This window comes from Schistocerca piceifrons, chromosome 2 (genome assembly GCF_021461385.2).
Source record: "Schistocerca piceifrons isolate TAMUIC-IGC-003096 chromosome 2, iqSchPice1.1, whole genome shotgun sequence".
NCBI lineage: Eukaryota > Metazoa > Arthropoda > Insecta > Orthoptera > Acrididae > Schistocerca > Schistocerca piceifrons.
Genome location: NC_060139.1, coordinates 143,445,284 through 143,589,462, shown reverse-complemented (window position 1 = coordinate 143,589,462; position 144,179 = coordinate 143,445,284). Strand labels below are relative to the sequence as shown.

General features: G+C 42.6%; 1 protein-coding gene across 1 annotated transcript; it reads right to left on the bottom strand.

Annotated features, from left to right (window-relative positions):
* Positions 1-27,292: 27,292 nt before the first annotated feature.
* Positions 27,293-143,871, bottom strand: LOC124775202. The gene is made up of 7 exons (XM_047250041.1): positions 143,447-143,871; positions 123,944-124,193; positions 111,220-111,565; positions 91,782-91,977; positions 90,163-90,374; positions 61,569-61,756; positions 27,293-27,586 (listed from the first exon to the last, which is right to left on the bottom strand). The coding sequence occupies exons 1-7, from the start codon at positions 143,869-143,871 to the stop codon at positions 27,293-27,295; spliced, it is 1,911 nt and encodes a 636-aa protein (XP_047105997.1).
* Between the last annotated feature and the right edge of the window lie 308 nt (positions 143,872-144,179).

Genomic DNA, 144,179 nt, shown 5'->3' with positions numbered 1-144,179 from the left:
TCTTTGCCATAGATCTTTTCACTTCACATTTCTAGTATGCTTTGTCAGACTTAAGAAACTGTTGCCATGCAACAATGTTTGAAGTTAAATATCCAGTCAAGAACCAAGAGAACATACTTAAACAGAAATTACGAATGCATTGATATAGTGAACAGACGACACAGTGTTTTTATTTGTACATTCTTGCTTGTCAGTTGCACGATTACATAACGACTATCAGGCTTACATACTTAGAACTTATACTGCTAATGAGATTTTAATGCAACGTTTTGGTTTACTTGAAAAGATACTCTTTATTTGAATTACATTCGGTGAGATTAAAGCTGACTTAGCATTTGGTTTCTTTGATAGCTACACGATTATATCACGACGCTGCTAATATGTGACACAATTTACATTGTTGCTTTTGCGGTTTATCTGTTTTATATCTGCACAGTTTTTCTGCATTATTCTGGAAAGTAAAACATGTTTCAGTAGTAACTTTTGTGGTATAGCTACAATGAGACAGCCTTTTTCGTAGCACAACAATACGTTACATTATAGTACTTTCTTGATCATGGTAAGATACGCAATAACTACGATATCTATACACAAAGCATTTCTTTCGTTTATGATGAGGTAAGTACATTGATTTCAGCAGAACTTTGCTTACAGAGGACGATAACTACGACACTTCCACAGAGATTATCTTACAACAAGACGCACAGTTTAGCGCTACAGGACACGCATTTGAGTGATTAATTTTGTACTTAAGACATTTATTTTTAAAGATTTTTGAATTACAAAGATACAAAGGTTTTCCGTGATACATTTCATTCCATTGCTGTAATCTGTAACATCTGAGGGTATAATTACATTAATCCTCAGGGGGGTACACGCTTACTTTGTGTACTATGTGTTTGGCAAGCACAAGGAGCCCTAGCTAATATGGCATTTGCTTATACAACTTTACACATCGGTACCATATTTCTCTAACGCATAAATTACACAGCTATCTGATCACTTAACTGAGAGATAAACATTTCTTTTACTACATCAGTGACACATTTTTACGCAATTACAAAAATGGTTCAAATGGCTCTGAGCACTATGGGACTCAACTGCTGTGGTTATCAGTCCCCTAGAACTTAGAACTACTTAAACCTAACTAACCTAAGGACATCACACACATCCATGCCTGAGGCAGGATTTGAACCTGGGACCATAGCAGTAGCACGGTTCCAGACTGCGCACCTAGAACTGAGCGACAACCGCGGCCGGCTACGCAATTACACAGTTGGATAACTTCACACTTATGAAATTGTATTTTGTCTGTACTTTGTGAACTGTTCATATTTTTTCGGAACCATTGTGATACTATGAGAGCTTTGAATGATGCATTTGGTAAGGGATCATGAATTTTGAAGTACGTTTGAGGTAGATGGCTTTATTGAAGGTCTTGAAATTATTGAAAGAAGCTGCGACGATTCTGAGATGTGATTGATCTGTTATGATGTTATTATTACGATGACGATGTGTATTATGCTGTTCAGGTATGTTTATGATCAATATTTATAGGATTTTGTTTCCACAGATTTGCAACGCAAATTCTCAACCTGTGAAATTCTTATATAAGACTGTCACTGTAGTGCAAACTGGTGTGGTAAATATGTCGGTAAGAAAGTTAAGTGACCACCTTCACGTAATGCGTCGTGGACACCCAGCTGCGCGACAGTTGCCTGGAAAAAAGCAGTTAGTGTGTGCCTTTCAGAGGCACAGGTGGAGAAAAGAAAAGGAGGCCATTATCCTCGTTATTGACATTCCTTTGTAGAAAGCATCGCAAATACGACACGCTCAAACTTGAAAACATATGATTATACTGTGGAGCTCTTAATTTATGACATTTACTAAAATGCCTAATGAAATGATGAGAAACATTTTACATCTATTGTCTCTCTAGTTGAGAGAATGCTCATTTTGTTTAATGTCTGGTCTCCAGGTGTGTTGCAGCATTGGTTTTATAAAATAAAATTAAGTGCATTTGCTAATGTGAACACTTTCTGCCAACAGATCTATTAAATAATAATTTTATGATCCATATTCTTCGAGAAAGGAGCACTTGGAATGGAAAGAACCATAAGAAGGGATTAATAACAGTAACTGCATACATAATTTTCTTTTCAACTACTCGGTAATCTCTTTGGTAGAGTAAGTTATCGTGATGCAACACTCTAGTGTTAAGATGTGACGTAGGTATTAAACATGGCCATTTTTACTGTAATATTTTTTCTGCTTGAGCTTTGCCATGTTTAGGTATAAGTTATAGCATTTGCCGCTGCTGTTTGCCATGCATAGTGCTACTGAATGTCACTTTGTATTACTCTGTTAAGCCAGTTTTACTATTGATTTATTTTTCTTGTTGCTGCACATTGGCTCATATTAGTTCTAATGTTGCATTTGCTATGCTAATTTAGATTTCCTGCTGCTTGCTTTGACAATTTCCAATTTGTTTCTTTGCTGTTTGTATTAATTGTTTTATGCTGCTGCATTGCCTCGTCCCTTAGTTTAGCATCTGAGCTCAGTAGGTTTAAGTTAGCTTAAGAGGGGTAGACTATGTAAGAGAACGAGTTGTGATGAATTGGAGGAAATGCATTGAGAAGCTATAAGAAAATGGTTTGGCCAAAAAGTATTTTGAAAGAGGATATGAACAAAAAAGTAGGGTTTAGGGACAACAGGTTTATGTAGGATTTTCTTGGATATAAATGATGAGGTAAGATAATGGAAAATAAATAATGAGGTAAGAAAAATGTGAACATATAACTACAGAAAGCATGCTTTGATAGAATTTTTTTGGTGGAAACAAATGTTGAAATAAGACGAAAGATCTATGGAATGAAGTTTTGGGTTGGATTGCAGTACCAAATGTTACACTGAAAACAAACCCTGCCCTTTCCTCTTGTGTTATTCTGATATGTGTTTGTATACCCTTGTATATTTGTGTTTTTCCTGTCTTTATGTGTTTAGCTGATGAGAGTTATTGTAGAATTTTTCTAATACTATGTTATTTACTTTGTAAAAATGTTTAGACATTATTTATCTGTTCTGTTCTGTTGCTCATGTGTGAAGTTGATGTTTCTAAAGTTATTCTGATGTTTTATGTATGTACTTATGTCATAATTCTTGTAACACTGGTGTACATGTTTATTTCTATTCTTTTGTAAAGCCTGTTTTACTACAAATTTTATCTGTATTGTTATGTTCTTTAATGATGTATTTTGTACCTTTGTTATTGTATTCTTATGTTGTAGAATTGTAATTGACACCAGTTCATCAAATTAAGTAACTTGTAAGTTACATTTCACTGCACACGTATCTGTTGGTCACAGTATATGGACAATATGTGTGAAGTAGGGACTGTTAGTGTTTGCACGTGTGTTAATAATTCAGCAAGGGACTGATTAACAGCATTGCTGGTTCTAAGGACAATTCCAAAAAACTATGTGAGTGCACAATTGGTGGATTAAGGATTTGCAATATTCTCCGCAAGACTCTTCGATGGTGATTGTACACCTGCACAGTTGCAACAGATGGCTGCTGGCCATCTCTACGAGGACTACAGTGGGTCTGCATCTTTGATGAACGACCAATACCATTATTTCTACTAGGACTACAGTGGGTCTGCATCGTTGATTGCGCACCAATACCATTATCTCCACAAGGACTGCAGTGGGTCTACACCTCTGGTGGCCCACCAATACCGTAATCTCTACCAGGACTACAGTGAGTCTACTCTGTGATGACCTACCTACCAATATTCTTCTGAACTTTGACTGATTCTTCGGTGGGTTTGCTCTGTTGTGGCCCATTACCTGTCTGCATGTTAAGAGTCAGCACTGTCTTTCCGTTGGAAGGACAACACTACTTCTTCTAGAGTGCATGGAGATCTACTACTTCCATGTGCGTTTTCTTTTACTGCTTAGACTTTGAGAATAACACTGCAATTTTACTATGATGAACGATCAGGACTGTCTTTATGGACTGTGAGAAAATTTTAGCTTTTGACCAACATTATATCAATAAGTGTGTGCATTTGATTTCTTTGTTATTGTAATTGTGAAAAATTTTAACAAATGTGTATTGACCAGTGCCCAAAAAAAATTTGTAAAATTTTTTGTGGGGAGCGTGGGGGCTATGTAAGTAGGCTGTTTAGGTTTCTATATTGGTAACGCGACGTAGCGCTCTGTATGAAAATCACTAGCTGTGCTGTGTGCAGTCTGTGGCTGGTTTTCATTATTGGAATTTGCTATTGTAGTGTTGGGCAGCTGGATGTTAACAGTGCATAGCGTTGTGCAGTTGGAGGTGAGCCGCCAGCAGTGGTGGATGTGGGGAGAGAAATGGCAGAGTTTTGAAATTTGTAAGAATGGATGTCATGAACTGCTACATACACTCCTGGAAATTGAAATAAGAACACCGTGAATTCATTGTCCCAGGAAGGGGAAACTTTTTTGACACATCCCTGGGGTCAGATACATCACATGATCACACTGACAGAACCACAGGCACATAGACACAGGCAACAGAGCATGCACAATGTCGGCACTAGTACAGTGTATATCCACCTTTTGCAGCAATGCAGGCTGCTATTCTCCCATGGAGACGATCGTAGAGATGCTGGATGTAGTCCTGTGGAACGGCTTGCCATGCCATTTCCACCTGGCGCCTCAGTTGGACCAGCGTTCGTGCTGGACGTGCAGACCGCGTGAGATGACGCTTCATCCAGTCCCAAACATGCTCAATAGGGGACAGATCCGGAGATCTTGCTGGCCAGGGTAGTTGACTTACACCTTCTAGAGCACGTTGGGTGGCACGGGATACATGCGGACGTGCATTGTCCTGTTGGAACAGCAAGTTCCCTTGCCGGTCTAGGAACGGTAGAACGATGGGTTCGATGACGGTTTGGATGTACTGTGCACTATTCAGTGTCCCCTCGACGATCACCTGTGGTGTACGGCCAGTGTAGGAGATCGCTCCCCACACCATGATGCCGGGTGTTGGCCCTGTGTGCCTCGGTCGTATGCAGTCCTGATTGTGGCGCTCACCTGCACGGCGCCAAACACGCATACGACCATCATTGGCACCAAGGCAGAAGCGACTCTCATCGCTGAAGACGACACGTCTCCATTCGTCCCTCCATTCACGCCTGTCGCGACACCACTGGAGGCGGGCTGCACGATGTTGGGGCGTGAGCGGAAGACGGCCTAACGGTGAGCGGGACCGTAGCCCAGCTTCATGGAGACGGTTGCGAATGGTCCTCGCCGATACCCCAGGAGCAACAGTGTCACTAATTTGCTGGGAAGTGGCGGTGCGGTCCCCTACGGCACTGCGTAGGATCCTACGGTCTTGGCGTGCATCCGGGCGTCGCTGCGGTCCTTTCCCAGGTCGACGGGCTCGTGCACCTTCCGCCGACCACTGGCGACAACATCGATGTACTGTGGAGACCTCACGCCCCACGTGTTGAGCAATTCGGCGGTACGTCCACCCGGCCTCCCGCATGCCCACTATACGCCCTCGCTCAAAGTCCGTCAACTGCACATACGGTTCACGTCCACGCTGTCGCGGCATGCTACCAGTGTTAAAGACAGCGATGGAGCTCCGTATGCCACGGCAAACTGGCTGACACTGACGGCGGCGGTGCACAAATGCTGCGCAGCTAGCGCCATTCGACGGCCAACACCGCGGTTCCTGGTGTGTCCGCTGTGCCGTGCGTGTGATCATTGCTTGTACAGCCCTGTCGCAGTGTCCGGAGCAAGTATGGTGGGTCTGACACACCGGTGTCAATGTGTTCTTTTTTCCATTTCCAGGAGTGTATATTATGACTATTAAGGTAAATACATTGTTTGTTCTCTATTAACATCATTCATTTGCTAACTATGCCTATCAGTAGTTAGTGCCTTCCGTAGTTTGAATTTTTTATTTAGCTGGCAGTAGTGGCGCTCGCTGTATTGCAGTAGTTCGAGTAACAAAGATTTTTGTGAGGTAAGTGTTGTGAAACGGATAGGTTAATTTAGTCAGGGCCATTCTCTTGTAGGGATTACTGAAAGTCAGATTGCGTTGCGCTAAAAACATATTGTTTGTCAGTTTAAGCACAGTCATGTATAGTTTTTCTAAGGGGACGTTTCAAGCTGTGCGCTGGAAATTTCCTCGCCTGTCATCATTACGCATTTTCTCTCGGCATGGTGTCATAACTTTTAAGAAAACATTGGATAGTGATGCGTCATAGCGGCAGAACCATTTCCTTGAGCTATGACTCACTCCACGTTTACCATGCCATTTTACACTGCTGGCATTAAGAGTGCAAACCATAAAAGAGTAAAAAGTCATTACATATACTACATTCTTTGAGAAACAAATTATTAGCATTTGGGCGCAATTGCACCAAGTAAGTAGGATTAATGCTGTGAGGATAAGTCCAAAATTATGCGGAATTTTCATAAAGTAAATTATTTACATTAAATATACAGTTTGACTCACACATTACTTTTTAGTGAAGTCTCCATTCTTTGAAACGCAGTTGGTCCAGCTGTCAACAAATTTGTATATTCCAGATGAAAAGAAGGTTTTCGGTTGGTCGTGAAGCTACTGATACACCGCTTCTCACACCTCTGTGTCTGAAGGAAATCCTCGCAAAGCTTCTTTCAGAGGCCCAGGCAAAAGAAAATCTCACAGAGCAAGATTGGACTGTGAGGTGGATGTTCCAGCAGCTCGAAACCCAGTGTCTGGAGGGTTTCAAGGGTAAGGCAGGCCGTACGAGGACGGGCGTTATCGTGCAGCAGCAACACTCTCCTTGACAATAGGCCTCGTCGTTTGCTGCGAATTGCTGATTTAAGTTTGTTAGTCAACAGTGCACAGTGACAGTCTTTATTTATGGTTTTCCCCTGCTCCATCTAGTTTTCCAGTCTAGGTCCTTCTACGTCCCAAAACACCATTAGCATAACCACTCGCCGATACCGAAGACTTCAATATTTTTCTTCACTGGTGACTCTGGGTGCTTCCACTACGTACTCTGGTGTTTTGATTCTAGCTCATAGCGAATCGCCCTCCCTGTTGTAACGGTCGAGTAAGCGTTGGTAGATCTCAAGACTTTTGAGTTTGTGTTCTTCAGAGAGTTGCCGTGACACCCATCAGGAACAAATTTTGCCATACTGAAGCCAGGTTCATCATGGGTTATCGAGTAGGCAGAACAATGTATGATACTCGACGCAGACCCTACGCCATCGATAATAACCTGCATATTCTTCAAAACCATGAATTGAGCCTGCAGCATTTTGCCCGCCGTTTGGACGTTGACGGGCACACTGCTAGCAGTCTGTGCGACGTTATTACTGCAGCTTTTGAATTTCTCGACTCGCTCTAAAACACTTGACAGCAGCCGTGTACCGTTCCCGCAATGTAGTAACAGTCTACTATGAATTTCAACCCCTTTCACCCCTGATCAAGAAAAACGTATCACTGCCATTTGATTCTTCGTTCGTGCAAACTCCTAGCGTAGCGTACATGTTTACGCTGTCACTGCCGGTTCACTTTTATTATGATCAAGGTCAACTGTGGCCCACGTCACCGCAGAAATACCAACTGTAAGCACGCTTTCGCGGAATGCATTATGAAAGTCCGTATAATTTTTGACTCAGCCTCTAAGTTCATTATGTAAGGAAAGATTACGCAACAGGTTTCTTATTCAGAAATTGCATCTGAACGTCGACTGGTTATGAAAAGATCGTTTTGAAGCCTTGTGTAAGGAGAAGAAACGTCTTCAAGGTCGTGTCAGAGTTGCACTGCGGCAGGCAGAATGGTATCCTATCGAGACTATGGATTATGGTTCTGCGACAGTACTAGTAGCTGTCTGTCAGGATCATGACTGTGATGCGAATATGGAATCGATAGCCTCAGCAAGGCCATTACCCCTTGTAGCCACACGCGTCTTGCGCCAGAGAGAACAGTCTTATCACATGCTTGCCGTGCGAGTCAAACGACCACTTCACTTACCCTCAGTCAGGAAATGGGCTTGCTTGGTAGTGCGACGTCTAGAGCACCATTGACGGCTGCGGTATGAATACTGCTGGCTGACACTTGTGCACTCAAAGGCACACGAAACACAGTACTGGAACCACGTCATTTTTCCAGACGAATCCTGGTTCTCGCTTCAGCACCAAGATGGACGTATGCCTTTTTTGCGTTACCGAGTAGATAAGAAGTGGCAGATTGCATTCGTCATAGTCATATGAGCGCAGCGCATGATGGTACAGTGTGCCATTGGGTATCAGTCTTCATAGCTTGTAATCTGAAGAGCAAGTGTGACACTTCTGTTGTGTTAAAGCCAGCGACAGTGCCCTACCTTCGCAATCTCCGTGGCTTTACCTTCAACAAGATAAATCAATACTGCATGATGCCTCTGCTGAGCTGGCCTACTTCGAAATACAGGGCGTTGGACATTTGCCCTGTCCACCAGATCTTTCGCCTACTGAAAACATCTGGACACTTGGTCCCAGGGAACTGGCACCTCACCCCATGCCAGCCTTCACTGCTGACGAGCTCATAGATTTGAAGTAGCGTGGAATGTTGTACTCGTATCTGCCAATTCAGTCTCAGCTTTACTCGATGACCAGAGAGGATAAGGCAGTTGGAGCTACCACAAGTGGCGGCTGAGTGCACTGGATTTCACAAACTGTATTCTCCCAAATCATCCACAAGTTTAATCACACTTACTTCTTACCGAAATGTTCGCCTGTAATACGGAAAGATTTATCATTTGCTTTCTTTCCTGGTCTTGCAGTTTTAATGAGCACATGGGACTACGCAAGTTCACATAACCCGACACCCGTGAACCGGATTTTATTGACGACCATTTTAGAAGTTTGATGTGTTTATGTGGCTTCTTTCTTGTTAACTTCTAGAACTAGATTTTGTTATGAAGCTCACTTCGTTGAGTCTCGGGAAGTGGAACAAGACAAAACTATCAAGGATCGATATTAAATACAATTTACTTTTATCTTAAGCTAAAAGCCATTCAATTACTCCTCTGATTGATGTTAATCACAAATAAGAAATGTCTTTCACTATCTGATTTTATAGTTTCGGGCCTAGCAAACTGAGATGTACTTTCGTTGTAACTTAAAACTACTTTTTCGTAGGAAAAATGATTTCAGTGCTTCCTTGCTACAGCGACCACAGACGACAGGCTGGTAGTTAATAGTGTCTACTTATTGAACAATGGATTAGCGCTGCGCTGCGCTGCGAAGCGATTTAACAGTTATCTTTTCTCAATTGTATTTCAAAATGAATCCCTCAGAGTGAATTAAATTGATTTTTCACAAAACCAGTTGTGAATTGGACTTTAAATAAAACTGAAACTCTTTCCTAGTTGACTTTTCCCCATAGTATGTCTTCAGAACATAGGTAAGGTAATTTTAAAAAATTAAAGTTTTTAGATCCTTTTGATCTCATATATTTTCATAACTCAAGATTCATATTCTCAGATAAGCTAACACTGAACCAAAATGAACACTGAATGAGTAAACGATGTGACTGAATCAAAATGAGCTAAGAGAATAATCTGAACAAAATGAGGGCGATACACTATTGTCTTTATTGATTATAGATTAATACAAAAAAATTATAATCAAGACTGTTCTTTCTCCTTCAATGTCTTAGGATTATACTGCAGTCCTTTTTATAAGTAATACTTAAATATTCCAATTAAACTAATGAAATTTTATTTTTCATTGAAATTACGGCTTAAGGCCGTCAAAGCATAGCTACAATGGGAAATAAAACTCAATTCAATTACCCTTTGATCCTCTGTCTGTCTCTACGCTTAATCTTAAACTGCACTGGTAATCAGTAGTATTACGGTTTCATTGTACGAGGGCTATCCACAAAGTACATTACGTTTTGGAATTAAAAATAAATAAAGTATTGGAAATTTTTTTTATTATATACAGATGAAAGCCACACTTAAATACTACTTTTCTACATAGTTGCCATTTAAATTAAGGCACTTATCGTAGCGATGGACGAGCTTGGAAATTCCTTCGTCGTAAAATTCGGCCGCCTGCGCCTTCATCCACGTGGCGACTGTCTTTTGGGACAGAAAAGGTGTGATTTTTGTGGATTTCCTGGAAAGAGGCACGACAATAAAACCTCAAAGTTATTGCCAAACTCTGCTCAACCTCAGAAGAGCAATACTAAACAAGCGCTGGGGAAAGTTGGGCTCAAAGATCTTGCTGATTCACGACAACGCCCGGGCCCACACGGCAAATGTCACTCGTGAAGTTCTCGAATCTTTTAAGTGGGAGTTGTTTCCCCATCCGCCGTACAGTCCCGACCTGGCACCAAGCGACTTCCACTTATTCCCAGCAATGAAGAAGTGGTTGGCTATGCAGCGTTTTGATGACGACGCACAGTTTCAAGAAGAGGTAACCACGTGGTTGAAGGCGCAGGCGGCCGAATTTTACGACGAAGGAATTTCCAAGCTCGTCCATCGCTACGATAAGTACCTTAATTTAAATGGCAACTATGTAGAAAAGTAGTATTTAAGTGTGGCTTTCATCTGTATATAATAAAAAAAAATTTCAATACTTTATTTATTTTTAATTCCAAAACGTAATGTACTTTGTGAATAGCCCTCGTATTTTATGTTCTTTGAAGTCCAAATTTGATCTAGTGACTATCGGATTACTCCTAATACTTGCACTGGAATATATGACTAGGCTTACATGTGATATACATTGCTAATTCCCTCCTTGCAGGTGTTTGTCAACGACAGTGGACGTTTATAAGACATTCTTGCGTTACTTTTTTGTCAAAGTTATCACAAGTCACTATTTTCCGTGTTAACTGAGAGCACATGCAACACAAAGTGAATTTAATTCATTCACAAGTTGAACGCATTTCCTCTTCAACATCGATTTCGTCCCAATATTTGGTACATGCAGGACTTGGGCGGAAACGAAAGTAACAGAATTGGTGGCTCCAGATATCCAAGCGTTCAGAAAAAAATGGTTTTTTGGCGCGAGTCTGAGAAGGGATTAGTCATTTATGTCAGTGTTGTTTCCAAGCAACTATTGGCACAGCGGGAAGCGTACATGTCGGTAATCCATCGAGCAGTCCCTATGTGGAAGCTTGTTTTATTTTCAGGTTTTACCTTACTGACACTCCAAATTAATCTAAATAATGCTCAGAATACTGTATTTATTAATTATTTTATAAAATACATCAAGAGGAAAGGCAAAGAAAACTTTGGGATTGCAAATAAGTTTCGAAGATGGGATTGTAAGGCGTACATAGGAAGTTGGTATGTAAAATAAGATACTTTTATTATCTTAAGGTCGCTGTTTTACACGTGCTGGGGTGATATTCATCATAAAAAAATGGTGGGCAGTAATATTCTCGGCATTTTGCTTTCGTTATAAACGCCGCATTTTTATAATTATTTGTCCTTTTTAAAGTTTCAACAGAAAACCAAAATTGTTTTACGTTCATAAAAGGTTCTCTCTCTACATCTACATCTACATCTACATGATTACTCTGCAATTCACATTTAAGTGCTTGGCAGAGGGTTCATCGAACCACAATCGTACTATCTCCCTACCATTGCACTGCCGAACAGCGGACGGGAAAAACGAACCCCTAAACCTTTCTGTTCGAGCTCTGATTTCTCTTATTTTATTTTGATCATCATTCCTACCTATGTAGGTTGGGCTCAACAAAATATTTTCGCATTCGGAAGAGAAAGTTGGTGACTGAAATTTCGTAAATAGATCTCGCCGCGACGAAAAACGTCTTTGCTTTAATGACTTCCATCCCAACTCGCGTATCATATCTGCCACACTCTCTCCCCTATTACGTGATATTACAAAACGAGCTGCCCTTTTTTGCATCCTCTCGATGTCCTCTGTCAATCCCACCTGGTAAGGATCCCACACCGCGCAGCAATATTCCAACAGAGGACGAACGAGTGTAGTGCAAACTGTCTCTTTAGTGGACTTGTTGCATCTTCTAAGTGTCCTGCCAATGAAACGCAACCTTTGTCTCGCCTTCCCCACAATATTATCCATGTGGTCTTTCCAACTGAAGTTGTTCGTAATTTTTACATCCAGGTACTTAGTTGAATTAACAGCCTTGAGAATTGTACTATTTATCGAATAATCGAATTCCAACGGATTTCTTTTGGAACTAATGTGGATCACCTCACACTTTTCGTTATTTAGCATCAACTGCCACCTGCCACACCGCACAGAAATCTTTTCTAAATCGCTTTGCAACTGATACTGGTCTTCGGATGACCTTACTAGACGGTAAATTACAGCATCATCTGCGAACAACCTAAGGGAACTGCTCAGATTGTCACCCAGGTCATTTATATAGATCAGGAACAGCAGAGGTCCCAGGACGCTTCCCTGGGGAACACCTGATATCACTTCAGTTTTACTCGATGATTTGCCGTCTATTACAACGAACTGCGACCTTCCTGACAGGAAATCGCGAATCCAGTCGCACAACTGAGACGATACCCCATAGGCCCGCAGCTTGATTAGAAGTCGCTTGTGACGGTGTCAAAAGCTTTCCGGAAATCTAGAAATACGGAATCAACTTGAGATCCCCTGTCGATAGCGGCCATTACTTCGTGCGAATTAAGAGTTAGCTGCGTTGCACAAGAACGATGTTTTCTGAAACCATGCTGATTTCGTATCAATTGATCGTTCCCTTCGAGGTGATTCATGATGTTTCAATACAGTACATGCTCCAAAACCATACTGCAAACCGACGTCAATGATATAGGTCTGTAGTTCGATGGATTACTCCTACTACCCTTCTTAAACACTGGTGCGACCTGCGCAATTTTCCAATCTGTAGGTACAGATCTATCGGTGAGCGAGCGGTTGTATATGATTGCTAAGTAGGGAGCTATTGTATCAGCGTAATCTGAAAGGAAGCTAATCGGTATACAATCTGGATCTGAAGACTTGCCCGTATCAAGCGATTTGAGTTGCTTCGCAACCCCTAAGGTATCTACTTCTAAGAAACTCATGCTAGCAGCTGCTCGTGTTTCAAAATCTGGAATATTCCATTCGTCTTCCCTGGTGAAGGAATTTCGGAAAACTGCGTTCAGTAACTCCGCTTTACCGGCAAAGTCGTCGTTAACAGTACCATCGGCACTGCGCAGCGAGGGTATTGATGCGTCTTGCCGCTTGTGTACTTTACATACGAACAGAATTTCTTCGGATTTTCTACCAAATTTCGAGACAATATTTCGTTGTGGAACCTATTAAAGGCATGTCGCACTGAAGTACGAGCTAAATTTCGCGCGTCTGTAAATTTTAGCCAATCTTCGGGATTTCGCGTTTTTCTGAAATTCGAATGCTTTTTCCGTTCCCTCTGCAACAGCGTTCGGACCTGTTTTGTGTACCATTGGGGATCAGTTCCATCTCTTACCAATTTATGAGGTATGAATTTCTCAATTGCTGTTGCTATTATATCTTTGAATTTGAGCCACATCTCGTCTACATTTGCATAGTCAGTTGGGAAGGAATGGAGATTGTCTCATAGGAAGGCTTCTAGTGACACTTTATCCACTTTTTTAAATAAAATTATTTTGCGTTTGTTTCTGGTGGATTTGGAAGAAACGGTATTGAGCCTAACTATAACGACCTTGTGATCACTAATCCCAGTACCAGTTATGATGCTCTCTATTAGCTCTGGATTGTTTGTGGCTAAGAGGTCAAGTGTGTTTTCGCAACCATTTACAATTCGCGTGTGTTCGTGGACTAATTGCTCGAAATAATTTTCGGAGAAAGCATTTAGGACAATCTCGGAAAATGTTTTCTGCCTACCACCAGTTTTGAACAAGTATTTTTGCCAACATATCGAGAGAAGGTTGAAGTCCCCACCAACTATAACCGTATGAGTGGAGTATTTATTTGTTACGAGACTCAAATTTTCTCTGAACTGCTTAGCAATTATATCATCGGAGTCTGGGGGTCGGTAGAAGGAGCGAATTATTAACTTAGTTCGGCTGTTAAGTATAACCTCCACCCATACCAATTCACACGGAGTATCTACTTAGACTTCACTACAAGATTAACCACTACTGACAACACAAACACTCCACCACCAATTCTGCCTAATCTATCTTTCCTGAACACCGTCTGAGACTTTGTAAAAATTTCCGCAGAACTTATTTCATGCTTTAGCCAGCTTTCTGTACCTATAACGATTTCAGCTTCTGTGCTTTCTATTAGCGCTTGAAGCTCAGGGACTTTCCCAGCACAACAACAACAATTTACAACTACAATTCCGACTGTTCCTTGATCCAAGAACGTCCTGTATTTGCCATGCACCCTTTGAGATTGCAGCCCACCCCGTACTTTCCCGAGGCCTTCTAACCTAAAAAACCGCCCAGTCCACGCCACACAGCCTCCGCTACCCATGTAGCTGCCAGCTGAGTGTAGTGATCTCCTGACCTATTCAGCGGAACCCGAAACCCCACCACCCTACGGCGCAAGTCAAGGAATCTGCAGGCAACATGGTCGCAAAACCGTCTGAGCCTCTGATTCAGACCCTCCACCCGGCTCTGCACCAAAGGTCCGCAGTCGGTTCTGTCAACGATGCTGCAGATGGTGAGCTCTGCCTTCATCTCGTAAGCAAGACCGGCAGCCTTCACCAAATCAGATAGCCGCTGGAATCCAGAGAGAATTTCCTCAGATCCAAAACGACACACGTCATTAGTGCCGACATGTGCCACCACCTGCAGCTGGCTGCACCCTTTGCTCTTCATGGCATCCGGAAGGACCCTTTCCACAATAGGAATGACTCCACCCGGAGTGCACACGGAGTGCACACTGGATTTCTTCTCCTCCTTAGCCGCCATATCCCTAAGGGGCCCCATTACGCGCCTGACGTTGGAGGTCCCAACTATCAATAAGCCCACCCTCATTGCACTGTTTCACAGAAAGCACGCGTAACGCATCATTTCGCCAAATAATTGTGACGATAGCTGTTGACGCAGAACAGAACGTATTTCGATATAGTCCTCTCGGAATGTGACTTCTATTTCTTTCACGATGAGATAAGAGAATTTTTGAAGGTTTGTGATCAAATAGTTTAGTTGACGATAAAAACAGACATCGCCGGGTACCCTCAGCTGCCGATCGCTGCTCGATCAGAGAATGAAGCCAACAAAATAATAGGTCCTTCACGCTTTAATTTCAGTCTCTTTCTTAGAAATTTATGTGCACTACAAATATCACTTAGCCTTTCCCTTCCACGCCTTTTATGAAAATATTAATAAGTACAGTATCGTGGGCACTATTTCGGTTTATTTGCAGTGTCAGCAAAGTAAAAATTAAAAACAAAAAGCCGTTTCGTATACATACACTATCCCAGGACCCTCTGATTACAGCTCTGTACTTATTCGGCTGCTCAAACCGTTGCCCGTAAACTACGGTAAAGTAAATGGATCACGTCTTGGCGTAAGGGTTGATTGGTTTGTGGGATTTCACGAACGTGAAACATCCATAAAGAACAAAAACAAACAATGGAGTTCACAAGAGACGACACAGGACAAGAAAGACTCAGAGACCAAAGATATAGAATTAAAATCACGCAGAATGTGACAGCAATACGAAGAGTAACAAGTTTTCAGGAGACAGTATGGTGATACAAAGCTCTAACCTTAATTCAGTCCCAGAACTCGTAACTTACTAGCCGAAAGCTTAAAATTTCGCAGTATGGGTGAACTCATACAGAGACGAAACAAAAGGAATTAAAATCACACAGAGTGTGACAGATGGTGGCCGACCATAGAGACAAAAAAGGAAAAGCCAACCACCGAGAAATCATTAAAAACTCAATTTAAAACCGTAGGCCAAAGGCCAGACTCAACACAAAAAAAGACAAACCTTTAGATTAAGTGCCATGGCAGTGTCATCTGTTGAAAGGGTAGATAGTGTATCAGGCAGCGCAAATGTCTTCTGCCTGAGCACAGCTAAAAGGGGACAGGCCAACAAAACGTGGACCACCGTCAAAGCCGCCCCGCAGCAACATAGAGGCGGGTCCTCACGGCTCAGTAAATGTCTGTGCGTCAGCCAGGTGTGGCCAATGCAGAGCCGACAAAGGACAACAGAGTCCCTCCGAGTGGCTCGCATGGTTGACCGCCACACAGTCGTCGTCTCCTTGATAGCACGGAGTTTATTGGGTGTGGTCAGATCGCGCCATTCAGTGTCCCAAAGCGTGAAAACTTTACGGCGTAAGACTGCTCGCAAATCAGTCTCCGGTAGGCCAATGTCCAGAGTTGGTTCACTGGTGGCCTGTTTGGCCAGGAGGTCAACACGTTCATTGCCCGGGATGCCGACACGACCAGGGGTCCACACAAAGACCACAGAGCGGCCACGACGGGCAAGAGTATAGAGGGACTCCTGGACAGCCATCACCAGACGAGAGTGAGGGAAGCACTGGTCGATAGCTCGTAAACTGCTCAGGGCGTCGCTACAGATAACGAGGGACTCACATGAGCAGGAGCTGATATGCTCTAGGGCACGAAAGATGACGACTAGCTCAGCAGTGAAAACGCTGCAGCCAGCCGGCAGTGAGTGTTATTCGTAATAGTCCCCTAGAGTGAGAGCATAACCGACACAAACAGCAACTATCGAACCGTAAGTGTAAACAATGCCAGAGCCCTGATACGTGGCAAGGATGGAAAGAAAGCGGCGGCAGAAGGCCTCCAGAGAGAGTTAGTCCTTCAGGCCCTGCGCCAATTGAAGCCGAAGGGAAGGGCGGGGCACACACCGTGGGGGTGTACGCAGGGGGGCTCGGAAAGGAGGTGGAAGAGGGAAAACCCCAAGCCCAGAGAGAAGCTCTCTGATGCGGACCATGATCATACAACCCGACTGGGGCCGATGTTCTGGGAGATGGACGACCGACTGAGGGAATAGGAGATGATAATTTGGATGCCTGGGCATGCTACAAACATGTGTAGCATAAGCGGCCAGTAAACGTTGGCGCCATAACTGCAGTGGAGGGACACCTGCTTCCACAAATATGCAGTTCACCGGGCTGGTCCGGAAAGCACCAGTGGAAAGACGGATTCCACTGTGAAGGATTGGGTCCAGCACCCGCAACGCAGGAGGGGATGCTGAACCATAAGCCGGGCTCCCATAATCCAGACGGGACTGGATTAACGCCTGGTAGAGCTGTAAGAGGGTTGATCGGTCGGCGCCCCAGCTGGTGTGGCTCAAGCATCGCAGAGCATTAAGATGCCGCCAACACATCTGTTTAAACTACTAAATATGTGGGAGCCAAGTCAACCGGGCATCAGAAACCACACCCAGAAACCGATGTGCCTCCACCACAGCAAGAGGTTCGCCGTCGAGATAAAGCCGCAGCTCAGGGTGAACAGTGCGTGGCCGGCTGAAATACATGAGGCAGGCCTTGGCAGCCGAAAGCTGGAAGCCATGCGCTACAGCCCACGACTGCGCCTTGCAGATAGCGCCCTGCAGCTGACGTTCAGCAGCTGCAATGCCAGTGGAGCTATAGTAGAGGCAGCAGTCTTCAGCATACAAGGAAGCTGAGACAGACGTTCCCACCGCCGCAGCGAGCCCATTAATTGCAATTAAAAACAGGCAGACACTTATGACAGACCCCTGCGATACCCTGTTCTCCTGAACTCGGGGGGGAACTATGGGAGGCTGCGACTTGCACTCGGAAGGTACGATGCGACAGAAAATTTCGTATGAAAATCAGCAGTGGACCTCAAAGATCCCAACTATGATGCATACAGAGGATGTGATGGCACCATGTCATATCGTACGCTTTCCACATGTCAAAAAAGACAGAGACGAGATGCAGACGGCGAGCAAAGGCCGTACAGATGGCTGACTTCAGGCTCACCAGATTGTCGGCAGCAGAGCGGCCTTTATGGAACCCACCCTGAGACGGAGCCAGCTGGCCCCGAGACTCGAGTGCCCAACTCAACCGCCAGCTCACCATGCGTTCGAGCAACTTGCAAAAAACGTTGGGGAGGCTAATGGGGCGGTAGCTGTCCACCTCCAATGTGTTCTTGCCAGGTTTCAAAACGGAGATAACAATGCTTTCCCGCCATTGCGACGGAAACTCACCCTGGACCCCGATACAGTTGTAAAGGTCGAGGAGACGTCGCTGGCAGTCCACTGAGAGGTGTTTCAGCATCTGAAAGTGGATGTGATCTGGCCCAGGAACAGTATCAGGGCAAGCAGCTATGGCACTGTGGAATTCCCACTCACTGAATGGAACATTGTAGTATTCAGGATGGCGGGTGTGAAATGAAAAGCTCTGACGTTCCAACCGCTCTTTAATGGAGTGGAAGGCCAGTGAGTAATTCACAGAAGCAGAACTGAGAGCAAAATCGACTGCTAAGTGGTTTGCAATTATGTCGGAGTCAGTACAAGCTGCTCCATTCAGTAACAGTGCAGGACGCTGACAGGGGTCCGATAAACCATAGCGGCGCCTATTCTTGGCTCAAACCTGCGATGGAGAGATATGGAGGCCAATGGTGGAGACATACCGTTCTCGGCACTTCTGCTTGTGTTGGCGAATGATGCGGTGTGCCCGCGCACGGAGCCATTTAAAGGTGATGAGGTTTTCTAATGAGGGATGCCACTTGTGACTCTGGAGCGCCTGCCTGCAATCTTTAATCGCCTCGGCGGTCGCAGATGACCACCAAGGCAGAAGAACGGGGAATGGCAGATTTTGCGGCACTAACGATGCCGGTGGTGACTGAGTGAACCACCGCATCAATGGCTTCATTAGAAAGAGGCTCAATGGCGGCAGTGGAGGAGAAGTCAGCCTTATTCATAGCCCATCTGCAAGGGCGCCCAGGAGAGTGACTCTGTGGTAGTGACAGAAATATCGGGAAGTGGTCACTACCACACAGGTCGTCATGCACACTCCATTGGACAGAGGGTAAGAGGCTAGGGCTGCAGATCGAAAGGTCGATGGCGGAGTACGTGCCATGCACCACACTGAAATGTGTGAAGGCACCATCATTTAAAACGGAAAGGTCGAGCTGTGTCAATACATTCTCAATGGTGTTGTCACTGACCCACCCCACATAGGGTTATGGACGTTGAAGTCACCCAGTAACAGGAAAGGTGGCGGCAAATGGGCTATCAGCGCAACCAGGACATGCTGCGGGACATCACCATCTGGTGGAAGATAAAGACTGCAGACAGTAACAGCCTATGGCGTTCACAACCGAACAGCGACAGAGAGGGACAGACTCGCTGTGAAGGGAGTGAAGGACGTAGATTCAGACGCCACCAGATACCCTTTCATAAGCTGACCGGTTCCTATAATAACCCCAATAGCCTCGGAGGGTGGGGGTTCGCATTGCTGGAAACCAAGTTTCTTGAAGAGCAATTCAGAGGAAAGGGTGAAGGCTGAGAAGTTGTCGGAGCTCAGCAAGATGGTGGAAGAAACCGCCACAGTTCCATTGGAGGATGACATTGTCCATGGCCGAGAAAGGCGTGAAGGGACTGGGGAGGCAGATTACGACTCCTGGACACCTGCTGCCACCGACTGAGTGTCGGTTCAACTGCTATCCATTGCGTCTTAGCGACCGGCGAGGTCCAGGTCCTCTGCAGACGCCAGAATGTCCACCTCGTCCTGAGACACAGAGCTGGAAGTTTGCGGTCGCATGGGTGCCACCGCTAGTTCCTTGGGCTTAGAGCTCTTCTTGGATTTCTCATGCTGCTCCTTGGCTTTCACAGGCTGGGAGGGCTTCACCGATTCAGTCTTTGGGATGAAGGAGGATTGCGAAGCCCTATGACCAGCTGGTTGTGGGCACTTATGCCACTGTCAGACGTCCGCCTTCCCGCTTGTGGAAACCTCGGAAGGTAGAGATCCAAGACGTTAGACGCTTCTCCGGCTTAGAAGCGGTGACGGACGTCCCCGATGGGTGGGGAGGGGGGGGGGGGGTGTTGTTCCCAAGGTAAGTGGCGTAGGAGCAACAGGGGTTATAATACCCCCTATGGGCAAGGGGGCAGGTATTGTATGGTTCGGTGATCCGACTGGAAGTCGCAGAACTGATGGGGCTAACGCAGTTGGTTGGTTGGTTGGTTGTTTCGGGGAAGGAGACCAGACAGCGAGGTCATCGGTCTCATCGGATTAGGGAAGGACGGGGAAGGAAGTCGGCCGTGCACTTCGAAAGGAACCATCCCGGCATTTGCCTGGAGCGATTTAGGGAAATCATGGAAATTCTAAATCAGGATGGACGGACGCGGGATTGAACCGACGTCCTCCCGAATGCGAGTCCAGTGTCTAACCACTGCGCCACCTCGCTCGGTGCTAACACGGTTGTTGTTGCAGTGGCATAGGAGGAAGTCATTCGCACAAGGTGTAGTCGTTCATATTTCCTCTTAGCCTCAGTATAGGTCAGTCGGTCCAGGGCCTTATATTCCATAATTTTGCGCTCTTTCTGTAAGATCCTGCAGTCTGGCGAGCAAGGTGAATGATGCTCTCCGCAGTTGACACAGATGGGAGGCAGGGCACATGAAGTATTGGAATGTTATGGGCGTCCGCAATCTCGACATGTGAAGCTGGAAGTACAGCAGGAAGACATATGGCCGAACTTCCAGCACTTAAAGCAACACATCCGTTGAGGGATATAGGGCTTGACATCACAACAGTAGACCATCACCTTGACCTTCTCCGGCAATGTATCACACTCGAAGGCCAAGGTGAAGGCACCGGTAGCAACCTGATTATCCCTCGGACCCTGATGAACTCGCCGGACGAAATAAACACCTTGACGCTCTAAGTTGGCGCGCAGCTCGTCATCAGACTGCAAAAATAGGCCCCCATGGAAAATAATACCCTGGACCATATATGTGGTGTGATGGTAACGTTAACATCCCCCAACGTGTCACAGGCAAGTAACCTGCGTGACTGGTCAGAGGATGCCGTTTTTATCAAAACTGACCCAGAGCGCATTTTGGACATGCCCTCCACCTCCACAAACTTGTCCTCAAAATGCTCTACGAAAAACTGTGGCTTGGTGGACATGAGACACTCCCCATGAGCTCTCGTACAAATTAGGAACCAGGGCGAATAACTGTCGCTGCCATCCTGAGACTTACGCTCCTCCCACGGTGTGGCCAGAGAGGGGAACGTTTTCGGATCGTATTTCTGAGCATTGACTTGATCCCAAGAACGCTTAGTGACTGGTGGTGGCTGGCCATCAGCGAGAGATGATGTACCACGCTTCATTGTGGGTCATCCGCACTGATGCCACCCACTCCGAGCAAGGGCCCTCCCCACTGGCACCACCCAGCCTCAGCAAGGGCCACCTGGCAGGAAGGCCATTGCCGGGAGTTCCGAGCCCCCAGGGAAATAGGCGTCTACTCCTTGGCATACATGGGGACTTAACGGCGCAGGCATCAGTAGAGCGATCCCTGTGTTGTCAGGGGGTTACAACCAAAAGGATACATGGCGGCCACACCACAACAGACTGGCTACCGTGCTGGATTTTAGGTGCAAAATGTCCAAGGTCGTCGTCTCAGCAATCGTAATTGCACCCAGGAACGTATCCACGCCCAAGAGATGGAAAACGAGCGGGACAGCATTACGACGACGAGAAAGCCGGCTAAAGTTCTCAACGCACGACGGATACAGTGCACCATGTAAGGTGCCCTTCCCCAGTTGGCTCGCTCTTCGGAAGAATTTAGAAAGATGGAGGTCAAACCCGAGATGGTACCATCACATAAGGTCGAAACTTTTGAGACTCCTTTTAATCGCCTCTTACGACAGGCAGGAATACCAAGGGCCTGTTCTTACCCCTGGACCCGCAGGGGGTCACGCCTTGGCCGACCAGCGCCATAGACGTTATTTTCTTAGAACTATTTTTTCTGAAGTATTTGGTCATCAGGAGCTCCCACTGCTGCCACTTTCATATCTGGTCAAATCCTGCATATACCACAAACTGGACGAAGTTGGTGATGACTATTAGTTGTAGTCCGCTTGACAATAAATTTGTGTGATAAAGTTTTAAAGCGTACGAATGAAAGTTACTGTTATTGCTGTAGTATACAGTGAAGTTGTAGCATCAGAAAATTGTAGCGAAATGCAGGAAGATCTGCAGCGGATAGGCACTTGGTGCAGGGAGTGGCAATTGACCCTTAACATAGACAAAAGTAATGTATTGCCAATGCATAGAAAGAAGGATCCTTTATTGCACGATTATATGATAGCGGAACAAATACTGGTAGCAGTTACTTCTGTAAAATATCTGGGAGTATGCGTGCGGAACGATTTCAAGTGGAATGATCATATAAAAGTAATTGTTGGTAAGGCGGGTACCAGGTTGAGATTCATTGGGAGAGTCCTTAGAAAATGTAGTCCATCAACAAAGGAGGCGGCTTACAAAACACTCGTTCGACCTATACTTGAGTATTGCTCATCAGTGTAGGATCCGTACCAGATCGGGTTGACGGAGGACATAGAGAAGATCCAAAGAAGAGCGGCGCGTTTCATCACAGGGTTATTTGGTAACCGTGATAGCGTTACGGAGACGTTTAGAAAACTCAAGTGGCAGACTCTGCAAGAGAGGCGCTCTGCATCGCGGTGTAGCTTACTCGCTAGGTTTCGAGAGGGTGCGTTTCTGGATGAGGTATCGAATATATTGCTTCCCGTTACTTATACCTCCCGAGGAGATCACGAATGTAAAATTAGAGAGATTCGAGCGCGCACGGAGGCTTTCAGACAGTCGTTATCCCGCGAACCATACGCGACTGGAACAGAAAAGGGAGGTAATGACAGTGGCACGTAAAGTGCCCTCCGCCACACACCGTTGGGTGGCTTGCGGAGTATAAATGTGGATGTAGATGTAGATGTATTCCCGTATGATAATACTCATTTCATAGCTTTTCAGAATATAGGAGGCATAAGGTTTTTTTTTTTTTTTTTTTTTTTTTTTTTTTGTAATTCCTTCGAAGCAGTTCCACTAGAACTACGCTTTCTCTAGTAAGCAACATAGAGAAAGTAAAGAAAGGAAGAAAATTATGAAAAATGTGGGAACGTTGCGGGTTTAGTGTTTCAGACAGAATTCAATCAGTAGCTCACAGTAGTTTGTGCAACAAGAACGAAAACTTTTTTATGTGTTTTCAGTTAAAGTAATTCCTTATTCTGCTACTAGCAACGTTTGTGTACTTGATTTATTTTCAGTTATTAACCAATAGTAAAACTTGAACATTTTTACAACGCATAATGGCGCAGTGATTTACTTAAAATATAAGCGCATTAATGTACATAGAAAATTTTTAATACACTTTCAAAGTAGCGGATAGTAATCATCGTTCACATATATGTTGTCTACCTAGTCCATCAGAATGTAAATCACAGTTTGATGTTATAAATAACTGATTAACCATAAGGTCATTTGCGCTGGAAATGTGCGTCTTCTCTTTCCTGTCACACCTTTCTTGATCTACGTTTCTCATGCATAGCGGTATCACCCTCCCCGTGCCACTATTAATTTTACCGGTCGGATTCCTAGCCTGGGGACGTTAGTTCATTGTTTTCGATAACCATCTAACTGTTCTCATCTGAAGCCGGAGATCTCTCTGAAAGTTAATTTGAGAGGTGCAGTAACCCTAACTGCGCTCTAGTCCACATTTGGCTTCGACCTCATCCAAAGATACACTTCTGGAGGCTAGTTGTTTGGATTATAACACTGGGTGTAGGTTTCTTCTGGATAAATCACATTTCTATCACGTTTAGTACGTTGTTACTCAAACATGTTTTGGCCCATTTTTTACTATCTTCTGTGAATAATTGTTGCCTGATATATCCTGAAGATAATTATTGTAAATGGTGCGGCAACAAATACGTAATAAAACTAGGACAAACACATTTAGGACTCTTTATTTTGTTTGAGGTTATCAGTTCTTCGTTTAAGCTTAGGTGATAAAAATTAAACAGAAGAAATAGTTACACGATAAGCGTGAACAGCCTGAAATTCACCTGACTTACCATGTCCGCTACATAATGGGAACTTAAGTGCTTAATTCGGTGACGCTCGGTTGAATGGTGTGTTATTCGAATCCTCAATTTGGGACGACGTAGTGTTGTACAGTTCCCTGTCACCGAAGTAAGCGGTAATGTTTTGGGTTGAATACTACCTCGGTCTTTACTTTCTACTGAAATTTGGGTACGCGATGCATATAACAACAGCACAAACTACTGCAAAAAACGGAATAATTTACTTTCTTGGTCCTTCCAAATGTCTGTAAATGGTAAACTTGAATCCACTGACGAAAGTTTGGAAGTTTTTCAGGAAATACTTTCTGATTATTTTTGTACATGGGACCGTAGTTTCCGCTGGCTTGTTGCAGAGTTGTTAGATAGCAGTGGACTGGTCAGGGCGATTCTCTTCCACGGCCAACTCGACTAGCAGACACTGCACCAATGAACTTATTCTTCTAGTGGCATGTGAAGAGCGTATTTTACTTGATTCCGAGCAATTCATACGATACGTGGACCAGGTTGCTAATACACGAAATTAGGTTGCCTAACTCTGCAGATCCTTGGCGTGTATGGCAGCCGATGATGTGTCACTGTACACTCTGCCGTGACCATGATGGTTCACATTTTGAATAATATTTCGAAAGGCGTTTAGGTGTGTGAAAAAGGATAGACCATGCCCATAAGTAGTGATAAAAACTAATACTTTTATGATACGCAGAACACGTAATTTTCATTCCTCGGATAACGAGAGTTCAAATGGTTCAAATGGCTCTGAGCACTATGGGACACAACTGCTGTGGTCATAAGTCCCCTAGAACTTAGAACTACTTAAACCCAACTAACCTAAGGACATCACACACATCCATGCCCGAGGCAGGATTCGAACCTGCGACCGCAGCGGTGGTGCGGTTCCAGACTGTAGCGCCTTTAACCGCTCGGCCACTCCGGCCGGCGATAACGTTCTTACGTAGCACACACTTACTCATAATCAGCGTAATGAAAAGAAATGGGACTCCATATTCAACAACGCAAGAGTGTATTGGTTCGCAAATGAAACAGGTTACTTTAAACATGCCTTCCGCTTGTACCATACACCAGTGTGCTGATTCTCCTCGCTTATGTAAACGCAGATTCAGAATGCAGACATTACTGGTTATCAGAGTGATCATTTAAATACTCCCTTTGAACATAATATCGCAGAAGTTCACAGATACAGCACAATGTCTCACAATAGCAGCTAGCAACGGAGTATACGTAGCCCTAAGTAGACGTAGTTAGCATGCAGGAAAAATTTCACTGATTGTTATTGATAGTTCTCAGTGACAGCTCAGTAGTTGAAAGTCTATATCTGAGCGACTGTGACTCGTTTAGCTAACTTACGTGTTAAGGCAACAAGACGGCCGTCAAGCAACGTGGCACAATCTAGGTGTTACATACAAAGAGTGATATGTCTCTGGCAAATGAACTCATAATAATTAGATTTAACACGCAATATATTGAGTTCAAATACAAGATGAAAGCTTTAAAGCTTCTTAGACATATTCCAAACTACAATTCGAAGATTTAGATTTACATGCAGAAACAAACATCGTCTGTGCAACATCTTATTCAGATATCTTCAAAAGTTAAACTTTACATTTCAGGACCGAGTTCACATGTGACTTTACAATAGCACGGTGGGAAAGAAAGTAATATGTGGTGCAAAAGCCAACATCCGCGAAGCCTGGCCTACCCGGATCCTCATGCACTGTAATGTCTCCACAACAGCATGGATCTGCTCCAGACAAAGACAGCATCCTTCAGAACATCCGAACACGATACAAAGTGCCTCTTCGACTTTACCATACGAAGTCCTAACAGCAAGTGACCAAGAAATATGGCCTGCTAATTTCGAACTACAAGAACCGCATGTCCCAACACCCGCGAACGAATACTATTGGTCGAGAGAAAACCTACTGACCAATGATTTAAGTGTGTCACAGTAATCAGGCAAAGAGATTGATCAAGACCTTGTATCGATAAATCGGAACTGGATAGAGAAAGTCCTCAAACCGTGATGCACGAAAAGACAAAATACGCTTTAACGGAGTAAAAGAGCTGAGAAAACATGTTCCTTACAGCCGGTAAGGGAACAGTTCTGTGTTTGTCATGCACTGTACTGTACACTCACAGATCAGACTTAACACACTTTATTGAAAGTGTACGTGTCTCGTCTGGCTGTTGTGGACTTATTCTGTGTTCTGTGTCAGATGTTTTAGTGATTGCACATTGCAGTCCTTTCCATTATTGTGAAGTTATTTTCACAAAATGAAGGCAATTTGAGTAACAAACCAAATAAAACATGTTTTTCATCATTATTCAGTAACGAGCAACACGCGAATATGGGTCCCATATATAAAAAATCAGAAAAAAATTCTTGAACAACATCCGAAACTTGATCGGCGAATTTCAGGTTCACTATGAATATTACGGTGATGTGACTTTGCTAATCAAGTTAAACCAGTTTTAGAATGTATTGTTGTGTGAGGCAAAAAGAAAGTAATATACTGAAAGCATTGGATACAGTAAGTTTGAGTAATGGACGTGTAAGATGCATGTCGTTAGCGTAGCGTGTTTCCTTCACGCATGCGGAGGCGGTTGCTGCGAAAAGTTAGAAAAATGGGATCCACGATGTAGGGTGATGGAAGCTTGGCTCGCTCATCAGAGCACGAAACATGTTGTGCAGCCTGAAACTTTGTTAAAGTGCTAAAAGGCCATTATTGCTGTGCATATACATGTGGGCTCCGTAATAGGGCAAAAGATACATGCATTGCAGTGTCTAGTGCGAGCTGTAATCTTAAATCCCCGAGCATCTGCCGCGATCCGTTTGCTGAACGAGCAAGATCGTAATTATGCTCACGATTTGGCAATCAGCGGATCTGAGTGGTTAGTTTGTGAAAGTGAATTAGATTTATGTATGAGAATAACGTGTAAGCACTACTCCCCTGAAAAAGAACTATTTCTGAGTATGTTTGAATTTCTCTGGAACTGTGTTACCCAAATCAGTACAAGAGGGTACATTCATTCCTTTCGTGTCCAACTTTTTACTATCGGAATAGATGACTCTATTCCCAGACCAAGTTCTCGACCACAAAATAGCAGGATAATACCAAATACAGGTGGCTGTACTAACTGGAAGGAGGTAGGCAACATTGTTACTGTGGCAAGTGCGTTCTAAATCTTCTGTTGCACTGTACTTTCAATGCAGTCCAAAACGTTAACACTAAGCCCACATCTTGTCTTGGTGACAACTGGAGCTACGATGTTTCCGGTTCGGGGCGAGACGTTCTCTGCTCGGATACACGCTGACGACATTCCTGGTAGTAATTTTGTAAACAAGCAGCTCAGCAAGGAAAGTGATTATAGACAGCACCAGCCCTAATATGAGCAGCGCGAACTCGCCCTGGACGTGTCCGAGCCGCAGTTTCGTTGGGCCGTCTCCAGCGTGCGACGAGGACGACGAGATTGCCGTCTGCACCGCCAGCTGCACGCGGGCGGCCATCCACTGGCGAGACACCTGCGAAAACGAAGAGGAGTTGGAGCTCATGGTGCCCTCAACGTCGAGGCAGTTAATGAAGGAGCACTGGGTCACTGGCACATGGATAAGGTAACAATGGGCTGACTGGAAATTTAAGAATTCAAGAACCTTCTCGAGGGTTTCACCTGCATCGATCAGGGAAACCACAAGAAACTTTTATCTGTGGTTACCAACAGGTGAAGGGACCAGTATTTCTTTTAAATGGAAGTCCTGTATCGCCATCACTGCGCCATATCGATCATTACGACAGCGAAAATAATTAGGGAACGCTGAACAGTTGGATTTTGGGAAGTAATTCTTTGTGGCCGTATAACGGATTCTCCAGACAAGAGATTATTAGACAAAATAATCAGTATTTGACTAGTTCAGTTATTGTTGCATCATATAAATTCGAAAGTACACTTTGGGTATTTGGTTTTATAGAACTGGAGAAAATCAATCTGGGTTCTTAAAAAGTTTAGCAATAAAATACACAGCTGGGAAAGATCAATTTGTGTTGAAGAATTACATATAGGGAGCGAAACGTATTCTTTGACTTGTGCGAAAACCAGACTCCAGTTACACGTGTAGATGGACATGACCGAGAAAAAATTGTTGAGAAGGGAGTAAGCCATAGTTGAAAGCTTCCACAAATGTACATTAAGCAACCAGTAAAGGAAACAAAAAAGAAATTTAGAAACGGAGTTAAAGTTTAGAGAGATTAAACAAAATCTATGATGTTTCCCGATAACTTTGTAATTCTGTCAGAGAGGATCCACTGAACAGAATAAATAATCTCTTGAAAAGAGGTTATAAGATAAATACCAAGGAAAGCAAAGAATGGTAATGGTGATGCGGTGGGAATGAAATTTGTAAATAAGACAATAAAAGCAGTAAATATATTTTACTATCTTGGCATCAAAATGACCTCCCATGGCAGAAATAGCGAGAGTATAAAATGCAGACTGGCAATAACCAAGAAAACGTATCTCAAAAGCAAAAAAAAAAAAAAAAAAAACTGTTATCATCGAATTTGAATTTAAATGTTAGGAAGCTCTTTCCGCGCGCGTCTGTCTGGGAGTGAAACCTGGATGACAAACAGATCAGACGAAAGGATAGCGGAAGCTTTCGAAAAGTGTTGCAACGTCAGAATGCTGCAGATTGTATGGGTAGATTGTAAAACTAATGAAGAAGTTGGGAGAAAAGAAATTCGTGCAGATTACGACTAAAAGTTGGAATCTGTTGATGGGACACTTTCTTAAACATGGCGGGAAAGGTAGAGGAACAAAACTGTAGACAGAAAGACCAATGGTTGACTACACAAGGGATTTACATGGATGCGTGGTGCAAAGGTAGTGGAGAGATGCATAGGCTTACAGGATAGACGTGCTTGGAGGGCTGCGTTAAATGAGTCTTCGGACCAACCGAGAAGTCAAATACCAGTTGTCATAGGTGTAACTTTGAAAATCCTTTACTAATTTTTTTTCAAAGAAATTTTCACCCACTACTTTGCCCCCTTAGTGGCTGAATTTCCAAAAATGCTGAACCACGTACTTTTTATTTTCTGACTGAGAAATGAAATACCAGTTTTCATAGTACTAGCTTCAAAATTCCCTTAATAGCGACATACATTGAAAGAGCCTTTCATTCCTAGTTTCACGGCCTTATGAACAGACTTTCGGACAATCCCTTATTAAACAATGCCTACAATATAAGATCCACAGCTTCTCCAAACTTCAAGCTTCTATCCTCAGATGTTTCTGGCGGGCCATTATGAGTCAGGTGAATCAGTGTGACCCTATTTCACCCTCTTAGGGGTCGAATTTCCAAAAACTGTGAAACACATATATAGTTTCATCGCTAACCAATAATCCAAACACCAATTTCAAAGATTTGGCTCTAAAATGCTTTCGCAGTGAAATACTTTCATAAAAGATTTTAAACCGTATTTCATCACCTTAGGAGTTGAGTTTCCAAAAACAGAAACATGGGTATGTTTTATTCCTAACAGAGAAGCCAAATACAAATTTTCATAGAGTTAGCTTCAAATACGCTTGCACAAAAAAAAATACTTTCATAAAACCTTTCATCACCCGTTTCACCTCCATAGGGGTTGAATTTCTAAAAACAGTGAACACCAATTTTTTATTTCTAAGTGAGAAGACAGATTTAAATTTTCACAAACTTTGCTTTAAAAATACTTTGATAATAAAATATTTTCGTAAATGGTCTCACTTTCTATTTCACCCCCTTAGGAGTTCAATTTGCAAAAACACTTGAACAGGTACTTTCTTATTTTTAACCGAGAAGTCAAATACCAGTGTTAGTAGAAGTAGCTTTAAAAATACTTTACAAGTTCTTTAATAATGATAAATTTCCAAAAACAAATACTTTCTGTCACTTTGTGAAATTTCGAAAAATGCTGAAACACGTATTTCTTTATTTCAGACCGAGAAACCGAAAACAAATATTTGTAGGTCTATCTTCAAAATTACCTTAATAGTGACATTTTTCAGAAAACCCTTCATCCCCTATTTGATCCCTTAGGGTTGGATTTTCGAAAAATTCCTTCTTAAACGTCCCCTAAAGTATAAGATCCACAACTTTTCCAAACCTCAAGTTTCTCTCCTTAGCGGTTTGGGCTGGGTGATGATAAGTCAGTCAGCACATTGTCTTTTATGAATAGAGATTAGATATGGAAGTACGTACTTATACATACCTACTGATTTTAAAATAATTAATTATAATTTATAAATTTTGATGCATAAACTATTTTTGTTGCCAGGAAAATACCTTCGCAGTAGGAAAAAACCTGTGCTATGCGGTCAGCAAAATGAACAACACAAGACACAGGATAGTTCTTCAAACCTCAGGCGCAAATACGCTGTGATGTGGTTGCCGTTGCTGCGGGAACCGCTCAGTATAATATGTCGGTGCCGTTCTTCCATTGGTTACACATGCAGTAGCTACATATCGGCCACATATTCATCAATAAACCTACGCGAACTGCTGAGTAAACCTATGTGTACTGTTTACGAACAGAATAAGCAGCTGATGCCGACTGAATACCAGCGTGAAGGCGAAGTCAGAACTGCGCGTTTCTGTTTTCAACAACAATTAATCTGAGTGAATGGAAGAAGTTTGTTTCCAAACGAAACAAGCAGCGCATAACTTTGCCATTTATGATGCTTTGCTGATATTTTCAGGGCAACACAGAAAGATAATCAGGATTTAAAATGAAACCAAATTAAGTTTCTTTTTAACACGTTACTTACAGGAAAGTACTCGCAAAACCTTTGAAAAAATTGGTCGCTGGAGTCCAAGTTTGCTTTGTATAATGCCTTCAGTTCTTGGTTGTACTCTCAAAAATATGTCACGATACGTGAAAAGATTTATGACAGCTGGATAAAAGAGGGGATTAGGTTAATAGGACCAACTGACACCATCGGCACAGTGCAGTAAGCAGGTTCATGTGATTCACATATAAAGATACACAGGATAGACTAGCGTGGAGCACTCCATGAAAGCAGTCTTCAGACTGAAGATCACTACCACCACGATAATCTCAATGCAAATACCAACGTTAATCAATATTCGATGCAAGAGGCATCGTTGATATTGGGCATCCATTTCAGTGATCTGAAGTAGCTGCAGTATTATTTCTTCGGTACAGCGGCATTATGATGCACATTAGCTATTATTTAGTGATGGTGTTGTCTTGTAAAACACTAGGTGGAGGAACAGTGAATGTTAATAAACCGTATTGGGAAAAAATCGCGTCAAGAAGGAGGAGTCGGGTGACTCCGTAGGTGCGTTTCTACTTCTAAAAGGTGATGTCTATTCAGGTTTCGCTCCAGTCGCATAAGAGTGGCGCTAGGTAGCGCCACTACTAGGATGCAAATCAGGTTTCTGTAAATATACGCTGTAATTGTCGTGAGCGTTAGTTACCTTTGAGAATGGACGTGGTGAGTTGATGGTAATAATGAATGACTTTAACGCAACGAAGACGCCATTATCAACACCTCACAGAGTTTGGGCGAGGTCGTGTAATATGGGTACGAGAAGCTGGACGTTCCTTCTGCGGTACTACAGAAAGACTTGGCAGGAAAGTAGCTAATGTACTTGATCCCCGGCAGCGGTGGTCACAGAATGTGCGGTCGGAAGAAGACCAGCCTCCCGACGACCACACAGCACTACCGAGTGGGAAGACTTTCACATTCGATGTATCATTCCCGCGCAACGTACGGCATCTGCAGCAGTAATTTAACAGTAGTTGGCACCACAGTGGCACAACGAACTGTAACGAGTCGGTTACTTCAAGGACAACTACATCTACATCAACATCTACATCTACGTCTACATGATTACTCTGCAATTCACATGTAAGTACTTGGCAGAGGGTTCATCCAACCACAATCATACTATCTCCCTACCATTCCACTCCCGAACAGAGCGCGGGAAAAACGAACACCTAAACCTTTCTGTTCGAGCTCTGATTTCTCTTATTTTATTTTGATCATCATTCCTACCTATGTAGGTTGGGCTCAACAAAATATATTCGCATTCGGAAGAGAAAGTTGGTGACTGAAATTCCGTAAATAGATCTTGCCGTGACAAAAACATCTTTGCTATAATGACTTCCATCCCAACTCGCGTTTCATATCTGCCACACTCTCTCCCCTATTACGTGATATTACAAAACGAGCTGCCCTGTTTTGTACCCTTTCGATGTCCTCCGTCAATCCCACCTGGTAAGGATCCAACACCGCGCAGCAATTTTCTGACAGAGGACGAACGAGTGTAGTGTAAGCTGTCTCTTTAGTGGACTTGTTGCATCTTCTAAGTGTCCTGCCAATCAAAAGCAACCTTCGGCTCGCCTTCCCCACAATATTGTCTATATGGTCTTTCCAAATAAAGTTGTTCGTAATTTTAACACCCAGGTACTTAGTTGAATTGACAGCCTTGAGAATTGTACTATTTGTCGAGTAATCGAATTCCAACGGATTTCTTTTGGAAATCATGTGGATCACCTCACACCTTTCGTTATTTAGCGTCAACTGCCACCTGCCACACCATACGGCAATCTTTTCTAAATCGCTTTGCAACTGATACTGGTCTTAGGATGACCTTACTAGATGGTAAATTACAGCATCATCTGCGAACAACCTAAGAGAACTGTTCAGATTGTCACCCAGGTCATTTATATAGACCAGGAACAGCAGAGGTCCCACGACGCTTCCCTTGGGAACACCTCATATCATTTCAGTTTTACTCGATGATTTGCCGTCTGTTACTACGAACTGCGACCTTCCTGACAAGAAATCACGAATCCAGTCGCAAAACTGAGACGATACACCATAGGCCCGCAGCTTGATTAGAAGCTACGATCCACATGTTCGATAGCCTGCATTCCACTGACCCCAAACCACAGCCATCAGCGACTTCAGTGGTGTCAAGCGAGACCTTATTGGACGGCAGGATGATGACAGTTGGTTCCGTCTTGGTGCCAGTGATGGCTGCATGTTGGTTAGAAGCAGGCGAGGCGAGGGCCTGCTACAAACATGTCTGCGTGCTGGACACGCTGACCCTGCCCTGGAGTTATGGCCTGATTTGCGATTTCATATGACAACCGGAGCAATATCGTGGTTACTTCACGCACCCAGACTGCAAATTTGTACGTAAGTCAGGTGATTCTAGCTGTTGTGCTATCATTCATGGTTCTAATGGCTCTGAGCACTTTGGAACTTAACATCTGAGGTCATCAGTACCCTAGACCTAGAAATACTTAAACCTAACTAACCTAAGGACAGCACACATTTCCATGCCCGAGGCAGGATTCGAACCTGCTGCCGTAGCAGTCGCGCGGTTCCTGACTGAAGCGCCTAGAACCGCTCGGCCACAACGGCCGGCTATACCATTCATGAGCAGCACTCCACGGGATGTTTTCCAACAGGATAACGGTGCCCCCTTCCGACTTACTCTATCATCAGCTCTGTCTCCAACTGAACACATGTGGTGCATCATCGGACGACAACTCTGGCATCATCCACAAACAGCGTTAACCGCCCCTCTATTGGCCGACCAAGTTCAACAGCCATGGAACTCCATCCCACAAACTGACATGCGGCACCGGTAAAACACAACACATGCACGTTTATATGCTTGCATTCAGCGTTCTGGCGGTTACACAGGTTATTGATGTACCAGCATTTCACATTTTCAGTGACTTATCTCGCTCTTAAAATAACGTGTGATATTACAGTGTTCATTACGTAGTTATATTACTAGACAAATGTATTCCCGAAATTTCATTACTCTATAGTTTTTATATTTTATTGTTACCGATTTTTTATCACGTCAGTATATTTAATGGTTGTACTTAGTGGTCGTTTTGACCTACTTCGACTGAACCTCTTTCCTAACATTTCGTTACGAGGAGGCATGACCCTTCTCAAAAGATAAGTTCAATGTACATGAATACCGAGTAGAGTTTGTTTTCAGTTTTACATTTCTTTAGTCCAGGGTGATTTAGCCAGTTTTCACGATAACTTCATTCTTTCATCTTTTTCTAGAATGCACCTGTGGTCTAGGGGTACCGTCTTTGATTAGTAGTCGAAATGCCTTCAGTCCAGAGTGCGAGCCACGCCATCAACCAAGGCAGCTTAAGATTTCCGGATTAAGAAGTCACCATCACTCAGCCACCAACCTTGTGCAAAAAGGCCAGAGGAGCAGACATAGGTTCAGGGTAGTATCTTACCCTTGGGGTGGGAGACTGCCCATAAAGTCGGAAGAATCAGCAAAGATTAATGGCATGAGGATGCAAAAGGCAATGGGAACCATCCCATCCGAATCTCCTGGAGGGGAACGCCAAGGAGGAGGTGACCTTGAGAAAAGATGGAATAACCAACGAAAAGATAACGTTATGCTTGGTCGGCGAGAGGAATGTCATAAGCTTGAACGTGGTGGGTAAGCTAGAAAATCTGAGAAATGCAAACGCTCAATCACAGCAAACCAACACCGACAACGATAGCTCAGGTAGATATGCCGACGTCAACTGGAATGCGATCGTAGGGGAAGGAGTGCCACAAAGCACTGCGGGAAAATATGGGCTTTATAGTAGGAATGAGAGGGGAGACAGACTAACTGAGTTCAGCAGTAAATTTGAGATAGTAGTAGAGACTGCTCTATTCAGTAATCACAAAAGGAGGAGCTATACATGGAAAAGGCCGAGAGACTCGGTAAGATTTCACTTAGATTAAATCATGGTCAAGCAGAGATTCCGAAATGAGTTACTGGATTGTAGGGCCTACCCAGGAGCAGTCATAGATTCAGATAACAATTTAGTAGTGATGAAGAGCACATTGATGATTAAGAGATTAGAATCAATATGCAAATAAGTGGATACGGAAATACTAACAAATGAAAAGAGGTACTTGAAGGTCTCTGAGACTATTAAAGAGACTGTGACAAGAAATAGTTCAGTAGGCAGTTTAGCTGAAGAGAAATGGGCGTCTCTAGAAAGGGTAATCACGGAAGTTGGAAAGAGAAACCTAAGTACGAAGAATATAACTGAGAAATTGAAAAAGGTATGAGAAGGATCATGTCAGCTTCCATTAGTGTAAGAGCCCTGGACAGCAGGTTACGCACAGCGCTATTCGAAGCGCTTTTCATTTTTCACAGCAAGTTATCTTGCTCTTCCGTTACCTGTCAGTCTCGGTGCAGGGAAACCGAAATATTCTTTAAGCGTTTGTTTTCAGACCGTTCGCGCCCGTGTTAAAGCAGTTGGACTTAGTTAGTTCCCAGAAACAAAAAGCCTTGCGCCGTAGTTCTTCTCCCTAGCGAGCACCTGTGTGCGATTATATTTTATTACATGGTCTCTGCCTCGCTGCGCGGTTTTAACAGCAGCGGATTTTTCCCTCGTCCCAGCTTCCAGAACTGCTTGTGTTCAGTAATCCTGGCATTAAAGTATCTTCCACGGATCTCATTGCAGATCTCCATACGTATGTATCGTACATATACACTGCCACAGAAGCGTAATGCTCCGCTGACAAAGCGGTCGCCATGGAAGTATTACAATGGCGTTCGCGTTTTTTGTCGATAGAAGCCCAACAAAACTTAATGTTAATACTTTTATTTTGCTGCGAGATTGTGCCAGCATTAACGTGAGCAGGCACTAAATCTGTAACACGGACGTCTTATATGTCTGTATACTAAAGGTTAAAGTGCAATGTGCTGCTACAGCGACCCCTCACCTGTCTTCAGTGTTAATATAACACATCGAAAACTTAGCGTAACTAAAGAGTTGTTCTTTGAGTGTGGCGCTGTTCCCACCCATGTTTTACAAAAGTTCTACATCTACATCTACATTTATACTCCGCAAGCCACCCAACGGTGTGTGGCGGAGGGCACTTTACGTGCCACTGTCATTACCTCCCTTTTCTCTTCCAGTCGCGTATGGTTCGCGGGATAACGACTGTCTGAAAGCCTCCGTGCGCGCTCGAATCTCTCTAATTTTACATTCGTGATCTCCTCGGGAGGTATAAGTAAGGGGAAGCAATATATTCGATACCTCATCCAGAAACGCACCCTCTCGAAACCTAGCGAGTAAGCTACACCGCGATGCAGAGCGCCTCTCTTGCAGAGTCTGCCACTTGAGTTTCCTAAACGTCTCCGTAACGCTATCATGGTTACCAAATAACCCTGTGACGAAACGCGCCGCTCTTCTTTGGATCTTCTCTATGTCCTCCGTCAACCCGATCTGGTACGGATCCCATACTGAAGAGCAATACTCAAGTATAGGTCGAACGAGTGTTTTGTAAGCCACCTCCTTTGTTGATGGACTACATTTTCTAAGGACTCTCCCAATGAATCTCAACCTGGTACCCGCCTTACCAACAATTAATTTTATATGATTATTCCACTTCAAATCGTTCCGCACGCATACTCCCAGGTATTGTACAGAAGTAACTGCCACCAGTGTTTGCTCCGCTATCATATAATCATACAATAAAGGATCCTTCTTTCTATGTATTCGCAATACATTACATTTGTCTGTGTTAAGAGTCAGTTGCCACTCCCTGCACCAAGTGCCTATCCGCTGCAGATCTTCCTGCATTTCGCTACAATTTTCTAAAGACGCAACTTCTCTGTATACTACAGCATCATCCGTGAAAAGCCGCATGGAAATTCCGACACTATCTACTAGGTCATTTATATATATTGTGAAAAGCAATGGTCCCATAACACTCCCCTGTGGCACGCCAGTCGTCACTTTAACGACTGTAGACGTCTATTGCATTATATCATTGTACTTACATTGAAGGTAAACATTGATGACTGGAAAGTACGTCGTTTCCTTAAAAAAATGTCCACTGCATCTCGGCGAACAGAACGTTACAATATTAAACTTCGACAATAATGGAAAACCTTAATTGAATACAATGAACCATTCATGAATTCATGAAATATTTCAGATGTCCACCTTAATTGGGATATTCAGTTCTATTTGAACCCAATAATTAAGGAACTGTTTTTAAAAGAGGCAGTGTATTTTATAATTCGTATGTCACATTGTGGCAGTCTTTTGAGGTGTGCGTACACTTACATCGCTTGTGACTGCTCGTTGAACATCTTTGATCATCGGCTCTTTGTGGCGCCGTTCCAGATTCCTCACTAGGAGGTAGTGTTGTGGCTCTTTGAGCGATGTTAGTCGCACGTACGTCTCTCTGCTGGGTCTTGCCTCGCTAGCTATTCCAATTCTGTAGCCTTGACACCTGCTGTTGTGGATGATTAAGCGTGGGATGCGAATCACAAAAACCCCTAATCTTTGTTGGGACCTGGTCACTGAAATTTATTTGCAACGAACAGTTCACAGTCTCGTCTTGTTTCAGTTCGATTAACAAAAGACAATCTACCGCTTCCAACACATTCGAATTTAAGTAAAAACGTTCTTGTAACGTAGAGAGAAACGGCAGGGCCTAAGCGTTGTACAGTTGAGGGTGAGGAATATAGGATGTGGCAGTGTTGCAATGACAGTTAAAATAATGCGGGGACACGAAAATAAAGAGAATTTGTACTCTTCCGAATGAATGGTCACCTTGACATTCTGTGAGTCGCCTCAGGCGACGGAAATTAGGCCGACTGAAAAATCTAACAGTGCTTTCTGTGCAAAACAGTGCCGAATTCATTGTTCAAGAATGTTTTGCCTAACGTTTAGCATTAATTTCGTTGAGAGTAGTGTTTTACTTGTCGTTTCTTAGATCACAATATATTCCTTTGTGTGTTGTATGTATGATTTTGTTTGCAAGATGGTATTTTTTCTGATTTAGAATTAGAAGATGCACAAGTTAAAGATGACGGTGAGGGTGACTGGTTTGTTGTCTTTCTGTGACGGACCCGAAGCTGGGCTATGAACTGCTCTGAAGAAATGGTGGTTAGAGCCTCATATTCAGCAGAACAGTGTTCGATCTAACACCTCTGTGGAAGCTTACATACCCACAGTGCTAGATGTCAAAGATGAAAAGACAAGTTAATAAAATTTGTAAAGGGTGATATTCAGATGAACGGAATGCTGTTACTATGAAGATATGGAAGAAAGGATTACTGGTGGACATGTGCTTCGGGATTGGAAGATGAGGGGAAAGAAAATTCTATTTCTCCGATAGATCCGAAGTCTCTGTAGTGCACTCCTTCCTAAACACAAGAGACGAAGTGTGTACCTTGAAAGACTGGCAGACAGAAATGGATATGAACTATGCTCCATAATATGTATACGAATATTTAGAAATTGAATTCAACAATTCAAAGCAGATTATGGCATACATTTTAATTATAACTTAACAGCGATGAGCAGCAGGCTCAAATTCAACAAAATCAAAATGATATGCGGAAGAACAGGACACTGAAAATTTAGGGCAGGAAGGTAGCAATCTCTGAGGCAGTGACCAAGTGGTTAATTTTCAAGAGTATTTACATATGAGTGGAATTTCTTAAGTTAGGAATTAATGTGGGCATAATAAAAACCTAAAGGTGTATTGAATGGAGACATTTTTATTGAGTCATCCCTTTGTTCAGATAAAATTTCCACTGACAGTTTTTTCTTCATCTGACTGATTTCATGCAGCGCGCCACGAACTCCTCTCCTGTGCCAACCTCTTCACCTCAGAGTACCACTCACAACCTACATCCTCAGATATTTGCTGGATATATTCCAATCTCTGTTTCCCTCTGCAGTGTTTACCCTCTACAGCAATTTATAATGCCATGGAAATTATTGGCTGGTATCTTAACATATGTTCTACCATCCTATTCCTTCTCGATGACAGTGTTTTCTATGTATTCATTTCCTGGCCGATTCTTCGGAGAACCTCGTCACTCCTTACCTTATCAGTCCACCTAATATTCAACATTCTTCTGTAGCACCAAATCTCAAATTCTGCAATTCTCTTCCTTAACGGTTACAGTCCATGATTCACTACCATACAACGTTGTGCTCCAAACGTACATTCTGAGAAATTTGTCCCTCAAATTAAGGCTAATGTTTGATACTAGTAGACTTCTCTTGGCCAGGAATGCCCTTTTTGCCGGTGCTCGCCTACTTGTTATGTCCTCATTGCTCCGTCCGTCATGGGTTATTTTGCTGCCTATGTAGCAGAATTCCTTCGCTTCGCCTACTTCATGATTACCACTCCTGATGTTAAGATTCTTCCCGTTCCCATTTCTGCTATTTCTCGTTACCTTCGACTGTCTTCGATTTACTCTCAGTCCATATTCTGTACTCATTAGACTGCTCGTTCCATTCATCACATCATGTATCCTTCTTCACTTTTACTGAGGATACCAGTGTCATCAGCGGACCTTATCATTGATATTCTTTCACCTTCATTTTTAATTCCACAACTGAACCGTTCGTTGATTTCCTTCAGTGCTTCTTCGATGTACAGACCAAAAGGTAAGGACAAAAGACTACATCGCAGTCTCACAGCGGTTTTAATCCGAGCACTCCTATCTTGATCTTTCACTCTTACTGTAACCTCTTGGCTCTTGTTCATATTATATATTACCCGACTTTCAGTATGGCTTACCCCTATTTTTCTTAGAATTTCGAACAACTTGCACTACTTTAAATTACATTACAGTAATAATTATTCAACACTTTATGAGTACGACGTTACGTAATGATGAGGAACGTGCCAGTGTAACGTAATTTTCCTTTACATGGAATAATCTTTTTTTCCCCAATTAGTACTTCATGTCTGAAAATTCATCTCTTGAGTAGAAATTCTTTTAATTTATTTTTAAATGTTCGTTGGGTATCTGTTGGACTGTTAATGCTGTTTTGTTGGTAAAAGACCAAAGATTTTTGTGCGATCTCTTAAATGACCTAAGATTTTTATGGCTGCATAATTCACCCCTTTCTGTACCAAAGTCAGATTTAACACATAATAATGATGGTCATCCATTCTTCTAGTCTTGTAGCTATGCACTTCAGTACAATTTTTGAATTGGGAAGGGTTATCAATAACATATTTAATAAGTTAACATACGTCTTGTGAAGGTACTATGAATATCCCAAGTTCCTTAAATAAATGTTTGCAGGATGGTCTTGGGTGGGCTGAAGCTATTATTCTGATCAAACGCTTTTGTGTAATGAATACTTTTTCTCTTATTGATGAATTACCCAAAATATGATGCCATATGAAAGCAGTGACTAAAAATATACAAATGTTTCAGCAAATCAGCAATGTATTTCCTCCATTTCAGTTTCTCATCAATGCACACACCCAGAAATTTTGAATACTCTGCCTTAGCAACAGACTTCTGTCTCTATATTTATCAATGGTGATAAGCCATTTACTGTGCATAACTGTATATACTTCGTTTATTCAAATTGTAGTGAGAGCCCATTTGCAGACAACGACTTAACAATTTCCTGAAAGGCATTATTTACAATTTCCTCAGCTAAATTTTATTTGTTGGGTGTGATTACTATCTTGTGTCATCAGTAGAAAGAACTTGCTTAGCATATGCTTGAATATAGAGTGGCAAGTCATTAATAAGTATTAAGAACAATAAGAGACTGAAGACCGAACGCTGTGGGACACCACTCTTGATACCTCATCGGTTAGAGGACTCTGTTTATATTTGTAGACTATCTATACTGTTAATGTCAACCTTCTGCATTCTTCCAGTTAAATATGAGTTAAACCATTTGAGCACTGTCCCACTGATACCACAATACTTAATTTTATCTAGAGGAATTTTATGATCCATACAGTCAAAAGCTTTTGAGAGATCACAAAAAAAATCTCAATGGTTGGTGTTTTGTTATTCAGAGCATTTAATATATGCTTGGTGGAAGCATATATATAATTTTTTGTTCAAAAACCTTTGTGAAAAAAACTGGCATTTCGTTAGTACTTCATTTTTACGAATATGTGAAGCTACTCTTCAATACATTACTTTCTAAACAATTTTGGATGGGGGTGTCAGAAGAGAGATTGAACGGTAACTGCTAGCATCAGAGCTACCCCTCTTTTATGCAATGGTTTAACGATAGCATATTTCAGTCTATCTGGAAAAATGCCCTGTTTCCGTGAGCTACCGTATATGTGACTGAAAATCCTGCTTATCTTTTGGGAACAGGCATTTTGTACTTTCTTGTAAATACCATCAATTCCATATGACCATTTACTTTTGAGTGAATTTGTTATTTTCTTAAATACAGTAGTGAGGTTGGTTGACTTTTAGTTTTACCAAATTGCACAGGCATTGTTTCTGCCATAAACAGTCTTGCATTTTCTAATAAACAGTTGGATCCTCTTTTCTATAAAAAAACTTTAAAATAGCTATTAAAAATAATTTCAACTCCTGATTGTTACAATATTCCAAATCGTTTTAATTTTATTATGAAAGCTGCTAATCTCAGACATAATGCACACACTTCTGTACTTTTTAATAGCTTGCCTTAATACAGTGCAGAATTTTTTTATAACGTTTCACTGTTTCTGAATCATTATTCCTTCTACCTATAAGATACATTTCCCTTTTGTGTTTACAAGAAATTTTATGTCTTTGGTAAGCCGAGGTTTTTTTTGATGGATTCGTACAATTATGTTTCAGTGTTTATGCAGGGAAATTGTTTCCGAATATACTCACAAAGGTATCATGAAATAGGTCAGTTTTTAAAATTTCGTGAGGTTCCCTGTACACATCATCACAGTTTAACTATTGCAAACTTTCCCTAAAACACACAAGTTTTAAATCTTTAATTGAACACACTGTTATGGAGGACTGTTCTGCATTACTGTGTAGAGCTATGTCATATATTGTAATTGGTAATGTATCATAATCAGAAAGACATTTCTTAACAGGTAAAATTTTTATTTGATTGAATTGTCGGACGCTTTTTCCAGGTCGACAAATCCTACGAACGTGACTTGATTTTTCTTCAGTCTTCTTCTATTATGTATCTAAAACGACAAATTTCCATCTCTGGTACCTTTACCTTTCCCAAAGCCAAACTGATCGTCATTTAAAGCATTATCCTGTAGGTTATTCTTGCCAACAACTTAGATGCATGAGTTCTTAAGCTGAATGTGCGGTAGTTCTCGTACTTGTCTACCCTTGCAGCCTTCGGAATTATCTGGATGATGTTTTCTCGAAAGCCATATGGTTTACTGCCAGACTCATAGACTCTACACACCAACGTGAATAGTCGTTTGCTGCCACTTCCTTAATGATTTTAGAATTTCTGATGGAATGTTATCTATCCCTTCTGCCTCAGTCTTTCTTTCAAAGTTCTTTTAAATTCTCATTCTAATGCCAAACCTCTTATGTCATCCCTGTCGAATCCTCTTTCCTCTTGTATCACGTAAACAGATACTCTTCAAGTCTTCCCCGTCATAAAGACCTTTAGTGTACTCTTTCTACCTATTCACTCTCTTCTATGTATTTAAAAGTGGAATTCCATTGCTATCTTAATATTACCACCTTTGCTTTTAATTTCACCGAAGGCTGCTTTTACTTTTCTGTATGCTGAGCTAGTTCTTCCGACAATCATACCTTTTTCAATTTCTCAGTTATATTCATCGTACTTAGGTTTTTCTTTCCAACTTCCGTGATTACCCTTTCTAGAGATGCCCATTTCTCTTCAGCTGAACTGCCTACTGAACTATTTCTTGTCACAGTCTCTTTAATAGTCTCAAAGTCCTTCAAGTACATCTTTTCATTTCTTAGTATTTCGTATCCACTTATTTGCATATTGATTCTAATCTCTTAAACATCAATGTGCTCTTCATCACTACTAAATTGTTATCTGAGTCTATATCTGCTCCTGGGTAGGCCTTACAATCCAGTATCTCATTTCGGAATCTCTGCTTGACCATGTGTAAGTAGGCTGTTTATGTTTTCTCTATGTAAGTAGGCTGTTTACGTTTTCTTATTGGCAATGTTACGTAGCGCTCAATATGAAAATCACTGGCTGTGCTGTGTGCAGTCTGTGGCTGCTTTGCATTGTTGTAATACTCGCCATTGTAGTGTTAGGCAGCTGGCTGTGAACAGCGCGTAGCGTTGCGCAGTTGGAGGTGAGCCGCCAGCAGTGGTGGATGTGGGGAGAGAGATGGCGGAGTTTTGAAATTTGTCATGAACTGCTATATTTGTATATGATGATATCAAGGTAAATACATTGTTTGTTCTCTATTAATATCTTTCATTTTGCTAACTATCCCTATCAGTAGTTAGTGCCTTCAGTAGTTTGAATCTTTTATTTAGCTGGCAGTAGTGGCGCTTGCTGTATTGCAGTAGCTTGAGCAGCGAAGATTTTTGTGAGGTAAGTGATTTGTGAAAGGTATAGTTTAATGTTAGTCAGGGCCATTCTTTTGCAGGGAATTTTGAAAGTCAGATTGCGTTGCGCTAACAAAGTATTGTGTGTCAGGTTAAGCACAATCCTATATAAATTGTTCAAAGGGGACGTTTCATATGTCGACCCTTAGCCGAGGATACCTCACTGGAATCTTCTGATTTTTTCTTGTAGTTTGTGTATTTAGTGTAGCTTTTGTTTATTGCTAGCGCGTAATTGTAGAGAGAATCTCCTTTGTAGTTGTAGTTTTTCATTGTTGTAGAGTAAAACAGTTGTGGCATGCATGTAGATTTGCACCAAGTATTTCGCAGCTGCAATTAACTAGATATTGTTTTCAGAGCTATGTTAATGTGTTCTCTTATTTTTGCTCTTCAAATTGTGTTTTTCTGTGTTATCGTGTGAAATATTGTGACAATTATGGCGTGTGAAAAACGTAATACTAGGCTCCAAAGTAAACTGAGAAATGACAGTGAAGACGAAAGCAGTGTGTTAGCGCCACCGAGTAGTGAATTAACTGATGTTCAAAGTAGTAATTTGGTAATTGTGAATAGGGAAATGGAGCGGGCTGCAAACAATGGTGTAGACAGTGAAACAGGTAGTGAACAGGGAAGCATCATCGATCGATCGGTCGGCAACAGCTCGCCTCAGGAATCCGAAATGACAGGACACAATTTCGCAAATACTGTAGATTCCTGTTTTGGGTCATCACCGTTTTCTCAAATAAGTCAAGACACATTTTCTGCTTGTCAAAATGTGAATGTTGCCGGTGCAAATGCACTGCCGAAAAGCGTAGAGAAACAGATTCCAGACACTAATACATTATTATTGCAATTAATGCAACAAATGGAACAAAATCAGAGACAAACACAGCAAAAGCTTGGAAAGTTAGACACAATGGAACAACACCAGAGACAAACACAGCAACAGTTAGACACAGTGGAACAAAATCTCAAAAAGTTAGACGCAATGGAACAAAATCAGAGACAAACACAGCAACAGCTTCAAAAGTTAGACTCATTGGAACAAACTCTTGAACAAACGCGTGAAGATTTAACTACTGAGTTACATCACATTGAATCGAAATGTCAAAAAGTCTGTAATGACGTAAAAACACAAATTTGTGAGCATTTCCAACCAATTTTTTTGCGTCATGAAAATGTATTACAGAAGCACGAAGCAGCCATAAAAGAACTGCAAACTATTGTTCATGAAAATCATGAGACCTTGCAAGCTAAAATTGACTCAGTTGCATCTACCGATTCGGTTACGCAACTTGCAAGAACTCAGGAAAACTTAAAGAACACAGTAGATACCCTGAAAATTGGTTCAGAAAGACACATGGAGGAAATAAGTACACTATCGGAGAAAGTAGCCGAACTTTCGGATCAGGTCACTAACTTATCTACAAAGGTAGATGATGATCTGAAAGACACAAGACCCGTAGCCTTCACTGACACAGAAGAGTATGAACAAATAAGAAAATTCAAACAGAATCAAAATCAAATCAATACACAGTACAAAAGAGAAATCCGGGAAGTACAAGATCAGCTGACACAGGTAATACAAGAATTACGTATTTCAGAGGACACTCGCGCTCCAATACGGGAAGAGGGACATAGAAATACGGAACAACCACAAAATAATAACACAGGACACTTCGGAAATTATGAAAGAAATTGGCAAGGCGCATTGGATTTTGAGATGGAACCGCCGAAACGAAGTAACAATGACCGACATGCGACTCGCCGACATGACGATTTTGACTATAAGCTGTTCATTACTACACGTAAATTCAAAACATTTAAGAATTCTGGCAACGACATTCATCCACAAGCATGGCTCCATCAATTCTCTCATTGTTTTCCTCCCAACTGGTCGTTAGAACACAGATTAGAATTTATGTGTGGCTACTTGGAGAATGAACCAGCTGTAAGAATGCGATCGGTAATTCACGATTGCCACAGTGAAGGAGAGTTTTACCATGCCTTCCTCTCAGCATATTGGTCTCAAGCCACACAAGACCGTGTAAAACATAGCATCATAATGATGAAACGTTTCGAACAATCTGAATTTTCCAGTCTTATGAAATATTTTGAAGACATGTTGCATAAGAATCAGTATCTTTGAAACCCATACAGCCCCTCAGAACTCATCCGCATTTGCTTAATCAAAATGCCTAAACATTTACGACATATTATTTTAGCAGGACGTTGCAAAGACGACATTGAAGCTTTTCAGGGACTGTTACAAGAATTAGAAATTGACACTGACAATCGCGGAACGCGAAACCAGGAACACAACAATTACAGGTCACATCCGTCGCAAATCCGCGATGAAAGAAGTAATAACTGGACACGACAAGGCTATTCTCACAACACAAATCGTGACCAAAATAGACAACACCCGTATGACAACCGTTGGCAGAGTAGTAATAACTACAGGGAAAGATCACCTCTCCGTGGTAATGACTATCACAGAGACAATAAGATAAACAGACAATACGGGAACCAAAATAATTACTATCAAGGGAGACAGAATAACTTTAGACGCAACGGACCAGCGCGCAGTTACGATTCAGGGAGAAATTCTCCACCACGTGACCGACAAGAAAGAAACTATCGAATCTACCGACATGACAACAGACGATATGATCGTAATGACAGACCTGAATTGCATCAGAACTGGCGAGCTTCAAACAGAGCAGGGCCCTCTCGTCACGGTGAATTTGTAGAAGTTAGGTCTCCAAATCCCAATAACGACGCGCGCCAACAAAGAGACAATAGGCAATGACTCACACCGCTGGCAGCAACAAAACGTACTTATGAAACTTCCCCTTTGAACAATTTATATAGGACTGTGCTTAACCTGACACACAATACTTTGTTAGCGCAACGCAATCTGACTTTCAAAATTCCCTGCAAAAGAATGGCCCTGACTAACATTAAACTATACCTTTCACAAATCACTTACCTCACAAAAATCTACGCTGCTCAAGCTACTGCAATACAGCAAGCGCCACTACTGCCAGCTAAATAAAAGATTCAAACTACTGAAGGCACTAACTACTGATAGGGATAGTTAGCAAAATGAAAGATATTAATAGAGAACAAACAATGTATTTACCTTGATATCATCATATACTTTCCTTTTGTGTTATCCCAGTATATGTTTGTGTACCCTTGTGTATTTGTTTTCTTCCTGTCTCTGTGTAGTTTCATAGAATTTTTTTTTCTTTTAATATTAAGCTACATTCACTATGATGAGGAATACTGTTATCCTCAAATATAATTGGCATTAATAATATGTTATTTACTTTGTAAAGATGTTAGACATTATTCATTCTGTTTAAATGCTCATGTGTGAAGTTGATGTTTCGCAAGTTATTCTGATCTTCTATGTATGTACTCATGTCATAATTCCTGTAACACTGACGTATATGTCTATTTCTATTCTTTTGTAAAGCCTGTACTACAAATGTTATCTATAGTGTTATGTTTTTAATGATGTATTTTGTACCTTTATTGTATTCTTATGTTATAAAATTGTAATTGTCACCAGTTCATGATATTATTAACTTGTTAGTTACATTTCACTGCACACGTTTCTGTTGGTCATAGTATATGGACAATATGTGAGAAGTTGGGACTGTTAGTGTTTGCACGTGTGTTAATCATTCAGCAAGGGACTGGATAACAGCATTGCTGGTTCTAAGGACAATTCCAGAAACTTTGTGAGTGCACAAGTGGTTGTTATGGAGTTGCTATATTATCCGCAAGACTCTTCAATGGTGATTGTGCACCTGCACAGTCACAACAGATGGCTGCTGACCATCTCTACAAGGACTGCAGTGGGTCTGCATCTTTGATGACCCACCAGTACCATTATCTCTACAAGGACTACAGTGGGTCTACATCTTTGATGATCCATCAATACCATTATTTCTACAAGGACTGCAGTGGGTCTGCACCTCTGGTGGCCCACCAATATCGTAATCTCTACCAGGACTACGGTGGGTCTGCTCTGTGATGACCTACCTACCAATATTCATCAAAACTTCGACTGACTCTGCAGTGGGTTTGCTCTGTTGTGACCCAATACTTGTCTGCATGTCGAGAGTCAGCACTGTCTTTCCGTTGGAAGGACAACACTACTTCTTCAAGACTGCATGGAAATCCACTACTTCCGTGTGCATTTTCTTTTACTGCTCAGACTTTGAGAAAAACACTGCTATTCTACTGTAATGAATGATCAGGACTATCTTTATGGACTGTGAGAAAATTTTAGCTTTTGACCAACATTGTATCAATAAGTGTGTGCATTTAATTTCTTTGTTATTGTAATTATGAAAAATTTTATCTAATCATTATTGGCCACTGCCCAAAAAAATTTTGTAAAATTTTTTGTGGGGAGCATGGGGGCTATGTAAGTAGGCTGTTTATGTTTTCTCTATGTAAGTAGGCTGTTTACGTTTTCTTATTGGCAATGTTACGTAGCGCTCAATATGAAAATCACTGGCTGTGCTGTGTGCAGTCTGTGGCTGCTTTGCATTGTTGTAATACTCGCCATTGTAGTGTTAGGCAGCTGGCTGTGAACAGCGCGTAGCGTTGCGCAGTTGGAGGTGAGCCGCCAGCAGTGGTGGATGTGGGGAGAGAGATGGCGGAGTTTTGAAATTTGTCATGAACTGCTATATTTGTATATGATGATATCAAGGTAAATACATTGTTTGTTCTCTATTAATATCTTTCATTTTGCTAACTATCCCTATCAGTAGTTAGTGCCTTCAGTAGTTTGAATCTTTTATTTAGCTGGCAGTAGTGGCGCTTGCTGTATTGCAGTAGCTTGAGCAGCGAAGATTTTTGTGAGGTAAGTGATTTGTGAAAGGTATAGTTTAATGTTAGTCAGGGCCATTCTTTTGCAGGGAATTTTGAAAGTCAGATTGCGTTGCGCTAACAAAGTATTGTGTGTCAGGTTAAGCACAGTCCTATATAAATTGTTCAAAGGGGAAGTTTCATACATGATGTAATCTAAGTGAAATCTTACCGAGTCTCTCGGCCTTTTCCAAGTATGGCTCCTCCTCTTGTGATTACTGAATAGAGCAGTCTCTATTACTATCTCAAATATACAGGTGAAATCAGTTAGTCTGTCTCTCGTCTCATTCCTACTGTCAAGCCCATATTTTCCCGCAGTGCTTTGTTGCACTCCTTCCCCTACGATCGCATTCCAGTTGACGTCGGCATATGTACCTGAGCTATCGTTGTCGGTGTTGGTTTGCTGTGACTGAGCGTTTGCATTTCTCAGATTTTCTAGCTTACCCACCACGTTCAAGCTTATGACATTCCTCTCGCCGACCAAGCGTAACGTTATCTTTTCGTTGGTTATTCCATCTTTTCTCATGGTCAACTCCTCCTTGGCGTTCCCCTCCAGGAGATTCGGATGGGATGGTTCCCATTGCCTTTTACATCCTCATGCCATTAATATTTGCTGATTCTTCCGACATTATGGGCAGTCTCCCACCCCAAGGGTAAGAGACTACCCTGAACCTATGTCTGCTCCTCCGCCCTTTTTGACAAGGTTGGTGGCTGAGTGATGGTGACTTCTTAATCCGGAAATCTTAAGCTGCCTTTGTTGATGGCGCGGCTCGCACCCTGGACTGAAGGCATTTCGACTACTAATCAAAGACGGTACCCCTAGACCACAGGTGCATTCTCCAAAAAGATGAAAGAATGATGTTATCGTGAAAACTGGCTGAATCACCCTGGACTAAAGAAACGTGAAACTGAAAACAAACTCTACTCGGTATTCATGTACATTAAACTTATCTTTTGAGAAGGATCATGTAATGACATCCGTGAAGTACGATTGTAAGACTTCTGTTAAACGCAAAATAAGGAGTATTCTCATGATAACTCCACATAGGAGTCCTACACGACAGAGGTTAGCTATCAATTAATGTGAAAGAAAAGAAGGCTGAAACTGAAGAGGAAATAGATGATAGCCTTACTGCGGAAATTTGTCAAAGCATTTGAGTTATGAGTTCGAAAAAGTTCAGAAGGAATCAAAACTATACCCTCTGAGCTTCTGAAATATTTGATAGTTGGCTGTTTAAATGACTATAAGTAATATATAAATCGAGACTTAAAAAGATCAAATAATAATAAAAATGAAAATAATTGGAACATCAGTCTAACGAGCCACATCATGGTGGCTGGCGGATGGTGCTTTGTGCACCATTGTGACCCACCCACTTTCCTGATGCGGTCGGAAACGGTCGGTAGGAAGAAGGAGTGTTGGTAAGCCACCGAGTGTGCTTGAATCTGCTTTTACGTTCATTGTCCCATTGTGAAGTAAATGTAGATGGGAGCGCTAGGTAGGTTCCTTCTTCTAAGAGCGCACACACTCGGAATTTTAACCGCAAATTACACGTCGACCCACTACACCTGTCTTGTAGCGTTTACCACTGGAGCTGGCTCCGGCACTATGCACTTTCGTCTCACTTTCGCGCTTGCTAAATGAACCTGCAACAAAAAGAGCTGCTCCTTTTTTGGACTTGTCTGTTTCCTCTGTCAAAATTATCAGGTATCGATGCCAGATAGGTGAGCACAATTCAAGTAATTGTCGAACAAACTCCTTGGAAGCTAATTCCCTTGTGGGTGGATTACGCTATCTGTGAATTCTTCTAATGAATCTGTGTGGCATCTGACTTACCTACGATTTGTTTTATACAATCGTCTTGCGTACTGTTTGCTATATCCTCAATCAGCATACAAGAACGCTTCTCAGGACGTAAAGAAACAAAGATTATTTCGTGTCAATAGACACAAGTACCTTTCTAGTGGTGATGACCAAGGGTGAACGTAGAAATAAGAAACAACAATTGGCAGATGGCCGAAATTCAACAAGAAAAAGTAATTTCCTGACTAAATAACTTTTGGCAGAAAGGTAATTCTAATAGAACATTTAGTACCCCCATTAACTAGTCGGGCGGATGGCTCGTACTTCCTGGAGCTAGAGATCAATCGGTGACAGTGTCCACAATTAAAATGAGGTCCTTTAGAGTTTGGTGCAGCCACAGTCAACCATCGTATAATTTACAGACCCAGACTGCCGATTCGGTGTCTTAGGTCACACGTCGATTGGTAATGGTCGTCGTCCTGTGAAGACGACTCGGCTGTGTAGCGGCGGTGGGCTGCGACACGTCTTCCAGCATGTACCGTAGTAATCCCCTGACTGCAGAAGAGAGGTCTGTGCGTGACTTTAAATGGGCTGCTTGCGGCAGAAGACCATGCGCACAGTTTTCAATCACATGTCTATGCGCATTAAATTAGTCCGCATACTTTGCGATCTCTAGCGGCGTATCTAATGCCTCCTGGCGGCTGCTGGTGTTATCTGGCCTCTGCTTGGCGGCCGACAGGCTGGCCCCTGCTCGGTCCGGAACCCGCCTGACGGGTCTGTTGTGGCGGTGGCAGGTACGTGTAGGTCCCCAGCCGAGACATATTACTGAATGAAATTTTCACTTTGCAGCGGAGTGTTCGCTGATATGAAACTTCCTGGCAGATTAAATCTGTGTGTCGGACCGAGACTCGAACTCAGGACATTTGCCTTTCACGGGCAAGTGCTCTATATTACCGTTAGATGTTTAACAGCCATGACTACTTCCATTATTTGTTCTGCAATCGCCTAATAATAAAATACTGGGTCTTTCTACCTAATTTTGCCAATGCATTACATTTATTTTGATAGAAGGTTAATTGCCAATTATAATAGCCTACCGTACTTTCTCTTCAATAAAATAAAAAAATACAAATAATTAAATGGTGTTTCCACAATTTTACGATATTCGTACGATAACACGACCTGTGTAGGCCTAAGACACTGAACTATCAATAGAGATGGCATTACTCAACCACACACTAATTTCATTATTTATATAATTTAGTTTACGAATAGTCACTGGTATAAATAGTTATTTCCATTGTGTAACATTAATAGCACCTATTAAGTACTGACTTAACTAGATTAATTTACATGCAGGTATCCTTAACAGAAAGTATTCTTCAAACATACTACCATAACTCGTGCTCTCAAGGCAAAAGAACAATATTTTAAGTTTTCTCACAAAAAATTGATACTTGTGGATAGAACAAACCTGACGCAGTGCGTCACAGTGCAGGAATTATTAAAAGCATAATGATCTGATACTGAAGTCACATGGAACTAAATAGAATTGTAAACTACTGTTCTTGCTAATCCACATCTTCTGTGTACGAATTCATACCATAATTCTTAGGAGCGAGGGTAACATTTTGCATTAGGGTCTCATGAATAAAGTAGCTCTGTCTCAGACTTTCGACAAACAAATATTACTTTGATAGCAAACCAGTAGAAGTGAACAGTTAGTTGAACTTACTTTTTAGATCGTTTCTGACAGTATTAACTACATCCAGATTCGTAATATCAGTGAGTTGAAAGTAATTATGCCTCAAAAATAATAATAATACCCGCTTTTTCCAGCATCTTCTCCTTCAGTCATAGCTGATCGTATGTCCTTTTACACAGTCGCAACAAACTGCGTCAGTTTTGAAAAGTACACTAAACAATTTTTACCTTAGAGGCAAAGAAATGACAAAACGAAGTTTTTCTTGGTTAACTGAAGAAGTTCTAAATTAGTGAGGACGTAAAAATAGAGCAAACATTCCTTTCTAAAAATAACATTTAACACAGTTTATAAAATAAAGTTCTGGAGAGATCAGAACTGTATTGACTTTACAGACCAAAACTAGCATTAAGTCGCCGCACAACTGAGAAGTCTCAAAACGTACAACAATGTTACCAACAAACATCAAATTAACATCTTCATAATTAAATATCTGAGCACCGGTGATTATAATCGTGATGTGTGGTCTAGGTTGTCTTCATTAAACCATTCACTCTTCAACCAAACCACAATCATACAGCTCATACCTTACGTTTATTACAGCAGTGGATCTCCACCTTCAAATGTCGTAACGCATCCTTGCGGCAGTTCTGTGCGTTGTTCGCTCCAGAAACTTCTTTCAAAGTCTCCAATAAGTTGTTGAAGTAAAATAGCCTGACAAGCATGTGCAATTAACTTCATTCAATGACTTTATATGAAACAAAGATTTTCCTCCATCTAGCAACATATGTAATTACAGATGTTGCCTTTTAATGAATAATATTTACAAAAACATAATCATGCTACACGATTTACAAATCAGACATATTACGTTTGCATATAATAAAGCGTAAAATCGATCCTAAAGCCTCATACCACCGGGTGGTATTAGAGGCGCCACAGTAATAAGAGACGGCGTCAGCATTCATTCATTCTCAAAGCCCCTCACTCTAGGAACCTGTTCCAAACGTGTTGAACGTGTTGCGCACAAATTCAGCATTTACACTGTTCACTGATACGTTTCATAATTTCTGCACCAAGCTACGATCCTCTACTGGTCATCCTTCATTGTTGTTGTTGTTGTGGTCTTCAGTCCTGAGACTGGTTTGATGTAGCTCTCCATGGTACTCTATCCTGTGCAAGCTTCTTCATCACCCAGTACTTCCTGCAACCTACATCCTTCTGAATCTGCCGTCCAATGCTAAATTTGTGATCCCTTGATGCCTCAGAACATGTCCTACCCACCGGTCCCTTCTTCTTGTCAAGTTGTGCCACATACTTCTCTTCTCCCCAGTTCTATTCAATACCTCTTCATTAGTTATGTGATCTACCCATCTTATCTTCAGCATTCTTCTGCAACACCACATTTCGAAAGCTTCTATTCTCTTCTTGTCCAAACTATTTATCGTCCTTGTTTCACTTCCATTCATGGCTACACTCCATACAAATACTTTCAGAAACGACTTCCTGACACTTAAATTTACACTCTATGTTAACAAATTTGTCTTCTTCAGAAACGCTTTCCTTGCCATTGCCAGACTACATTTAATATTCTCTCTACTTCGATCATCATCAGTTATTTTGCTCCCTAAATAGCAAAACACCTTTACTACTTTAAGTGTCTCATTTCAAAAACTGATTCCCTCAGCATCACCCGACTTAATTCGACTACATTCCATTATCCTCGTTTTGCTTTTGTTGATGTTCATCTTATATCCTCCTTTCAAGACACTGCCATTCCGTTCAACTACTCTTACAAGTCCTTTTCTGTCTCTGACAAAATTACATTGTCATTGGCGAACCTGAAAGTTTTTATTTCTTCTCCATGGTTGGCTGTCAGTAGTTCTAATGGAATGTTGTCTACTCCCGAGGCCTTGTTTCGACTCAGGTCTTTCAGTGCTCTGTCAAACTCTTCAGGCAGTATCGTATCTCCCATTTCATCTTCATCTACATCCTCTTCCACTTCCATAATATTGTCCACAAGTACATAGCCCTTGTATAGACCCTCTATATACTTCCACTTTTCTGCTTTCCCTTCTTTGCTTAGAATTGGGTTTCCATCTGAGCTCTTGATATTCATACAAGTGGCTCTCATTTCTCCAGAGGTGTCTTTAATTTTCCTGTGGGCAGTATTTACCTTACCCCTAGTGAGATAAGCCTCTGCATCGTTACATTTGTGCTCTAGCCATCTCTGCTTAGCCATTTTGCACTTCCTGTCGATCTCATTTGTGAGACGTTTCTATTCCTTTTCGCCTGCTTCATTTACTGCTTTTTTATATTTTCTCCTTTCACCAATTAAATTGTCCGCTCCCGATAGCTGAGTAATCAGCGCGACAGACTATCATTCCAAAGGGCTCGGGTTCGATTCACGGCTGGGTCGGATATTTTCTCCGCTCAGGGAATGGGTGTTGTGTTGTCCTAATCACCATCATTTCACCCCCATCGACGCGCAAGTCGCCGAAGTGGCGTCAAATCGAAAGACTTGCACCAGGCGAGTGGTCTACCCGACGGGAGGCCCTCGTCACACGACGTTATTTAACAATTAAATTCAATATTTTTTCTGTTACTCAAGGATTTCTACTAGCCCTCGTCTCTTTACCTACTTGATCCTCTGCTGCCTTAACCACTTCATCCCTCAGAGCTACCCATTCGTCTTCTACTGTATTTTTTCCCCCATTCCTGTCAATTGTTCCCTTATGCTCTCCCTGAAACTCTTTACAACCTCTGTTTCTTTCAGTTTATCCTGGTCCCATCTCCTTAAATTTCCATCTTTCTGCAATTTCTTCAGTTTAATCTACAATTCATAACCCATAGATTGTGGTCAGAGTCCACATCTGCCCCTGGAAATGTCTTACAATTTAAAACCTGGTTCCTAAATCTCTGTCTTACCATTATATAATCTGTCTGATACCTTCTAGTATCTCCATGATTCTTCTATGTATACAACCTTCTTTTATGATTCTTGAAACAAGTGTTAGCCTTCATATCGCTACAATTTTCCAGTGTTGTGACTTCTTTGTGTATAACAGCATCATCCGCGAAAGCTTCACGAATTTCCGAGGTTATCCACTAGGTCATGTATACTTAATTATTAGGAAAATCGGTTGTCCAGTAATGCTCGCTTCTCGTATGCACGAGATTAATCCATGTCTGAAGTTTTCTCCCCGTGAAGAATGAGATGCTGTGTTGTTTCCTATGAAATCTTTATTTAAATCAGGTAGCTGGTCTGTATTTTGTTTTAGATGACAGCGTGCAATCGTATCAAATGCCTTCTGGAAAGCTAGGAACACAGTAACAATCTGGAGACCGTTGTCTACTGCAATCTGTGTCTCGTGGATTGACAGAGAGAACTAGATTTCACACTACCGTTGTTTCCTAAATCGTTGTTAATTCATACAAAGGAGATATTATGTCATCAGAAATGTAATAGTGAATGTTCAAAAATTCTATAACATACTGACGTCAGCGATAAAGGTTTGTAGTTTTTGCATTTGTTAGACGAACCTCCTTCGAAACGAGAATGACCTGAGCTTTTTTCCAAAGCACTGCTCCTCGGAAGACCGACGGTACACGGTGTAGATATAACGTCATGTTCAGCAACCTTTACTCTGTTGAGAAATTTAAGTTTACTTTCTATTCAGTGGTTATTTATTTCGATATGTGTTATTTCGAAAATGGTGTACGATTTTGAAGAGAACCGCTGTACGATCTTCCTCAGTGAACCGGTTTTGGAAAAAGAGAATCTAGAATTTCTGACTTCTCTGTGACATACTCCGTTTCGATGCCATTAAGGATACAGAGAGATTTGATCCGTTTTTCTTATATAACATCAAGAGTTCTTACGTTTTTCTGTCAGATCAGGTGAGTTTTATTCAGATATCGCTGAAAGATTCGCGCATGGCTCTCCGTACGGTCATTTGGCTTCGTTCACTTTTTGTTTGCAGTGAAGCTCTCTGTATTTCCGGAGGAGCTTTCTGATGCGGCTTTCGAACCATGGTGGGTCTTTCTCATCTGTCAAAACTATAGCAGTTCTCTGATTAACTGCTCAAGGTAATTTTCGAATAAGGAATTCAGAGCAATTTCACAAGATTTCCTGCCCTATTACGCGGTAATCACATTAGTCTCCACGTCTGTAGCTGTTAAATTGAAATTTCCTCTTAATACAATAATATGATAAGAAATGTTTCGTGCAACTTCAAGTTTTTGCTCAAGTGTTCCACCACTACTGCTAATTAAGCACGGGATCCATAAATATATCCGTTTACCCTGTTTGAACTGGCTTTCACACTTACCTTAACAAAATTATATCGCGTTCGAAAAGTACACTAAACTCACTAAATGTTATTATCATGTTTACGGTTGTAAACACGACTCTACCACCGGCATACATTGGAATCGCAATTTAGGAATTCATTGCCAGAGTTCTTAAATCTGTGGCATAGGTAGTAAATGATTTATAGGCGAGCTCTAATTCCTGTAAAATGTCATTTAATGACAAAACAATACACAGTACAGAAAAAAAGCAAAGCAGTTTGGGATGTCACTGAACAGGAAACACATAAAAGCATAATAACATACTGGTAAGGGAAGAAGATTAAGTACAAATAATACAGATCACTTAGCAACCTAAGTGAACGTACATTTTTAATTATGGCAGAGAAATTGTAACGAAAATTCCCAGAAACAACTGTAACTCCTGTAAATAAAATGCGCCAAGTACTATGTTGCTACCAACAACAGAGCATGAGGTCACGAATACAATAGAAATAGATAAAATACAAATACACTCATGCTCATAAATTAAGGATAATGCTGATACATGGTGAAACAACACTCTGGTGGGTGGTTTGCGGGTTTAAATCACCTCGGGGTATGACCATGCGGTGCATTTGACCTGCAGTCGTCGCACGGTGGCGCTGGCTACAGTGCACATACGCAGAGGTGTGTTGGTGCATGTCAGAGTACGGTGCAGCGAGTAAGTGTGCAGACGTTTTCAAACGTGCTAATGGCGACTGTGTGTTGAAAATGGGTCAAAGAACACATATTGATGACGTTGTGAGGGGTAGAATACTAGGGCAACTGGAGGCTGGTCAAAAACAGCAGGTCGTAGCACGGGCCCTCCGTGAGCTACAAATTGTGATCTCACGATTATGGCAACGATTCCAAAAGACAGGAAACGTGTCCAGGCGCTACAGCACGGGACGGCCACAGTGTACAACACCACAGTGCCCGCAGACGGCCACGGAGTACTGCAGGTAGCCTTGCTCGGGACCTCACCGCAGCCACTGTAACAGTTGTCTCCAGACACACAGTCTAAAGACGACTGAACAGACATGGTTTATTCGCCCGGACACCTGCAAGGTACATTCCACTGACCCCTGGTCACAGGAGAGCCCGTAAAGCCTGGTGTCAAGAAAACAGTACAGGGTCATAGGAACAGTGGTCCCAGGTTATGTTCACGTACGAGTCTAGGTATAGTCTGAACAGTGATTCTCGCCGGGTTTTCATCTGGCGTGAGCCTGGAACCAGATACGAACCCCTTAATGTGCTTGAAAGGGACCTGTATGGAGGTCGTGGTTTGATGGTGTGGCGTGGGATTATGATTGGTGAACGTACACCCCTGAATGTCTTTCACAGAGGAACTGTAAAGGGTCAGGTGTATAGGGACGTAATTTTGCACCAGTATGTCCGCCTTTTCAGGGGTGGATGATAACCCACGGCTCCACCGAGCTGCCATCGTGGCGGAGTACCTTTAAACAGAAGATATCATGCGAATGGAGTGGCCTACCTGTTGTCCAGACCTAAACCTCATCGAGCACATCTGGGATGCTCTCGGTCGACGTATCGCTGCACGTCTTCAAACCCCTATGACACTTCAGGAGCTCCGACAGGCACTGTGCAACAATGGGAGGCTATACCCCAGCAGCTGCTCGACCACCTGATCCAGAGTATGCCAACCCGTTGTGCGGCCTGTGTACGTGTGCGTGGTGAACATTTCCCATATTAATGTCGGGGTACACGCGCAGGAAACAGTGGCGTTTTGTTACACACGTGTTTCCGGACGGTTTTCTCATATTATCACCAATACCGTGGACTTACAGATCTGTGTCGTGTGTGTTCCCTATGTGCCTATGCTATTAGCGCCAGTTTTGTGTAGTACCACGTTGTGTGGCACCACATTCTGCAATTATCCTTAATAATTTATGTGCATGAGTGTAGATGCGCTGAAATCTTGCATACAGAGAATACAAGGTGTAATAAATTAGTTATTCACGTCAGGGATTTAAAATAGCCGAAGGTTGTGGTGCGTCTACCACAGGAAGGTAATGCAGAAGATACAAAAAATTAGCGGCTCATTTAACTGCTGATATAATTTTCAAAAATAATGCAATCATTTACGAATAACAGATTAATGAATCACTTTAATAGGCACATCCTTCAAAGTGAAGTGAATACCACAGTGATAGAAGTCAGGATTAGCCATAGTAGAAATCACGAAAGTATACTTGATGCACTTGACAAGACTGAGTGTAACAGGGGCATTTTCTTAGTAGACAGTACAAGTAGTGCCTGGCTGGAAGTTACATAGTGGAGGAAAGTACTGTAGTGTGGGAAAATAAACGACCAGTACAGTAAGACATGAAATGTTTTTCTCTTTTTATACCGAAGCAGACGAAATTGCTACTACTAATAGAGTTAAACAAATTCACTATTAAAAAGGAACTTACGTCTGTCACTATTAAGACAACGGAGCTTGTATTTCGTTGGCTTAGATGATAATGATTTCTCGTATGTGGGGTGCTCAACTGCGTGGTTATCAGCGCCCGTACAACTTCCAAACCTCTGCTCAGTCCAGTCGCGCCACTTCCACGAATGATGATGAAATGATGAGGACAACACAAACACCCAGTCATCTCGGGGTAGGGGAAAAATCCCTGAGCCCGCAGGGAATCGAAACCGGAACCCCGTGCTCGTTAAGCCAGAACGCGACCGTCAAACCACGAGCTGCCAACTGTTGACTTACAATCGGTTAGTTATCACATAACGAGTGAAGTATAACAATTTTTTGATGTCATGCGGTAGATATTTGTATGGGAAACCAAACGTAAGCTAACTGTCTGCTCTATAGTTTGTACTAAGTTCTTGATGGATCTTCGAACGGCTAGCCAATTCCAAATTACCTGTCCTTCTGTCGTGATTAAATCAAGTTACATCCGTTTGCTGCCTTCAAGAGTAGTTAGGCTCTGAAAATGTATAACACACCTCTGAAGACATTAATGTAACTTTATATTCTTCTCTAAAGGAATGAGCCACGCAGTGCATGTGGGTGCTATTTGTAGAATCTGCAAACCTGTACCAATATCTTGAATAATGACAGCTTGGCTGCTTTTGTAAATAATTGGCTTAACGACCGGTTTCGTAGTCTAGAAGCCACATTGTCACGTTGAATATGGTGAATGATGACATATACTGAAAAGGAAACAAAACAGGATCAGCGGGAAAATGTTCCTGAATGCACAAAAAAAGGAGAATATGCTCCTGTTTAAAAGACTCTGTCTGAAAAGTGTGGGTCAGTTGCCTCATTCTACATCGTATAAAATTTTTCCCAACAACTTTGCATTGTGAACATGTACACGCTCTTTTTAACATGCAACACACCTCTCATATCCACAGTCTCCCCTAAATGTAACTCGCTCACACGCACAAGTCCATCGCTGTAAGTCGTTCATACCCATCCACTCCCACTTGCCCATTCTCAATCGCGTTTATAGCCCAACTCAATTGTCATTATCTGTTTGTCTTCCTACCCGTCACAGCCTCCTTTTACACAGCCATAGTCTCCATCGTTCTGCTAGTATTGTCTCGTGTCACTGTCACAGTCTCCCTCTTGCCCTCTCTTACTGATACTACCTAATTCAATTGTTTCCACTGCTTCTTTCTCGTCTCATTGTCACTATTTCTCGCTTCCTCTTTGTCACGGTCGTAGACTCCCTGTAATTATTACTGGCTCGCAACCACATCAAGTTCCTGCTTATCTTTATTCCTCTCAAACTGACAATGTCTCTTTTACTCTTTCTAACTTCCTCACACTGTTCTGTCACTGTGACCTATGTCCCACCGCCGCTTGAGCCTCTCCTTCTCTCACACTGCCATTGTCTCCTTCGCTCTTTCTAGACCATAACCACTGTTTGCTATCTTCCAGTATTTATTAATTTTCCCTCTCTTCTCCACTGTCTGTGCCTCCTTCTCTCTCAGTATAAAAGAGCGCGGATATTTTCGTTTGCCAACGATTCTGCAAACAATTTTAAAGGTGCTGAGGAAAGTACAATGAGGCAGTTGGTACACGACATTTCAGTCCGATATTTTTTCTGTGTAGGCCTTGTTTTTCTTGCTACAGTATATCATATCACACATACGAAAATAGCATATTAGGCCAGCAAAATTTTGATGTATAACTTCTGTGAAACGGAAATACGGCAAAAGCATTTTTCACCTCAGAATGGATTGAACGTACACAAACATTTTTCGTGCGCTACAACAATGTGCATGAGTGTAGATGGGAACTCAAGAACCCTCCTGATGATAACAGTCATACTTTACAGCATATTTCTCCATGATACGTCACTTTATATACTACGTTTTAACCTCACATCGGATTTTTAGTGCGTATTTTGCGTAGACAGGTAGGGTAATTTTGAATCTGTTTTTCTCGGACATGGATAAAGGTACCAAGAAACTGTTCAAGGCGATTCGAAATCGGTGTCTTAGAAATACATCTTAAGAATGTGAGCCATTTCCTATCCATAGCCGACTTGGAATCCGCGGCTCAGATGTGGTACATAAAAACCGTGTTTTGGGGTGTTTGTTGATGACGGATAACGATTTTTTCAAACAGTGATATGTCTGCATAAATGCCTAGAGAGTGTACAGTTAAAATTTCAAAGTTAGGTATTTAGATATCGGTGCTGACTGCAAAAAACTGGTGAAAAACGCTTCTTTCGGATTTTCTCAGGAAACGCCCATAAAATAAATTCTGTCTCCATAAGCTTCTTAACGCGCACCGTAGACGACGTTTAATGGAAAAAAGAACCAACCAATTTGCTTCATTTTCCTAAGGTGGCGGAAGCGTGTAATATTCTGATTTTTACCCTGTACTGTAGGATATTTACAGTAAGTCGTTCAAATTGTTCAAATGGCTCTAAGCACTATGGACTTAACATCAGAGGCCGACGGTCCTCTAGACTTAGAACTTCTTAAGCCTAACTAACCTAAGGATATCACACACATCCATGCCCGAGGCAGGATTCGAACCTGCAACCGTACAGCAGCGCGGTTCCGGACTTAAGCGCCTAGAACCACTCGGCCACAGCGGCCGGCACAGTAAGTCGATCATTCTGTTGGATATACAAATGGTATGTAGCTCAAGAGCTATCCAAAACAATGGACCCTACCTCACCAACATAACCCGAGATATGAGTCCCAAAACAATGGACCCTACCTCACCAACATAACCCGAGATATGAGTCCCGGAAAAAGCTCTTTCTTATGCACGGCTTTTTGGAACATGTTCGTAGAGATACGGCACTGACTACAAATTAAAAGCCTATAAATTCAATATAGGATGAGAAGGTACTCAGGTGTACCATGGGCTAGGACTTCCGACACTCAGCGATGGAGCGTCTAATGAATTACATCCAGAAGGACCTTACCTGCCCCTCCCAGGCTAGCAGAAGCCCCGAGTCGAGCAGCCTGTCAATGAGGGCGTCCAGGTGTCGCAAGTGCGGCCAGCCCTTGCGGACCACCACGTTGCTCCGCTCCCAGTAGATGTCCTCGCGCATCGGTCGCAGCCACCTGCTCGCCGCCTCCTCGTCGATGTAGTTGCCAATGGCGAAATACCCTAGAGGACGCAAAATAAACAGACGTACAGCGGCACCAAAAGGTATTTGCATACCTCCCATTATACACTAATGGCCACTAAAATTGCTACACCGATAGGAAATGCAGATGATAAACTGGTATTCATTGGACCAATATATTATACTAGAACTGACATGTGATCACATTTTCACGCAATTTGGGTATATAGATCCTGAGAAATCAGTACCCAGAACAACCACGTCTGGCCATAACGGCCTTGATACGACTGGGCATTGACTCAAACAGAGCTTGGATGGCGTGTACAGGTACAGCTGCCCATGTAGCTTCAACACGGTACCACAGTTCATCAAGAGTAGTGACTGGCGTACTGTGACGAGCCAGTTGCTCGGCCACCATTGACCAGACGTTTTCAGTTGGTGAGAGATCTGGAGAATGTGCTGGCCCGGGCAGCAGTCGAACATTTTCTGTATCCAGAAAGGCCCGTACAGGCTCTGCAACATGCGGCCGTGCATTATCCTGCTGAAATGTAGTGTTTGGCAGGGATCGAATGAAGGGTAGAGCCGCGGGTCGTAACACATCTGAAATGTAACGTCCACTGTTCAAAGTGCCGTCAATGCGAACAAGAGGTGAACGAGACGTGTAACCAATGGCACCCCATACCATCACGCCAGGTGATACGTCAGTATGGCGATGACGAATACACGCTGCCAATGTGCGTTCACCGCGATGTCGCCAAACACGGATGCGAACATCATGTTGCTGTAAACAGAACCTGGATTCATCCGAAGAAATGACGTTTTGCCATTCTTGCACCCAGGTTCGTCGTTGAGTACACCATCGCAGGCGCTCCTGTCTGTGATGCAGCGTCAAGGGTAACCGCAGCCATGGTCTCCGAGCTGATAGTCCACGCTGCTGCAAACGTCGTCGAACTTCGTGCAGATAGTTGTGTTCTTGCAGACGTCCGCATCTGTTGACTTAGGGATCGAGACGTGGCTGCACGATCCATTACAGCCATGCGGATAAGATGTCTGTCATCTCGACTGCTAGTGATACGAGGCCGTTGGGATCCAGCACGGCCTTCCGTATTACCCTCCTGAACCCACCGATTCCATATTCTGCTAACAGTCATTGGATCTCGACCAACGCGAGCAGCAATTTCGCGATACGGTAAACCGCAATCGCGATAGGCTACAATCTGACCTTTATCAAAGCCGGAAACGAGGTGGTACGCATTTCTTCTCCTTACACGAAGCATCACAACAACGTTTTACCAGGCAACGGCGGTCAGCTGCTGTTTGTGTATGAGATATCGGTTGGAAACTTTCCTCATGTCAGCACGTTGTAGGTGTCGCCACCGGTGGCAACCTTGTGTGAATGCTCTGAAAAGCTAATCATTTGCATATCATAGCATCTTCTTCCTGTAGGTTAAATTTCGCGTCTGTAGCACGTCATCTTCGTGGTGTAGCAATTTTAAATGCCAGTAGTGTATTACACATTACAAACACACAAAGGTGATGGAGAGACGCTGTTGGGGTATTTTAAATTTACAGTATTCTGAACATGAGGTGTTTCCAGTATAATTGATTTGTCACGAACAAAAATATTTCTTTACAAAATGTTATCATTTGCTCTACACATCAAGAAGGTATTGGCACACCTACACAAAAATGTTAAATTCACGTAACTCAGTTATACCAGCCTAGGTACCATCGACATTTATGGCAGCTTGTAGACGTCTTGGCATGGAGTGAACAGAGTTGCGAGTAGTAAGTAATACCTAGTAGGATCTTCGACCATTCCTCTAACAATAGCATCTGAATCTCCCGCTTCCCTGTACAACGACGTTTTCGAACTTTTGTATCCACGTGTCTATCGAGTAGAGATTAGGGCCCTGTGATGGATTGAGGAGCCTCGTTGAAGCATTATACAGTAACTACTGAAGAGTTCTCAGAGCTTTAGGTTTAGCTTCGTCGTCTTGCTGAAAGTAGAAGATACCTTCAAGACCCAGTTTCTGTGCATTGCGGCGTATATGCTCTTGTGGTAACGGCTGCTAGCTGGTCGCCTACACATTCAAATATGCGCGCAGCCAGTTATGCTGCAGCGTTTCCTACAGCAGCCACCGTGGCACGAGGGCGCTGCCACGAACGATTAAGTCGCTGACAATGAGATGCAAGCATTCCCTCTCCGGAGCTCCAGTGTCGTGTGTGCTTGAGTTCGAAAACTCATGTGCGACACCATTTTGAGTGTATTTCAGGTATAAATACGTGGATTCTCTGTTGATGAACGGCATCTATTCCTCGCTCTTTTATCCACTTAAGAATCACCCAGCGTGCAGCGAAGACATAAAAGGTCTCACAGCACATCAGTATCTACGACGATCCATGGCACCTTCAATAACTGCAAAGTCATCAACACCAGAAGTTGCCATGAATCCGCAAATCATTACTCTTCCTCCCTCTTGCTTTACTGTAGACGCGAAATTTTGTGATTGGAGTTCTGTATTTGATTCGCGAACATTTTACCCTTTCCGCCGAACCAAACAAGTTAAACTTGGATTCGTCAGAAAATAGCACAGTATTCCTAAATTAAGTCAATTTATTGATATGACGTTTGGATCACTGCAAGCGTTCTTTTTCGGTTAACTTCCAAAGTAAATGGCGTTTCTCTGGAAGATCAGCTATGAATATCAGCTGTGTTCAAAATATTCCTAACAGTTTGAGCACCCACGTGTTTGTGGGACGTTGACTGAATGTACGATACAAACGACCCTGTACCTTTAAAGACGATCTATCCTTTGAAGGTCGTTGTGTCTAAGAATTCTTTAATGTTCTGATCTGCGTTTATTGTCTGTTGTACCGGTCTCTTGAAACTTCTTAATAACTGCCTGTACGGTTGAATAATTAACAGAGAGTTGTTTACCGACCTCACGGTAACTTTTACGTTGCGAATGCAATAAAACTGCCATATTGGGAAACGACACGCAATGTTCCTTCCCCCTCGGACTCATCGTGATAAGTGAATGAACCTGTCAGACAAGGGTCGTAGAGCGTGCAATACTTTTTTCAGCAGGGAAAGCCCTAATTTAATCGATTATTTATTTTCCGTTTCGTTGGGAATACATCTTAATATATAAATTATTTCTTTTGTTGAGTCAGAGTTAATGGTATACAAACAGAGTGTTTAAAAAGATGTGTTGAATACCATGAGAGGTGGTGATACTGACTGAAATAAGAAAAATAAGTCCCATAAACATGAGTCCGGAAGCGCATACTTTTCGAGATAAACACGTGTTTACAGGTAGGGCTGCGCGACGCTTGGTTGCGCATATTTGAACAGTCGTTGCATTGGCGGACCGTCAAATGTGTCGGCGGGGTATTACGACATCTTACTCACAGTACTCTTCCTACCACTAGGTGGTCTACAGTCAGTTATGTGGTTCGAGTCGCGCAGTAGGCTATGTTATTTTTCGTCGTGTTTGTGTGCGTTATCTTATAGTACTTTCAATCCGGGGTACATATCATGATGTTTGATCTTCTCCAAACGAGGATTCACTTATGTGTTTACTGTTATTGGGCAGTCGGTGCGTTCAAACCGTATAGTACATTTACATTTTCTCTCTTCCTCCATTTGCTAGCAATAGAAGCGTACTACTGGACCAGTGAAATGGCTGATATCTGCCATGGTATAGCAAATGGGTGTAGCCTGTGAGGCCGAGCTTGCACCTGAACATTATGAAAGATCCCCCAGGATGCAGCTAACTTAACATTTATTTAAGAATAAAGCAAAAGTGAAACACCGAATGAACGGATGCATTGGCAAAGACATTAATTATGAATGCGCGGTAATGCGCAGACAAAAGAAAACATTTTATCGTTCAATTTGTTGTACAGTTGTTTTTTCTTTTAGGAGAGAGAGTCAGACTTTCGAGTATGTAGCAGGACGACGTACTGTGATAGCGATGTATACTATTGTATGAGTGAATAATAGAAAGTTAAAGAACGCATCAACCATTTTTATTTATTGAGATAAATGGAAGATAAAAATGAAGAAAGTGTATTTTTTGTGATTACGACAAGCACCGGAATCTCAGGAGTCCTCTGCTGCCTACATCTTTAACTAGGTCAGCGAGGTCCGATCGTTAAACGAAATTAAGATAAGCCCAAACAAACTTTTCAACAACGCTTTAAATATATTAAAAGCTATAAGCTGAAAAATATCCATTCGCAGGGTGCCCTCTGATAACGACGTCGGCAGACTTTTCCAGCGTCTGAGGGACACAGATACCGTTGCACCTAGGGAGATTGACATGGGAAAGCATCGCACATTCCGCATGCCTGACGTGGAGCATCGTGTGCTACGTTCGGTGGAAGAAACCCCTGGGACCAATGTGTAACGATTTGCAGCAGTAGAAGGCCTGTCTCTCTTATATGGAGGGAAGGGTACTTCATGAACTATTTCTGCACAAATATCATCTACCGGTTATCGATCAACGTACGGGTAGACGTACTTGGCGATAGATTAATACGGTCATACCTACTACCACAACTCTTAACTGAGGAGCATTTCCCGGACTTTGTCATTAATGTATTTTCTACCTTGCTGGAATCTGTGCCACTGCAGCAACGAATACAAATGTGGTTCATGCGTGATGGTGCACCAACAAGATTTCGTCACAATTGTGCACGAACGTCTGATGTAGTCGTTTCATGACCGCTGGATTGGTCAGTGGGGAAGGGGGGGCTGTAGTTGGGTTGAATGCCTTCACATGCTCGTTCTCCAGAACTCAATTCCCTAGACTTTCGGTTATGGGGACACTTAAAGGAATTGGTTGACGCCATGGCATTGAACGATGTGCGGACTCTACAGGGTCGCGACTTCAATACCTGCCAGCAGGTACAACGAAACCGGGTATACTTCAAAGGGTGCGTCATTTCTTACGTCGGTCGGCAGAGATGTGCACTGTCATGAGTGGACGCCGCGTTGAACAACTCCTGTAAACACTTCTTTACTGCAAAAGGTATGCGTTTCTGGACCAGTGTTTGGCCGGCCGGGGTGGCCGTGCTGTTCTAGGCGCTACAGTCTGGAACCGCGTGACCGCTACGGTCGCAGGTCCGAATCCTGCCACGGGCATGGATGTGTGTGATGTTCTTAGGTTAGTTAGGTTTAAGTAGTTCTAAGTTCTAGGGGACTGATGACCTTAGAAGTTAAGTCCCATAGTGCTCAGAGCCATTTTTGGACCCGTGTTTATTGGACTTATATCGGGAAGTATGCATTTCTGTACTGATGTTTATTATAATTTTCTTGTTTTTGACACTTTTTTGAGCACCCCATTTAATGTTCCAAATATGTGTACATTTGGAATTAGACACGAAAATGTGTCTGTGCCAACACTTTTTTGTGCCACCATATCTCTCAGCCTGCGATATGTCCTGCTTGTCGTGATGTGAAAAAGTGAATTGACGTAACTCACACAAATCGCTTACACCTGCCGAAATGATACATTTTAATCAGCCTCTGTGCAGTAACTGTTGTCAATCACTTGTAAGTGACAGCACTGGGCAAGCCACATGACAACTAAAAACAGATGGAATCAATGAAAGCTATTTTGTCGAAAATTCGTAAGGTGTGACCGTGACTGTGTGAAAGTGCAGAATAACTTTTACAATAAATAAAAACGGCAAGAAGCCACTGTTAACGATACTATTAATTACGGCCAAATCGCGCCCTTCCCACTTTCAAACAGATGGGTTTATTTTAGGCCGCGAAGGAACTATCCCCATTGCTAAAATCAGCCAAACTCGCATGTACGGGTACATATGTAATTTTAAAACTTGAAGAGCGACCCGATAATGAGTACGACGGTTCTAAACCCGTAACTATCTGTTCTTAATAAATAGCATTATTAACATTGGGTGCTACCTGATGTTACTTAATTATAAAAACCACTGGACATTTAAATCGAAAGTGACTCAAAGTTTAAATTTGGCATCAGTGTTTTGGTCTCCCCACGTCATGGGTTGAAAGAATATTGATGTTACTTTAGTGGTTAAGAAAATCGAGTCAAATTTACAAAGGTCAGCTTTTAGCCCACTTATCAATATGACGTAGCACGTCTCTGGTCTTGATGCATGCACTGATTCGGTTGGAAGTGTGTCATAAACCCGGCGTATCCCTTCCTGTAATGAGGAGTCGGCACCTGTTTTCCTCCTGCTGGATGCAGGTCACGCAATTGCTCGCAGGTCGCGCTCACATCACATGGTGTTGTTGCTGCCTGTTGCACTCTGCGGGCCGGTAGCTAGGTTGTGGGAAGCCTGTATTTATAGTCCCTGTTCATGTTGTTTTATTATTTGTATGCCTACTTTGATCTTGCGTTTCGCCAAACCCGGTTGATGGCCAGTACGCAGGTTTCGTTAAATCTGATTTCGTCGCCGCAGTCTTGCCGGCCTTGGCCCACCGCAGACTTGCAACGCTGCCTCAGACGAATCTGTCCCTCGTCTCGAGTTATGAGCGTTTTTATCGACAGTTCACATTGTGAGCACTCGCATTGTGTGCGTAGCACATCCTGAATCTCGTGACTGCTGTAGTAGACAGGCTGGACACTGCCATGTCCCCGTTCGGTTCAATTTATGCTATCCTAATTAGACGTTATCAATTGGTTTGTTAGCAGTGAGTAGCAATCGGACTCGTAAATTACAGGAAGGCTTCTCTAGTAGTAGATGATCAGCTATGTGACGGCTGATCACTCGCTTTTGTACGTAAGAGTTTGCAATCTGCCTCACGAATTAGTTTAAATCTTAGTAAACAGATGTTAACAGCTAATGGTCGTAGAAGAAATCTAGTTATTTTAATGTTGACTGCGTCTGAGGTGACTATCGTACAGGATGTTAGTTAAGCCTGGAGCACGTAAATTCATAGGAATACCTAACATTAATGTGTGAAATGTTACGTTATAAATGAAAAAACTCCAAGTTTAATAAACTCCTGAAAGTATCATAAATAATTTTACATATGTAAATAAATTTGTATATTAATTGAAAGAAGCGGTATACTAATGAGATGATGTATTTTAATTATTCATGAGTTATTTTTTAAAAAAAGTGTCTACTAGTTAAAATAAGTAAACAAAACACTGTTTAACAAAACATAGCAAGTACCATCTTTTGTGTACCGAAATAAGAAAGCGGAATGCGACTTGCTCGCCCTCTCTCTCTTTCGCCCTCCGCTATCGAGATAAGCTGTGTAACAGTCATTTGTACGGTTTTGTTGAATAATTACGTTAAGTTGATGTTAAGTAGTCGTGTTTTTCATTTGAAGATCCCTTTCTTTCCTATTCATGTTATACGTGTTTTATTATGCAGTTTTTTAGTCGAGTGTCAGGCTGCATCGAACAGAAGTTGTGGCACATTGCTTGGTGTCCACGGCCGAACACGGTTAGTGTTAATTCACCGTTAAATCCATCGTATTATAATTCATACGTCCCTAAGACCATTTTTTAGCGATATTTTTCTCTCAAAATCCGGTTAATGTTACCACGCGGACCGCGTAATATTCAGATCGGTCACTGGCCACCAAACAATGTCGCATACCAACGCACTCGCCGCTGTGATGTAGTGACGTTGCTGGAAGGCTGCGTTCTGCATAATTAGAAAAAAGAGTAAAATTTTTCTGTGCCATGTTCTATCATTTCAATAGTATTGTCTCCAGCAAAGCAGGAAACGTTCATGTACTGTTCTCAACCAGTACTTACCAATTGTTCGATGCTTTCTTAAAAGTCAAGTTTACTAGCAGAGATAAGATCTATTGACAATCCATTTTAATTAATTAATTCATATCTATCTAACCAAGAATAATAATATAAAATATTTTATTTTATTTTTTATTTTTATTTTTATTTGGGAAACGCTATGTGTGCTTGTATTCACACACATGTAATTACTTTAAATAGCACAGCAATTTTCATCAAAATTAGCATACTAAACTTTTAATAAATAACCTAATAAGCATTGCAAATACTTATCTACTGTAGTGGTAAAATATTTAAAGTTAATATTATAGAATATTTCAGACAAAGTATAAAAAAGTTTAAGTCACACAGCAACATGTAATCAGAAAATATGTAATGGATATAACTACTACCTATACCTCATGTAACTAATACAAGCTTGGATGTCGTCACACGCCACTGATTTCGATATGCAAAGTACACAAGCCACCACAGTTTCCTGAAGAGGTGAAGTAGAAGTTTTTCTTTACCTTGTGGTGTTTTCGTCTCAACAGTAACAGCTACACACAGCATACATTACGACATTACAAAATAAGACTGTTACACGTTGTAGCGTAGACCAAGTAAAACTGTAGAATTTCTCGAGATGACGAACTATGTCGAAGTCTTTTTCACAAATGCTACTGAAATGTAAAGTTGCAGCTTATTATTTGTGGCTCTGGATGCTTCACGGTCTTAAGATGTACGTCTAGCCATCAATACATCTCTTGCAGCTTGCAGAACCCCATTACCCGCAATACTACTAATTTTTTACTCCACGGTAAGTCGAAGCAAATCTCTTCTTATGGAACACACAGTTTAGCAGCAGCTTTTATAAAATAGTAGCATCATACAGCTAAGTTTACCAGCTCTCGATTTGCACCATGCTGACACCACACATATGCACTGTGCTAAACTAATACTGACAACTTAGGCAGTCTTTGTTCGAGATCTGTCTCTTCTCAGAAAGGGTGGCATATCGCTGCTCAGATTAATATGTAGGAAGACACTTAGCAAATATTACGTATTTCTAAATCCACGACTATTCTTAATACACAATACATAATTTTATGGTTCCTTTAATGCTCTAGGCTTTTTTAATAATAAACAGACCATAATACATTTTATTATATCTCAGTATAATTTAGTAAATGTGTAATTTGTTTGCCATTTCAGCAACAAGTTGGCAACATGTTACGGTGATTCCTAAGCCATCAATTTCTATAACCAGATTTCGTTTTTGCAACGGCTAGATCGCCGGCCGAAGTGGCCGTGCGGTTTTAGCGCTGCAGTCTGGAACCGCGAGACCGCTATGGTCGCAGGTTCGAATCCTGCCTCGGGCATGGATGTGTGTGCTGTCCTTAGGTTAGCTGGTTTAACTAGTTCTAAGTTCTAGGGGACTAATGACCTCAGAAGTTGAGTCCCATAGTGCTCAGAGCCATTTTGCAAAGGCTAGATGGCATGAGCTTCTACGTTAGGCAAGTCTGACACAAGCGCCTCTTTCAGTGCCAGCGGATCACTGATCGACTGGTGCTAACTATTACTTTTCAAAGCTATGATGTACCTGTACGAACAGTTTTCCTGATCTAAATTTAGTAATTCTGTTAATAAAAGTGTTCTTTAGTCTTGTAATAATACCTGTATCGTTACAATACAAACCTAGCGAAAGAGTTCACTGATCCGGTCAGCCGGCTGGTGTGGCCGAGCGGTTCTAGTCCCTGCAGTCTGGAACCACGCTACAGCTACGGTCGCAGGTTCGAATCCTGCCTCGGGCATGGATGTGTGTGACATCCTTAGGTTAGTTAGGTTTGAGTAGTTCTAAGTTCTAGGGATCATATGACCTCAGATATTAAGTCCCATAGTGCTCAGAGCCATTTAAACCAGTTGATCCGGTCAGCGAGACTTTAGGAACAAGGTCAGTGCGCTGCTGACAGCAGTTTGTCGATTTATTGCTTGTCTCATTTCTTTTTGCGTGTTTCCATGGCCGTTTGGACTAATGTATAGCAGTATCCATTGCTCACGAACGTTGTACACAGCCTTTTGTGCTCATGTGTTTAGTGTTGACCATCGTTTAGGGGCTGCGTACGGATGGCCAAATAACGGATAACTGAGTTCTTCTGTCCTGGATACTGGTGGGCGTGTAAATACCTGTTCCTATGAGTAAGCTTCCGATATACTCTGTGTTCTAGTGTGCCACCCCGAATACACTGATGAGTCATGGGGTAGCGATGTACACGAGTTACAAAAGATCAGTGCGTTGACCAATCCCTCACTTGCTCTCAGGTGATTGATGTTAAACGTTTACCGATGTTTTTATGGCCACACGACGGGAATTAAAGGGAGTTAGAACGGAAATTTTTTCTTATTTTTGGATTTTTATCTCATTATAAAGTTTGCAATTTTCCGAATAAAATTATTTATATATCACTTATAAACTCACATGGGCAGTATTTTTTTAATATAATCTACACAGGTTGAAAATGTTAAAATTTTTACGTGTATTACTTCAAGACCTAATAAAATCGGTAATTTTTTTTATATAGAAGGCTGTGGACTGTTGTGTTATAAAGTTTAATTACGCCTTTGTATTGGTAGCACTGTCAAAAACAGTATCTTATTGTTTCATAGTATAAACACGAGTTGTGTTGTGACGTGCTACTGTTTTTCTAAGGAAAAGTGACGAATAGATTGGTAAATCTCTCAAAAAGTAAAGTGTGATTCCAAAACGAAGTATTTTTAAGAGACGTGAATTTCATGGTAATAGATTTTCGTATAAAGGGAAACATTGTGTTCAACATGTGTCATGTGAACTTGCAGACAATGAAATAAATACAGACAAAGTCGTCAGTGTCTAGAGAAACACCCATTAGTGCTTCGAAGATTAAAATAAAACGTTGTAAGACACATTTTTCTCAAAACGAACGTGATGTAAATGATAGGTTAGGTTATATTCTGATAGATTTACACATCGTAACAAGGGTTTTAGGTGACTATGTGTGTTATAAAATATGTGAGGTGTACAAGAAAACAGTAGGTATCAAACGGACTAGACAGGAAACTTATTATTAATTGTGCCAGTTGTAAATACACTCATTCATTTTGGAATTCTGATAAGTGTAATGACAATTATTTTGAAGTAAATATTAGGTGGTTTATGGATTGAGAGCTATTGGCAAAGGTCACACTGCAGCAGAGACAATGTGTGCCGTGATGAATATGTCACATCTACCTTGTAAAATTGACAAGTATGCAGCATTTTTTGGAGCTGCTGTGGAATCTGTTGCATGTTAATCAGTGATGGATGCTGCAAAGGAAGCTGCTGAAATAAATGATGGTATGACTGACATACCAGTAGCTTTTTATGGCACTTGACAGAAGTGCAGCTACAGTTCTAATAATTCTGTTGCTATGGTGACCAGTGTGGATAGTGGAAAGGTAATAGATCTCCAGATTTTAACGAATCATTGTTATAAGTGTAAATCAGGGAAGAAGGGCATATCTGTGATAGAAATTATGCAGGAACAAGTGGTGGTATGGAGGCCTCTGCAGCTATTGAAATTTTTAGTCGATCTGGGAACGAAAGGGGAGTGTGTTAAGACTAACTTCTTAGGAGATGGACAATCAAAAGCATATAAAGGTGTAGTAGCAGCTCGGCCTTATGGTGAGAAGATTATCACAAAACTGGAATGTGACGGTAATGTCTAGAAGAGGATGGGCACCAAGTTGAGGAAGATCAAAACAAAGTTTGAGAGACAAGACACTTTCTGACGGTATAACCATAAGAGACAGGCTGACAGACAAAATGATTGATGAACTACAGCAGTATTATGGGATGGCCATTAGAAATAATACTGAGGATAGGATTTGTTGAAAATGAAGCAGGTAGTATGGGCTACCTTCTTCCATAGACTGTCAGCCTGATGAAAAACCACCTTTTCCCTGCTGGAGCTGATTCATGATGCAATTACCGGTATGCCCAGCACTCAAACAATTCATACAGCCATAAACATTCCACCCCAGCACAGCAGTCATGGACATTATAAAACGTATTTACAGAGACCTGACAAATCCTGAATTACTGAAGGTGTGTCTGCATAGTGAGACTCAAAACCCAATGAGTCGCCGGCCGGAGTGGCGGAGCGGTTCTAGGTGCTTCAGTCTGGAACCGCGCGACCGGTACGGTCGCAGGTTCGAATCCTGCCTCGGGCATGGATGTGTGTGATGTCCTTAGGTTAGTTAGGTTTAAGTAGTTCTAGGTTCTAGGGGACTGATGACCTCAGCTGTTAAGTCCCATAGTGCTCAGAGCCATTGAACCATTGAACCCAATGAGTCGTTCAATAATCTTATATGGCTTACCAAAAAACGTTTTTATAAGAATGAAGACACTAAAGTGGAGGGTTAGTGATACTGTTATTGCTTTTAATGATGACAACACTGGTAGCGTGAAAGTGCTACAGCATATGAGAATTAATCCTGGAGCAAACTACATCAGACAACTTGAACAGATGGACAAGTTTCGCACTGATAAATCAGAGTATGCAGCATAGTTGGCCACTAAGGACTCCAGAAAGAAGAAAAGAAGAAAAAATTTGGAAAAATTTCAACAGGATGATATACATTATGGTGCTGGGTGCTTCTGAGTAACTAAAAATAAAAAAATTAAGCGTATATTGAGTTACAGTCTTCTGAAACTTTAGAAGCCGTTCCTACAAATTTACGTTTTCTGTTGCATTTTTCCTTAAATCTCAGAAACCACTTGAAGTAGAGTATTCAAATTTTCAGGGAGTAAAAACATACATATCCTGAGTCTACTGAACGAAAAGAACGACATAATGTTATGTATAATTAAAATTATTTAGGATTACATGCAAAAAAGTACACACATTTTTAACTATACAATTAAAAATTGTATTTCCGAAATCAGTGGCTGAAATGCAATTATTGTAGTTCAGTAGACTCAGAACACACAGTAAAAGTTTCATGTTAATGGTTACAGTGGTTCCTGAATTACGGGGAAGCCAAGTCAACGTTGTCGGGATAGCGCGAACCAGCTCCCCTTAACAGACTGAACATGGAATGGTAGTCGGAGCTAGATGCACGTGATACTCCACTGCGGAAATCGTTGGGAAACTCAATTTTCCGAGGTCCACAGTGTCAGGAGTGAGCCGAAAATACCCAATCTGAGGCATTAGCTCTCACCACGGACAAGGCAGTGGCCGACGGCTTTCATTTAACGACTGAAGGCAATGGCGTTTTCGTAGAGTTGTCAGTGGTAATAGACAAACAACACTGCGTGAAGTAATTGCAGCATGGGACGTACGACTAATGTATCTGTTAGGGCAATGCTACGGTAGCAGACGACCGACGCAAGTATCTGTCCTTATAACACGACATCGCCTGCAACGCCTTTCGTGGGCTGGTGACCAAATCGCTAGGACCCGAGACGACTGGACAACCCTGGCCTGATCCCAGTGTCCCGATTACAGTTGGTAAGAGCCGATGATAGGTCTCGGGTGTGGCGCAGACCCCTCGAAGCCATGGCCCCATGTTGTCAATAAGGCTTTGTGCAAGCTAATGGTGGCTCCACAATGGTGTGGGCTGTGTTTTGTTGGAATAGACCAGGTCCTGCTTATGTTCGGCTATTTGGAGACCATTTGCAGGCATTCATGGACTTCACGTTTCCAAGCAAATTTGGAATATTGTTATGGATGGCAATGCACTGTGTCACTGGGCCACAATTGTTCACGGTTGGTTTATAGAGTATTCTGGACATTTCGAGCGAATGATTTCGCCAACCTGAAAGCCCGAACTGAATCCCATCGAACATTTACTGGATATAATCGTGAGGTCAGTTCGTGTACAAAATCCTACGTAGGCTACACTTCCGCTATTATGAATGACTAGAGAGGCAGTATGGCTCATATTTCTGCAAGGGATTTCCAACGACTTGTTGAGTGCATGTGCCTTTGAGCTGCTGCAATATGCCTGGAAAATGGATGTCCGACACGATATTAGGAGGTATCCTATGTGTTTTGCCACAACAATGTGCATCTACTGCCCACTGCTACGCCGTCTGTCTTTTCATTGTATTTTCCTTGACATGTCAAGTATGTCCTGGTGCGCGCTGCTTAAATCATCTGTTATACGAAAATTATGACATTCAGTTACTGTGCCAGACACTTTCTCTACGCAGTGACCTGTAAAGATAAGTAACACTATGCTAAGCAAGTCGTCCAGCCGTAGATACCTATGCTAAGATGGGGTAGGTCGCCAGCTGTTTATAGTTCATAAATGTACTTGTCTTCAATTAGCTACCCAAACTAATACTACGAGGGTTGCCCAGAAAGTAATGCACCGCATTTTTTCTCAGACGAAAACAATGCTATGAATGCGAAACGTACGTATGCATTATTTGAAGTCTCCTGAGTGAGCGAGCCAAGTTTCCGATGCTTCCGATGGATAGCGGAGGTGCAGGACAATTTCAAAGTGGCGTCCTGGAAGGCATTTTGAGGACGATGAGGAGATGGTTCACACAGTGAAGCACTGGTAGCGCCACCAGGAAAAGAATTGTTACTGACAGGACATACACCCTCTTGTTTCGCGGTGGAGGAAGCCTGTAGAACTGGATGGAGATTACGTGGAAAAGTAGGGTGTGTAAGTAAAACGCCATACTTTTGTGCGTAATTCTCATTATCTTCAATAAAGAATTGAAAAAAAAAAACATTACAAGCAACGTGCCGTCATTGAATTTCTCACTGCAGAGAAGGAAACTGCGGGGAACACACACAAACGTTTATGAAAAGTCTATGAGGCGTCTGCTGTCGACAGAAGTACAGTTAGTCGCTGGGCACGGAGGGTGAGGTCATCAGAAAGCCGTTCGGCGGAGCTCCACGATTTGCAGCGGTCGGGGAGACCATCCACGGCTTTCACAACTGACTCACCTGACCTAGCCCCCTCGCACTTCCACTTGTTTGGACCATGAAAGGATGCCATTCGTGGAAGGCATTATGAGGACGATGAGGAGATGATTCACACAGTGAAGCACTGGCTCCGTCACCAGGACAAGAATTGGTACTGACAGAACATAAACGCCCTTGTTTCGCGCTGGGGAAAAGCCATAGAACGGGATGGAGATTACGTGGAAAAATATGGTGTGGAAGTAAAACACCATTCTTTCGTGTGTGTAATTCTCATTATCTTCAATGAAGAATTTTTGAAGAAAAAATGTTGTGCATTACTTTCTAGACATCATTTATAATAAGTGTTTCAGAAACATTCACCAATTTCAGGAAACTATATTTTGTACTCGAATTAAGGAAGAAACTTGGGCTAAATGTTAACTTCGTAACTAAGATTTTACATTGAGGCCAGTTGTAAGTGGCACATCTCTATGATTGCTCGTATGGGTCTACCTGATGCAGTGTTCGCTCATTCGTTGAATGGAGTCAACACAGTAATAAAAGGCATTGAGTCTTCTCCATTTCAGCAGGACAGGGCACAACCACACTGGCAGATGCATGTAAGGGCTTTTCCTAACAATGAGTTGCCTTAACGGCGGTTAAGTTTTACGGGGCGTACAGCTCCCGCACTGCTCCATTGAACTCCGAGGTTACCTACTCTCTTGGGATGTGAGTTTCTTTGTGGGATTCTGAAAAACGCTCTCAATGTGTCCCTCCGTCTCCAGCGCTCCTCTCAGCAACTGGGCGAATGGTGACGCTGTGTAGCAACAGAAAAAATGATGCTACTCCAGACATTTTAGCAAGAGTGTGAGACGAGACTATCGTCTGTATTTTGTACTGTGGACAATTAAGAACACAAAGATTGCTTCTGAAAACTGAAAGATAAAGTAACACATTGATCGCAAATATAATTTTAAAAAAGGTAGGCTTTATACAGCATGTACATAAAGAAGAGACCTTAATAAAATCAAATGGTCTTCCAAAAAAATGGTTCAAATGGCTCTGAGCACTATGGGACTTAACATCTGAGGTCATCAGTCCCCTAGAACTTAGTACTACTTAAACCTAACTAACCTAAGGACATCACACACACCCATGCCCGAGGCAGGATTCGAACCTGCGACCGTAGCAGTCGCGCGGTTCCAGACTGAAGCGCCTAGAACTGCTTGGCCACCGCGGCCGGCAAATGGTCTTCTAAAATTGAATCTCTGTAGATCAATCCCAAGTTAAAATGCAACCCAAGAATCCATCTGAACTGATATGGAAGATACATTACAGTGCAATGGAATGAATCTTTTTGAAACACCATGTATAATACACCGATCTCTGCATGGCTGGAAACATCGTTATAAGCCAAAAATGTAGCTGTAATGTGTCTTCAAATGGCTCGCCTTTTTGTTGATAGGTGCTACTGGATTTCAAACTTTCTGACATGTACATATGAAACTGGATGTAAAAATTATCTCGCTGATAAATATTTTGCGAGTTCTGCTATTGGTTAGAGGCTTGCTGAGGATCCCGCGCTATTGTGTTACAGCAATTTCGGCAGGTGCGCCTCCATACGCGAGGCAATCAGCTGGCATGCGTAATTCACGCCGTGTGCGGGAGAGCGAACACACAGTGGAGAAGAGCGGCTTTCGGCTCGGGTTGCGACCGTCTGAAATCCTATCGTAACGGCGATCATGCTTGAATTCGCAGCCACTGCGTCGCTAACAACAGGGTGAAACGCACGGCTTCGGGTAGCATTCAGCACTCAAATCGAAAATGTGCGTATGTGTGGTCACACGTGTACGGAGACGCGTGTAGGATAGCGGAAGAAAGTACTAAGCCACGGTTATCTGCCTTTTTCCCCTTATAATACGCCATATACTTGGGACAAGTTTTTCCATATGCACTGCTGGAAACATTCGTCTACCGAATTAATTGTATTGTCTTTGAAATTAGCCAGACACGTTACACGCGGTAACTCAAAACACGCTTTTGTGGTTGCGGCTTCATTTCTGCGAACCAGTGTTTAAAGCTGATTCTGGCAGTCAGCGACATCGTTATCCCACCCTCCACCTGTTTGCTCACACGTTTTTCTTTTTTTTTTTCTAGTTTGCTTCAGTACTGAGCGTCTCCCATTGTCGAGGTAAGAGGAGATTACGCCGGGTAATCGCTTTACACACTTTCCATTACCAGATTAAACACATTCAGAGGTATTTTACCAGCGTTTTAGTGCACATTGCCGGATGACTTTCTCTCTTACATACATCAGTGTTACGTCTGTTCAGGGCTAGAGAGCTAGCACAAGAGTAACAGGACTTATCTTATATTCATGCAACATAATCGCAATCACCTCCCAAAATGGCGTCTCTGATTTCAGTCAGGCAAAGGACATCATTAGTATGTCTAAACGCACGCTCGTGTATTCAAGTCCGTCTTCACCTGTAGTTGTTACCCTATACAATTCCATGCTGTAACACGTGGTCTAGGGGTACTAATGAAAACGTCATCGGTCCTGGGTTTGAAACCCGCCTCAACTTAAATTTTGATGAGGCCTAACACTCAGCATTTGGCGCCCGAAGGCTTCTGGCAAAAGAAGCCACCCTTAGTCTGCCAACGGCCTTGCCAAAGAGGGCGGATGAGCGGACGGAGGTTTGAGGCACTCTTTTGTCCGTGGGGTGGGAAACTGCCCCTTAAGGCAGAAGAATCTGCTATGAACAACGGCATGAGGATGCAGAAGGTAATGGAAACCACAGTATCCACAGGACATGTGCCCTGTAATTGAAAAAGTGTCATGATGATCTCTCCATGGCAAAAGATTCCGGAACAGTCCCTCATTTGGCTATCCGTGAGGGTATTACCAAGGGAGAGGTGACCAAGCAAAAAATACTAAATAATCAGCATCAACGAAAGGATAACGTCCTACGAGTCTGGGCGTGGGATGTGAATGTGGCAGGGAAGCTAGAAAAATGGAAAAGGGAAATACAAATGCTCAATCTAGATATAGTAGAGGGGTCAGTCTAGTGAAATGGAAAGAAGACAAGGATTTCTGGTGCTATCAATATAGGATAATATCAACGGTAGCAGAAAAATTGTATAAAGGGTGTAGGATTCGTTACGAATAGGAAGGTAGGGCAAAGAGTGTGTTACAGTGAACAGTCCAGTGACAGGGTTGTTCTCGCTAGAATCGACAGCAAACCAACACCGACAACGAAGTTCAGGTGTATATACCGACATCGAAAGCTCAAGGTGAAGAGACAGAGAAAGTATATGAGGATACTCAGAAGGTAATACAGTATATAAAAGCAGATGACAATCTAGTAGTCATGGGGGAATGGAATGCAGTTGTAGGGGAAGGAGTAGAAGAAAAGGGTACAGGAGAATATTGGCTTGAGACAAGGAATGAGAGAGGAGGAAGACTAATTGAGTTCTGTGGTAACAAATTTTAACTAGTAATAGCGAATACTCTGTTCAAGAATCGCAAGAGGAGGAGGTATACTTGGAACAGACTGCATGATAAAGGAAGATTTCAGTTAGGTTATATCATGGTCAAACAGAGATTCAGAAATCCGATAACGGACTGTAAGGTGTACTCAGGAGCAGATGTAGACTCAGATCACAATGAAGTAGTGATGAAGAGTAGGCTGAGATTCCTAAGTTCAAGAGATTAGTCAGAAAGGATCAATATGCAAGGAAGTGGGATACAGAAGTACTAGGGGATGACAAGAACCGCTTGAAGTTCTCTAAGGCTATAGATACAGCAGAAAGGAATAGCTCAGTAGGCAGTACAGTTGAAGAGGAATGGACGCCATTATAAAGGGCAATCACCGAAGTTGGGCACAAAAATGTTCAGGGTAATTCAGGTACAGGTCGCTGAGGAATGAAACAAATAGGAAGTGCATGGAAGCTGAGACGAAATGGCTTCAAGAGTAATGAGAAAAAAACTAAAAAGAAATGATTGTCGGACGGACAGACTCAGCATACAGGAAAGTCGAAACAACCTTCGGTGACATTGAAAGCAAAGCAGGTGACATTAAGAGTGCAACGGGAATTTCACTGTTAAATGCGGAAGAGAGCGGGGGGGGGGGGGGAGGTGGAAAAAATAAACTGAAAGCCTCTGTGTGCCGGAAAGTTTGTCAGATGACATAGACGAAGAAAAAGGAGTCGATTTAGAAGAGACTGGAGATCCAGCATTAGAATCAGAATTTAAGAGAGCTTTGATAAACTTAAGATCAAATAAGGCAGAAGGGCTGTATAACGTTCCCTCAGATTTTCTAAACCCATTGGGGGAAGTGGCAACCAAACGACGATTCATGTTGGTGTGTAGAATCGTTAAGACTGGGGACATACCATCTGAATTTCGGAAAAATATCGTCCACACAATTCCGAAGACTGCAATAGCTGACAAGTGCGAGAATTACTGCACAGCTTAACAGCTCATTCTTCGAAGTTGCTGACAAGAATAATAGGCAGAAAAATTGAAAAGAAAATTGAGGATGTGCTAGATGACCGTCAATTTGGCTTTAGAAAAGGTATATGCACCAGAAAGGCAATCCTGCCATTGCTGCTGATAATGGAAGCAAGACTAAAGAAAAATCGAGACACATTCTTTGGGTTTGTCGACTTGGAAAGAGATTTCGACAATGTAGAATGGTGGAAGATATTCGAAGTTTTGATAGAAGTGGGGGTAAGCTGTAGAGAGACAGGGGTAACGTACAATATGTAGAGTAGCTAAGATGGAATAATAAGAGTGGACGACCAAGAACGAAGTGCTCGGCTTAAAAAGGGTCTAAGCCAGGGACGTAGTCTTCCCCCCCCCCCCCCTCCCCCTACTGTTCAACCTGTACATCGAAGAATCGATGATGGAAACAAAAGAAGTTTTCAGGAGTGGAATTAAAACTCAAGGTGAAAGAATATCAGTGACACGATTCGCTAATGACACTGATATCCTAGTGAAAGTGAAGAAGAATTACATGATATGCTGAATCTAATGAGTACAGAATATGAATTTAGATAAATCGAAAAAAGACGAACGTAATGAGAATTAGCATCAGGATTGATGGTCGCGAAGTAGATGAAGTTAAGTAATCCTGCTAACTGGGCAGAAAAATAACCATGACTGACGGAGCAAGGAGAACATCAAAAGCAGACTGTCCCGGCAAAATGGGCATTTCTGGCAACGAAAAGACTACTAGTATCAAACACAGGCTTTAATTTGATGAAGAAATTTCTACGAATGTACGTCTGGAGCACAGCATTGCATGGTAGTGAAACATGGACTGTGGGAAAACCAGAAAAGAAGAGAATCGAAGCATTTGATACGTGTGCTAGAGGCGAATGTTGAAACTTATGTGGACTGTTAAGGTATGAAATGAGGGGGTTCTGTGCAGAATCGGAGAGGAAAGGAATATGTGTAAAACATTGACAATGAGAAGGGACAGGATGATAGGAAATCTCTTAAGACCTCAAGGAATGACTTCCACGGCACTAGAGGGAGGTGTAGTGTGCAGAGATTAGAATACATTCAGCAAATAATTGATGACGTAAGTTTCAAGTGCTACGCTGAGATAAAGAGAGAGTGTGGCACACGAGAGGAAGTCGTGATCAGTCAGAAGACTGATGTCAAAAAAAAAAAAAAAAGATCACGGAGGCTAATCTCTGATGCCTTATCACAACGGCCCGTCAACCTGGCCCTTCTTTTTTCGGTGTTTTCCTTACATTCATTTTTTCGCCGCTGAAGAGAACCTCATAATCCCTTATCTTATCAGCCTACTTCATTTTCAGCACTCTTCTGAAGCACAATATCCCAAACAAATCGATTGTCTTCTGTTCCCGTTTTCCCACTGTCCATAATTCACTACCATACAATGGGGTGCTCCAAACATACATTCCCAGAATTACTTCCTCAAATTAAAGCCCACGTTTGACACCACTAGACTTCCCGTCGCCAGAAATGCCCACTTTGCTTCTGCTAGTCTGCTTTTTATGTCCTCCGTGCTTCGTCCGTCATGGTTCATTCTGCTTCCAAGTCAATAGAATTTCTTAACTTCTTTTACTTCCTGATCCCCAGTTTTTCCGTTAAATTTATTGCTATTTTCATTACTGCCGCTTCTCATTACTTTTGTCTTTCTCCGGTTTTCCTTCAATTCATATTCTGTACTCATCAGACAGTTCATGCTTTTCAACATATCACGCAGTTCTTCATCAATTGGAATAGCAATGTCGTCACCGAATCTTACTACAGACATCTTTTCACCGTGAACTTCAATCCCGTTCTTGAACCTTCTTTTACTTCTATCATTGCACCTTCTATGTATTTATTGAACATTGGGGCTGAAAGACTCAATTCCTGTCCCACACCTTTTTTAATTGGAGCCGTTCATTCTTGATCTTCCAGTCTTATTGTTCTCTCTTTGTTCTTGTGCATATTGTATAACAAGCCGTCTCTCTCTGCAGCTTTATCCTGTTTTTCTCGAAGTAGCAAACATATTTCGCCAATTCATTTTCCTGAATGCTTTTTCTAGATCGACAAATCCTGTCAGCGTATCTTAAATTGCAAAACGTTGTCAGGAGCAGATGTGGACTCTAACAAAATTTTAAGGTTACGAACTGCTAGTTAGAACAAAGGAAATTACTTAAAGCTAGGAAATTTTGTTGAAGGAATCAGTAGTTGTTGAGATTTTCAAAGAAGCCTGTAGGCAAATGTTAAATGGAACGCTGGTAAGGTGCACAACGTAACAAGTATAGATGTCTTTGAGGGGGGGGGGGGGGGATCGTGAAGGCGGTGGAGGATGAAGTACCCAAAAGACAAGGCCCACAAAAGACCCAAAATCCTGATGACACAAGAGGTGTTTAATCAAAAAGCAGTTAATCAAGAAAGCAAAAGTTGAATGTGGATGATGATGAAATATGGTTGACAGGAAGTGCAAAATGGCAAAACAGGTATGACTAAGGAAAATGTAAAGTCGTTGAATTATGACTGACTATGCTACCAACGGCTAAATTAATAGAAGCAGCTGTATGAATATCAACATAAAAAGTGTGATATCCAGTATTAATAAAAGGAAGTATGGCTGGATGGTGGACGGAGTATACAGAAGCGTAATACGTAAGAAATATATTTGAATAATAGTTTGCAAAGCGAAGAGGATGTAGATGAAGGTTGGATGCGAGAACAATGTGAGAACTCAGGAAACCTGAAAATGAGTTTCTTAATTAGTTGACGATCCATCAGAACTATCGAAATGTTGGGGAGAACTTACTATGGCAGAAATATTCCACCTGGTACGCAAGATATTAGAGACAGGGGAAGTATTCTCAGGCATCAAGAAGAATGTAGGAAGTCCAGTTTCAAATATGGCAGGTGATAAGAGGGCTGAATATTACAGAACCATCAGTTTCATAAGTCATAGTTTAAAAATACTGGCGTGAGTTACTGATCATATGGCTGATAGAATCCACACTCAACGTAAACTATTGTTAAACTTGCGTTACAAATAGGCTGCATTATATTATTTTATTAGACTAAAGTCGAGCAGTATTTACAGCTATTGTCAATATCGACTGGAATATAATAAATGAAATTCGTACGACACTAGAGATAAAAAGACAAGCAGAGTAGGGTTATGTACTACTTTTACAGAAGCCTGACTGCACTTACAAGAGGCGAAGGACGAAATAGGGAGACAGTAGTAGAAAATGGAGTAAAGTAAAGTTGCAGCCTCAACCATACGTTATTTAATCTGTAATTTTAATCAAGCAGGAAATTATGGTTCACGCATAGTGAATAAAAACTTCAATGATTAACGATAACACCCTAGTTCTGTCATAGACAGTAAAGGAGATTGAAGAATAATTGAACGGTGTGTATAGTGTCCTGACACAAGAATATAAAATGAACACCGACAAAAATAAAACGACGTTAATGGAGCGTAGCTTAATCAAAATTGAGCAGTTTTCTTCCAAGTAAATATAAATTTCTGTTATAGGTCATAGGGTTAGGTCATTAACAAAGGAACCATGGCTCATGGTGATACTGCTTTCAGGACAGAATTTTGCGAAAAATTGATTCCCAGCCTATAAGAAATGGACTATAAAGCAAATAGTTATTCGATCAATATTTTAATTCTTGGAGCTATGTTACAGACGTTAGGAGTGACATTACTGCTGCAATGAAATTATCTGGCATATTTGGAGCGATCGCCAGAACGAAACTATTGAGACTACCGTGGCCACTTCTTGATAAACTGCTTGCTGGCTTCTGTCTAAGTTCTTCTGCTGACGTTTATTTCATGACTTTTCTGACGCTTCGCCAGCAAGAGTAGCAACCATTGTCGAAGCTTCATTCGCCATTGCTGGCGAAGCATCAGAAAAATCATGAAACAAGCGTTGATCAAAGAATCTCTGACTGTGGTGACAGGCAGTTTATCACTTAAAATGTAGTTATTGTAGATTCATGGCACCAGAAGACATGAATAATGTCTTAGAAACGTTATCATTAGAAAATAGGCTTGTAATTCGAATCTTGCGCCGTGTGACAAAGCTTATAAAACATAATCCAAATGTGCGGTTCCCTGAGTAAGAATTACAATGTTTCATGCGCAGTTAAATCAATTAAAATTAATGTAGTTGAAAGAGTTATTGCGGAAAGCACCGAACAGAATAATAAGTTAAACAACGTTTTAATTATGGGAATTAAAGGATTATCTGTATCTCCAACTCATTCTAACGTATGTTTATTTATATTCAAATTTAGCACTTATGTATCACTGTAATGGCTCTGAGCACTATGGGACTTAACATCTGAGGTCATCAGTCCCCTAGAACTTAGAACTACTTAAACCTTACTAACCTAAGGACATCACACACATCGAAACTCGAAGCAGGATTCACACCTGTGGCCGTAGCGGTCGCGCGGTTCCAGACTGTAGCGCCTAGAACCGCTCGGCCACCCCGGCCAGCAATCGCTGTAGTCTCCATTTTTGCTGTAAAGTTATGGCACTGCAAAGCTAATGTCTATTTAAAGTATTTTGTTATTCAGTTTAGACATAATATCTACGTGTACTGTGTACTAGTGTGAAATATACTTAGTTATAGGAATGAGACAACGAATACGATAGTTTAGATTACAGCTTGTACTTGTTCACTGTTCGGTTTCCTTTACGATTAATTCTGATCGTATTGATCGGAATTTACCTGTGGTCTTGAACTAGTGGATTTAATTAATGCAAAGAATTTAGCTTCTTGTTGCAGTAGTTACAAATGCTGTATCCGACTATGTTGCACTCAGTCACGTGCTCAAATCTCCGGTAACTTTTACTTCAAAGACTGGGGCAACTACACTTGGATGATTGATGTACGAGTGTCTGTATCCGGGATGTTTCGCGGGAATCTCTTTCTCAGAGTTATCGCATCATTAAAGAGCTGTCGCTTACTGTAAGTTTTTTAGCTTCCAGTTTATTTTTATGTTTCTGAAAAGTAGCATTTTAAGCGTATTGTCATATCGCTGGCTTGGTTGCGGAGTATCTTTGCGGGCAACGCGCTTGCAGAGTCGAGCGCGGGACACGGAGCTGGTGTGTTGTGTTACGGGTAGCTCTGCATGTAAGAGCATTGTTAGTATTGAAGTTGAAGTGTTGCTACAAGTGCTATTACAGTAAAGTGATGAAGTATGGAAATGATTAAGAGAAAAGTGCGTCAAGATGTAATTAAAAATGAGCAGTGCCGCCGATAACGTATTTGTGTATCGTCTCGCGTGTCGCACAGCATCAATCATCCGCACCGTGTTCGGTTTCCCAGAATGAACTGATGTGAATCAGTAGAAATTCGTTACCATAAACGAGTGCAGTCAACTGCCTGTGTCTTGTAGCGAGCGTGAGAACGTACGTTTGATCATTGCGTTTCCGCATTATCAACAATCAGCCGCGCCGCGCCGGCTACGCGGACGTTCGTACAAGTGAGAATTGTGAATTAAAAAATTAACTTTACGAACAGTGTTATATCACTACTAGTGTCAAGGAGGACGGGTACCATAAGAAATCTGTGTATGCGTGGCGAGTGTAAGAACTTTGGTTCGATTAGTCGGTTTTCGCATCATCAACAATCATCCGCGCCGTGTTCGGTTACGCGCACACTCGTCCAAGTAATATTCTAGACTGATAATCATCTAGAAGTTGGCATCAAACTTATGACTTCGAATGTAAACAGTGCAACCTGCGATTTCATATCGTCTCAGAATATAGTTGTTCATACCAGGCGTAGAACAGTGTTGTGTCTAGACGTCGAGTGGCTCCCCTAAACCCGTTTGCATATTTCGGTAGATAATTCCAGACAAGCCAGCAGCAGTGTGGAGCAGAACAATACGAACGCTGCGGAATTATCACGTCCGTGGTGTGGACAGGGCGCACGGTCAAGAAACGGTCCAGAAGAAGAGAAACCAGTTTAAGGGTTCCCCACCCATTTGTACCACTGAGCGTGTTACACATTTTCTATGTGGTTGATCAGTCCATGTTTGGTCCCTTTACCACCAGGTGCCACATCAGGTGTGTGGTTCGATTTCCATCATGACTAGCGATCAACCTCGGCTTCTCACAGGAAGCACAATCTGCAGTCGGATAGCTAATAAGCTAATCAGAGCTCCCAAATGAATCCGTCAATCAGTGAAAACCATGTAAAAATTCTGAGACCAGTTCCTGAGATTAACCTTAATGTACAGGCAGTAAGACGCAGCGGCTTAAAATTACAGTGCGTGTAGTAGATACGTACAGACGTACAGATTCTGGTCAAACTTCTCTAACGTCTGGAATTGTGGCATCCATATAGTGTACGGCTTTTGTCACTGGATAACACCTCCTCTGCGACCGACCGGTTCGTAGTTCCCATCTTAGTCATGAAATGTCACTCAAAACGTTAGTTAAACATGGAACAGATAATAATACATATTTAAACACTTACCATTACTATAATTATAAATTATATACAGAACCTTCCTTGTGAATCAATCCATCTATTAGTGAAAATCTTATCAAAATCCCTACAGTTGTTCCTGAGATTATCCTTCAACACGGAGACAGAAAAACAAGACGAGGGCTTTATAGTATGTATAGACGTTTCAGAAACGTTGGAACGTGGTCATTTTAGATCTCTTCATGCATCGAACAGCTGCGCTATACGTAAATCACTTGTTAATTGACAGACGGTCAGTCAATGGTTATCCCTGTTCACAAGAGCGTTTCGTCTTTTCAAACAGGGAATTGCGGGGATCTTTTACCCAAGGGCACCCCGTAGCCCGGGCCAAGAAAGGAGGGGGAAAGGTCGCCACACTCCTCCCTAAGCTCTCAGTGAAAGGGTAAAATATAGTGTAGTCAAGTGTTTTTCTGTAGACAAAAGGTCGACATTAAGCAGGTCTCTAACGCGTTCGGAACTGGACTTTTGATATGGCTACTTACAAGTCGCCATTTGTCTCACAAAATATGAAACGCACTCTCTCCCGTCTCGCCTTTCAACATGGTCAAGTCGGAGTAGAAGTATTCAGACATTTAACTTGCGTATTTGATACGGGCATATTCGACAAGCAGCCCTTAGCATAATGGTGAGATTTCACTAAGTTTCGAGCATTCCAGTTCATCCATATGATTGGGAGCCATGATAGCAGTGAAGATAAGCAAAAGATTTGCTCTTCCCGTGCATAACAGTGGTTCTTTGTTTTTGTTTTCGTTTGCTGGAGAACACATTTTGATTGGTATCAGTCTCTGAGTTACCCATAAGTAAAGTCATGTAACTTACCAGCAGATTCTCTCACTCAGAAGCATATAATATTAGTAAACGGTTTGTAAGGTTATTTTATTCATTTTTGTATCATGATGGTCGGAAGAGATGTTAAAAGTTTGGAACTGGACTTTTGTTATGGCTAATAAACTTGATGTTTATTAGTAGCCACAACGGCTAAATTGTATATTACACCTGTTCATGCACATGCACATTATCTCACACCTCCCTTTGTTAGCAAATTATACAACGTGTGCCTTTGCTCCACGTTTGAATATTTAATCTATATTTCATGCAAAAAGTCCTCTATTCACTGGACCAGAGTTTCACTCAGGAGGTACGCCACTCAAGCTCGCACTGCCGGAATTTTTTTCCGAAAGAAATTATAGCAATCCAGGTCAGGTGGCGTTGATTAAAGACTTCAAATTACACGTCGACGGAGACGAAGGTAGCGGAAATCGTATATTTCATCATACAAGATGTCTAGTTCCAGGTTAATAGGTAGTTAAGTCAGCAGTATACAAAGACATTTCTCCGAGCACGAATCGAGCCTTTACGGGATATTTTTGAAACACATGACGTCTTGTGATTTGTTCGCCATCTCTGAATTAATTTAGTAGGTCACATCGCATTGTCATCGCGTCATGTTCACTGTCGGGGTCGGCATTTCAGGGCGTAAAAAGTGTTTATAATGTTGCGTGAACATTTAGGCATACTTCTGAAAGGTATGGCAGCTTACAACACAAACATTCATTGGCGACTCTACAGTAGGGTGACCTAACAAGAAGTTTACCTAAATGTATAACTTTAGTCGAATATAAATTTCAGTAAAGAATATCAGTCATTTCTGTCAACATGAACTTGTCACCAAATCACCGACTCGAAAACATGGCTGGGTTTCTTGGGCAATAACTTTTCTCTGAGAGTCACACCATACAGAAGAAAGTGAGAAAAGGGAAACATCAGGTTGATACGGGAATTTCTCTACAGCATAGTTGTGGAGCCCTAGAATAGGCATCAGGAAGATGACATGACTTGATCCATCAGACAAATTCAGGAAACTTCGATCGGAACAGTGTTGCCAGCGACGCGTCCATACGGGAAAACTTGTGAGACATCGTAGACATATATTGTCGCAGATGCATCGTACACTGTCTAGAATAATGTATTTTTATCTTAAATCCGTAGTAACTTCCAACTCACTCGAGTGTGATTAGACTGGGGAATGTCAGTCAGTACACTGAATTACCTTTATCATACTCATCCTTTGGGACTCTCGACCTGCTACGGTCTTCATGTTTACATCTTCCCTTTGGTCAGCCAATTCTACAGAAAACTCTGGACTTATTGCCTGTCGACAGATTTTGGAAAACATCCATTTTCATCCATTCTGTACGATATCTCCAATGTAGACTATATTCTATTGTTTTTGACGTTACAACTGTAACTGCTTAATATATACCGTATATCTTCACTTCTATTGCTTTCCCGTTCTGACACGCCACCACTGATCAGAGTAATCGCTTTTCGGCGGTTTCGACTCTTATTTTTTCCTTGTTAGTAAGAAGCCATGCTTCATCCACGCAAAAACTTTCTGGTACCGTCATTCTCTAGTGGAACTTCAGCATTGTTTCCTTCCTTATTTTCTGCCATAGCGTTCTACTTACTTCTCTAAAATTTTTCAGTTTTCATATCAACGTCAAGCTCAACGTAAGGTGTGACTGTGCATGCAAGGTAGGATCACAAACTGTCATGGGTTCAGTGTTTTGCAACGAGTTCTAAAAATTGTTTTATTCCAATACTCTTTTTAAGAGCTAATTAGGTACTAAAGTAAATCTTATGTTAGTGTAAATAAAATGAGAAATTTGATACAAGAAAAGATAGAGGACAATAAACGCAATGAGGGGTTGAAACAGATGGCACACAATTTGACACAAAGTGCACACAAACTCTCACCTGCTGGCAGCCGTTCGATAGAGTATGCGAGGTCTCTGGCGACGGTCCTGGCGTGCAGGACGTCCTCCTTGTGGACTCGGAAGCGGTGGTAAAGGTCAGTGATTACCGGCTGAGTGGCTTCCCTGAGCGAGAACACCCACGCCTCGTGGGTGGCCGCCCACTCAATGCCGCTCTCGTAAAGGTCGCGCACACTGTCGATGGGCGGCTCGTACCTACAGCATAGCAGCAGTGTGTACTGAGAGGATATACGGTGGCCACAGACCCATAGTAATATGCGTTACCTCGTAAGCTTTATTAATTTAAATGTTACAAGTAATATTTATTTAATATACCGTAGGAATATTTCATAAAATATCATACATTCACAATTATTTCCTCTTGTTAATTTCTGTATTACGAGGCGTATTATGTTTGATCATAAAGTATAAGGTCATGTAAAAAGGTTTCTACTGACAGTAATATTTTACTACAAATCTACTTTAATTTTCCACGTAATTGTCATTCACACCTACACACTTTCTGTAACGCTGCACCAGCTTCTTCAACCCCTCTGCACCGAAGTCTGCCGCCTGGGAACTGAATCAACTGCTAACGGCAGTCTTGAGTTCATCGTCGTTTTGAAATCGTCAACCTAGTCGTATTTTCAAATGCAAGAAGAGAAAACAGTCGCTTGGTGCAGGGTCGGGACTGTACGGAGGATGATAAAAACGATCCCAACAAAGTTCCTCTAACTTAATCTTGGTAGCGGTGTGAGGGCGTGCGTTGTCGTGTAGGAGGACCATGCCACACGACAGTTTTCCGCGACCTCGATTTTGGATCATTGTGATTGGTTTGCTTTCACAGCATACGTCAATTGCAATTGCTGACACGCGGCCCATGAAATCACTCGAAAGGAAGGGTCCTCGTCCCAAAAAAACGGTAGCAATCATTTTTCGAGTCGAGAACTGAGATTGGCTGAACTTTTTTGGTTTTGGTGAACTTGAATGGCGCCAGTGCATTGACTGTTGGTGTACGACATTTGCGTCTCGTCATCTGTAACAATGTGGGAAAACAAATCATCTCCATCTTGTCTATCGGGCTCGAAACACTGGTGTGTTTACGCATTCTTTGCTCTTTGTGCTGATCAGTGAGCATTTTTGGAAACCACCTGGCACATGGTTTGTGATATCCAACCTGTTCAAAGACAATTCTGTAAACTGAGGTTGGAACCACATTTTGGAATTCATTGGCCTGACCACTAACCGTCAATTGCCGATCACTTGGACCTTATTGGTTCGCATTATCAACGATGTCGCCGGCCCAAATACTGGGCCTGCCACTCCACTGTCATCGTGAATATTTGTGCGGCCATTTTGAAATTCTCGGCACCGTGTCGAACTTGTACGACACTGTTTATTTCACGTCTACTCACAAGGCATAATTCACCGTGAATTTCAGCAACTGAAGATTCTTCTGACCTTAGTTTTGGAATACGCCTCGTTTTTTCAAATAATTTAATCCCAGGTTAAAGAGCAGAGGTTTGATAACTTCCAACCCCTCTGAATCCCCCCTCTGCCTTATGGCCAGAATTTCAGATAAATGGAGAGTAATTTTGTCCTTTGGTTAGATATGTGCATTACTTTGGTACGGTGAGCACGGAGGAGAGTCCACTGCCGTAGCTGGCGGTGACGAGCAGGTAGGCGATCAGCAGCCAGGACAGCACGTGGCGCGTGGGGCCCACGACACGTGTGTGGCGCCGCTCCACGTCCGGCGTCTGCAACACCAGCAGGCCCACCGACCGAAAGAAGCAGTCTTCTATTGTAGAGTACCTGCTGCCTGCGGCTGCGCGTACCGCGTCTTCCCCTGTAAAGTCGCTGTCACTAATCTCAGATTCCCCAGATGGCTAACAATCGCATTGCACGTCGTACGTAAAAAGACAACTGGAACGATATGGGCTGTTTTGTGCAGGGCGTGCACCACAGATATTTTAAGAAGGTCATCTTTAAGAAACATCAATAGATATTGTTAAAACAATGCCTTATTCATTATCAGCTTCGATCGATCGATCACCAACAGGTAACAGAATATTATTTACCTTGCCCTGTACGTACAGGTGTTAGAGTAGCATAAAAATAAAAATAAAGGAGTAAAGTTAAATTAAATAATTAAAATAAAACCCAAGACCGATTTGTTTCATATTTCTTAACAAGTCATTATTAACGATTGCATGCAACCTGGTTCTAATTTTCATGTTACCTGATGATAATCGATAACTCGAAACTAATAATGGTTGAAGGATTGCAGTGATGAATCAAACATGTTATGGCCAATTGCTGAATAGCTTGTTTGTCCGTCTTATGCACGAAATACACCATTATCAGGCATACGACAGTTTGTTGGTAGGTTTGTGGAGGTATGTCGCATTAGATGTCTACGCACAGGTAATGCAATTCGCGTAAATAACGGGTCGCTGATTTGCGTACGCGGCGATGGAGCCAGATACAGACCCAGATGGGTTCCATACGATTTGCATCAGGAGAATTTGGTGGCTGAGACATCAACGTGAGTTCACTATAATGCTCCTCAAACCACTGCAGTACGATTATGACTTCGAGACACGCATTATTATACTGCTGAAAGATGACACCGTCATTAGGGAAGACACAAAGCGTGAACGGATGCAGGCGGTTCGCAGCTGTAAGCGTGTCTTCGATTACTACCACAGGTCGCATGAAAGCGCAGGAAAATAATGCTCCCGCCAGCCTGCGTCCGTGGCGCGCTGCATGTTTCGAGCCGCCGTTCACCTCGATGATGACGTTTGTGGAGACGACCATCAACCTAGTGTAGCAGAAACGTGATTGCCCCGAAGAGCCCACACTTTTCTATTGATTGACGTTCGACTGCCGATGATCCAGTGCCGGCTGCAGTCGTAATTGTCGATGTCGTTGGATGAACGGCTGAACACGTATGGGTAGTATCCTGCGGAGCTCCCTGTTCAAGAATGTGCTATGAATTATGTGCTCCGAAACGAACAGCGTGCTCTTTCAACAGTGATACCACAGATCACCAACTGTCCCTCTTTACAAAGCAGATAAGCCTCCGAACCCCACGTTATGGCCGGCCGGAGTGGCCGTGCGGTTATAGGCGCTACAGTCTGGAACCGCGTGACCGCTACGGTCGCAGGTTCGAATCCTGCCTCGGACATGGATGTGTGTGATGTCCTTAGGTTAGTTAGGTTTAAGTAGTTCTAAGTTCTAGGGGACTGATGACCACAGTAGTTAAGTCCCATAGTGCTCAGAGCCATTTGAACCCACGTTATGTGAAGTATCGTGGGCGTTCAACCATTTAGTGCCAAGTGGTAGTTCCACTATCCTTCTACCTCCTTCTATGTATGCTCCCGACAGTACCATATGACCATTCGACCAACAGAGCCATTTTCTAGATACTGGTTCACAGGATCTGCGTAATAGTAATCTGTCCTTCGTCAGAGTCGCTTATCTCGAGGAATTTCCCCATTTGCGTATCTTCGCTGAGGTGATACCCGTGCGTCTCTGCTCCGCCTCCATACTTCTGTTACCGCATCATGAGCCCGCAACGCCACCAGGCCGCATCCACCGTCGCGGTGGGAAGTAGTTATAATGTTTAAGCTTATCATCTTATTCCATCAGCAGCTCTTGTTGACTTTCTCCACATCAAATGCGCTGACTTAGAGAATTAGACAAGTTACACAGGGGTATAATGGCGCGGCCAGTCTCTGCGTGAATGAATTTCCACTCTGCTGCGGAATCTGGGCTAATTTGAAACTTCCTGCCAGATTAAAACACAACTCACGACCCCCTCACTTACAGCTTTGTTTTTGGCAATAGCTCTTCTACTATCTTTCAGACCTCTCCTGCATATCTGCTGGACTGGCTCTTCTACAAGAAGTGATGTTATAGGGAAATGTCTTATCCATCGCTGTGGGGAGAACTCACAGCGCTTCGATCCCCATTCGCATACTTGTTGTAAAATCTTCCAAGATCTTAGCGTATAACGAAACCACAACTCAAATGCAGTTTCATTTGGCATTCAGGTATTAATTCTGATGTCTTTGGACACGAAATTGCAGATGAAGGGCTTCGTACAGTGTACATAGAAAAAAATGGGTTTATAGACAGAGTGTACGCAACATTGAGGATATTTACCATTTTGTTACAAGACGGGAGTAGAATTTTTGTGCGTCTTGAAACATGATGAATACCAGGCTAACGTGTAGAGTAGATATTGTTCTATTGACGCATATAAATAGCTAGTTTTAAATATCATACCGGACATTTTTATCAGGCATATCATAGTGTCTACTAGCCTTTAGAAGAGACAGATAAAAGTACATCAACGATAACAAAGCTTGCTGTAACACTCGTTATTTTTATTGTACATTATCTTTTATTGTCTATCAGCCGAAACGGATTATATGTCACTAAAGCATTGTGGTCACAGTCTTACTAGCAACCTCTCACTGTGGAAATACCGCTATTTTTCGCCGCTTCGCCGTGCGGTCAAAGGCGCTGCAGTCTGGAACCGCAAGACCGCTACGGTCGCAGGTTCGAATCCTGCCTCGGGCATGGATGTTTGTGATGTCTTAGGTTAGTTAGGTTTAACTAGTTCTAAGTTCTAGGGGACAAATGACCTCAGCAGTTGAGTCCCATACTGCTCAGAGCCATTTGATCCATTTGATTTCGCCGCTTCTATTTTTTCCTGTAGTTACATTGGCTATTTGTTACGTTTTCATACTTTCTGTAAGGAGATGGTCGTAAATCTTTATACATAAAAGGAAATATCTTGACTGACTGACCCATCATCGCTCAGCCCAAAACGCCACGGATAGAAACTTAAAATCTGGAGAGGACGTTGAGCTTATACTGTAGGTGTTGTTTACGGACGGATTTTTTTTTATTCCATCCCTAATGGCGTTAGATAGGGGACGAAAGGATTTCTTGAAAATACGTCTCTATTATGGAAGTTTTGACGCTACAACTACAAAAATTAGTATTTAGTTTTTCGATGAGAAATGGAGAAAAACTTGTTTCAGTACCTTTGGAATTTTAATCGCTATGAGGGTGAAACAGGGGGTGGAAAAATGTTTTTTAAACAAATATTATTAAACTACCACTAAGACATTTTTAAAGCTACACAATGAAAATGATATTTCACTTCCCGATCACAAATACAAAAAATAGTATTTCAGTGTTTTCGATATTCAACCTCTAAGGGGATGGAAAAGAGGTTGAAAATTTTTCAGCAAATTTTTCGTTATGAAACCATTTTTAAAACTAAATTAAAGAAATTTTGCTTTTGGCTTCTGTTTTGAAAATAAAAAACCTAATTGTTACAGTGTACAGTGTTTTTTGGATATTCGACCCCCAAGGGGTTAAAATAGGGGGCGAGAGATTTTATGGAAGTGTTTCATTACAAAAGGGTTTTCGAGACTAAATCTCAGAAAATTTGTATTTAGTTTCTTGATTAGAAATAAAAAGAAATGTATTTCAGTGTCTTTTGGATATTCAGCCCTTAAGGGGGAGAAATAGAGGATGAAAATTTTAAGGAAAAAACTTCATTATGCAACAACGTATTTAATGCGATGATCATTAGTATTTGACTTACAAATAAATTTGGGTAGAGGATGAAAGTTGTAATGGAAATTAAGAGAGAGACCTCTTGTCTCCAGTTATCAAAATCGCTTTTTCGTCAGAGGTACGTTCGGAAACGACTATGCTTCTATGACCTTAATTAGCATTTAAAGTTTGAAGATGTTACAATTTCTAAATAACATAAAAATTCTATTAACAAGAAAACCATGCAGCCAATATAGTCTACGCGAAGGAGGCAGCGGGCGCTAAACTAGTACTGTACACAAAAACGCAAGCCAACTGCACATCTGGAACGGAATGCGTCCACGTAACGAACGATTGTGAAAGCTTTTTCTGGGTCGTGATTCAGAAGCGTAAGCAGTTTACGAAACCTTGTCTCTCACGTGTTGCCCAATCAGGAACTCGTGCCACCTAGTATAATCATATCCGATCATTGTTTCATCATCTGAAAATACTCGAAGTGCGATTCTCTCCCCTCTCTATGATTTTAGCCCTGCAGTCTTGGATATTCCTCATTCTTCCAATCTACAGGAATTGCCTGACCTGTATGTGGAGACCTGGTGCCAACTACATCTGGCTTAGTGTGCAATCTGCAACGATTTAATGTTACACCTCTCTGCCAAAGTACAACTAATTTTGTTACGTAACGGACATTTTTGCCCACAGACAGTAGCCTGTTGTGTACTATTTGGTTTATTATGAATGTGTTGTGACAGATTAATATATGTTCATAACATTCTCAACTGTCATTCTGGAAAAGATTCGTTTTTCGGTACATAGATACATCACGTGGAACGTTGGCAAACAGTCATTATTTCAAATTATTTGACTGTGGATACCTGGGGAAGACAAAGTTATTTCTCTGAAAAGAATTTCACGTTTCTTTAGTTACTAACTGTAGTTGCAACTTTATCTTAAATAACACAATTATCCGGTTAAATACGTAAACCATTCATAGACTACGCATTTCACCGTCACCGACTGGTGTAAAAATATGTAAAATAGGCGTGTCTGAATGAGTGAAGAACATCTAATTGTAAAGTGTAAACTTTCACGGCCGGCCGGAACTGTCACAATTAATAAAATATTCCGTGCTATTACGCCGTGGTCTAAGGGATCTCACTTCAGTTAGGTGAAATCCGTTAGACCACGGCATAATAGCCCGGAATATTTTATTAATTGAAAAATATCTGTGAAGTAGTAAGCCCTTTAACGTTACAAAATCTTATGTTGTATGACGACAAATTGTATTTAACGTAAGCTTCTAGCTGATTGTTTTTGGATTTCCAGTTAAACCATTAATCATTAAAAATTAGTGTCTGATGCCGAGAGTAAGTTCATTTTGGATGTGTTTGTGGCACACAACTCTCACAACACATTCCCCGATGAGGACAAAATAGTTATTAAACAGACATATAGACTACTAAATAGAGAGTGATGAGGCGGTGGTAGGAGAGAAAAAAATATCATCTATAGAATGACTTTATCTATGATAAACATTACACACCTGGGCTAGTTCAATAGCAAATAATATGGAATGCTACACCCCTCGCATGAGCTAATACTTTAATAATCACAGTGTAATTTTACTGTGTGAAGTTGTTAAATTTCATTTTTTAAATCGCGTAGCAAGGTGCTGATATTTTGACCTTTGCATTTGATACGTTATTAGACGCTTTCATGCGTATGAGATAAATAAATATATATATATATATATATATATATATATTATTTCGATATTCGATATAACTAATTAACGCTAATACCCCTTGTGCACTCGTGCGCACCGATGTCCGCACTGTATAAGCTGTAATCCACTCACCGATGGCTTTTGTCCACCGGCGGTACATCATTCGACATTTAATGAAAGTCAATGAAACAGCTATAGGATGAAAGCAGAGTTATTTTTCTCTTGGGAACTCCGATATCTTCGGAAAAATGGGGAATATTTTAAGATAATATTTACGTAATTTTATGAGTGATGTTCTCGGTGTGCAGGAAATAGACCAAAGCAAAAAATAGCCATCTTCATCAAATAACAAAGCGATTTAAGCTGTTACACATTGCGACAAATCACAGAAAACAAGAGACGAGAATGAATTTTCACTCTGAAGCGGAATCTGTTCCTGATTTGAAACTTCCGAGTAGATTAAAGTCTTATGCCGTACCCGGACTCGAATCTTGGACCTTTGTCTCTTGCGGACAAGTGTTCTACCGACAAAACTGCGGCAGCAGGACTCAAGACTAACCCTCGCAGTAATCACAGTTATCATCTGTGACAGCCTGCAAGTGAGACAGCTAAAATGAACAACTTCCTCCTTTGTTAATATAAAGTTGCGCCACCTCTCATGACAATATGGCTACGAGTGATAGCTACATTGTTGCTGGTTTTGTTGTTGAAGAAAGCTTGTGATGGGAGCCTGGAGCTTGAAACGTTTGGAATGGAAGAAACAGAGAGCATAGCTGGTAACAATAACAGCCGAAAAGTATCTCGAAAATCTAAAACCAAAGAATTCTGAGGATGTGAGGAAGGGCTTCTGCCGAAAAATTTCTGGCCTACGACACTGCTGCCTGTAAATGCAGCCCCGCTTCTTACTCATCACGTTAATAAAGTAATAGAAAAGAAGTCTCTTAGAAAACCATACGTGTTTCGCCACTATTTCACCACCAATAATGAGTTCATTTTTGACGTAGTACCAAATCGTCTCATTTCTACATATGTTTCCCTTACAAAACTACCTTCGAACCCTGTAAGTTGCAAGGGGATTCATCTACAGCAAATGAAATACACTGACAGAGATTGAAATTATTACATAAATCATCAGCCCGAAATGTAACAAATTTTGTGGTAATGTTCATTACATAATGGATATTTATGGTTATACTTTCAATATGTTCCTTTCTTCGCTCATTCTCTGGAGAACCTTCTCATTTCTTATTTCATCAGTCAACCAAATTTTCAGCGTTCTGTGTAACGCCACATTTCTAACTGTTCGATTCTCTTCTGTTCCAATTTTACCACTATCCATGATTCATTGTCGTACAGTGCTGTGTTTCAAATGTGCATTCTAGAAATTTCGTCCTCAAATTAAAGCCTATGTTTGATACCAGTAGACTTCTTTGGTCTGTGTTAGCCTTTTTACGTGCTCCTTGCTTCGTCCGACTTGGTTTATTTTGCTGCCAAGGTAGCACAGTTCCTTCACTTAGTCTATGACGTGCGCTAATTCTGATGATAATTTTTTCGCCATTCTATTTCTGCTGCTTCTCATTACATTTTTTCCTTTCCTGGATTCCTCACAATCCATATTCCGTACCCATTATACTATTCATTCTGCTCAGCAGATCCTGTAATTCTACTTAACTTTCACTAAAAGTAGCTATGTCGTCATCAAATCTCATGACTGACAACCATCCACCATGAATTTTAATCTCACTCTTGAAACTTTCCTTTAGTTCCGTCATTACTCCTGCGGTGTATAGATTGTTCAGTAGGACGGAAAGACTGTATCCCTGTCTTACACCCGTTTTAATCCTTGGTTTTCCAGTCTTATTGTTCCCTCCTGGTTCTTGCACGAACTGTACATCACGCGTCTTTCCCTGTAGATCATTCCTATTTTTATCAGAATTTGGAAGATCTTGCAGAATTTTACGTTGTCGAACGCTTTTTCCAGGCAGACAAATCCAAGAAATGTGTTTTAATTTTTCTTCAGTCTAGCCTTCATCATCACTGAAAATGTTAGAACTGGCTGTCTGGTCCCATTACCTTTCCTAAAGTCACTCTGACAGTCACCTAACAGATCCTCAGTTTTCTTTTCCATTCTTCTACATATTGTTCCTGTCGGCAGCTTGGATGCAGGAGCTTTTAAGTTGATTGTGTGATTGTTCTCGCCAGTAACTACACTTGGTGTTCTCGAAATTGTGTGAATGATATTTTACCGAAAGTGTGATGAGACATCGCCAGTCTCATAGATTCAATACACCAACTTTAATAGTCGTTTGGTTGCCACGTACTCCAATGGCTTTAGAAATTCCGATGGAATGTTATCCATCACATCAGCCTTATTTGATTCTAGAGGTCTTATAAATTGTGACTCATATTTGATCGCTTATGTCTTCCATATTGACTTCAATTTCTTCTTTTATCAAGTTATCACAAATGTTCTACCGCTCAGAGAGGCCTTCAATGGACTCTTTGGCTCCCTCACCTGCGTTTAACCGTGGAATTCCCTTTGCACGCTTAATGTAACCACTTTTTTTTCCACTGAAGGTTGTTTTGACTTTTCTATAAGCTTACTCAGTTTGTAATGAATATGTCCCTGTCTCTTTAGTTTGTTAACGTATTTAATTGCATCTTTCGGATCGTGATTTGATGCGTTTACTGAGAGAACGCTTTTTGTTACGAAATAAACAAGGTCACGTGCCTAATAAGAATACGAGTCGTTCAGTTAAGGAAAATGAAAAATATCACTTTGAAATAATAACAGAACCAGTCAAATTACTTTGTTTTATTGTCTGTTTAGCACATAGCACACTTCCCTAACAATGACTAAACTCATGCAGTCTTGTGTTAAGAGATAAACTCCTGTCACATTTGTACTTAAGTAGCCAGTACTACGTCGCGTTTTCACGGTAATTAAATAAGTAATCACCGAACTTGGAAGCATTTTCATTCAAGTTCTACCATTAATATATTCCTCCACGAAAGTCGAAGATTAACAAACACGATACTGGTTTAACTATAAATCTCAAAACTAAACCCGCGCGCCCTTCTGCCAAATAACTGAATTACTCAAACTCTTTTGTCCAACAAACCAACTCTTAATTGTACAATCTAGCTAATTCTTTATACTACGTATGTATCCGTGATGCGGCTGCATGCCACCGCTTTTGCTAAAGCTCAACAACGATCCTGTCCACACTAACTAGCGCGAAACCAGTATCTCAGGGTCATTGTTGACGTTACACAACAAGACAATGCTTCATCCAGAGAAAAGTCGAGGTCAACTCGAAAATTCCACAAGCCAGTGCTAAGTAAAATGTACAATATCGCTACACGATTACATCAAAGATAGCAGTACTCCTCGGAAATCCTCCCAAAGATCGTTTCTTATTAGATTTCTTCTCATCTTTCCTACAGCCATTCCTTGTTACCTGTTCTACATTCCCTCTTCATTTCATTTCTGAGGGATTTGTTTTCCTGTATTCGCGTCTTTCCCTGAACATTTTCGTACATCGTTCCTTCGTTGATCAATTGAAGGTCCGCTAATTCGAGCCCCTGTGTTTAGAGGTTCCGTGTAATTCGAGCTGGTCTTAAGACAATTAAAATTATACATTAAACTAGAGTAAAGACACGTTTCATAAGTTGTAAGTAGTCCGCATCTAAGTTTTACCCACTTTCGAATGTGTTACATTCTAAACTTCCTTTCAATTTTCCATGTACAACACAGGTGTTGTCCCACGGGTTTCCGTTCATAATGCACAGAAATAACCTTGGCCTCAGACTGTTAATGCATTTGTATTGTTGATGGACAGGTACTGTCAGATTTCGGGGACTGTGCTTGATCTGCCTTTGTCGACCCTTCACTAACTGGAAGCGCCTGACATACAGTCGTACAGTGCATACCTCCCTTACTGTTACCCCTACTGTTGTGCCTATTCAGAAACTGTGGACATTAAATTACAGTACACCTAAGTAACCGCACAGTACACATTTTACCACTTTGGCTGATCATTGTTATATGTACTGTAGTTGGTTGTGTGGTTACATCCGTACTGTAGTGAGCCCACCTGTGTCTCGTTATTTTTAAAGTGTTATATGTATGTACAGCGTACTGGATATCTCCAACTGTGTGTTTCTTAATGTTTTAATTCGCAAATTACAATGAGTGGTAGAGGTAAGAGAAAGTTTGTGACGCTCAATGTGAAACTGGATGCTTTAAAGACAAGACAAAGGGGAAACTTATAAAAACTTGCTGCTGAGTACGGAATCGGTGAAGCGACAATGAGAGATTGACGTAGAAACAGAGACCAAATTGAGACGTTTTCTTCAAACAAGTGTTCTATTTCGTCACTTGAACAGAAGTCAGTAAATATTTGAGTAAGAAAAAACGAATAAAGCTTTGTTCGTTTGGTTTACTCAACAAAGACAAAAAGCGAATCTAATTTTAGGGCCTATTCGGCAAGAATAAGTTGTATTAATTACAGATGAGTTAAAGGAAGTTGAGGACGATTTTACTGCAAGGAAAGCCTTACTCCTCATCAGCTGTATAACTATGATGAAAGAGATCTAAATTATAAAACGCTTCCATCTAAGACTCTAGCCTCAAAAGGAGAAAAGGCTCTCCTGGCGTACAAAAAACATGAAGAGATCTTGCTACATCGAACGCTAATGGAAACCATAAACTGAAGCTGGTGGTAATAGGGAAGTCTGCTAAGCCGAGAGTTCTAAAAAATATCGCTGGTTCTGCACTGCCTGTTACGTATGTCCACCAAAAATCTGCTTGGATGTTTCTAAAAAGTGGTTCTTCGAAGATTTTGTTCCAGAGACCAAAAGATACCGAAGGAAAAAGTGCTTGCTTTTGAAAGCAATCTTAAGGCTTGACAAGGCTGGTTCACAGTATTTGCCTATTATTCTTACCCCTAACGTAACGACTATCATACAGGCTATGGACCGAGTCGTCTAACAGTAATAAAAAAAAAGGTTTTGTTTTCGTTTGATTCAAATGATCCTACAAACAAATGAAGGTGAAGGAACCACCAAGAGTTTCTAAAACAAATCTTCAATAAAAGATATAGTTCGCTGGATAGTCGATTCACGGTCTGAAACAAAAAGCGGAGACATTAAAAAAGTCTTAGAAACCGATATTACGCAATAAAACGGATACCTACAGTACAGATGAAGATGACTTACCACTGGAAGAACTGATGAAAAAGCTTGCTGGATGTGAAAATGCGAATGCTAGTGATGTTTCAGAGTGGATGAACAGTTATGAACATTTTGAAGTGACCGATCTTACAACTGTTGAAATGGTTAGTGAACCCGCTGAGCCGGCAGGGGTGGCCGAGCCGTTCTTGGCGCTTCAGTATGGAAACGTGCGACCGCTACGGTCGCAGGTTCGAATCCTGCCTCGGGCATGGCTGTGTGTGATGTCCTTAGGTTAGTTATGTGTAAGTAGTTCTAAGTTCTAGGGGACTGATGACCTCAGAAGTTAAGTCCCATAGTACTCAGAGCCATTTTTTGAACCCGATGAAGACTGATAACGAGGATCTGCCTGAAGAAATTGTACCAGTGATCACTCACACCGAGGATTTCGCAGCGTTAGATGTGGCATAGCCTTATATCTAGCAGCAAACGAAAGCTACTCCAACGGGCAAAGTGCTTCTTAGAAGACCGCGCGACATTGCTGCTAAAATCGAGGTTCTATTTTAAACCAGAGTATTATGGACAAATTCTTTAAAATGTAACTTATGTTTTTGCCACTTGGATATGTGTGTGCCATATATGTACATATAACACAGGTGTGTACTATTTTTTTTATTTATGATTTTAGTAGTATTGTGTTCATTAATAATTTATTCATGATTTACCGATCGGTTTAGTGATATTTCCGAATTATCTGAGATTTTCGTAATTCGAGGTAGCCTCGGACCAAATTAGTTCGAATTACTGGGGCTATACTGTATTTCTCTTGCTATACATGGTTTCTTCGCAGATACCTTCCTTGTACCTTATTTTATCATTCCTACATCTGTGATTGCCCTATCACAGATTACACTCCTCTTCAACCGAAGTGACTACTCTGGTGTTTCTTGTCGCAGTGTCCACATCTTTAGCGCGTCTCGTCTGATGTCAGTACTTCAGTGTTCCACTTCCTTCCGCGCTGTTTCTTCCAGACGATTCTCTGAACCTTCTCTCTACTCTTCATCATTAGTAAATTATGATCTGAGTCAAATATCTGCACCTGAGTACGCCTTACAGTCCCATATCTGATTTCGAAGTCTCTGTCTCATCATCGTGTAATCCGGCTGGAACCTTTCCCTGTGTTCGGGTCTGTTCCAGTTCAACTTTCTCCTCTAATGAGTCTTGAACAAAGCTTTCTCTATTACTATTTGAAATTTATTGCAGAAATTGTTAATCTTCCTCCTATCTCGTTCTTACCGCCATTTACAAATTCTCCCGTAATCCTTTCTCCTATTCGTTCCCCTATAACCGCATTCCTACCGGCTATGATTATTAGATTTTTATCCCTCGTTCAGTATCCTCATATACACTCCTGGAAATTGAAATAAGAACACTGTGAATTCATTGTCCCAGGAAGGGGAAACTTTATTGACACATTCCTGGGGTCAGATACATCACATGATCACACTGAAAGAATCACAGGCACATAGACACAGGCAACAGAGAATGCACAATGTCGGCACTAGTACAGTGTATATCCACCTTTCGCAGCAATGCAGGCTGCTATTCTCCCATGGAGACGATCGTAGAGATGCTGGATGTAGTCCTGTGGAACGGCTTGCCATGCCATTTCCACCTGGCGCCTCAGTTGGAGCAGCGTTCGTGCTGGACGTGGAGACCGCGTGAGACGACGCTTCATCCAGTCCCAGACATGCTCAATGGGGGACAGATCCGGAGATCTTGCTGGCCAGGGTAGTTGACTTACACCTTCTAGAGCACGTTGGGTGGCACGCGATACATGCGGACGTGCATTGTCCTGTTGGAACAGCAAGTTCCCTTGCCGGTCTAGGAATGGTAGAACGATGGGTTCGATGACGGTTTGGATGTACCGTGCACTATTCAGTGTCCCCTCGACGATCACCAGTGGTGTACGGCCAGTGTAGGAGATCGCTCCCCACACCATGATGCCGGGTGTTGGCCCTGTGTGCCTCGGTCGTATGCAGTCCTGATTGTGGCGCTCACCTGCACGGCGCCAAACACGCATACGACCATCATTGGCACCAAGACAGAAGCGACTCTCATCGCTGAACTCGACACGTCTCCATTCGTCCCTCCATTCACGCCTGTCGCAACACCACTGGAGGCGGGCTGCACGATGTTGGGGCGTGAGCGGAAGACGGCCTAACGGTGTGCGGGACCGTAGCCCAGCTTCATGGAGACGGTTGCGAATGGTCCTCGCCGATACCCCAGGAGCAACAGTGTCCCTAATTTGCTGGGAAGTGGCGGTGCGGTCCCCTACGGCACTGCGTAGGATCCAACGGTCTTGGCGTGCATCCGTGCGTCGCTGCGGTCCGGTCCCAGGTCGACGGGCATGTGCACCTTCCGCCGACCACTGGCGACAACATCGATGTACTGTGGAGACCTCACGCCCCACGTGTTGAGCAATTCGGCAGTACGTCCACCCGGCCTCCCGCATGCCCACTATACGCCCTCGCTCAAAGTCCGTCAACTGCACATACGGTTCACGTCCACGCTGTCGCGGCATGCTACCAGTGTTAAAGACTGCGATGGAGCTCCGTATGCCACGGCAAACTGGCTGACACTGACGGCGGCGGTGCACAAATGCTGCGCAGCTAGCGCCATTCGACGGCCAACACCGCGGTTCCTGGTGTGTCCGCTGTGCCGTGCGTGTGATCATTGCTTGTACAGCCCTGTCGCAGTGTCCGGAGCAAGTATGGTGGGTCTGACACACCGGTGTCAATGTGTTCTTTTTTCCATTTCCAGGAGTGTATTTTTTCTATCTCTTAATCTTCTGCTTGTATCTCGTCATGCACACCGGAATTATCGTTGGTTTGCTGCCGAATCCGTTGAAATGAATACTATCACTTAACTGTTGCCAGTAGCTCACTCTCTGTCCTACAGGTCGGACTGAAGGAAGACATCGAAGCAGATCAGCGGCGGGCTGCTAGATTTGTTACCGGTGGGTTCGAACAACGCGTAAATGTTACGGAGATATTTCGGGAACTCAAATTGGATTCCCTGGAGTGAAGGCGACGTTCTTTTCGAGGATTGAGAAAATTTAGAGAACCGGCATTTGAAACTTACTGCCGAACGATTCTACTACCGCCAACATGCAATTCGTATAAGCATCACGCAGATAAGATACGAGAAATTAGTCTCAGACGGAGGCATATAGATAGTGGTTTCTCCTGCCCTATTTGCGAGTGAAACAGGGAGGATGGTACGTGGTACTCTTCGCCACAGAACGTACAGTGGCTTGCCGAGTATCTATATAAATGTAAATGTGGACGTTCCCATTCATGACGAACCCTACGCCAATCATGCCATTTTTAATGCTTTTGATATAACCCAATATCCGTCTGATGAGAAATTCTTTTCTTCTTTCCGTTTCACTTCACTGACCGCCACTACATCTAGAGAAAGCCTTTTCAGATTTTGCTAGTTCTTCTACATTTCATCCTCGAACTCGATGAATGTTATGTCGTTGTTGGTTGGCCCGTCTTTTTCTCATGGTCACCACCCTCTTGGCAGTCCCCTCACGGAGTTCCGGGGGGGGAGCTATTTTGCAGTCTTTTGCCAATTGAGAGATTATCATGAAACTTTCTCAGTTACAGGCCACGTGTCCTGTGGATACACATTATATAGCTTTAATTCAGCCTTCTGCATCCTCATTCCTTAGGTCGTTGCTGACGCTTCCGCCTTTTAGGGGCTATTTCTCACCCCAAGGGCAAGAGAGTGGCCTGAACCTCTGTCCGCTTCTCCTCACTCTTTGACAAGTTTCTTGGCACAACAAGGATCACTTATTACGCCGGAAGCCCTCGGTTGCCTTTTGTTGATGATTGTTATTGTAGATTTAAGCAGTGAGTCAGTTCGAACTCTGGAATTTGGACGTTCTGATTAGTAATCAAAAATCGTACCCCTAGACCGCGGGTCCATATTAAATATTGATTCTAAATTGTTTGAAGTTCATTTACTGGGTCCTTATTAAATACTGATTCTATATTGTTTCAAGTTCATTTACTCTAAGATTTAGTTAAGTTGCTTAAACGCTATACCTTTGGGAAGAAAATAAAATTTGCGATAGAATTTGGTATTTTGTGGCTTACCCCTTACCGATCCCATCACCACGCGTTGCTATCATTTCACTAACTGATCATTGTCACCATCAACTCCTGGATTCGCTGCGGCATGGAAGCAAGCAGCCTCCGAATTTTATCCATCTTAAGCAGTTTCTTTTCATGCCAAAACTACTTGGTGCATCAGTTCGTAAAAATTTGTGGTTGGAAGCTTGTAGCAATGCGGTGTACGTCTCCCTATCGTATTCCAAAAGCGTCTATGAATGACAAACCACGCCACCGACAAGATGGTCACGAATCCGTTCGTACCTCAATGTGGTTTCAGCGTGAACTAAAGTCTGGGGTCTTGCTTTATCTAACTGGAATACGCCACGTGGTATCCTCATTAGGGTTGGTAGGTAATTTGTTTTACCTTTCTTGCTAACTCCCGGTGAGCATTCAGCCTCCTTTTAAGTTATCAAATGAGACCTCTATTCAAATACGAGGCCTGTTTAGAAAGTAAGCGTACGAGATTTTTATACTTTCTTTCAGAAAACGTGTCTTTGCAAAATAGTACAGGATATTGTCCATACCTTTGTTGACTTCCCACATAATCGCCTGCCCGTTCAATGCATATGGTAGGCCATGGCACAAGCTTCTTTATGTCCTCCTCCCACTAGCTCCTTCCTCCAGAACCTCTTTCTGCGCCTGCTCGTAGATTCAAAATTTCATTCCACTCAGGCGCCCCTTCAGGGAGGTGAAAGGATGATAATCTGAAGGCCACAAGTCAGGGGAATACGGGGGTCGCTTCAAAACATGCCAAACAAATAAGTCAAAGAGCGCATTGAATAAGGCTAAGGAGGACAGACTTTGTCACGTAACTAATTACTTATCTCCTCACTACTCCCCACTTTTGTTTTACGCTGATGACCTCGATATTGAGCGCCCATAAGCCTCCCCCCCCCCCCCCACCTTTGTTTTGAAAGCTTCTTTTAGTTTCTTTAGGATACAGTAATATCGTTGTGTATTAATGCACTTCCCTCAGGCAGATATTTGATCAAAATTATATGTTTTCAGTCACAAAACAATGAGGCTATGATCGTTTTGCATGAAATTTTGGTTTTAAAATTTTTTCACATGGGAAATGACGCCGCTATAATGACTGTCTTCTCGTATCAGGCGTGTAATGAGCCACTCAATTCTTATCTCTGTCGCAGTATGGCTCAGAAAAACCTCACTTTATAATTCAAGTCGCTGGAGCATCTCGCGAGCGTTGCTGATGACATTTTTCTTGTGCTGCTCTGTCACATGTTTTGAAATCCCATTAATCAGTCAAAATTGGAGGTTTTCCACTCCGCTGTTGGCCACGAACAGTTGTTCTGCCTCTAGTACACTTCCTGCACCACTTAAACACACGATTTCTGTTCGTGACACCTTCACCCATAAACCGTTCTGATTCGCGAAAAAATTCGGTACGTGCTATTCTTTCCGCGATTAGAGAGTGGGATTTTTTATCAACATGTTTCACGCAAATGCAAACTACAACGTGTCTAAGGCGCTGCAGTCGTGGACTGTGCGGCTGGTCCCGGCGCAGGTTGGAGTCCTCCCTCGGACGTGGGTGTGTGTGTTTGTCCTTAGGGTACTATAGGTTAAGTAGTGTGTAAGCTTAGGGACTGATGAGCTTAGCAATTAAGTCCCATAAGATTTCACACATATTTGAACATTTATTTGAACCGACAACGTGAGGTTACGTACTACCATGATTCTGCGATGCTCACTCTGATCATGGGATACTCTCCACCATTCAGGATTTACAACTCTCAAAAAATAAAAAATCACAGCCCTTCTTGGTCAAAAACCACAGCCATTTATGGTTGCGGTACACTTAGTTTCTGAACATGCCTCTCACAATAGCTACCCAGACCATATTTAGAGTTGTTGGAGAAGTACTGGTCTCGAGAACTGCTACTTCCTATGATATTTCACCAGGTAGTCTACGGATTGGTTGGCAATGATCTGACTACCCAAAAAAAAAAGAAAAAAGAAAAAAAAGCTAGTCTCGTCGCTAAACAACGTAGTACCTCACTCAGTTGACTCGGGTTCTACAGCCTGCAGGTCTCTGTTGTCAGTGGTGATCAGCAATGAACACTACATGAATAATCGAGTTCTTCATCGATGTTGCAGTAATCTGTTCCCGACGGTTCGTGGCGACACTCTGCCAGTAACCTCTGGTCAGGTTACTGCTGTTGTAATTTGTCTATTTGTCACAGCCAGACGTACGAAAATACGATGGTCTCGAGATGTAGTCCAACTGGAGGAATTCGTGCATACTCTAGCCACACAGCTGTCCTGAGTCCATATCGTCATGAATGGATCTATCGGTATGATGCTCCCATGCCACAAGACAATGATCCGATCCTCCTCAAAGTCCGAACTATGTGAATAAGCTGAAAGTGGAGATACTTCTGACATTGTGTGTTGCCAGTAAAGACACATCCGAAAGACACCATATACTCAAGTCGTTCTTCACCTATACGAACGGCTATCCTCTGTACTGAAAATACTGCTAATAAGCTCACATAGTGATGAAATTTTAATCAACATGTCGCACAGGATGGAAATGCTGAGGTATTAGTTTTGCAATTCACTATCAGTTTGTCATAATGTAGCTCTACCTGTTCCTGTTCGTGTAACATCTAGTGCACCCCAAGGGAGCTTAACATCAACGTATCTGTTCATGTTATACGTTAATAACCTAGCAAATAATACAAAGACCTCTGTAAAATGTAGTACGTGATGTGCATTATTCATATTAGTTGATAGCTCCACGATAAACAGAGAAATGACAGCTCTGTCTCACGTTACAGATTCTCACCAACATCAAATTTGTCAGCGAATGGGTAGGTAAACAGTGGTAAACGCCAAAAACCTGACTTTCAGTAACGTTTGTGGTGTGACTGCTCTTGAATGGGTGACCGTCCTGGCTGCCATGCGCTGTTGCAATTTTTCTGGGTGCACTCAGCCTCGTGATGCCAATTGAGGAGCTACCCGACCGAAGAGTAGCGGCTCCGGTCAAAGAAAACCATCCTAACGGCCGGGGGAGCGGTATACTGACCACACGCCCCTCCTATCCGTATCCTCATCTGAGGATGACACGGCGGTCGGATGGTCCAGATGGGCCACTTGTGGCCTGAAGACGGAGTGCTTTTTAGGGTGTTACTGCTATGAAAATGCATTTGTCACGATTTGTACAAATCTGAGATCATGTAGGGAATTATGACACAGATAAAAAAAATGTTCAAATGTGTGTGAAATCTTATGGGACTTAACTGCTAAAGTCATCAGTCCGCAAGCTTATACACTACTGAACCTAAATTATCCTAAGGACAAACACACACACCCACGCCCGAGAGAGGACTCTAACCTCCGCCGTAGGACACAGATAAAAATCCTGAATACGTTTCCGAAGGAAAATGTGTCTCAAAAATTGTTGTTCCTCAGGTAAATCTGAATAGTTATTTAAGGAAGCAAACAACGTAAATCTGTATCCCTTAACACTGTTTATGTTAATTTACTTGACAGACTGATGGCAGAAGCGTTAATGGCTGTCGATAACATGATTTATGTGCTGTAGTAACTCAACAATAAAATTAATTTTGTGTTATGCTCAATCACTGAATACAGATTGAGGTTGTTGTTCTTTATTATTGAAAAAAATTGATCATGCAAAACCTTAGTATTATAAACGGAAACAATTTGAACCTTTTGGGAGGTTACACAGAGCTGTTTCGTTAACCTCGTACTTGAATTTTTTTTGTATTTTTTGTGACCAAGTCCATCGAAAGATTCCAGTCCTCATTGAGGTCTTTGTGTTGTGTTGGCAGAAGAGCCAACACCGTGTTACGAGAGGAGGCCGAAATGCACGCGTTTTAGCTCACGCAGGCTGGCGTGAGGAGGAAAGAACTATACTGACGTGAGGTCTGGAACATGACAAGCAATGAGATTTCAGAAAGCGGACGCAATTAGATACTTAACTTTCATCCATTAATGATGAACGTCGCTCTTGACGATACATGATTCACAATATTGTCTGTTCAGAATAGTACTGAACATGGCGCCTTGCTAGGTCGTAGCAAATGACGTAGCTGAAGGCTATGCTAAACTGTCGTCTCGGCAAATGAGAGCTTATGTAGTCAGTGAACCATCGCTAGCAAAGTCGGCTGTACAACTGGGGCGAGTGCTAGGGAGTCTCTCTAGACTAGACCTGCCGTGTGGCGGCGCTCGGTCTGCAATCACTGATAGTGGCGACACGCGGGTCCGACGTATACTAACGGACCGCGGCCGATTTGAAGGCTACCACCTAGCAAGTGTGGTGTCTGGCGGTGACACCACACTTTGGGCGCCCCTTTCTTCTCAGCGACCTAGTAGGGGGCCTAATCCGTGGTAGTAGAGAACGAGAAGCGTGGCCCACCGAGCATCCTGTCGGAGCTCCTCCTGGCAGCAAAGAGGGCGGCGGTGGCGACGAGGACGGAGGCTCCGACGGCGGCCCAGAGGTGGGCCGAGAAGGGCAGCAGCGGCACCTGCCAGCCCGGCAGCGGGCGCGGCCGCGGCGCCAGGCACGTGATGCCGGTGCGGATGTAGGGCCGCGAGAAGTCCAGGAATAGGTACTCGTGGAACCACTGGTAGAGCGCGCCGTAGCCCGCGTCCGCCACGTCGGTCACCACCGCGCCCAGGATGCCGTTCCCAGAGCCGTTGTTGTCCCAGATCTCGCCCCACTCGTGCTCCGCGTCCACCGTCAGGCGCCAACTTGCGTTTACCTATAAGTGGGACGGTAATGACTATCTGATAAAAAAGAAGTATTTTCCATTTGATTGTTATACTAGTCGAGTACCAAACGGTGCACGGGTATGTATTTATTCCAATCTCCTATTATCTCTTCCTTCCTCCTCATTATCTTCATATCCTCCTCCAAACCATCTCCATCATCTTCTCCATCCCAAATCTCTGTCTTCCTCCTTCACTCTGACTCTTCATCCACCACCTACTGCCCATCTATCTATCTACTCCTCCCCCTCCTCCTCCTCTCCCTTATGTAGATCTGTTTCTTTCCTCTCTGTTCGTCCCCTCTTCCCTCTCTATTTCCACCTTTCCTCCCTGTCTCTCAATCAATCTCCTCCTCCCTGACTCTCCATCCATCTCCTCCTCCACCCACTCTCCGTTCATCTACTCCTACCCCTCATCTCCCCCTGCCCCTCTCCCTGTTCATATCTTCCCTCACTCTCCCTACATATCTTTTCCTACCCCTTGTCTCTGCCCATCTGCTCCTCTTTCCTTTCTCTATCTCCTCCTCTTCCTTCTCCTGTGAATAAGCCCTTCTGCTCTTTCTATTCATCTCTCCCTCCCACCTATCTTTGCCCATTTATCCTTATCCGTCATTGTATGTTCCACCCCCTTTTTTCTCTCCATGTTACAACTATCACCGCAATAAGAGGCTGGTGGTTCGTAACCCTGCAGTATTTCTTACCAGACTGTAACTAATATGTGTACCAATTTTGGGTGAAACCGTTTCAGAGGTATTGAATGAGATTCTTACCTCTGGCTTTGCTCACGTACCCACTTACCTAACATATTCCTCACCTATTTAACATATTTTACATGTATTTCAACACATGCGTCACATCGATCTCTAGAACATTTCGCCAGGCCGTTTCATTTTCATGCAGCTCAATGTATGTGAGATGATATCTCCTGAACTATGTGTCGTAAACGATATACGCTCATGCTCATAAATTAAGGATGATGCTGACACATGGTGAAACACGCTCTGGTGGGAGGTTTGCGGGTCTAAATCACCTCGGGGTATGACCATGCGGTGCATTTGAACTGCGGTCGTCGCACAGCGGCGCTGGCAGCAGTCCTAATACGCAGAGGTGTGTTGGTGCATGTCAGAGTACGGTGAAGCGAGTAAGTGTGCATACGTTTTGAGATGTGCTAATGGTGACTGTGAGTTGAAATTGGCTCAAAGAACACATATTGATGAGGTTAGGATTGGTAGAATGGCTCAAATGGCTCTGAGAACTATGGGACTTAACATCTGAGGTCATCATTCCCCTAGAACTTAGAACTACTTAAACCTAACTAACATAAGGACATCACATACATCCATGCCCGAGGCAGGATTCGAACCTGCGACGGTAGCGGTCTCGTGGTTCCAGACTGTAGCGCCTAGAACCGCACGGCCACTCCGGTCAGCGATTGGTAGAGTCCTAAGGCGACTGGAGGCTTGTCAAACACACCAGGTCGTAGTACAGTCCCTCCGTGTGCCACTAAGTGTGATCTCAAGAGTATGGGAAAGATTCCAGCAGACAGGAAACGTGTCCAGGCGCTACAGTACGGGACGTCCACAGTGTACAACACCACAAGAAGACCGATATCTCACCATCAGTGCCAGCAGACGACAACGGAGTACCGCAGGTAGCCTTGCTGGGGATCTTACCACAGCCATTGGAACAGATGTCTCCGGACACACAGTCTACAGACGACTGAACAGACATGGTTCATTCGCCCAGAGACCTTCAAGGTGCATTCCACTGACCCTGGTCACAGGAGAGCCCGTAAAGCCTGCTGTCAAGAACACAGTACATGGTCACTGGAACAGTTGTCCCAGGTTATGGTCACGGACGAGTCCAGTATAGTCTGAACAATGATTCTCGCCGGGTTTTCATCTGGCGTGAACCAGGAACCATATACCAACCCCTTAATGTCCTTGAAAGGGATCTGTATGGAGGTGGTTGGTAATGGTGTGGGGTGGGATAATGATTGGTGCACGTAAGCGCACGCATGTCTTTGACATAGGAACTGTAACAGGTCAGGTGTATCAGGACATCATTTTGCACCAGTATGTCCGCCTTTTCATGGGTGCAGTGGGTCCCACTTTCCTCCTGATGGATGATGACGCACGGTCCCACCGAGGTGCCATCGTGGAGGAGTACGTTGAAACAGAGGACATCAGGCGAATGGAGTGGCCTGGCTTTTCTCCAGACCTAAACAACATCGAGCAAGTCTGGGATGTTCTCGGTCGACATATGTCTTCAAACTTCTACGACATTTCAGGAGCTCCGACAGGCACTGGTGCCAGAATGAAAGGCTATACTTCAGCATCTGCTCGACCACCTGATCCAGAGTATGCCAACCCGTTGTGCGGCCTGTGTATGTGTGCATGGTGATGATATCCCATATTGATGTCGGGGTACATGCGCAGGAAACAGTGGCGTTTTGTAGAACATGTGTTTCTGGACGGTTTTCTGAACTTATCACCAATACCGTGGACTTACAGATCTGTGTCGTGTGTGTTCTCTATGTGCCTATGCTATTAGCGCCAGTTTTATGTAGTGCCATGTTGTGTGGCACGACATTCTGCAATTATCCTTAATTTATTAGCATGAGTGTATTTGTGTAGATATATTCGGTGGCAGATATGGATACTGTCCGCCAAAAGTGTTGTGAACAGGGTTGGTACTAACGAAGCAACAATTTAAACGTCTTGCATAATGTGGCAGCTTTTTACACATCTCAGTGTTTATTACTTCAGGTCTCCTGAACGGTGAGTCGTATGGCTACGTAACGTTTTTGGTGTATTCAGTGGTATATGCGAATACTGTCTGAAAAATGTGACACTGGTGCAGTTAGTACTAGAGAAGTAATAAACTGAGACGTAATACTGCACAGCCCTACATACAAGACAAGTATCTTAAAAAGGGTGTCTCCCTTAAGTTTACACCGAGGAATTAAAACTTTTTTGATCACTGCATGCGGGATTGAATGCGTTGCTACACGTAACGTGGTTAAGAGAGTGGGGCAGAGACGAATCATTCTAACGTAAGATGACAACCACTGACATAGTGATTCTGACAAATGGCCTGTTGCCTGGGATCGAGCATCTCGGATTACTGCCTTGGCCATCCACGGAAAGTGGTTGAATGCCGGTGAATACACAAATGGGCTACAAGACCTTGGATACACATGCCTCATTATAGAATGTGGAGGTTGGAGGGTTGCCCATCTTGTAAAGCGTGACAGACAACGATCTGTGGCAGATATGAGGACAGGCAATAGCGATGGTGCTAGGACAGAGGTCACTGGCCGCTGGGGGCAGTGTATCGCTATGGACGGCGTTCACCTTGGCTTCAATGGGGAATGAAGTTGTGGATACGTTGTTGCGACTTGGCCCCGACTGTTGTGGCAGCAGAGTTCTGTGACTAACTTAACAAGAGATGTCATAGTGAGAAACCGCAGCATCGTGGAGCGAATAGGTATTTTGGCCGAAGAAGCCATATTCAAGCTTAGGAAGAGCTAAATAATGAACAGGACGTTACTATATTATACTTAAAATGTGCAAATATAACAAAATTTGCGCGAATTAACAGTACACGTAAAACAAATGAAAGTACAGAGTGATTCAAAAAGAAAGAACAGATTTCAGTTGTTTACTACAGACAAATTATGAAAAATGGAAACGCCCATGTTACGGGTTAGAGGGAGGTTCAAAGTCGTAAGATTCGCACAGACGTTGTACCATATCCTCAACATGAGCGTTATGCATTGCTTGAGAAAAATTGAAACGATAGTCCATTCCAAGGGCTCCGTGTGAACGCACCTCGGATACGCTCGACATTTTCATTGGACTTGTGTGGCCGGTCAGTTCTCTTCCCTTTATATATGTACCAACTTTCAAGAGGATTGCATGTTAGTCACGGATTTGCGTGTGCATAGGAGGCTTCTTGCTGAATCGACGGCGGAATGCACGTTGCATCTGAACAGTGGATTAACTTCACGTAGATTCCTCTTTACAATGATATAGACAGTGTGTTTCTATCTGTCGTAGTTTGTAATAAACAACTGAAAAGTATTCTTTCTTTTTTAATCAACCGGTATTAATAAAAGCATAAATACAGAGATTCTGTGTATACGTCTTCCAGAAAGAAACTTAATTAGATGTCATCCAAAATCTTCTACATAGCAGACCTCGAAGCGGTTCTGACCAATTCCATACACACAGTAACTTCCAATGCAATGCCGAGTTAAGATATATATCACTTCGTGGTCTCGATAACCACCAGAGTTTCCCATTGGTTGAGAGCCTGAGTAACACTCCAAAGATGCAAACTCACTTTCGTGGTGGCAGAAAGAGGTAATCAAAGGTTTGCTGCAACATGACGTAGTCTGGCATGGAAAAAGAATCGTGTAACCAGTGTAACAAGGGACGTCCTAGCAAGTGTGACGCAAGAAACCTCAGCATGAAGGGTAAACAGATGTTTTTGCAAGAGAAGCTCTTTTCAGGTGACTCTAACATTACAGTAGTGGACATCGACATGGTAAACTGTTAAAGGGCATATAAATAGAATACAGGACTGATGGTAGTTTGTTCAGTCTCGTTAGAACAAAGGCCAAGACTGAAGCAATCTTGAATGCATTTGATGAAAGAGATACGAGCATTGGTCTAAGTCTTAATATCCAAATGACTCAGATCCCACATAAATCTGCACCTAACGCTGTTGCCATACATCCAACAATCACAGTCGAAGGTAAAATCCTGCGGAACATAGAACACTTCCCATACCTCGGCAGCAGCTTTCAGCAAGTGCAAAAACTGTTGTGAAAATGCGGCACTGCCTCAAATGCGCCATTACGGCTATTGGTCGTCTTCGGATAAGAATGTTTGATAATCACGATATCATCATTATCACCACACTCTACTTATGCCAAGCTACTGTTACACCATCTCTTACAATGAGTGCGAAGCATGAACTACTTACAGAAGGCAGATATGGAGTCTGGAAAGGTACCATCAGCGCTGCCTGAGAGGGACCCTAAGGATGAAAAGGCTAACATCAATATTCCGGAGAAAGCAAGCTCTTCTAACAATGAAGGCATGATCATCTAGCATCACCTCCATTCGACGGGCAGCATCGTTCTTACGCCTACCAAAACAAATTATGTATTCCTAGCTGAAGGTTGGGAAAAAAACAAGGAAGTATCCAAAAGTTATACAAAGACGTATTAAAGAACAAGATGAAAAAACGTCTAACTGAAACTGTCAAATGGTAAACTACTGCACTCAATCGTCCTGTATGGTGCAGTAATGCGTGGGAAGGAATTCAGAGGGTCAATAAACTGAGGCGGGAGACAGAAACTGACAAGGGAATTTTAGGAAGCAACTGGAGCTGCTGAAGATAAGGAACACTACGCACCCAGTCACCACCAGAAACAAATTTCTGTCAGCAATGCAGAAAAGTCTGCGACTCCAGGGTCGGCCTCTACAGACAAAGATTTCATAGAAACTGATTTTCTAAAAACACAGTCATACATTTCAGCGAGTGATAGTTCCTCACATCACAATAGTATAGAAATGGCTTCTGAAAAGAGAAATTACTAAATGAGTGGAGAACAGCCGGGGAAAGGCTAGAGCAGTGATTTAAGGGGTGTAGGACGTCAAACGGGCCGACTTGGAGCAGGAGAGGCACCTCAGGACATTTTAATTTCCAGTGTCTATACTTTTACAAATAAGTTCATAAAACTTTCTCAGCATCACCAGGAAGGATTCAGGATCCACACTCATTGCAGTGGAAGTTCGAAAACATAACAAAATAATTTTTTTTACGTGTGAAATTTCATAGTTTTTTCACTTACTAAAGGCTTCATTTGCTGCTATAGGTACACTTTTCTTCGTAAGTTAGAGAGATTCTTCGATGAATTTTGCGCAGCATAGACACCATACTTGCAGGTGTATGAAACTCTATAATTTATTTAATTTATGAAAAAGCTAATGATCTTTTGTATTTTAAACTTCACGTTTAGAAAAAACACAAATTTTCTAGTTAATTACCTCAATTTTTACAACAGTTTTTAATACGTGGAACGGTATATACTGGATAAGCTAAATCTACGAACTTGCACATCACAAAGTTTATGTGAAATAGGATATGTGTCAGGAAACAAGCCTTTGAAAATACGTGGTACATAGCAAGTATATACGTGCCCACATATATGCATTACGTGCAAAGCATAATTAGTCCATTACGGCCTTTAGAAGACGCCGATTCCAGTCGCGTGATGTCAATTTCAGCCACGGTCCGACGTTTCCGCTCAGAGTAGCTGTTAGCATCAGTCAATGCTTCTGTGCCCTGTTGTTATACTATTGCATTGTAATAATATTACCAATTATTATTACGAGGACATAGCTACTTGCTACTCAATACATTTTCCGTAGAGCAGAGAAAGGCCAAAACTAGTAAAAAAAGCGAAATATAATGCGGTCTGCCTGTCAATGAATCCGATTAAACATCAAATCTCCGACAGCAATGCGGCCGAAAAAAGACCCAGCAAGAACGACACCAATGACGGTTGAAGAGAATCGTTCAACGCGATAGAAATGCAAACCATCCACAAATTTCTGCAGATTTCATTGTTGAGCCATCAACAAGTGCCAACATGCGAACCATTCAACGAAACATCATCGGTAAGGGCTTTCGGAGCCGAGGGCCCACTCGTGTACCCTTGATGACTGAACGATACAAAGCTTTACACCTCGCCTGGGCCCGTCAGCACCGACATTGGACAGTTGATGACTGGAAACATGTTGCCTGGTCGGACGAGTCTCGTTTCAAATTATTGAGCGGCTGAACGTGTACGGATACTGAGACAACCTCATGAATCTATGGACTCAGGATGTCAGCTGGGGAGTGTTGAAGCTGGTGGAGGCTCTGTAATTGTGTGGGACGTGTGCAGTAGGAGTGATATGGGGCCCTTTATACCTCTAGATACGACTCTGACAGGTGAGACGCACGTAAACATCCTGTCTGGTCACCTACATCTATTCATGCCCATTTTGCATTCAGAAGGACATGGACAATTGCAGCAGGACAATGCGACACCCCACATGTCCAGAGTTGCTAAAGAGCTGCTCAAGGTACACTCTTCTGAGTTTAAACAATTCCTATGAACACCAAACTCCCCAGACATGAACATAATTGAGCATATATGGGATGCCTTGCAACGTGATGTTCAGAAGAGATCTCCAACCCCTCGTACTCTTACGGATTTATGAACAGCCCTTCAGGATTCATGGCGTCACTTCCCTCCTGCACTACTTCAGACATTAGTCGAATCCATGTCACGTCATTTTCTGGCACTTCTGTGGGCTTGCGGGGCCGCTACAGTATACTAGGCAGGTGTACCAGTTTCTTTGGCTCTTCAGTGTATAATACGATATAAGTTCCTTTGAAAAAAAAGAAAAAAATCTGGATATTTGCTTTTGAAATTCATTAAGAGTCGAACATCTCCAAATGACTAGTATAAAATACACTCCTGGAAATTGAAATAAGAACACCATGAATTCATTATCCCAGGAAGGGGAAACTTTATTGACACATTCCTGGGGTCAGATACATCACATGATCACACTGACAGAACCACAGGCACATAGACACAGGCAACAGAGCATGCACAATGTCGGCACTAGTACAGTGTATATCCACCTTTCGCAGCAATGCAGGCTGCTATTCTCCCATGGAGACGATCGTAGAGATGCTAGATGTAGTCCTGTGGAACGGCTTGCCATGTCATTTCCACCTGGCGCCTCAGTTGGACCAGCGTTTGTGCTGGACGTGTAGACCACGTGAGACGACGCTTCATCCAGTCCCAAACATGCTCAATGGGGAACAGATCCGGAGATCTTGCTGGCCAGGGTAGTTGACTTACACCTTCTGGAGCACGTTGGGTGGCACGGGATACATGCGGACGTGCATTGTCCTGTTGGAACAGCAAGTTCCCTTGCCGGTCTAGGAATGGTAGAACGATGGGTTCGATGACGGTTTGGATGTACCGTGCACTATTCAGTGTCCCCTCGACGATCACCAGTGGTGTACGGCCAGTGTAGGAGATCGCTCCCCACACCATGATGCCGGGTGTTGGCCCTGTGTGCCTCGATCGTATGCAGTCCTGATTGAGGCGCTCACCTGCACGGCGCCAAACACGCATACGACCATCATTGGCACCAAGGCAGAAGCGACTCTCATCGCTGAAGACGACACGTCTCCATTCGTCCCTCCATTCACGCCTGTCGCAACACCACTGGAGGCGGGCTGCACGATGTTGGGGCGTGAGCGAAAGACGGCCTAACGGTGTGCGGGACCGTAGCCCAGCTTCATGGAGACGGTTGCGAATGGTCCTCGCCGATACCCCAGGAGCAACAGAGTCCCTAATTTGCTGGGAAGTGGCGGTGCGGTCCCCTACGGCACTGCGTAGGATCCTACGGTCTTGGCGTGCATCCGTGCGTCGCTGCGGTCCGGTCCCAGGTCGACGGGCATGTGCACCTTCCGCCGACCACTGGCGACAACATCGATGTACTGTGGAGACCTCACGCCCCACGTGTTGAGCAATTCGGCGGTACGTCCACCCGGCCTCCCGCATGCCCACTATACGCCCTCGCTCAAAGTCCGTCAACTGCACATACGGTTCACGTCCACGCTGTCGCGGCATGCTACCAGTGTTAAAGACTGCGATGGAGCTCCGTATGCCACGGCAAACTGGCTGACACTGACGGCGGCGGTGCACAAATGCTGCGCAGCTAGCGCCATTCGACGGCCAACACCGCGGTTCCTGGTGTGTCCGCTGTGCCGTGCGTGTGATCATTGCTTGTACAGCCCTCTCGCAGTGTCCGGAGCAAGTATGGTGGGTCTGACACACCGGTGTCAATGTGTTCTTTTTTCCATTTCCAGGAGTGTAGATCTTGCTCATATTTAAATGTTCTTTTGGAAGGAATATTTTTATTGTAGATTTGATTTACAGATATGAACTACCTATTGGCACAAATGTAGAGGCGTTGGGATTGCAATATATTACTTTCATTGATTTGTTTTTGAGTGATCAGTCTTTTTAATGGTTTGGTGCCCCACCACGAATTCCTCTCCTGAGCCAACCACTTGGAACCAACGTCCTCAAATATTTGCTGCATGCATTCCAATTCCTGTCTTCCTCTACAGTTTTTGTCCTCTATAGCTCCCTCTAGTACGTTGGAAGTCATTCCATGATGCCTTAACACATGTCCTATAATCCTGTACGTTCTCCTTGTCAGTTTTCTTGCCATAATCCTTTCTTCTCCTATTCTGCACACAACCTCCTCATCAATCAACCACTTTATCAATCCATCAATCCACGTAGTTTTCCACATTCGTCTGTAGCACCACATCTCAAATGCTCGGATTCTCTTCTCCTCTGGTTTTCCGACAGTCCTTGTTTCTCTACCAAATAATGCTGTGCTCCAAACGTACATTCTCAGAAATTTCTTCCTCAAATTGAGGCCTGTGTTTGATACTACAGACTTCTCTCGGCCAGGAATGCCCTTTTTACCAGTGCTAGTCTGCTTTTGATGTCCTTCTTGCCCCGTCCGTCATTGGTTACTTTGCTGCCTTGCCAGTGGATTCCTTAATTTCATCTCATTCAATCTAGTCCTGATTACTTTCGTCTTTCTTCGATTTATTCTCAGTAAATATTCTGTACCCATTGGACAGTTCATTCCATTCACTAAGGATAGCAATGTCATTAGCGAACCGTATGACTGACATCCTTTCACCTTGAATTTCAGTTCGACTCCTCCACCTTTCTTTTATTTCCATCATTGCTTCTTCGATATACAGATTGAACAGTAAAGGCGAAAGATAGCATCCCTGTCTTACACCCTTTTTAACGCGATCACCCTTATTATTCCCTCTTGCCTCTTTTACATGTTGTATGTTACCCTTCTCTCCATATAGCTTACCCCTAGTTTTCTCCGGATTTCGAATTTAGAATGCGTTTTCCACGCTGACAGTCGTATGAACGTGTCTTAATTTTTTTTAGTCTTGCTCCCATAATCAACCGCAACGTCAGAATTGCCTTTCTAGTGCTTTTGCTTTCCTTAAACGAAACCAATCGTCATCTAACATATCCTCACTTTTCTTTTTCCATTCCTCTGTATATTATTCTCCTTATCAACTTGGACGCATGAGCTGTTAAGCTGACTGTGCGTTAATTATTGCACTTGTCAGATCGCACAGTCTTTGGGAGTGTGTGGATATTTTTCCGAAAGTCAGATGGTATATTGCCAGACTCATACTTTCTACATACCAACATGAATAGTCATTTTGTTGCCACTTCCCGGATTGAGTTTAGAAATTCTGAGGGAATGTTATCCATCCCTGGTGCCCTATTTGATCTCAAGTCTTCCAAAGCTCTCTTAAATTCTGATTCTAATTCTAGATCGCCTATCTATTCTATGTCCACTCCTGTTTCTTCTTCTATCACATCAAACAAATCTTCCCCTTCAATGTACTTTTTCCACCTATCCGCTCTTTCCTCTCCATTTAACAGAGGAATTACCGTTGCATTCTTAATGTTACCAACATTGCTTTCAATTTCACCGACGGTCGTTTTGACTTTCCTTTATGCTGAATCAGTCCTTCCGACGATAAGTTCCTTTTCGATTTCTATACATTTTTCATGCAGCACTTCCTATGTATATTCCTCAGTGACTTGTATTTCTGTATTCCCTGAACGTTTTTGTACTTCCTTCTTTCATCGATCAACTGAAGTATTTCTTCCGTTACCCACGGCTTCTTCGCAGCTACCTTCTTTATACCCATGTATTTCTTTCCAGCTTCTGTGACTGACCTTTTGAGAGATGTTCATTCCTCTTCAAGTGTACTGCCTATTCAGGTATTCTTCGTCGCTATATCCACAGCCTTACAGAATTTTAAGCGTGTCTCGCCATTCCTTAGTAAGTCCGTATCTCACTTCTTTGCATGTTGATTCTTCCTGACTGTTCTTTTAAACATCAACCTACCCACCACCACTACTAAATTGTGATATGACTTTGTTTCCCCTCCTGGGTAAGCCTTACAATCCAGTATCTGATTTCGGAATCTCTGCCTGTCCATGATGTGATCTTCCCGTATCACCTGCCCTTTTCCAAGTATGCTCCCTCCTCTTGTGGTTCTTGATAGAGTATTCGCTATTACAAGCTGAAATTTCTTACAAAAGTTAATTAATCTTTCTCCTCTCTAATTCATTGTCCCAAGCCCATGTTCTCCTGTTACCTTTTCATCCACTCCTTCGCCTACAATTGCTTTCCAGTCGCCCATGACTATTAGATTTTGATGTCCTTTTACGTACTGTATTACCTTTTCAGTATCCTCATATACTTCCTCTATCTCTATCTCTACTTTTAATTCATATGAATCCCTAAAATAAGTTTTATTTAGATTCTGAAACACTGTATTTAGTACACATGTTCGTCTTTGCATGTCACGTCTTATCTGCCTGACTTGTCTCTCCGCTTGCTCAGTATACAGACAATGGCATAGGAGGTAGCCTGCAGTCCAGTCGTAATCACTTCCGAACTATGGATGTTGTAAATCTGCTGTTACCCGATGAATCATAGTAAAATGCTTAGTGCTAGATACAGAGCACATAAACAATATACATGTTTCCTTGTTGAGTGATTCTTTGTTACGTTCTATTAAACTTCACTGAAGCAGTAAATAAACTACTGTATAAAAAAAAACAGGGTGTCCCAGGAAGAAAGGTAAGTTTCAGGAATATTCGAAGCGCGGTAGTCTTAAGACCTATGAATATGTCTTTATCTTTGATACTGTTATACGAATCTCTTCTGATGCGAACATTTTGCTTTTCTTGGGAGGATATAGCACGGTATAAATAAGAAAGAATTGTACAGTAATCATGGACTCTAAAACGCATACCTTAAGATCTATGAAGAATTGTTCAGTAGAAGACACGTGTTTGACAGTAGTAAAATGGACTAGTGCTCATAGTTCTTAAGGTACACATTCAGTGCCTACGTTTACTGAACGTTTTTCTTATTTTTGTTCATATTGGCGCTCCTCAACATATGGAAAGCTAAGACCTTACTGCAGAAAAGATTTGTTTCACATTATGGAAGATGAAGCACTCAGATGTCTTCTGGTATGCATTTTAGAGACCACGTTCACCAGACATTTCTCGTTCGAATGGTCGTTCCTGTCATATGCCTGTGTACTGTGCACTCTTCGTGGGACATCCTGTATAGATTCCAACAAAATCAGATCTGAATGCCCTGAACCAACCTGCAGAAAGTTGTGTTGACCCTGGCCGCCACTGACCTTCTTGGCAAATTCCAGCAGTATTCGCGTCTCCATGCCGTCCTGCGTGCCGGTGGAGTCCTCCAGCACGGCGTACGGCGGGTAGTGGAAGGTGGCGAAGGCCAGCTCGCGCCCCTTGAGGTCGGCCAGCTTGTCTGGGAAGAGGTCGGCGTCCGACGGCGCGATGCCGCAGCCTCGCACCCACCGGGCCAGCACCACCTCTTCCCGCCACGTTCGGCGACCGGTGAACCTCAGCGTCACCAACTCGAAACTAGCAGGGAAGAATGTACATGACATCCTTCAGTAAGATATTATATACCAGGCGGTTGTAATTGAAACATCCCCTTTGAACAATTTATATATGGCTGTGCTTAACCTGACACACAATACTTTGTTAGCGCAACGCAATCTGACTTTCAAAATTCCCTACAAAAGAATGGCCCTGACTAACATTAAACTATACCTTTCACAAATCACTTACCTCACAAAAATCTTCGCTGCTCAAGCTACTGCAATACAGCAAGCGCCACTACTGCCAGCTAAATAAAAGATTCAAACTACTAAAGGCACTAACTACTGATAGGGATAGTTAGCAAATGAAAGATATTAATAGAGAACAAACAATGTATTTACCTTAATATCATCACAAGTCATAATATATATATCAGTTCATGACAAATTGCAAACCTCCGCCATCTCTCTCCCCACATCCACCACTGCTGGCGGCTCACCTCCAACTGCGCAACGCTACGCGCTGTTCACACCCAGCTGCCTAACACTACAATGGCGAGTATTACAACAATGCAAAGCAGACACAGACTGCCCACAGCACAGCCAGTGATTGTCATACAGAGGTGGCGTTACCAATAAAAAACCTAAACAGCCTACTTACATAGAGAAAACATAAACAGCCTACTTACATAGAGAAAACATAAACAGCCTACTTACATAGAGAAAACATAAACAGCCTACTTACATAATTAAAGTGCAGCTCCCCGCAGACGTTCAGTGTGGACGTAATTATCGTATGACAGCGAAACTTAGTAGTGCTAATTCTTGGCCACCAGGTGCAAATATGGCGCTTTACAGCAACTCGTCGACATCTTCGGTTCAATAAACAATAAAGTATGTGGTGGTGAATAATAAAATCAACATAATGTCTTTCTTACTTGGTTTAACTTTTCTGCTCAAGTCTTATTGCTAATCCATTACATATGGAAACATTTCTGCACGTCTTTCGTGCATTCACAGCAACAGATTTGCGCATCTGGTGGTCAAAATTGGAACCAATTTTTCCAACGTACATCGATTTCGCATCAACCCATTAGAATATCTACCGATTTTCGCTGCCACATTATAATTGCAACCCACACTGGACCTCTCTGAGAAGGTGCTCTTCCATTATAACCACCCGGTATTATCTATACTATCTGCTTGCCAGTGCAAAAGTTAGAGAGAAAATTTATCTGCAGTTTACTGCAGTAATCCACATCCAGGTAAAATGAATTACTAGACAAACAGGGAACGTAGCATATACGTTATTTATCAAACAGATATCTAGAATGGCTTGTATTTTGAAGGTAAGGGCAGTCAACACGAACCATCTCAAATATATACTATTAACCACTGAGCAGCTTTTCATTGTGAGCTTATGCGTTTCCAGCTCATACTGTAGCAATTGTATCTATTCTTTGATACATCTCGGATGGCGTGCTTTCAACGGCTGTAGTCAGTATTCCTCACTGTGCACCAAATCTAAGCCTCTAGACCAAGTAACCGACGTGAGATAGTGTCAGTGAAATACGTTTCACAAATACAGCACAGAACACTTTCGCACCAATTACTCCGCAAGGTAGCTTTAGTCAGCCACTCATGTTGTAGGTTATCGTCTGTTCGTAGGCAAGTGTTATTAATACGGCCCTGTGAAATGGGAGCTGCGGCTGCAGATAATTCGCGAAGTAAAACACAGTTCCGGAAGATATGCCTTCGTGTTTGCCTAACCCAACCTTGGCCAGCAATGTAGCCGGAGCTCTCCCTAATCTAGAAAGTTTGGATCATTATGGGGAACCCCTTCCCCCACTCCCCCAACCGGCTCAGGACGTGACCATCTAGCGTGCCATTTGGACTGAATTTAGCACAATATCCCTCAGTAGGACATCCAATAACTCTTTCAGTCAACGCCAAGGCGCATATCTGCTTGCGTAAGGGCCAGAAGCGGACCCACGCGTTATTGACTCAATTCGTGAAGCACTTTCTCTTCAATAAATCATCCAGTTTTCCTTAAACTGTAATCAGTTTGTAACCTCCCCCTCACTTACCGACCTTAATGACAGTGAAAAATTAAACCGCGTGTACCTAATGGAAATTTGGGAAAAGCAATCGTCACCGAAGTTAATCTATCGGTAAAGAGGGAGGAAAGGGTTACATCTAAATGAAAGGAAAAATGCAAATGAAACTGGTGGAAATTAATTTTGAAAAGGGGTAAAGTTAATAAAGAAAGTAAATGTGCGGCCGTTACGTTAACAATTAACTAGCGGTAATTAGATATTTGAGATTTGGGGGAAATCACGGTCGCCAGTCCTAAGGACAATTACTATAGTAACTGAAAATGAAAGGTTGTTACACATATAATTAACACTAGAAGCGTGGCAACTGAAGGTTGACACGTGTAGTGTGAAATCTGAAAGTTTGTCAGAAGTAATAAATTTCGCTACACTCTGATTTAATTTAGCAAAAGAATTAATAAAACCGAAAAATCGAAAGTTAATTTAGTGACTGAAGTTAATAGTGAGCTTTCTTTCTGAAGCACATCGAAATCCAGTAAAATACGGTTAGTCTTGGACTACCTCAACAATCATTTCAAAAGCAACTTGACTCTACGCAATTTAGAAAGAAGAGATTTAACTTTGAACTTGAATTAAACGATTCTGAACAATTAACAATAGTAAAATTTAGTACGTACCAAGCTGAGCTGCAGTCACAGGTAAGCTAAAATACGGTAACAAAACTCGCACTCTTAATTTGTGCTTGTGTAATCTAACTATTGTAGCCAGCTAATGCTTGAATTGAACTTTGAAATTAAAGCAGTGAAATGGAATTATGCTGGCGTTTGAATTTCAACGACACTCGGGTTCATTTCGGAAAAGGAAGGGACCCTGCTTGGCAATGCAATTGGGACAATGAGCAACAAAGGTTCATGCTAAGTTGCTGTAATTTTGCGAGGCAAATGGAACAATTTGAAAAGCTGAGGTCTGCCATACAGTTCTGAAACTTTACGTGCTTTTAGTCTTCCTTGTTGGTTGATTGAAGGTTTGAAGCCGTCGATCGAGGAGGTGGCGACAGTCACTCATTGTCGGCCGTCGCTGTTGCAGAAGCTGGATGTTGGCGCGCCTTCTTCTCGACACGGTCACCAGGCGAAACGGGCTCTTGATGTGCGCCAGCTAATGCTTCCCGTCCGCGACACCATGTCAGAAACTATCATCGCGAGTCGAGCGCAATTACATGCTGCCAAACCCCGAAAGCGCGGCAACTCGCGGGAGCGTCACACAACACCTGCTCCACTCGCTACTCCCGCCAGACTCTCACTGCTCTGCCCGCGCTCCACGCGGCAGAGTTAACACTACCAAAGATCCTACACACTTTGATTCTTCACACGACCCATCGATGTAATCGTTCGATAGCAGTTTTCCCTAGGCAAGACCCAGCGTAAAAATACAAATAATATTTACGAAACAAACCAATTATACATCGACATAAGTGCATAAATATATATATATACAAACAGTAAAACAATTACAATATATAAAGAGACAGAAATGTCATATCTTGAGGTAACAAAACAAGGAAAAAAAATAATAGTACAATAGATGGAAATAGGAGTATATGCATTTCCGGCGTTACACGTGCCCCACATTGTCTGAGGATGTTCGTGTAACGTAAACAGACTCAGAAAATGTCCCAAAAAAGAAACAGCGGAAATGCATATGCTCAAAACATCAACAAAATTTAGCATTCGTCTAATTAATCATAAATCAATTTTTAGACCATAATAACTGAGTGGAGACACTCCTAATCTTATTCCACTCTGTCATCTTGCACAAAATAAAACAGGTTGACAACATATTAAGATTCATAGAAGATATAGAAAATGGTTTAGCTAATCCAAAATCGTCAAAATCCGTAACACTATCATGAAATGGAATACTATTTACAAAATTAATCAGAGTACATGGTCATAAAAACAGGTAGATCAAAATACGCAAATTAATTGTTAATTACATAGAATACACATTTTATATAACCTTTTCGTAATTAATACGCTTGCCATGAGAGTCCACTTAATGCTAAACAAGAAAATAACACACATCAGATCGAAAAAAAACATAAATATTGACAGTAGAATTCTTTCAGCTGTCCAGGAAGAAAAACAATTCCGCCTTCCGTACTCGCAAGTACAAAGAATGCCGACAGCGGTACAAGAGCCAACAGCGGCACAAGAGCCGACAGCGGCTCGCCTCGCCAGTATTGTTGCGCCCGCGTGTGCGGCACGCTTGATCTCACTCGCCCTTGTGACGGCGTTTCCAGAACGTCCGTTTCACTGAAATCTTTAGGAAAAACTCACTCCCGAGTAATCTCAAGGAGTCCCTTAATACTATCGCAGTGGATAACTCAACACTGTCCATCATCACACGCATGTACTAGCCTGAAACTTAAAACAGCGTCTAAGTACATCGGCAATGACTAGTAAATCACATATTTATGGAATCTTACAGCTATTTACAAAATCATATTTACATTCCTTAATCTACTGTGACTCAGCTGAAACTTAAACTAGCAGCTTGGATTTTTAAATTGATTAATATTCAGTAACTTTTAAATCATTTAATCAACATAAATTACTTATTAATTACAACTTCTTTAATGACCTCTAGGTCAGGCAAAAGCATCGCCACATGGCACATCCTTAAATCTTACACTCTATATCTACATACTGTACAAATTACCCTATCTGTGGTACTAATCAATCCTTGGTTGGTACAATTTCAGGTCTACAATGGTCCATTATAAACAAACTTAAATTTGGAGATTTCATTGTCTATCTCGCTCGATTTCTCATGAGCTTTTACAAGTACTAAGTCTCCGATTGCAAACTTAGCAAAACGCACTTTAGCGTCATTACGACGTATGCGAGCATCGGCTTTTAGCTTCATTACTTCTCGCAAACGATCGTTTTTCACACCAATACTAATGTCAATCCGTGGAGGGAATTTGATTATCTCTTCCAATTCACTTTCTACACTTTTGTCAATGCCAAACTTCCTCACATTACGGTAGTTCAAATTCATACCTACATCAATACCATTCGGCCAGTTAACAATGTGTATAGGCTGGTATTGCCTATGCACACCGTCTCCTGCCTCGTCAAAGCTAACTACCATCGTTTTATCTAGTGACATACATGTCAAAGTTTTGCTTTCGCAGTTAATCACTGCACGGTACTTTAATAGCCAATCTAACCCGATAATTACTTCCGTAGTTAAGCCTGGCACGACGACAAACTCTTGCTCAAATCGTGCCCCACAAATCTCGAAGTTGACAAAAATTTGTTTCGTGACCGGTTTACTGGCCTTCCCAGTAGCACCGATAATTTTCACTCCTGTTACTGGCATAACTACGATGCCAGGTCTGTCTTTCAGTAACTCAAATATTTTCCCAGATACAGCACACAATTCTGCACCGGTGTCAATCAACACGTTAAGTTGTAGGTCGTGCATATTAACAGACACTACTATCTGTCTACACTTGTCCTCGACGGTTTCTTTATTTTCCCACAGTAAATCCTCGTCTATATCCAGGTCATTCCAGAAAAAACCATCCGGCTTTGATCCTAAATCCGGTTTATCTGGCGGCTTTTTCAGCCTCTGTTCACATACAGTTTTAATTTCAACACGTCTGTCCTGAGGCTTAGTCTGTAGCTTCGCCTCCAATACCGAAACCTTTTCCTGTAACTCGTCAACTAGTGAGTGCTGCTTTGTTATCACTTCACTAATTGTCACCTTCGTTGATTCCTCTTTGGTCAGATTGATCTCATCTGCCAATCTACCTGGAAGAACGTGCCCAGTAGTATCTGAAATTACTTCCTCTGGATCTGCGCAACCCACACTGCTACCGTCTGACCGTATAACGTCAGCTCTAACCTCATACACGCTGTAATCTACGTGCTTTTCTACCAATCGTTTCCGGCTATCACTAAAATTTTCGTAATCTTTCTCCTTAATACTCTCGCAATGTTTAAACTGGATGTTCGCGTCGGATGGGTCGGCTACTTCTACCACTACAACTTTCGGTAAAGTCTGCCGGTTAGGGCCAGAGCTTTCCGTTACTACTTCAACATTCAACTCTTGCGGGACGAAACACGACGCATCTTGCTCGTGCTCCCCATTAACATAAACTATTTCTAGTAAAGTCTGCCGGTTAGGGCCAGAACTTTCCATCACTTCACAATCACTATCTTCCTGCGGGACGAGACGCGGCAAATCCTGCCCGCGCTCCCCATAAACACTTCTCCCGTACAGGCCCCTATAATCTCTTAGTTCGTCGTATAAGCGACCGAACTGCCTTAACCAGACCTCATCCCTCTCTGCATCTCCTCGCTCGATGACGGACGTTTTATCCGACATCTGATCTTCTTTCAACACTTGCGAATCATTCTTAAACTCAATCTCCAGTTCCGCTGTGGGTATTACAGCTGCCACTTTATAATCGATTTCCGGAACACTACTTAAATTGTTCTCACTGACAGTGAATGTACTTCCTACCGCCGTGTCTACAGCTGATCTACTACTTGTGGGCGCACTCCTTTCTCCTAACACTGGCACACTCTCCCGCCGTTGATTATTCCACACGGAATTTTCATAACGACGACACCTGGGTTTTCTCCTGTTATTGGGCCGCCAAAATTTCTCCACGCCCGGTCGGCCCCTCACCGGCGCGGCTAATGGTTTCCCTGTCTCGTCCCAGCAGATACGCTCCCGGGATACTGCTGAGGCGGCTGGTCACACCCTCTGGCGTTATTACTATTCTGTGAAGCCCGTATCACGCTAGTATGATACTGGTTTCCGTCATTCCGGTTATTATTTGCATTGTCATTACGGCCCGAACCATTATTGTTATTGCTGCCAAGATTGCGGTATGCATTATTCCCATAGTTATCGTTGTTGTGGTTCCTGTTGTTGTTACCACGGCCTCCACCACTGTTGCGATTATTGCGCCAATTGTCCTCGTCCGCCACTCTTTCCACGAAATCATTTATTGTCCTGTAATTGCTTCCTATGTAGCGTTTTGTATCATCTGGAAGCTTCTTGTACAGTTCCCAGACTATTTCGGATTCCGTGCGGCGATCACGCAAATATTCCAACTTGCGGATCCAGCCTTCACAAAACTCCCTCATCGAACCGCGCGAATTCGCATCGAAAGGTCTCGATACGACAAATTCGCGCCAGACACTTTGCTGTTTTTGCTCTGACCAGTATTCAGCCAGAAACAAATTTTTAAACTCGTCAAAAGTCAGGTTCGTAATGTTGAGGTTTAAGCCCCAACGCTTGGCATCACCAGCCAACACATCAATAACCGCATTAATTTTTCTCTCATTAGTCCATGATCTGGGTAAAACTCTTTCACAATTTTTAATGAAATCCGTCGGGTGTATACCGCCTTTTTTCAAGGGGTCGAACCGCTCCTCTTTCGTCAACAACTCCGAACTATGTGCACAGATTGGCACATAGCTCTGTTTTTCGTCAAGTTTCCTTTCTAATTCCGACACCCTCGTAATCACTTGGCAAGTGGTTGTCGCAAGCGTTTCCACTTCCCTCTTTTTCTCTTCGCAGGTATTAGCCTGCTTCGTCACTTTGGTATCTACTTCGGATACTAAAGCCTTTAAAGTTTCCACCTTCTGATGATCCTCTTTTCTCACTAATTGAATTTGTTCCGTCACCTTATTCTCGATGATCGGAGCAACTGCGTCTCCTACACTTTTCTCGATTCTGCTAACTTCGGAAACAAAACGAGTATTTATGCTCGCAATTTCCGCCTGAACGCCTATCATTTCCTGTTTAAGATTACCGATTTCTGTATTAATTACAACAATATCTTCTTTGATTTTATCAACTTTTGTGTTAACAACTCCAACATTGTTGATAACAACGTTAATAGCTTTGTTCTGATTGTCTAGCATCCGTTCAAATTTTTCAGACTGAGCTTCTTGCTTGGCAGCCTGAGCTTCTTGTTTGGCAGCCTGATCTTCTTGCTTGGCCGATTGACTCTTGATTTCGTTAATCAAAACATTCAATAAATCAGTTAAATTCCCGGAAACTACCGGTTTTACTTCCGCAGCGGCTTCCTCTTTAATTTTCCCCCCGTATTCGTCATCAAGGGATTCAGATTTTATTTTCACTTCCGATTCCGAAACATTTTCTAAAGTTTGGAATTCCATTTCTGCTCTTTGTTGCGTTTCGGCGGTCGCGTCTTTCATGCTAGCCGCCTGCCCCTGAACAATGGGAACCGCCGTGCGCGTTTCCCACTCTTCGACCGATTGTTCCGTCTCCAAGTCTACCAAATTTTGGTAATTGTTGCCTTCACTCATTTTAATAATTTTCAATATAAATGACAAATCTCAAATGTAATTAGGATTACTCCCACTACTTATTCTCGCTGACGTAACGGCCTGTACGTAACCAGTACTTTGTTACGACATTTGCACCAAAGAAAATTCGTGTCCAGAACAACCTCAAATCTGAAGATTGTCCTGTCACCAGGTCGCCACGTGTAACCTCCCCCTCACTTACCGACCTTAATGACAGTGAAAAATTAAACCGCGTGTACCTAATGGAAATTTGGGAAAAGCAATCGTCACCGAAGTTAATCTATCGGTAAATGAAAGGAAAAATGCAAATGAAACTGGTGGAAATTAATTTTGAAAAGGGGTAAAGTTAATAAAGAAAGTAAATGTGCGGCCGTTACGTTAACAATTAACTAGCGGTAATTAGATATTTGAGATTTGGGGGAAATCACGGTCGCCAGTCCTAAGGACAATTACTATAGTAACTGAAAATGAAAGGTTGTTACACATATAATTAACACTAGAAGCGTGGCAACTGAAGGTTGACACGTGTAGTGTGAAATCTGAAAGTTTGTCAGAAGTAATAAATTTCGCTACACTCTGACTTAATTTAGCAAAAGAATTAATAAAACCGAAAAATAGAAAGTTAATTTAGTGACTGAAGTTAATAGTGAGCTTTCTTTCTGAAGCACATCGAAATCCAGTAAAATACGGTTAGTCTTGGACTACCTCAACAATCATTTCAAAAGCAACTTGACTCTACGCAATTTAGAAAGAAGAGATTTAACTTTGAACTTGAATTAAACGATTCTGAACAATTAACAATAGTAAAATTTAGTACGTACCAAGCTGAGCTGCAGTCACAGGTAAGCTAAAATACGGTAACAAAACTCGCACTCTTAATTTGTGCTTGTGTAATCTAACTATTGTAGCCAGCTAATGCTTGAATTGAACTTTGAAATTAAAGCAGTGAAATGGAATTATGCTGGCGTTTGAATTTCAACGACACTCGGGTTCATTTCGGAAAAGGAAGGGACCCTGCTTGGCAATGCAATTGGGACAATGAGCAACAAAGGTTCATGCTAAGTTGCTGTAATTTTGCGAGGCAAATGGAACAATTTGAAAAGCTGAGGTCTGCCATACAGTTCTGAAACTTTACGTGCTTTTAGTCTTCCTTGTTGGTTGATTGAAGGTTTGAAGCCGTCGATCGAGGAGGTGGCGACAGTCACTCATTGTCGGCCGTCGCTGTTGCAGAAGCTGGATGTTGGCGCGCCTTCTTCTCGACACGGTCACCAGGCGAAACGGGCTCTTGATGTGCGCCAGCTAATGCTTCCCGTCCGCGACACCATGTCAGAAACTATCATCGCGAGTCGAGCGCAATTACATGCTGCCAAACCCCGAAAGCGCGGCAACTCGCGGGAGCGTCACACAACACCTGCTCCACTCGCTACTCCCGCCAGACTCTCACTGCTCTGCCCGCGCTCCACGCGGCAGAGTTAACACTACCAAAGATCCTACACACTTTGATTCTTCACACGACCCATCGATGTAATCGTTCGATAGCAGTTTTCCCTAGGCAAGACCCAGCGTAAAAATACAAATAATATTTACGAAACAAACCAATTATACATCGACATAAGTGCATAAATATATATATATACAAACAGTAAAACAATTACAATATATAAAGAGACAGAAATGTCATATCTTGAGGTAACAAAACAAGGAAAAAAAATAATAGTACAATAGATGGAAATAGGAGTATATGCATTTCCGGCGTTACAAGTTGTTTGTCTGTACATGTACATCACATCTATCGACGTCCGTCCCATTCGGATATGCCTTCCTGGTGCCTCACATTTTTTGTCTTCTCAAAGTCGCGACTGAACAGTTTTCTTTGCTAGCTCGTGCATCTCCATCTCATGCAGGTGCAATGGTACCTTTCCTTTGATAAACCTCTGATTAAATATTTTCTACGAACATTGTCTGTAAGGTCAGACCATCTACGTATTTCTCTTAGCCCTACCAACGATCTGGAACAGAGTCAGTAGAGTGTGATCCAGGAATGTAGCAAAGAACATCTTGCCCATCAGATAGTCCGGAAGGTAGCGTTAGTCAATCACTCATATTGCAGACAGCTAGTCTGTTCCGACGCAAGAGCAATTTCAAATGCCCTGGAAAATGGGCATTGGGGTTACAGATACAATGTACAAAGTAAGAAATACTTTCTTAAGGTACACTCTAGCGAAGTCAGCCTACAACTAATTAATATAATGAACGTTTACAAATATTTGATTGTGATAAATTTGACGGCAGTTAAGTGAACGAACGTGGTTAACAGTCTTACCGTTCTTAGATATTTTGTGGGCTTAGTTAGTCCACGACTATCGTATTGTGCAGGCTGGGAGGACAGGCCTTTGTAGTGGGCAGTGGAATCGGATGGCAGAAGTTAGGATAAGTAGTTAAAAAAATTGCTCTAAGCACTAAGGGACTTAACAGCTGAGATCATCAGTCCCCTAGATATAGAACTACTTAAACCTAACTAACCTAAGGAAATCACACACATCCATGCCCGAGGCAAGATGCGAACCTGCGACCGTAGCAGCAGCGCGGTTCCGGACTGAAGCGCCAATAGTTAACCACCAAAAGGAGTAGTGCAGTGAGTGGATACCTAGCAGTCGACGGACGTATCATCATGGATACCTTACTGCTAAAACGTTCATATGTTCTTCATCATCTACAATAATCGTGATGATACTTGGAGAAGATAATATCCCCTAGTCGTAAGTGGTTGGTGACCTGCGAGTACGTGCTGCTGCAGCAGACGGTCCGGCGGCGTGGAGTGTCGTGGGACCAGTAGAGTAATGACCGCAGCGATTCGGTGAGGTTGCTGATCACAGCAGAAGCTGGTAGCCCACAATACGAGCTAGGGGTTGCACAGCTTCACACAACGGGGCATACTTAAGCGTGCACGATCACGTCATGGACCCAGAATGACAGACGCAACAGCAGCACCAGTGTCTGCCCATACGAGCAGAGGCAGGCAACAAGTGAACAGTAGGTCACCAGGTGGCCTCCCGGTTGGAAGGATAAGTCCACTGCATTAGTATTACTACGAGCATTAGTGACACAGCTAGCAGCATCGGATTCCAGAGGTGGAGGCTGGTTGATCCATATCGACTTGCATACTTACATGCCATTGTAGATCCCCCCTCTGAACTGGTGTCTGACGGACTTCAGTCCTTTCCGCTGGACATGAGGAGTATTTGTAAGTGTCTAGACCATCCTCATCTACTGTACCATTTGTTTCTGTCAAGTAAGCCAGAAGAGAACCATAGCTCGGATATGAAACAAGCAGGTCACTCACGCGTCACTAGCTCTGTCTGTCTGCTGCATCAATGGTGCAGTGTCGGTTGTAATTATTATATTGCAGCAAAATTTGGTCCATATTCTCATGTGTTAATGAGGAACCGATTAACGCCGGAAAAATTTCAGTTCCAATTTTGGCCGCAAGGTCCAAACCTGGCGCTCTGACGCGAAGAAAGATGTATAGAAATGTTTCCGTGTGTGGTGGATTAGGAACGGTAAGTGGACAGAAAAGGCCAAACAAGTGAGAAAGGCATAATGCTTATTCTATTATTAACCACGGCTTACACAATTTGTTCACCAGAGATGTCGGCGAGATGCTGCATCGGTAAAACGACAAGATCAACAGTTGCTCGCATAAGTTCCGGTGGACTTCAGCAGCATGTTGCTATATACTGGCCCTCAGACCAGGTTGGGACCAATCATGTACCCGGTAAAGGCGTTCATTTAGATATTCCTAGAGCCAAAAGTTTTGTGGTTTCAGATCAGGTGATCTTGCAGGCGATGAATCGGGAAAATCTCTGGAGATAACACTTTCGTGAACGGTCGCTTTAAGCAGAACATTCACTGAGCGAGCGACGTGAGGTGCTGACACACCTTACTGAAAACAGAGGTTACCACACCTCTGCGCTCTTCCAAAGCAGGAATCGCACGTTATGTGATGAAGTCTCCATAACGTGAAGGAGTGAGGAAAACCTCTCTGTGTGTATTCTCTTCAAAGAAGAACGCGGTTTAATAGTACCACAAGTTCGACATCCGTGTGTGCTCATTGTACCCTTTAGGGTAAAATGTGCCACGTCATTCCGCAGAATATTTCCCGACCACAAGTCATCAACTTCGGTCCGTGCCAGAAACCGAAGAGCAAATTCATAAAGTTGCTGTGCATGATGAGCTTTCAGTTGCTGCTCTGTCTCGAGCACCAGTGTAAAACAGTCCGTGAAACTTTCCGTACTGTTCACCACGCGATGGACGATTCTTGTGACATTTCACGAGCTCTAGCAGTAACCGGGGCACGTGCTCCAGGATCAGCTACCACAACAGCAACCTTATTAATAACTTCCACCGGGTCAAGACACTTTCCTCCTGCAGGTACCACACCAAGCTCACTCTGCTTTTCAGTTTCATGATCGTCTTATTTAAAACCAATTAATGACATCGGGCCCTTCCTCAGACCTTTCAGAGGGTGATACTCTCTCAATACAGCACTATTATTGCTGCCGTTCACATAAAACAGATTCAGTAACAGCAAACGATTTATCTTCCCGATAGCCATTCTGTTCACTCATGTTATGGGTTTGTCAAGTGACAGCGTGGATCTCGTACCCTCATGTATAGCAGTGAACAGCGCCAGTTTTGCACTTTGGGGTCAAAAATCAGTATTAATTTTTTTCTAGCGTAAATCGGTTACGGATCAACGCCTTACCGTATCTACAAATTTCGCTCCCGATGCCATAATTAGAGCCCACATTGTACCTTCGTAAGTAGCTGCACTTTCTTTGTAACCACTATGTATTACGCCTCTGGTATCTCCGCTTGGCCAGAGCATGGTAACCGCTTCGACGCTTTGGGAGGCAGTATTTGCCACATCAGAACCTAGCCGCTGATGTAACTTCGCTTGAGCGGTCCGAACTGACCGACCTCCACGGTGTCTTGCATTAGCCATCGAAGGTGTCTCAGTTTTACTTATCTGTGCTCAGTAAATTATTAGCGGAAGAACGGTATTGCAGGTGTATTACCATAGACTACATTTGTAACTGTGTCCGGAAATTATATGACAGTTCATCATATACGAACAGTGTTCCACTGTAATTAAGTTATTAGCAAAGAAATGCTACTCATTCCAAAATAAATGTGAGCTGCAGCAGAAACCCATCGCTGCTGTATTGGGACGAGTCAGCACTACAATTATGTCTAACGGTACTAGTCTGCTGATAGGTATTAGGAAATAGTGTCAACTCTTTCACGGAAAGATAAAATGACATGTATCACTCGTATCGAAAAAATTGGAAGGAACCAGTTGTTTCCTGAACATGGTCCAATAAACCGAAAACTAGTTAGAAATAAAGACTGATCAGTAGAACAAACACAGTTTACTTGTTATTCAACATTAAATATGGAACTTTTCTATCGAAAAATGACGGAAGAATCCATAAGTAAGGAACTATTTCTGATTTCCAAGCGATCATACACTATGTGGTATCACATTGTCGTAGCATTGAGGACACAAGCATACAACACCATCTTCGTCGCTTTAGAATTTGTACACTTTCAGAATTAGTGGAATCGCAAGTGCGCTTATCATCTTCATATAATCTGAAATCATCAATTTCGGTAAATATGCACCGTTGGCATCACATATAGATTGCTTGTTTTGCCACGCACTTTTTGTGCACGTTTACGGAAGGGAGTCCATGAGTACTATCCGAAATCAGTGGTGATAAAGATCACCGTTTAGGTCAAAGTTGATATCGTTTCACTTATAGCTTGATACTGATTAATTTATACGTGAAGAAAATAATATGTTTACCATCTGTTGACAGAATGCAGTCACCGTCGCATGTTAAGTTCGCCTGATGGCACTGTCGCACTCACAAATGGGCATGTAATTTTCCATACAAATAGGTGGCTGCATGGCGGTAACCTATGTGAAAATTACAAATTGGAAGTCTAAGAAACCTAAACCAATCGCAGTTTCGAAATCAAGCGAAGACCTGCCTCTCTATTCACCACGCCATGAAATACTGAAGACGTTAATTCTCAATCGCATCGAAGATGGCATTGACAAAATATGCCCAATCGAGCAGACATAGTGCTCAGAGCCATATTTTTGAAGGACTGATTTTTTTATGCACAGGAAGAAGACATCAGAACTAACACCGTCTATGCTAGAACTGAGAAATCAGCAAAAGACGCAGAGTGAAGACTCCGCAAGGAAGCTGACGAAAAAATTACACGTGTTTTTTTAGTCGTTCCAAAAACATAGCTCACAACGATTGCAAGCAGACAGTGATGTGAAGCTAAAATGGTTCAAATGGCTCTGAGCACTACGCGACTTAACATCTGAGGTCATCAGTCGCCTAGAACTTAGAACTAATTAAACCTAACTAACCTAAGGACATCACGCACATCCATGCCCGAGGCCGGATCCGAACCTGCGACCGTAGCGGTCGCTCGGTTACAGACTGTAGCGCCCAGAACCGCACGGCCACTCCGGCCGGCACTGTTGTGAATCGAATGGTCCACCGGTACCTATGTCAAAATCCGCCGGTGATTAAAAAAACCTACGGGACCAGAAGCCAGTAAATGTGGTAGAAAACGAAAATGCAAAATTACTGTGGTACTTCCGAGTTCAGACAAGTTGATTGCTGGAACATAATACACCAGACTTCATAATTGTGGAGAAAAATAAACCTTGCACCATTAACATTGCCCTCTCAGGTTATAGAAGAATCGACGATACAGACTTGGGATGCTTACCGGATACAACGATTTTAAAATCGAACTACAGCTACTCTGTCTGTTTTGAACAGTTGATGCAGTCGGGTGCTAAAATTTGTAGCATTAGCAAATTAATGGTTTTAGAGAGGCAACAAATCGGATGCTACTTTCTGGATCTGATGCCAGCTTACGGTGAAGTATGGGGAGGAAGTATGGTGCGAAAGTTTGATTATGTCGTTCCGTGTCAGACGCTAGCACGTTTACTCATTAGCGTGCTCTCATAGATACATTTTTAGTTTTTCTGATTATAGAAACTATCAGATGGAGAGGCCGTACAATGGTCTACCTCAAAGATGAATAATGAGTCCCGTTCTGTTTAATTTTCATGCTGGCAACTTTCCAGCTACTAACTCAGAGAAAATTTAGTATGCAGATATTTTTCTTCTAAAAAATGTCGAAACTAATACATCAAACATTGTGAGGCGCCAACACTCTCCGGTGACGTTACCGTATTGGGTGAGTGATTAGGAAAAGGTGGCTCCATCGAAGCCAAAGTAAAACAGAGGCTGAATTTTCTCCTGTTGAGAAGACCGAAGGAGCGATCTGTTCTACATGCTAAAAACATTCAACAGTCAAAATCTCATAAATGCTCATTTACTTAAAACAATATAAAACGTTTGTCATAACTAAAATATTTAAAAAGCCTTTTATAATGTACTGATTTCTAGCCACATGTTAATTTGGTGTGAGGTCGAATGTGAAATGAACACTTTTCGTAACCAAAAGATTTCGTAAGACCTGAAGATTATACCACAGTCTGTCAAAAACCGGTTACTTTAAATAAACAAACTTTTATACGATCTGGACTGTTGCATGATTTTAGCAAACAGAGGTATCACTGTTCCTTGTTACACGGGGCACTTGATGGACTCGAAGTAGTTCAGAAATACTTCCTAAAATATCTAAGCTTTACGCTCTGCCGGACATTTAAGCAGCTTGGCTCTAAATACTCTCCAGAAAACAGCAGCAGCAAATGCAGGTACTTATGAAATGCTGAACTTTCACTTGTGTATTCAGTTTCAAAATGTTGTGACCCTGTATGGGGAAACAGCACGTACAAATAAGAAAGATGTATGTCTGAATGATGCCCACGGCACTGTCATATCAGTTCTCTTTTCAGCCATAGCCTGTCCTATCCAATATTATTTCTCCAGATCTCAGAAGGAAAGCCGTCAGGCGACAAGTTCATAAGAAGGGTCATCGTAAGGAAGTTCGAAATATGACTCTCTAGAATTCGCCATCTATATGATTGTTGTTACGCAATACAACTAACATCGATCTTCAAGTAACAGACTTTTTCACCTGCCAAGAAGTGGAAAGAACGTGTTTAAGCCCTGGTCGAAGCTAGAACGGCAAAGTAATTCAGAGTGCAACGAATAATGTTGCGGGATTTTATCTAGGCAATTGCAAATTGACGAGGCTCAACCACTCTCACACTGGCAAGAGAGTAGTGGGCTTTTTTCGTGTAAGCAGGTTCATTGTGAAAGAATTGTGGATACTTTCGGTAATAGTTGGTCTTACGGGGCAGCTGGAACTGTAAAGTCCATTTTCAAAAAGGAAGAAAACAGCAGGACAATTGCTTAACCCACAACATTTTATTGGGTACACGGCCGGTTTCGGAACTGTTACAGTTCCATTATCTGGTGTACAAAATAATATCACTTAATCGTTTGAGTTCATCCTCACCCCCATGGTTCCCTCACAACATTGGCGTGAGGATGTCCTCAGATGATTAAGTGATTTTATTTTTTACACCAGATGATGGAACAGCAGCTGTTCCGAAACCGATCGTGTACCTAATAAAAAGTTATGCATTAAGACCTGTCCTTCTGTAGTCTTCGTTTTTCACAATGAACTTTCTGTAAGGAGGAACAGACAATTAGACATACGGCAGAGTGTCATATACTCTGCATTTGAAGGTGATCTGAGAAGCATGCATGCAGTGACACAGAGTGTTGTGAAGTGCGCCAGACTGGCACTAAGGAGGGGAAAAATCTCAGGAAGTGAAGGCATCGAAATGTCGTATGGACACACATCAAATTCCATCTGCCAGAAGCCTACAAATACCTATACATTTTGCAGCTGGACGTGAAGCACGAGCATGTAAAATATGTGGTAAGCGAAGAGCACACACAGAGGCGGGAAAATTTTGTAAACCAACCTGAATGGCTTCAATTCCATCAAGGCACTCTACACGCGGGATACATCCGTTCATCAGATACACTTCTGGTACTGTGGACTGGAGAAAAGTAGAGTTGCGTAATGTGGATGCAAAACGAAGGAAACTCATGAAAATTCACCATGCATTCCGCTCTCTTAGTGGCGTCGATGGGCTTTACTGCCCAGAAAATCACGTGTAGGGAAGACTCTTGTAAGTGAGACAGCCAGTGAAAGAAGAGAAGCATGCATTGGCAGACTCTGTGAAAAGCAAAGAATCAGCTCTGAAGTCAACAACAATAACAAGGCCATCGACGTGTGGCTAACCAAGAATCAACACCGAAAGCTGTACGCCAATGCCGAACTGACAGCCTGAGCAATAACGCATTGCAAGGGAAGTTTTTGGAGAAGATTAAAAGTAAAACAGATAAAGGAAAGACCTGGTCTGGCATGGCTAACGGACTACTAAACAAGGAAACCGAAGGACTGATTGGCCGGCCGGAGTGGCCGAGCGGTTCTAGGCGCTACAGTCTGGAGCCGCGCGACCGCTACGGTCGCAGGTTCAAATCCTGCCTCGGGCATGGATGTGTGTGATGTCCGTAGGTTAGTTAGGTTTAAGTAGTTCTAAGTTCTAAGGGATTGATGACCTCCGCAGTTAAGTCCCATAGTGCTCAGAGCCATTTTTTTGAAGGACTGATTTTTTTATGCACAGGAAGAAGACATCAGAACTAACACCGTCTATGCTAGAACTGAGAAATCAGCAAAAGACGCAGAGTGAAGACTCCGCAAGGAAGCTGACGAAAAAATTACACGTGTTTTTTTAGTCGTTCCAAAAACATAGCTCACAACGATTGCAAGCAGACAGTGATGTGAAGCTAAAATGGTTCAAATGGCTCTGAGCACTACGCGACTTAACATCTGAGGTCATCAGTCGCCTAGAACTTAGAACTAATTAAACCTAACTAACCTAAGGACATCACGCACATCCATGCCCGAGGCCGGATCCGAACCTGCGACCGTAGCGGTCGCTCGGTTACAGACTGTAGCGCCCAGAACCGCACGGCCACTCCGGCCGGCACTGTTGTGAATCGAATGGTCCACCGGTACCTATGTCAAAATCCGCCGGTGATTAAAAAAACCTACGGGACCAGAAGCCAGTAAATGTGGTAGAAAACGAAAATGCAAAATTACTGTGGTACTTCCGAGTTCAGACAAGTTGATTGCTGGAATATAATACACCAGACTTCGTAATTGTGGAGAAAAATAAGCCTTGCACCATTAACATTGCCCTCTCAGGTTATAGAAGAATCGACGATACAGACTTGGGATGCTTACCGGATACAACGATTTGAAAATCGAACTACAGCTACTCTGTCTGTTTTGAACAGTTGCAGTTCCGTCATCTGGCACTAAAAATAAAATCACTTCATCATCTGAGGTCATCCTCACGCCAGTGTTGTCATGGAACCATGGGGTGAAGATGAACTCAGATGATTGAGTGAAATTTAACCGAATGGTTCTCGGCACGCTACGTGCAGTTCCAAAAATCTGGGTCGGCGCTTGAAAGCGATTGGAAATGGTGAAATATCCGTGCTATACTCAGGACATACGTTCGATTCCTGCTGGTGCCAGGGATTTTACCTTGACTGGGATGGGGTGCACTCATCCTCGCGATGCCAATTGAGAAGCTATTTGATCTACTAGTAGCGACTCCGCATCACGAAAGTGACAACGGTGGGTAGCTTGGTGTGCTGATCCCACGTCACTCCATAGCACATTCAATGATTCCATTGGAGGAGGATTCCATGGCGGTTGGTCGGTGCCGATGGGCTCTCCATGTCTTGTGGACGGAGTTTAGGTTTTTCCTGTGAATGAAGAGTGCTTACCTAACTCCATCGTCCAACAGCCTGGCCACCAGGGTGTCGGGCGCAAGCTTGATGTCTGTCAAAGCGAACAGCGAGTCCGTGTCGACAGGTTGGAGCCTGGCTGTTGGCAGCACCAGCAGGCGTCTGTTGGCACGGCGCGTGGCAAGGCGCGACGCTTTCAGCAGGGCACCAACGACGCCAGCGGCGTCGCGACAGCGCACCACGACGCCCAGGCAGTTGGCGTCCAACGCAGACACCAGCATGGCGTCGTCAGAGCCTTCCATTGTGACTCGCACTGTGGTCGTCAGCGGCGTGACCACGTCCAGTAGTATGTCTGGCGAGTCCGATAATGACGCGACGCATGTGAAATTGCAGAAATATCCAGTCAGAATGTCCAGTGTCATTTCCCGGAGCATCAGGTCAAATGGGGCCGCGTCGTGCTTCATCTGTAGCGCGGAATCAGCGCAATTCATCAACGCAATCGTGGACAGTACACGAATCAATCTTATATCCATAATTGCTAGCACTTCGATGAACAACCAAGTTGTTGGTTTCAGAAAGATGGTTGTACAAATTACTACAGGAGTAGGTGTGTGGTGCTAGCTCCCCAGTAATGTGGATGAATTACACAGGTGGTGACAGAATTGTGTAACCTGTAGGACATGTACGTTACTCATCTAAGCTCGTACCTTAACTTATATTTTGTAAGGAGAAGATTCCTACTGTCTGGTTGAAATTATATTGGCTTCTTTCT

Coding starts and splice junctions, on each gene's coding strand:
- LOC124775202 (XM_047250041.1), bottom strand. CDS start 143,871: ATGAAGCACGACGCGGCCCCATTTGACCTGATGCTCCGGGAAATGACA. Junction 124,194..143,446: donor CTGTTGGACGATGGAGTTAG/GTAAGCACTCTT, acceptor CTTCCCTGCTAG/TTTCGAGTTGGTGACGCTGA. Junction 61,757..90,162: donor TATCGAACGGCTGCCAGCAG/GTGAGAGTTTGT, acceptor TGCGTCCTCTAG/GGTATTTCGCCATTGGCAAC.